Raw genomic sequence first — 144,179 nt, 5'->3', positions numbered from 1 at the left:
GAAGTTCATATCAAAAAATCACTGGCACAGCATGACCCAATGATTACTTTACATTCAGACACTGTCCCTGAACCATGAAACAGATCTGCTCATAAGTAAAATTCCCTTGTAAACCATGACCTACTGATTATTGTTGCAAATATGACGTTTGTAGAAATTGATTTTTGGGAGAATTGGATTGTCCCCATTGCCTCTCCTCGATATTTAAATATATTGAATCCTATAATTATTTCAGCGGGAATAAAGTCTAATGCTGCTGTGAGCAACTGATTGAGTTCACGGGGTTGGGAGTAATATATTAGCATGATAGGAGATGGGATAACGAACAGCAAACAGTGAGCAGGAATAAATGGTTCATTCTATGTTTTGCAACCAGTAACTAGTGGGGTGCCACAGGGATCAGTGCTGGGACCCCAATTATTTACACTCTATATTAAACACTTGGAATAAGGGACTGAGTGTAAAGTTTGCTGACGATACAAAAATGGGAGGAAAAGCAATATGTGAGGAGGACACAAAAAACCTGCAAAGGAACATAGACAGGCTAAGTGAGTGGGCAAAAATTTGTCAGATGGAGTATAATGTTGGAAACTGTGAGGTCATGCACTTCGGCAGCAAATATTGAAGAGCAAGTTATTATTTAAATGGAGACAGATTGTACAGCGGGACCTGGGGGTACTTGTGCATGAAACACAAAAGGTTAGTATGGAGGTACAGAAAATGATCAAGAAGGCCAATGGTATCTTGGCATTTATTGCAAAAGGGATGGAGTATAAAAGCAGGGAAGTCTTGCTACAGCTATACAGGGTATTGGTGCGGGCACACCTGGAACACTGCGTGCAGTTTTGGTTTCCGTATTTACGAAAGGATATACTTACTTTGGAGGCAGTTCAGAGAAGATTCACTAGGTTGATTCCAGGGATGAGGGGGATTACTTATCAGAACATTTTGAGTAGGTTGGGTCTCTTTTCATTGGCATTCAGAAGAAGGAGAGGTGGTTTCATCGAAACCTATTAGATTATAAGGGGGCTCGCCAAGGCGGATGCAGAGAGGATGTTTCCACTGATGGGGGAGACGAGAACCAGAGGGCATGATCTTAGAATAATGGGCCGCCAATTTAAAACAGAGAAGATGAGAAATTTCTTCTCTCAGAGGGTTGTAAATCTGTGGAATTCGCTGCCTCAGAGAGCTGTGGAATCTGGGACATTGAATACATTTCAGTCAGAAATAGACATTTTGTTAAACAATAAGGGGATAAGGTGTAATGGGGAGCGGGCAGCGAAGTGGAGCTCAGTCCATGATCAGATCAGCCATGATATTATTGAATGGCAGAGCAGGATCGAGGGGATGTATTGTCTATTCCTGCTCCATTTTCTTATGTTCTTATGTTCTTGTATTAGCATGGATAGAGGATTGGCTAACAATAGAACAGAGAGAGTTGCGATAAATGGGTAATTTTCAGGTTGGCAAACAGTAACGAGTGGAGTGCCACACGGAGCAGTGCTGGGTATTGAACTTTTTCCAATCTATATTAATGACTGGATGAATGAAGTGTAATGTAGCCAAAATACTGATGATACAAAGATCACTGGGAAAGCAAGGTGTGACGATGGTGCAAAGAATCTGCAAAAGGATATAGATAGGCTAATTCGGTGGGCAAACATTTGGAAGATGGAATACAACGTGCGAGAATGTGAGGTTTTGGTCGGAAATATAAAAAAAATAATTATTATTTATGTGTGGAGCTAGTACAAAATGCTGTAATATAAAATAATCTGCCGGTTCTTGTGCATCAAATTCAAAACGTTAGTATGCAGGTAGAGCAAATAATCAGGAAGGCAAATGGAACGTTGGCCTTAATTGCAAAGGGGATGGAGCATAAACGTAGGGAATACCTGATCCAACTGTCCTGGGCTTTGGTAAGACCACACCTCGAGTACTGCATACAGTTTTTGTCTCCTTAAAGAAGGATATACTTGAATTGGAGGCAGTTCAGAAAAGGTGCACAAGGTTGAATCCTGAGAAGAAGTGTTGTCATAAAAAGAAAGATTGAGCTTGTTGTGCTTATACTCTTTTAAGTTTAGAAGAGTGAGAAGTAATCTTATTGAAACGTCTAAGATACTGAGGGGGCTTGACACGGGTTAGTTGCAGAAAGCATGTTTTCCCTCATGGGGGAATCTAGAACTAGGGTACATAGTTTCAGAATAATTGGTCTTCCATTAAAAACAGAATTGAGGAGGAATTATTCTCCAAGAGTGTCGTGAATCTTTGGAATAATCTACCCCAGAGAGCGGTGAAGGCTGGGTCTTTGAATATGTTTGATGTGGTGATAGACTGATGTTTCAATGATAATGGAGTCAAGGTTTATGGGGAGTAGGTGGAGAAGTGGAGTTGAGGCTCGGATAAGATCAGCCATGAACTTATTGACGGGCGGAGCAGGCTCGACAGGTCAAATGGCTTACCTCTGCTCCTAGCTATTATGCTCTTTTGTCCATAGGGCAATCTTTCATCCCATCAATTACATTAGCATGCATTATACACTTCCAGAAATCTGAGACGGTCTCAATCAGAGATACAGCATTAGTTCAGTTAGTACAGGTTGATCTGATATGCCTGTCCAAGAATTTCACAGAGAATCAGATTGCAATGTCAATGGAGATCATTAGCTCAGACTGAGCTATACATTATATATCTCTCCAAAAATCTCAGAGAGTAACGGTATCATATCAATAAGTAATACAGACTGACCTTCATATTATATGCCATTTCAAGAATCTCAGAGAGAATCTGACTGAGATAGAGTACAAGCAAATAAGTACACAAGAAGTTGGAGCAGCAATAGACCATTCTGACTCTCGAGGCTGCGGCAGTATTCATTGAGATCAAGGCTGATCTTATATCTTAACACCAATTTTCTGTCCTGTTCCCATATCCCTTGATTCGCTTAATATCCAAACATACATTGAACTCTGTCTTTATATACTCCAAGACTGAGCCTCCACAGCCCCCTGCGGTAACGAATTCTAAATAGTAACCACCATGTGAATGAAGAGGTTTGTGCTAATCTCTATCCAAAATGGCCGACCCCTTATTCGAAGACTGCGACCCCTAGGGTTAGATTCCTCTGCCAGAGGAATCATCCTCTCTGCATCGACCCTGTCAACCTCTGTAAAAATGTGGCGTGTTTCAATGAGATCACCTCTCATTCTTCCAAAAGTGGAGAAAACATAGGTCTGCTCTACTCAATCTGTCCTCAAAGGACAATCCCCCATCCCATCAACTCCAGTAGTACAGACTGAACTACGTATGTTATACTATTCCAAGAGTCTCAGAGAGAATCAGAAGGAGATACAATATAAGAATATATGCACATACGAATAGGGAGCAGGAAGAGGCTAATCGGCCCCTCGAGCCTGCTCCGGCAATTAATGAGATCATGGCTGATCATTTACCTCAACTCAACTAACCTGCACGAACCCCATATTCCTTGATTGCCTTGATGTCCAAAATTCCACCAAAAACAGTCTTGAATATTCTCAAAGACTGAGGGGTCGAAAGTGGGCATGGCTCTTTTTGAGGCGGTGTCAACGCCTGAATGCTCATTTTAGTGTTACGTGTTAGATGCCGTCTGAAACTACGAAATTGAGCTTTGACACCCGAAGGTGAGAGAGCAGCACTAAAAGTGATGATACACGCTCATCGTCGGGCACCAACAGGGCGGGAGGTCAGGCGGCCTATTGCATTTTGTGATAGAGGTTTACCGGCATGCGAGCTGCAAAAACGGGAAGAAAAACAGAACAAACACTTCTCCGACCTAGACCCAGACTTCACCATTGGTACAACGAATAAATCAATGCCAAAAGGAAGAATGAAATTAAAACGTAGCTTACTCTCTCCCGGCGTTAACGGGCGGCGTTATCAAGCAAATTTCAAAGATTCTCCACCCTCTGAGCATCTGTTTGATTAGCACAGACATAATAATCTCTGTGTTGATATACCCAAAGACTGAGCCACCACAACCCTCTGGGGTAGCGAATTCCAAAGATTCACCACCATCTGAGTGAAAAGGAAATGACCGACCACTTATTCTGAGACTCTGACCCCAGGATCGAGACTCCTCAGCCAGAAGAAACATCTTCCCTGCATCTACCCTGTCAAGCCGTGTAAGAATTGTGTTAGTATCAATAAGATCACATCTCATTTTTCTAAAATCTAAAGAATAGAGGTCGACTTTGCTCAATTTCCCCTCATAGGACAATCCTCCATCTCATCAATTACATTAGAACAGACTGAACCACACATTAGGTATGAGCAAAATCTCAGACCCAGACGGAGATCCAGTTAATCCAATTAGTACAGGCTGACCTGCACAAGTCGAAAACTTTCAGAGAGAATCAGACTGCGATGTCAATACATTCCAATAGCACAGATTGAGCTGTGCATTATATACCAGTCCAAAAATCGCAGAGATTAAAATTGGTACATAGAATAAATAAAGGTTGAAATATATCAAAAAGCAATACTTACCTTGCACTCTGCTGGCGCTAAAATACGGCGTTACCAAGCGAATTTCATTTCTGAGATTTCCCTCTGCGGTACGGAATCCAAATAGTCACCTCACACTGGCAGTCTATTCGATCAGAACAGGCAGAACTACATTTTAGATCCCAGTCTAAAATTCTCAGACAATGTCTGACTCAGATACCGTATCAATTCCACGAGCACAGATAGAAGTACACATTATATAGCAGTCTAAAATTGCCAGGAAGTGTCAGGTTGGCATTCAGTATAAATCCTGTATAAATACAGTATAAATAGCTGAGAACTCAATTTTGATGTGGAAGCAAGTCTTCCTCGATTTCAAGGGACTGCCTATGTTGATTATGATGATAATAAATATTTCTGCACGGACAGAACTACACATTATATACCAGTCCAAAAACGGCAGGAAATGTCAGACTGACATGCAGTATAAATAGTGTATAAATGCAGTATAAATATCTGAGAACGCACTTTTAGAGTGAACGCAATATTCCTCGATTTCGAGGTACTGCTTACATTGAGAATGATGATAAAAATACTACAGCACAGACAGAACTACAAATTATATACCAGTCTAATTGTGTCAGACTGCGCCAGACTGAGATAGTGTATCAATTCCATAAGCAACAATAGAACAACACATTATTTAACAGTACAGAATCTCAGCAATTACCAGACTGAGATACAGCATCAAGTCCATCGGTTTTTTGTGAATATATTATATACCAGTCCCAACATCGCATATTTCGACGTCCATCTTGACTCTTGCTTCAGCTCATCCGCTGCTGAAGCAATCATCCATGCCTTCATTACCTCTACACTTGACTATTAAAATACTCTCCTGTTTGGCCTCCCATATTTTACCCTTGTCAACCCGAGGTGATGCAAAACTCGGCTACCCATATGCCAACTCGCACAAGCCTCGCTCAACCATCATCCCTTTGCTTGCTGGCCTATAGTGGCTCCCGCTTAAGCAATGCTTCCATTTCAAAATTCTCAGCCTTTTGTTCAAATATCTACATGGCCTCGCCCCTCATTATCTGTATAATCTCCTCCAACCCCATGATGCGCTCCTATGATCCTGCCCTTATTATCCCTGATATTAATCGCTCAACCATTGCTGGCCGTGTCTTCTGTTGCCGAAGCACTCCCAAGATCTGCAACACCCTCGCTAAACATCTCTGCCTCTCTACCACTCTGTCCTACTTAAACACGCTTCTTTAAACCTATCTCATCACCTGCTCTCATTTCTCCATAAGCGGCTCGATGTTAATTTGTTTTAAATTTCACAAAACAGTGAAGCGCCTGAGGACCTTTCACGAAGTACAAAGCGCTACATAATAACATTTGTTGTTGTTGTTTCAAGTTGTACCACTGATTTAAAGATTAACAGTTGTCTGAATCGCCGTCTGTCCGTCATGGATCAGCGCCAAGCGCACTTGTCTCTGACTTAAAAGTTTCAAGCCTGCCAAGCATTTTACACATTTCATAAAGATTAACGCTCATTCTTTTAAAATTGAGAACATCAGCACAATCTAAACAAATCTCTCCTTATTGGAAAGCCTTCATCTCTCAGGAATCAATCAGGCGAACCTTGATTGCATCTCCGTAGAAATAGTGGATGCATTGGTGATCATTTTCCAACAGTCTATCGAATCTGGATCAGTTCCTATGGACTGGAGGGTAGATAATGTAACACCACTTTTTAAGAAATGAGGGAGAGAGAAAACGGGTAAGTATAGACCGATTAGCCTGACATCAGTAGTGGGGAAAATGTTGCAATCAATTATTAAAAATGAATTAGCAGCACATTTGGAAAGCAGTGATAGGATCGGTCCAAGTCAGCATGGATTTATGAAAGGGAAATCAAGCTTGACCAATTAGCTAGAATTTTTTGAGGATGTAATTCGTCGAGTAGACAAGGGAGAACGAGTGGATGTGGAGTATTTGGACATTCAAAAGGCTTTTGACAAGGTCCCACACAAGAGATTGGAGTGCAAAATTAAAGCACATGGTTTTGGGGATAATGTATTGACGTGGATAGAGAACTGGTTGGCAGACAGGAAGCAGAGATTCGAGATAAACGGGTCCTTTTCAGAATGGCAGGCAGTGACTAGCGGTGTGCCGCAGGGCTCAGTGCCTGGACCCCAGCTATTTACAATATACATCAATGATTTAGATGAAGGAATTGAGGGTAATATCTCCAAGTTTGCAGATAATCCTAAGCTGCGTGGTGGTGTGAGCTGCGAGGAGGATGCTAAGAGGCTGCAGGGTGACTTTGGCAGGTAAGGTGAGTGGGAAAATGCATGGCGGATGCAGTATAATGTGGATAAATGTGAGGTTATCCATTTTGGTGGCAAAAGCACAAAGGCAAATATTATCTGAATGGCGGCAGATTAGGAAAAGGGGAGGTGCAACGAAAGCTGGGTGTCATGGTACATCAGGCATTGAAAGTTGGCATGTAGGTACAGCAAGTGGTGAACGAGGAAAGTGGCATATTGGCCTTCATGGCTAGGCGTTTTGAGTAGAGGAGCAGGGAGGCGTTACTGGACTTGTATAGAGAATTGATGAGGCCTCATCGAGAATATTGTGTTCAGTTTTCGTCTCCTAATCTGAGGAAGGACGTTCTTGCTATGGAGCGAGCACAGCGAACGTTCACCAGACTGATTCCCGGGAAGGCAGGCCTGATATATGAGGAAAGAATAGATCGACAAGGTCTGTATTCACTTGAGTTCAGAAGGATTTGAGGGTATCTCATAGAAATATATAACATTCTGACGGGACTGGACAGGTTCGATGCAGGAAGAATGTTCCCGATGTTGGGGAATTCCAGAACCAGTGTGCACAGTCTAAGGATAAGGGGTAGGCCATTTAGGACTCAGTTGATGAGAAACTTCTTCACTCAGTGTTGTTAACGGTCGCAATTCTCTACCGCAGAGAGTTGATGCCAGTTCATTGGAGATATTCAATAGGGAGTTAGATATGGCCCTTGCGGCTAAAGTGATCAAGGGTTATGGAGAGAAAGTAGGAAAAGGTTACTGATGTGAGTGATCAGCCATGATATTATTGAATGGTGGTGCAGGCTCGAAGGGCCGAATGTCCTTCTCCTGCAACTATTTTCTATGTTTCTATATTTCCTCTAAAGTACATTTACGTCCTTATGTAAGGAAACAAAACTGTACACAATACAAATTCTCCGTTCTTTTATCGCACCAAAGATGAAGCGAGAGATAGCCGAAGTTTCCAGGAGCCGAAGTGAATCCGAGCTACATTTGAAATTGTATTAATTTACATCTTTACAAGAAAGTTGCTGGACAGAGTCCCGAATCAGTGAGAGATTCCCTGAAACTGTTGACGATTAGCATTTATCTCAAAAATCCCTTGAACTATTTGCCTATTAATTCAGAGCGGGGCATCGCCTGTAAAATCAGTCTAAACATGCAAAGCACAAAACCGCCAAACAGGGTTTTAAACCCGACGACTCTAAAATTAAGAGAATCATGCGAGACTGAGCCATCCAGACACAAGCCATTATCACAAACTGGACAATTGCAATCACCTGACACGCATGTAAGCTGACCCATCACCTGAACTTGATCAATAGACAATCACTGAACTTAACACATGTCAACTTCGAAACACAGAAACAAAGAAATTAGGTGCAGGAGTAGGCGATGCAGCCCTTCGAGCCTGCAACACCATTCAATATAATCATGCCTGATCATGCAACTTCGGTAACCATTCCTGCTTTCTATCCATACCCCTTGAAACCTTTAGCCATAAGGGCCACATCTAACTCACTTTCGAATTTGTCTAATGGGCTGGCCTCAACAACTTTGTGGTGGAAAATTCCAAAGGTTCACATTTCTCTTAGTGAATAATGTTCTCCTCTTCTCTGTGCTAAATGGCTTACCCCTTATCAATATACTGTGACCCCTGGTTCTGGACTTCGTCAACATCGGGAACATTCTCCCTGCATCTAACCTGTCCAATCCCGTCAGAATTTTATATGTTTCTATGAGGTCCATCTCATTCTTCTAAATTCCAGGAAATATAAGCCTAGTCGATCCAGTCTTTCTTTCTATGTCAGTCCTGCCATCCCGGGAATCAGTCTGGTGAACGTTCACTGCACTCCCTCAATAGCAAGAATGTTCTTCCTCAGATTAGGATACCAAAACTGTACACAATATTCAAGGAATGGCAGCACCAAAGCCCTATGGATCTGCAGCAAGACCTCCCTTCTCATACACTCAAATCCTGTCGTTATGAAGGCTAACATACCATTTGCCTTCTTCACCGCCTGCTGTAATTGCATGTCAACTTCCAATGACTGATGTACCACGACACCCAGGTCTCGTTGCACCTCCCCTTTTCCTAATCTGTCATCATTTCAGTTAACATTCTGTTTCCCTGTTTCTGACTCCAAAGTGGATAATCTGACATTTATCCACATTATACTGCATCTGCCATGAATTTGCTTACTCACCTAGCCTGTCGAAGTCACCCTGCAGCTTCTTAGCATCCTCATCACAGCTCACACTGCAACCCAGCTTAGTGTCATCAGCAAACTTAGAGATGTTACATTCAATTCCATCGTCCAATCATTCATGCATATTATAAATAGCTGGGGTCGCAGCACTGAACGTTGTGTTACACCACGATTCACTGCCTACCATTCTGAAAAGGCCCCGTTTATTACTGCTCTTTGCATCATGTCTGCCAGCAAGTTATCTATTCAAGTCAATACATTACCCCCAATACTATGTGCTTTAATTTTGCACACTAATCTCTTGTGTGGGACCTTGTCAAAAGCTTTGTGAAAGTCCAAATACACTACATCTACTGGTTCTCCCTTGTCCACTCTACTAGTTACATTCTCAAAAAATTCCAGAAGATTTTGCAAGCATGATTTCACCTTCATCAATCCATGCTAACTTGAACCGATCCTGTCACTGCGTTCCAAATGCGCTGCTATTACGCCTTTAATAATTGATTCCAACATTTTCCCCACCACCCATGCCAGGCTAACTGGTCTATAATTCCCTATTTTACCTCTCCCTTCTTTTATAAAAAGTGGGATTACATTAGCTACACTCCAATCCATGGCAACTGATCCACACTCTATATAATGTTGGAAAATTATCACCAATGCATCCACTATTTCTAAGGTCACTTCCTTATGTACTCTGGCATGCAGACTATCATGCCCTGGGGATTTATGGGCATTCAATCCCATCAATTTCCTTAACACAATTTCCCGACGAATAATGATTTGCTTTAGTCCTCTTTTTCGCTCGACCCTCGGTCCTCTAGTATTTCTGGAAGATTATTTATATCTTCCTTAGTGAACACGGAACCAAAGTATTTGTTCAATTGGTCTGCCATTACTTTGTTCCCCATTATAAATTCGCCAGATTCTGAATGCAAGGGACCTATATTTGTCTTCATTAATCGTTTTCTCTTCGCATATCCATCGAAGCTTTTGCAGTCAATATCTATGTTCCCTGCAAGCTTACTCTCACATTATATTCCCGACCCACACCTCCTCCTAATTGAAGCCTTTGTCCTCCTTGCTGCATTCGAAATGCATCCCAGTCCTCAGGCTTGCTGCTTTTTCTGGCCAATTTATAAGCCTCTTCCTTGGATTTGACACTATTCCTAATTTCACTTGTTTGCCACGATTGAGCCACTTTCGACTTTTTATTTTTACGCCAGACAGGGTTGTACAAATGTCTACAATTGCCTATCAACTGTCAAGCCTTTAAGTATCATTCTCCAGTCTATCCTTGCCAATTCACGTCTCATAACATCGAAATTGCATCGAAGTTGCCTTTCTTTAAGTTCAGTACCCTAGTCTCTGAATTAACTGTGTTACTCTCCATCTAAAAGAAGCATTCCACCACATTATGCTCGCTCTTCTCCAAGGGGCATCGCACAACAAAATTATTAATTTATCCTCTCTCGTTACACAAAACCCAGTCTTGGATGGCCTGCTCTCCAATTGGTTCCTCGACATATTGGTCTAGAAAATCATCCTTTATACACTCCAGGAAATCCTCCTCCACCGTGTTGCCACAAGTTTGCTTAGCCCAAACTATATGTAGATTAAAGTCACCCATGATAACCGATGTACCTTTATTGCATGCATCCCTAATTTCCTATTTGATGCCATCCCCAAACTCACTACCGCTGTTTCTTGGCCTGTACACAACTCCCACTAGCGTTTTCTGCCCTTTGGTGTTTCGTAGCTCTACCCACACAGATTCCACATCATCTAAGCTAATATCCTAATTTACTATTGCTTTAAGCTCCACTTGAACAAGCTACGCGACGGCACCTCCTTTTCCTTTCTGCCTATCCTTCCTGAATGTTGAGTAACCCTGGATGTTGAGTTCCCAGCCTTGGTCACCTTGGAGCCATGTCTCCATTATCCCAATTACGTCATTACCGTTAACTATTTCTGCACAGTTAATTCCTCCACCTTTTTACGAATGCTTCTCACTTTGAGACACGAAGACTTCAGGTTTGTTCCTCAACAGTCTTTGTCCTTTTAGAGTTATGTTGTAATGTGTCCCTTCTTGATTTTTGCCTTTGATTTTTCTGACTTCCACCTTTCCTTTTCTCCTTTCTACCTTTTGCGTCTGCCCCCATTTTACTTCAATCTATCTCCCTCCATAGATTCGCATCCCTCTGCCATATTATTTTAATCTCTACCCAACAACATTAGCAAGCAGTCCGCTTAGAACATTGGTTCCGGTGCTGCCCAGGTGCAGACCGAAGGTTTGTATTGGTCTTAACTCCCCCAGAACAGGTTCCAAAATCCCAGGAATTTGAAACCCTCGCGCTTGCACCATTTCTCAAGCCACGTATTCATCTTAACTATCCTTCTATTTGTACTCTGCCTGGTACGTGGCACTGTTAGCAATCCTGAGATTACGAATTTTGAAGTCCTCCTTATTAATTCAAATCCCAGCTCGCTAAATTCAACTTGTAGAACCTCATCCTGTTTTATTACCTATATCGTTGTTACCTATATGCACCACGAAACTGGCTGTTCAACCTGCACCTCCAAAATATCCTGCAGCCGCTCCGAGACATCCTTGGAACTTGCACCAGGGAGGCAACATACGACCCTGGAGTCTCGATTGCCGCCGCAGAAACGCCTATTTTTTCCCCTTACAATAGAATCCCCTGCCAATATAGCTCTCGCACTCTTTTTCCTGCCCTCCTGTGCAGCAGAGCCACCCATGTTGCCATGAACATGGCTGCTAATGCCTTCCCCTGATGACCCATCCCCCTCAACAGTACCCAAAGCGCTGTATCTGTTTTGTGGGGAGATGAACCCATGGTCCTCCGGAACTATCTTCCTTCTACTGCTCCGCCTGATAGTCACCAATTCCATATGTGCCTGAGTAACCTTTAGATGTGGTGTGACCCACTCACTAAACGTGCTATTCACGACATCATCAGCATCGCGGATGATCCAATGTGAGTCCATGTGCAGCTCCAGTGCTGCAATGTGGTCTGTCAAAAGCTGCAGCTGGGCACACTTCCTGCACACATAGTAGTGACCCAGCAGCCACAAACTGAGCAAGACATAGTTATCTAAACCAAAACATGTAAACTGACTGATCACCCATAAATTCCTGCAGTACCAATTAACTGAACCAGAAACAGTAGAGTTACACATAATCATAAAATGATGCCAACGCAGGGTCTAATTCAGTGATCAATAAGTGCTGGCAGTTAACATTAACAGTTACATTGCGGAAATCGGAAATTCAAAGCAGATTAGAGTCTGAATAAAGCGATTACGTGGAATACACAGTTACTGTTAAAGACTAACGGCTCAAACAGGCGTGAGAGAACCGATCATGAGATACCGATTGACACTATTAGGGACTGTCCGGAAACATCACTGACCAGAGGGTTGAAGGCGAAAGGTAGAAACCAACATTAGAGCTAATATCGAAAAGACCTGGCTGAATTTTCTGTGAGAAGTTTTGAATTCTGTTGTTCATGGAGAGGCTGCTGATCACTTGACCGGATGTCTGATTCTCACACAATCGAAAACCTGCACTGAGACATTCAGGTTACGTTATCCTATTAGTGATAGTCAGCTGGGTTCAGAAGTGTGATAGATTATTCCAACTCATGGTTAGAATAGAACAGAATATATTTAATCTGAGGTATTGAAGAGGAACACTCAGAGCATCGGAATAATTGAAACATTGTCCCTTCAATCATCAAATTGCCTGTCTGGAGAACCCAAAGAGATTTGGTAAAGTGACCTGTTCAATTACGAAAGTCAAGCTCAGTAACGAAGATACTAATGCAGCAGATTTTGGTTAGAGATGCTAATTCAACAAAGAAAACATTAAATTGATTGTTCAAGAAGTCGTGCTGCGAATCTTGACCAAATGCCAAAAGTGTGATTCGGGCTGTTTGGAAACGTACAGATAAGGAGGCGGCGAGAGGCTGGGGGGAACCACTGTCAACACTACTTTCTATCTGGTAGTGTCAGTCTGTATAACAAGGGGGAGAGAACATTCAAAGTCACTGGAAAGCTGATTTTAATCAACAGGAATGTTATCACAGCAGACGAAGAGAACACTCTCCAGCAAACAGTCCAGGAGACAGGCAATTTGAAGGAGAGCTTGAAGACGGTCAAGATAAATAACAGGGAGGAAACTAATGAATATTGAGCCTCCCTGTCTCCCGAAGAAGACGATTTGGCAATTCTGAGCTGCGAGTTCCGCACTAATATAAAGTTTGGTTGAGTCGCTATCTGTCTACTTGGCTCAGCTTGGAGCGCACTCACATTTGAGTTTGAAGGTCCAAGCATCGTATGAATTCCATAATTTTAAATCAGATTGCCTCTCATTCTTCTAAACACGAGATTATACAGGTCCATTTAACCCGATGTCTCCTTATCGGACTGCCCTCACATCCAATAATTCAACCTGATGAAACTTGATTGCACGTCCTCTAAAGAAAGTTTTAAGTTTCCTGACGTATGGAGACCAAAACTTTAAACAGTACAATTTTTTCTTCAGTTTCTCCCACCGATTGGTGCTGGATGAAGCCATAGCCAGAAGTCGCAGTGAGCCGAACTGACCCCGAGCTGCGGTTGAAATTGTATTAATTTACATCTTTAGCATCAAGATGCTGGAGAAAGTCCGGAATCAGTGAGATATTCCCTGAAACTTTTGTCGAATGACATTTATATCAAACACCCCTTGAACTATTTGCTATGTATTCAGAGCAGGGATCACCTTTGAAATCAGTCTAAACCTGCAAAGCACAACACCGCCAAACGGGCGTTTAAACCCCACGACTCTGAAAGTAAGAGAATCATGCTCGACCGAGCCAGACAGGCCCAAGCCATGATCACAATCTGACCAATTTCCCGTCACTTAGCCCAACATATGTAAGCTGACCTCTCACCCAGAATCTGGCCAATTGGCCATAACCGAAGCTAACACTTCCAAAATGACCCAGCACACAGAGACTGAACAAGTGACCATTATATAAACCAATATGTAAACTGACCGGTCATCGAGAAATTGGTCCAGGACCAATTAACTTAACCAAAAACCTTAAAGTTATCCATTCACCTAAAATGGACTAATCATTAAGTGTTGGGTGGACAGATTAACCGAGTTGCATTTCTAATGTTGGACATTCAAAGTGTATTCGACTCTGAATAAAGCTTTTAAATGGAATAAACAGTAAAAGTTGGGGAACAACGGGGCTGAATACACATAATATATTGAGCTGCTCTCCACGCAACATCATATCCTCAGCTCCTCCCCACCAAAACATAGTATTGTCCGTGACTCACATCCCAATCTAATATCCTCAGCTCCAACCCACCAATTTTACCTCAATCTTTTTTACTGAATGGGTCAGAAACTCATTTTAGCGCGACATTTTCACAAGTAGGCAAAGTTTCAAACAACAATATTCACAACAGCTTTTACAACAACGACAGCAGCAGCAACCACTGAAAAGCATATGTAGAGATATGATATATTGGCACCCCACTGCCGCAAACCATGAGACAATCATACAAGGTTCGATACAGGTTTAAAATAATGTCCCTGCTTTTGCATTATGATCCTCTGGAACTGAAGTAGAGTGCTTTATTTGCACGTTGATGTCCTAATTAGCCTCTGTTGCTACTTTTAGTGATTTGTGTAATTGTACCCCAAAATGCCTTTGCAAATCTACCCCATTTATTTCTCAGTTTCCAAAGGGTAAGTAGAGTCCTTATCCCTCGTGCCAAAATGCACCACCTCAAACTTATCTATATTGAAAATCGTTTGTTATTTGCATGCCCATTATTCAAGTGTTTTTATGATAGAAGTAATTAACAGCTTTTACTTCGTCATATAAACACTATGTTTTTAAAAAAAATGTCAATGATGAGAGGTATACAAAGGGGCTGCATAATAATGTATTAGTACTTCAGAAACGTGACTCACACAGTTGTGCATCGATAAACAATCCAAAAGACCAAGGTGAGCCGAAAGGGGCTTATCTATTCGTAAATTTGTATTAATTGTTAATTTGTCAAATATTAGCCCATACCCCATGTCACCATAGCAATGGCTGCACAAACATCCCCCTTGCAATAAAGGCCAACATTCCATTTGCCTTCCTGATTATTTACTGTACCTGCATACTAACGTTTTGTGTTTCCTCCATAACGACTCCGAATACGTTTCAATCAGTTTGCCTCTCATTGTCCGTAATTGCACTTAGACGCTCAGGTTACTTTGTCCCATTTGTGCCAGAAGAAACACGAGAATAAACAGGTCCAATTAACTCAATATCTCCTCAAAGGACAGCCCTCATATCCAAGGAATCAATCTGGTTTACCTTGATTGCACCCACTCTAAAGCAAGTTTTAAGTTTCATCAGCTAAGGAAACCAAAATTGTACACAGTACAAATGAGTCGTTGATTTCTCGCACCGATAGGTGGTGAGTGGAACACTGCCCGAGGTCCCAGTGAGCTGAAGTGACCGCGAGCTGCGGGTGTAATTAAATAAAATGCAATCATTAGCAGCAAGGCTCTGGAGTTAATCTCGAATCAGGGAGTAATACCCTGAGACTGTTGCCGAATAACATTTATATCAAACATCCCTTGAACTATTTGGCCATGAATTCAGAGCTCGGGATCGCCTGTGAAATCAGCCCAAAACAGCATAGCACTAAACCGCCAAACGGGGGTTTAAACCCCACAAATAAAACATTACAAGAATCGCGCTCGACTGAGCCAGGCAACCCAAGCCATTGTCAAAAACTGAACAATTGCCTATCACCTAACACAACACATGTAAACTGACCCAGCAACCTCAAACTGACCAATGCATCATTATATAAACGAACACATGTAAAATGACCGTCATCCAGAAATTGCTCCAGTACCGATTAACTAAACGAGAAACCTTAAAGTTAACCATCGCCCTAAAATGATGCCAGCACTTGGTCTAATTCAGAGGTAATTAAGTGTTGGCTGGAAATATTAACCTGGTCACATTACCGATGTTGGAAATTCAAAGAATATTCGTGTCTGAATAAAGCGATTGCATGGAATAAACAGTGAAAGGTAAATAACAATGGGATGAATGCTCAACAGGCGTGAGAGAAGCGATCTTACCGTGATATACATGTTGACACAATGAGGGACAGCCCAGAAGCATTACTGACCTGACAGCTTGATAGCGAAAGGTAGAACCCAACGTTAGTGCGAGTATCGTTCAAATCTGGATGCATTTTCTGTGAGAAGTGGAGAATTCTGTTCTTCTTGAAGATGCTGCTGATAATTTGACTGGATGCCTGATTCTCACACAAAGGGAAACATGCACTTAGACGCTCAGGTTACTTTATCCCATTATTGCCAGTCAGGTGGGCATAGCAGTGTGAGAGTTCATTCTCACTAATGTTACAGTGGAACAGAATATATTTAAATACAACTATTACGGACAAACTCTCACAGCAAACTAATACATAAAACAACGTCCCTTCAATAGACAAACTCCCTGACTGGATAACCCTAGTAGATGCAGATCAGATTACAATAGGTAAACTAAAATGTTTAACTGCGAGAGTCAGGCTCAGTAACGAAGATTCGATTGTCTGTATTGGTGGAAACGTTCTCAGAAACTTTTCATCAATAGTAATGTTTTGGAATCTAAAGGACTGAAGGACAAGCGGTTCGGGTTGAAAAGATGAAGTCAAAGATTTGCCACGGTCTTAGTGAACAGCGGCGCTAGCTCGATTGAATACGTGGCGTGCTCCGGCTCATAATTCTTATGTCATTATGTTGTTAATGTACCAGGGAATAAGATTGTTACCCAAACTCTGTCTTTATTGAGCTGAAAAAATGATGAAGATTTAAACCCATGAGCAAGAGCTGCAGGGAGAGCCATTCTGCTGGAACATTGCCAGTACAGTGTCAGGTACATTCAGAATAGGGTTATCGATTCTCATCTGTGTACCTGTGGCTTAAAGAGGTACCACAAATCGCTGAACTGGAAATTGCATTGCAGCACATGTGAATAAAAGGCAATGTGAAATTGCAATTGTGCTCAACATGTTATATAAGCTTAATATATCGGAGGGTTTGACTATTTTACTGATCGCTGCGATTCTTTTCTATTTGTTGAATTTGCAGCAAATTGAAAATCATGGATGCAGTGCAATTTTCATTGAGGAGATTTAGCACACAGTGCTGGGTGGGAGATTTGAGAATTTAAATTGTTGTACAGTGCCATTGTTAAACTGCGCTGGTTTTTGAATCCTGCTCGCAGCGGACCTGCTCAGTGTTGGACACAATGCCTGCATTAGTCTGTATTCTTTAATCCGTGGAAGGATTTTGGATATTTCTATACCGCTTTTCAAGAGACTAATGCATCGGCTAGAGACTTGGATTACTGATCTACTAATGGAGCAAACTTTGCTTTAAGGTGTTATTTCAACAAAGGAAAAGTTAAACTGACTGTTCAAGTAGGCGTGCTGGAAATGTTGGCCAAACTCCGAAGTCTGATTTAGGCTGTCTGCAAATCTACAGAGAAGGAGGCATCGAGACACGGTGGGGAAACGTTGACAACAATAGTGTCTGTCTGGTAGCGTCAGTCTGTGTAACCATGGGGGAGAGCAAATTGAAAGTCAATGGATAGCCGGTTCTAGGCAGCTCGATTGGTCTCACAGCAGCCGGTTCAAAGTGACGAAGAGAACACACTCCAGCAAACAGTCCAGGAGACAGACACACCGAAGGGGAGGTTGAAGAGAGTCAAGAAAAAACATCAAGGAGGACACCAACGAACAGTGAGCCTTTCCTTCTGCCGAATCAGAAGAATTGGCATTGCTGAGCTGTGAGTTGCAGCACTCACTGAAAGGTTGGCTGAATCGTCATCTGTCTTCCGTGGATTAGCTTTGTGCGCACTCACCTCTGAGTTTGAAGCTCCAAGCCCTCGAGGAAATCCATTCATAAGAACAAAAGAAATAGGAACAGGAGTCGGCCATTTGTCCGGGCAAGCCCTGCTCTGCCATTCAATTAGATCATGGCTGATCTGCTCATGCGCTCACCTCTTTTCCCTGACCGCTCCCCATAACACAATAGACACTTATCGCTCAAAAATAACTCTATCTTCGCCTTAAGTATATTCAATGACCCAGCTTCCACATCTCTCTCGGGCAAGGAATTACACAGATTTACAACCATCTGAGAGAAAGATTTCTCCTCATCTAGATATTAAATAGGTTGATGCTTCTGTTAAGACTATGTCCCCTAATTTAGCATTCGCCCATCAGTTGAAATATCTTCTCGGCATCCACCTTGTCGAACCCCCTAATTACCTCATAAGTTTCAATCATATCATCTATAATTCTTCTGAACTTCAATGTGTATAGGCTAACCCTACTCAGCCATCCACATAAGTCAAACCACTTAACTCCGGAACCAACCTAGTGAACTTTCTCTGAACAGCCTCCAATGCACGTATATCCCTCCATAAACACGGAGATCAAAACTGTACGCAGTACTAGAAATATAGAAACATTGAAATATAGAAAATAGGTGCAGGAGTAGGCCATTCGGCCCTTCTAACCTGCACCGCCATTCAATGAGTTCATGGCTGAACATGCAACTTCAGTACCCCATTCCTGCTTTCTCGCCATACCCCTTGATCCCGCTAGTAGTAAGGACTTCATCGAACTCCTTTTTGAATATATTTATTGAATTGGCTTCAACAACTTTCTGTGGTAGAGAATTCCACAGGTTCTCCACTCTCTGGGTGAAGAAGTTTCTCCTCATCTCGGTCCAAAATGGCTTACCCCTTATCCTTAGATTGTGCCCCTGGTTCTGGACTTCCCCAACATTGGGAACATTCTTCCTGCATCGAACCTGTCAAACCCAGACAGAATTTTAAACATTTCGATAAATTCCCCTCTCATTCTTCTGAACTCCAGTGAATACAAGCCCAGTTGATCCAGTCTTTCTTGATAGGTCAGTCCCGCCATCCCGGGAATCAGTCTGGTGAACATTTGCTGCAATCCCTTAATAGCAAGAATGTCCTTACTCAGGTTAGGAGAACAAAACTGTACATAATACTCGATGTGTGGCCTCATCAATGCCCTGTACAACTGTAGCCACACCTCCTGAGGTCAGTGATGTATGTGGATGGTAGTGACAGTATCAGTGAGGTCAGTGATGTATCTGGATGGGTAGTGAGAGTATGAGTGAGGTCAGTGATGTATCTGGATGCGTAGTGAGAGTATGAGTGAGGTCAGTGATGTATCTGGATGGGTAGTGACAGTTTGAGTGAGGTCAGTGATGTATCTGGATGGGTAGTGACAGTATGAGGGAGGTCAGTGATGTATCTGGATGGGTAGTGACAGTATGAGTGAGATCAGTAATGTATCTGGATGATTAGTGAAATTATGAGTGAGTTCAATGATGTATCTGGATGGGTACTAAGAGTATGAGTGAGGTCAGTGATGCACCTGGATGGGTAGTGACAGTATGAGTGAGGTCCGTGATATATCTGGATGGGTAGTGAAAGTATGAGTGTGTTCAGTGATGTATCTGGATTGGTAGTGATTGCATGAGTGAGGTCAGTGATGTATCTGGATGGGTAGTGACAATATGAGTGAGGTCAGTGATGTACCAGGATGGGGAGTGATAGTATGAGTGAGGTCAGTGATGTACCTGGATGGGTATTGACAGTATGAGTGAGGTCAGTGATGTATCTGCATAAGTAGTGATAGTATGAGTGAGGTCCGTGATGTATCTGGATGGGTAGTGACAGTGTGAGTGAGGTCCGTGATGTATCTGGATGGGTAGTGATAGTATGAGTGAGGTCAGTGCTGTACCAGGATGGGTAGTGACAGTATGAGTGAGGTCAGTGCTGTACCTAGATGGGTAGTGACAATATGAGAGATGTCAGTGATGTACCTGGATGGGGAGTGATAGTATGAGTGAGGTCAGTGGTGTACCTGGATGGGTATTGACAGTATGAGTGAGGTCAGTGATGTATCTGGATGGGTAGTGACAATATGAGTGATGTCAGTAATGTACCTGGATGGGGAGTGATAGTATGAGTGAGGTCAGTTGTGTACCTGGATGGGTATTGACAGTATGAGTGAGGTCAGTGATGTATCTGGATGGGTAGTGAGAGTATGAGTGAGATCAGTGATGTACCAGGATTGGTAGTGACAGTATGAGTGAGGTCAGTGATGTATCTGGATGGGTAGTGATAGTATGAGTGAGATCAGTGATGTATCTGGATGGGTAGTGACAGTATGAGTGAGGTCAGTGATATATCTGGATGGCTAGTGACAGTATGAGTGAGGTCAGTGATGTACCTGGATGGGTAGTGAGAGTATAAGTGAGGTCAGTGCTGTATCTGGATGGATACTGTCAGTATGAGTGAGGTCAGTGTGTACCTGGAAGGGTAGTGATAGTATGAGTGAGTTCAGTGAAGTACCTGGATGGGTAGTGACAGTATGCGTGAGGTCAGTGATGCATCTGGATGGGTAGTGACAGTATGAGTGAGGTCAGTGATGTATCTGGATGGGTACTGAGAGTATGAGTGATGTCAGTGATGTATCTGGATGGGTAGTGAAAGTATGAGTGTGGTCAGTGATGTATCTGGTTGGGTAGTGACAGTATGAGTGAGGTCAGTGCTGTATCTTGATGGGTAGTGACAGTATGAGTGAGGTCAGTGAAGTATCTGGATGGGTAGTGAGAGTATGAGTGAGGTCAGTGATGTATCTGGATAAGTAATGTCAGTATGAGTGAGGTCAGTGCTATATCTGGATGGGTAGTGACAGCATGAGTGAGGTCAGTGATGTATCTGGATGGGTAGTGACAGTATGAGTGAGGTCAGTAATGTATCTGGATGGGTAGTGACAGTATGTGTGAGGTCAGTGATGTATCTGGATGCGTAGTGAAAGTATGAGTGAGTTCAGTGAAGTACCTGGATGGGTAGTGACAGTATGCGTGAGGTCAGTGATGCATCTGGATGGGTAGTGAGAGTATAAGTGAGGTCAGTGATGTATCTGGATGGGTAGTGAGAGTATGAGTGATGTCAGTGATGTTTCTGGATTGGAAGTGACAGTTTGAGTGAGATCAGTGATGTATCTGCATGGGTAGTGTAGTATGAGTGAGGTCAGTAATGTATCTGGATGAGTAGTGAAAGTATGAGTGAGCAGTGATGTATCTGGATGAGTAGTGAATGTATGAGTGAGGTCAGTGATGTACCTGGATGGGTAGTGACAGTATGAGGTAGGTCAGTGATATACCTGGATGGGTAGTGACAGTATGAGGGAGGTCAGTGATGTATCTGGATGGGTAGTGACAGTATGAGTGAGATCAGTAAGGTATCTGGATGATTAGTGAAAGTATGAGTGAGTTCAATGATGTATCTGGATGGGTACTAAGAGTATGAGTGAGGTCAGTGATGCACCTGGATGGGTAGTGACAGTATGAGTGAGGTCAGTGATGTATCTGGATGGGTAGTGACAATATGAGTGATGTCAGTGATGTACCTGGATGGGGAGTGATAGTATGAGTGAGGTCAGTTGTGTACCTGGATGGGTATTGACAGTATGAGTGAGGTCAGTGATGTATCTGGATGGGTAGTGAGAGTATGAGTGAGGTCAGTGATGTACATGATGGGTAGTGACAGTATGAGTGAGGTCAGTGATGTATCTGCATAGGTATTGATAACATGAGTCATGTCCGTGATGTATCTGGATGGGCAGTGACAGTGTGAGTAAGGTCAGTGATGTACCATGATGGGTAGAGATAGAATGAGTGAGCTCAGTGATGTATCTGGATGGGTAGTGAGAGTATGAGTGAGATCTGTGATGTACCAGGATTGGTAGTGACAGTATGAGTGAGGTCAGTGTTGTATCTGGATGGGTAGTGATAGTATGAGTGAGATCAGTGATGTATCTGGATGGGTAGTGAAAGTATGAGTGAGGTCAGTGATATATCTGGATGGCTAGTGACAGTATGAGTGAGGTCAGTGATGTACCTGGATGGGTAGTGAGAGTATGAGTGAGGTCAGTGCTGTATCTGGATGGGTACTGTCAGTATGAGTGAGGTCAGTGTGTACCTGGAAGGGTAGTGAAAGTATGAGTGAGTTCAGTGAAGTACCTGGATGGGTAGTGACAGTATGCGTGAGGTCAGTGATGCATCTGGATGGGTAGTGACAGTATGAGTGAGGTCAGTGATGTATCTGGATGGGTACTGAGAGTATGAGTGATGTCAGTGATGTATCTGGATGGGTAGTGAAAGTATGAGTGAGGTCAGTGATGTATCTGGTTGGGTAGTGACAGTATGAGTGAGGTCAGTGCTGTATCTTGATGGGTAGTGACAGTATGAGTGAGGTCAGTGATGTATCTGGATGGGTAGTGAGAGTATGAGTGAGGTCAGTGATGTATCTGGATAAGTAGTGTCAGTATGAGTGAGGTCAGTGCTATATCTGGATGGGTAGTGACAGTATGAGTGAGGTCAGTGATGTATCTGGATGGGTAGTGACAGTATGAGTGAGGTCAGTAATGTATCTGGATGGGTAGTGACAGTATGTGTGAGGTCAGTGATGTATCTGGATGCGTAGTGAAAGTATGAGTGAGTTCAGTGAAGTACCTGGATGGGTAGTGACAGTATGCGTGAGGTCAGTGATGCATCTGGATGGGTAGTGAGAGTATAAGTGAGGTCAGTGATGTATCTGGATGGGTAGTGAGAGTATGAGTGATGTCAGTGATGTTTCTGCATTGGAAGTGACAGTTTGAGTGAGATCAGTGATGTATCTGCATGGGTAGTGTAATATGAGTGAGGTCAGTAATGTATCTGGATGAGTAGTGAAAGTATGAGTGAGCAGTGATGTATCTGGATGAGTAGTGAATGTATGAGTGAGGTCAGTGATGTACCTGGATGGGTAGTGACAGTATGAGGTAGGTCAGTGATATACCTGGATGGGTAGTGACAGTATGAGGGAGGTCAGTGATGTATCTGGATGGGTAGTGACAGTATGAGTGAGATCAGTAATGTATCTGGATGATTAGTGAAAGTATGAGTGAGTTCAATGATGTATCTGGATGGGTACTGAGAGTATGAGTGATGTCAGTGATGTATCTGGATGGGTAGTGAAAGTATGAGTGTGGTCAGTGATGTATCTGGTTGGGTAGTGACAGTATGAGTGAGGTCAGTGCTGTATCTTGATGGGTAGTGACAGTATGAGTGAGGTCAGTGAAGTATCTGGATGGGTAGTGAGAGTATGAGTGAGGTCAGTGATGTATCTGGATAAGTAATGTCAGTATGAGTGAGGTCAGTGCTATATCTGGATGGGTAGTGACAGCATGAGTGAGGTCAGTGATGTATCTGGATGGGTAGTGACAGTATGAGTGAGGTCAGTAATGTATCTGGATGGGTAGTGACAGTATGTGTGAGGTCAGTGATGTATCTGGATGCGTAGTGAAAGTATGAGTGAGTTCAGTGAAGTACCTGGATGGGTAGTGACAGTATGCGTGAGGTCAGTGATGCATCTGGATGGGTAGTGAGAGTATAAGTGAGGTCAGTGATGTATCTGGATGGGTAGTGAGAGTATGAGTGATGTCAGTGATGTTTCTGGATTGGAAGTGACAGTTTGAGTGAGATCAGTGATGTATCTGCATGGGTAGTGTAGTATGAGTGAGGTCAGTAATGTATCTGGATGAGTAGTGAAAGTATGAGTGAGCAGTGATGTATCTGGATGAGTAGTGAATGTATGAGTGAGGTCAGTGATGTACCTGGATGGGTAGTGACAGTATGAGGTAGGTCAGTGATATACCTGGATGGGTAGTGACAGTATGAGGGAGGTCAGTGATGTATCTGGATGGGTAGTGACAGTATGAGTGAGATCAGTAATGTATCTGGATGATTAGTGAAAGTATGAGTGAGTTCAATGATGTATCTGGATGGGTACTAAGAGTATGAGTGAGGTCAGTGATGCACCTGGATGGGTAGTGACAGTATGAGTGAGGTCAGTGATGTATCTGGATGGGTAGTGACAATATGAGTGATGTCAGTGATGTACCTGGATGGGGAGTGATAGTATGAGTGAGGTCAGTTGTGTACCTGGATGGGTATTGACAGTATGAGTGAGGTCAGTGATGTATCTGGATGGGTAGTGAGAGTATGAGTGAGGTCAGTGATGTACATGATGGGTAGTGACAGTATGAGTGAGGTCAGTGATGTATCTGCATAGGTATTGATAACATGAGTCATGTCCGTGATGTATCTGGATGGGCAGTGACAGTGTGAGTAAGGTCAGTGATGTACCATGATGGGTAGAGATAGAATGAGTGAGCTCAGTGATGTATCTGGATGGGTAGTGAGAGTATGAGTGAGATCTGTGATGTACCAGGATTGGTAGTGACAGTATGAGTGAGGTCAGTGATGTATCTGGATGGGTAGTGATAGTATGAGTGAGATCAGTGATGTATCTGGATGGGTAGTGACAGTATGAGTGAGGTCAGTGATATATCTGGATGGCTAGTGACAGTATGAGTGAGGTCAGTGATGTACCTGGATGGGTAGTGAGAGTATGAGTGAGGTCAGTGCTGTATCTGGATGGGTACTGTCAGTATGAGTGAGGTCAGTGTGTACCTGGAAGGGTAGTGAAAGTATGAGTGAGTTCAGTGAAGTACCTGGATGGGTAGTGACAGTATGCGTGAGGTCAGTGATGCATCTGGATGGGTAGTGACAGTATGAGTGAGGTCAGTGATGTATCTGGATGGGTACTGAGAGTATGAGTGATGTCAGTGATGTATCTGGATGGGTAGTGAAAGTATGAGTGAGGTCAGTGATGTATCTGGTTGGGTAGTGACAGTATGAGTGAGGTCAGTGCTGTATCTTGATGGGTAGTGACAGTATGAGTGAGGTCAGTGATGTATCTGGATGGGTAGTGAGAGTATGAGTGAGGTCAGTGATGTATCTGGATAAGTAGTGTCAGTATGAGTGAGGTCAGTGCTATATCTGGATGGGTAGTGACAGTATGAGTGAGGTCAGTGATGTATCTGGATGGGTAGTGACAGTATGAGTGAGGTCAGTAATGTATCTGGATGGGTAGTGACAGTATGTGTGAGGTCAGTGATGTATCTGGATGCGTAGTGAAAGTATGAGTGAGTTCAGTGAAGTACCTGGATGGGTAGTGACAGTATGCGTGAGGTCAGTGATGCATCTGGATGGGTAGTGAGAGTATAAGTGAGGTCAGTGATGTATCTGGATGGGTAGTGAGAGTATGAGTGATGTCAGTGATGTTTCTGCATTGGAAGTGACAGTTTGAGTGAGATCAGTGATGTATCTGCATGGGTAGTGTAGTATGAGTGAGGTCAGTAATGTATCTGGATGAGTAGTGAAAGTATGAGTGAGCAGTGATGTATCTGGATGAGTAGTGAATGTATGAGTGAGGTCAGTGATGTACCTGGATGGGTAGTGACAGTATGAGGTAGGTCAGTGATATACCTGGATGGGTAGTGACAGTATGAGGGAGGTCAGTGATGTATCTGGATGGGTAGTGACAGTATGAGTGAGATCAGTAATGTATCTGGATGATTAGTGAAAGTATGAGTGAGTTCAATGATGTATCTGGATGGGTACTAAGAGTATGAGTGAGGTCAGTGATGCACCTGGATGGGTAGTGACAGTATGAGTGAGGTCCGTGATGTATCTGGATGGGTAGTGAAAGTATGAGTGTGTTCAGTGATGTATCTGGATGGGTAGTGACTGTATGAGTGAGGTCAGTGATGTATCTGGATGGGTAGTGACAATATGAGTGAGGTCAGTGATGTACCAGGATGGGGAGTGATAGTATGAGTGAGGTCCGTGATGTATCTGGATGGGTAGTGATAGTATGAGTGATGTCAGTGCTGTACCAGGATGGGTAGTGACAGTATGAGTGAGGTCAGTGCTGTACCTAGATGGGTAGTGACAATATGAGAGATGTCAGTGATGTACCTGGAAGGGGAGTGATAGTATGAGTGAGGTCAGTGGTGTACCTGGATGGGTATTGACAGTATGAGTGAGGTCAGTGATGTATCTGGATGGGTAGTGAGAGTATGAGTGAGGTCAGTGATGTACATGATGGGTAGTGACAGTATGAGTGAGGTCAGTGATGTATCTGCATAGGTATTGATAACATGAGTCATGTCCATGATGTATCTGGATGGGCAGTGACAGTGTGAGTAAGGTCAGTGATGTACCATGATGGGTAGAGATAGAATGAGTGAGGTCAGTGATGTATCTGGATGGGTAGTGAGAGTATGAGTGAGATCAGTGATGTACCAGGATTGGTAGTGACAATATGAGTGATGTCAGTGATGTACCTGGATGGGGAGTGATAGTATGAGTGAGGTCAGTTGTGTACCTGGATGGGTATTGACAGTATGAGTGAGGTCAGTGATGTATCTGGATGGGTAGTGAGAGTATGAGTGAGGTCAGTGATGTACATGGATGGGTAGTGACAGTATGAGTTAGGTCAGTGATGTATCTGCATAGGTATTGATAACATGAGTCATGTCCGTGATGTATCTGGATGGGCAGTGACAGTGTGAGTAAGGTCAGTTGATGTACCATGATGGGTAGAGATAGAATGAGTGAGGTCAGTGATGTATCTGGATGGGTAGTGATAGTATGAGTGAGATCAGTGATGTACCAGGATTGGTAGTGACAGTATGAGTGAGGTCAGTGATGTATCTGGATGGGTAGTGATAGTATGAGTGAGGTCAGTGATGTACCTGGATGGGTAGTGAGAGTATGAGTGAGGTCAGTGCTGTATCTGGATGGGTACTGTCAGTATTAGTGAGGTCAGTGTGTACCTGGAAGGGTAGTGACAGTATGAGTGAGGTCAGTGATGTATCTGGTTGGGTAGTGACAGTATGAGTGAGGTCAGTGATGTATCTGGATGGGTAGTGATAGTAAGAGTGAGATCAGTGATATATCTGGATGGCTAGTGACAGTATGAGTGAGGTCAGTGATGTACCTGGATGGGTAGTGAGAGTATGAGTGAGGTCAGTGATGTATCTGGATGGATAGTGCGAGTATGAGTGAGGTCAGTGATGTATCTGGATGGGTAGTGACAGTGTGAGTGAGGTCAGTGATGTATCTGGATGGGTAGTGACAGTATGAGTGAGGTCAGTGATGTATCTGGATGGGTAGTGACAGTGTGAGTGAGGTCAGTGATGTATCTGGATGGGTAGTGACAGTATGAGTGAGGTCAGTGATGTATCTGGATGGGTAGTGACAGTGTGAGTGGGGTCAGTGATGTATCTGGATGGGTAGTGACAGTATGAGTGAGGTCAGTGATGTACCTGGATGGGTAGTGACAGTATGAGTGAGGTCAGTGATGTACCTGGATGGGTAGTGACAGTGTGAGTAAGGTCAGTGATGTAACTGGATGGATAGAGATAGAATGAGTGAGGTCAGTGATGTATCTGGAAGGGTAGTGATAGTATGAATGAGGTCAGTGATGTATTTGGATGAGTAGTGATAGTATGAGTGAGATCAGTGATGTACCTGGATGGGTAGTGACAGTATTAGTGAGGTCAGTGATGTACCTGGATGGGTAGTGGGAGTATTAGTGATGCCAGTGATGTATCTGGATGGGTAGTGACAGTATGAGTGAGGTCAGTGATGTATCTTGATGGGTAGTGACAGTATGAGTGAGGTCAGTGAAGTATCTGGATGAGTAGTGACATTATGAGTGAGGTCAGTGTTGTATCTGGATGTGTAGTGAGAGTATGAGTGATGACAGTGATGTACCTGGAGGGGTAGTGACAGAATGAGTAAGGTCAGTGATGTATCTGGATGGTAGTGACAGTATCAGTGAGGTCAGTGATGTATCTGGATGGGTAGTGACAGTATGAATATGGACAGTGATGTTCCTGGATGTGTTGTGACAGTATGAGTGAGATAAGTGATGTATCTGCATAGTTAGTGAGAGTATTAGTGATGTCAGTGATGTATCTGGATGGGTAGTGACCGTATGAGTGAGGTCAGTGATGTACCTGGATGGGTAGTGAGAGTATGAGTGAGGTCAGTGCTGTATCTGGATGGGTACTGACAGTATGAGTGAGGTCAGTGAAGTACTGGATGAGTAGTGACATTATGAGTGAGGTCAGTGTTGTATCTGGATGTGTCGTGAGAGTATGAGTGATGTCAGTGATGTATCTAGATTGGTAGTGACAGTATGAATGAGGTCAGTGATGTATCTGGATGGGTAGTGAGAGTATGAGTGAGGTCAGTGATGTACATGGATGGGTAGTGACAGTATGAGTTAGGTCAGTGATGTATCTGCATAGGTATTGATAACATGAGTCATGTCCGTGATGTATCTGGATGGGCAGTGACAGTGTGAGTAAGGTCAGTTGATGTACCATGATGGGTAGAGATAGAATGAGTGAGGTCAGTGATGTATCTGGATGGGTAGTGATAGTATGAGTGAGATCAGTGATGTACCAGGATTGGTAGTGACAGTATGAGTGAGGTCAGTGATGTATCTGGATGGGTAGTGATAGTATGAGTGAGGTCAGTGATGTACCTGGATGGGTAGTGAGAGTATGAGTGAGGTCAGTGCTGTATCTGGATGGGTACTGTCAGTATTAGTGAGGTCAGTGTGTACCTGGAAGGGTAGTGACAGTATGAGTGAGGTCAGTGATGTATCTGGTTGGGTAGTGACAGTATGAGTGAGGTCAGTGATGTATCTGGATGGGTAGTGATAGTAAGAGTGAGATCAGTGATATATCTGGATGGCTAGTGACAGTATGAGTGAGGTCAGTGATGTACCTGGATGGGTAGTGAGAGTATGAGTGAGGTCAGTGATGTATCTGGATGGATAGTGCGAGTATGAGTGAGGTCAGTGATGTATCTGGATGGGTAGTGACAGTGTGAGTGAGGTCAGTGATGTATCTGGATGGGTAGTGACAGTATGAGTGAGGTCAGTGATGTATCTGGATGGGTAGTGACAGTATGAGTAGCGTCAGTGATGTATCTGGATGGGTAGTGACAGTATGAGTGAGGTCAGTGATGTATCTGGATCGGTAGTGAGAGTATGAGTGATGTCAGTGATGTATCTGGATGGGTAGTGAGAGTATGAGTGATGTCAGTGATGTATCTGGATGGGTAGTGACAGTATGAGTGAGGTCAGTGATGTATCTGGATGGGTAGTGACAGTGTGAGTGAGGTCAGTGATGTATCTGGATGGGTAGTGACAGTATGAGTGAGGTCAGTGATGTATCTGGATGGGTAGTGACAGTGTGAGTGGGGTCAGTGATGTATCTGGATGGGTAGTGACAGTATGAGTGAGGTCAGTGATGTACCTGGATGGGTAGTGACAGTATGAGTGAGGTCAGTGATGTACCTGGATGGGTAGTGACAGTGTGAGTAAGGTCAGTGATGTAACTGGATGGATAGAGATAGAATGAGTGAGGTCAGTGATGTATCTGGAAGGGTAGTGATAGTATGAATGAGGTCAGTGATGTATTTGGATGAGTAGTGATAGTATGAGTGAGATCAGTGATGTACCTGGATGGGTAGTGACAGTATTAGTGAGGTCAGTGATGTACCTGGATGGGTAGTGGGAGTATTAGTGATGCCAGTGATGTATCTGGATGGGTAGTGACAGTATGAGTGAGGTCAGTGATGTATCTTGATGGGTAGTGACAGTATGAGTGAGGTCAGTGAAGTATCTGGATGAGTAGTGACATTATGAGTGAGGTCAGTGTTGTATCTGGATGTGTAGTGAGAGTATGAGTGATGACAGTGATGTACCTGGAGGGGTAGTGACAGAATGAGTAAGGTCAGTGATGTATCTGGATGGTAGTGACAGTATCAGTGAGGTCAGTGATGTATCTGGATGGGTAGTGACAGTATGAATATGGACAGTGATGTTCCTGGATGTGTAGTGACAGTATGAGTGAGATAAGTGATGTATCTGCATAGTTAGTGAGAGTATTAGTGATGTCAGTGATGTATCTGGATGGGTAGTGACCGTATGAGTGAGGTCAGTGATGTACCTGGATGGGTAGTGAGAGTATGAGTGAGGTCAGTGCTGTATCTGGATGGGTACTGACAGTATGAGTGAGGTCAGTGAAGTACTGGATGAGTAGTGACATTATGAGTGAGGTCAGTGTTGTATCTGGATGTGTCGTGAGAGTATGAGTGATGTCAGTGATGTATCTAGATTGGTAGTGACAGTATGAATGAGGTCAGTGATGTATCTGGATGGTTAGTGATAGTATGAATGAGATCAGTGATGTATCTGGATGGGTAGTGACAGTTTGAGTGAGGTCAGTGATATATCTGGATGGCTAGTGACAGTATGAGTGAGGTCAGTGATGTATCTGGATGGGTAGTGAGAGTATGAGTGAGGTCAGTGCTGTATCTGGTTGGGTAGTGACAGTATGAGTGAGGTCAGTGCTTTATCTTGATGGGTAGTGAAAGTATGAGTGAGGTCAGTGATGTATCTGGATGGGTAGTGACAGTATGAGTAAGGTCAGTGATGTATCTGGATAAGTAGTGTCAGTATGAGGTAGGTCAGTCATATACCTGGATGGGTAGTGACAGTATGAGTGAGGTCAGTGCTGGACCTGGATGGGTAGTGACAGTATGAGTGAGGTCAGTGCTGTACCTGGATTGGTAGTGACAGTATGAGTGTGTTCAGTGATGTATCTGGATGGGTAGTGACAGTATGAGTGAGGTCAGTGATGTATCTGGATGGGTATTGACTGTATGACTGAGGTCAGTGATGTATCTGGATGGATAGTGCGAGTATGAGTGAGGTCAGTGATATATCTGGATGGGTAGTGGCAGTGTGAGTGAGGTCAGTGATGTATCTGGATGGGTAGTGACAGTTTGAGTGAGGTCAGTTATGTATCTGGATGGGTAGTGACAGTATGAGTAGCGTCAGTGATGTATCTGGATGGGTAGTGACAGTATGAGTGAGGTCAGTGATGTATCTGGATGGGTAGTGAGAGTATGAGTGATGTCAGTGATGTATCTGGATGGGTAGTGACAGTATGAGTGAGGTCAGTGATGTATCTGGATGGGTAGTGACAGTTTGAGTGAGGTCAGTGATGTATCTGGATGGGTAGTGACAGTGTGAGTGGGGTCAGTGATGTATCTGGATGGGTAGTGACAGTATGAGTGAGGTCAGTGATGTACCTGGATGGGTAATGACAGTATGAGTGAGGTCAGTGATGTACCTGGATGGGTAGTGACAGTGTGAGTAAGGTCAGTGATGTAACTGGATGGGGAGAGATAGAATGAGTAAGGTCAGTGATGTATCTGGAAGGGTAGTGATAGTATGAGTGAGGTCAGTGATGTATTTGGATGATTAGTGATAGTATGAGTGAGATCAGTGATGTACCTGGATGGGTAGTGACAGTATGAGTGAGGTCAGTGATGTATCTGGATGGGTAGTGACAGTATAAGTGAGGTAACTGATGTATCTGGATGAGTAGTGGCAGTATGAGTGAGGTCAGTGATGTATCTGGATGGGTAATGTCAGTATGAGTGAGGTCAGTGCTCTATCTGGATGGGTAGTGACAGTATGAGTGAGGTCAGTGATGTACCTGGATGGGTAGTGAGAGTATTAGTGATGTCAGTGATGTATCTGGATGGGTAGTGACAGTATGAGTGAGGTCAGTGTTGTGTCTTGATGGGTAGTGACAGTATGAGTGAGGTCATTGATGTATCTGGATGGGTAGTGAGAGTATTAGTGATGTCAGTGATGTATCTGGATGGGTAGTGACAGTATGAGTGAGGTCAGTGATGTATCTGGATGGGTAGTGAGAGTATGAGTGATGTCAGTGATGTATCTGGATGGGTAGTGACTGTATGAGTGAGGTCAGTGATGTATCTGGATGGGTAGTGACAGTTTGAGTGAGGTCAGTGATGTATCTGGATGGGTAGTGACAGTGTGAGTGGGGTCAGTGATGTATCTGGATGGGTAGTGACAGTATGAGTGAGGTCAGTGATGTACCTGGATGGGTAGTGACAGTATGAGTGAGGTCAGTGATGTATCTGGATGGGTAGTGACAGTATGAATGTGGTCAGTGATGTATCTGGATGGGTAGTGACAGTGTGAGTGGGGTCAGTGATGTATCTGGATGGGTAGTGACAGTGTGAGTGAGGTCAGTGATGTATCTGGATGGGTAGTGACAGTTTGAGTGAGGTCAGTTATGTATCTGGATGGGTAGTGACAGTATGAGTAGCGTCAGTGATGTATCTGGATGGGTAGTGACAGTATGAGTGAGGTCAGTGATGTATCTGGATGGGTAGTGAGAGTATGAGTGATGTCAGTGATGTATCTGGATGGGTAGTGACTGTATGAGTGAGGTCAGTGATGTATCTGGATGGGTAGTGACAGTTTGAGTGAGGTCAGTGATGTATCTGGATGGGTAGTGACAGTGTGAGTGGGGTCAGTGATGTATCTGGATTGGTAGTGACAGTGTGAGTGAGGTCAGTGATGTACCTGGATGGGTAGTGACAGTATGAGTGAGGTCAGTGATGTACCTGGATGGGTAGTGACAGTATGAGTGAGGTCAGTGATGTACCTGGATGGGTAGTGACAGTGTGAGTGATGTCAGTGATGTATCTAGATTGGTAGTGACAGTATGAATGAGGTCAGTGATGAATCTGGATGGGTAGTGATAGTATGAGTGAGGTCAGTGATGTACCTGGATGGTTAGTGGCAGTATGAGTGAGGTCAGTGATGTACCTGGATGGTTAGTGACAGTATGAGTATGGTCAGTGATGTATCTGCATAGGTAGTGAGAGTATGAGTGAGGTCAGTGATGTACCTGGATGGATAGTGACAGTGTGAGTGAGGTCAGTGGTGCACCTGGATGGGTAGTGATACTATGCGTGAGGTCAGTGATGTATCTGGATGAGTAATGACAGTTTGAGTGAGGTCAGTGGTGTACCTGGATGGGTAGTGATAGTATGAGTGAGATCAGTGATGTATTTGGATGAGTACTGACAGTATGTGTGAGGACAGTGCTGTACCTGGATGGGTAGTGATTGTATGAGTGAGCTCAGTGATGTATCTGGATGGGTATTACACACTGTTCCACCACAAATGTTGCAGCTGTGTGTTGACCTCGATGCTTGCCCACACCAGATTTGTCTGTCGTGCCATCTGCATGGCACTGGCTTCAACACGCAGGCACACGTTTCAATCATATCCCACAGGTTCGGTGCTCAGACCTGCTGGAGCAAACTACGGTGCGAGCGGGCTGACCTATTTCGGAGCCTCTTACATGGAAACTGCTACAGGCCGGAGCCCTGAGCCACTGAGTATGTGAAGAGCAGACGAACGCAGATACTGTGCTGCAAATTGTGGCTTGAAAGAGGGTGCTCTTGTCAAGCGCATAGGCACTCTGAATGTTTTTGGCCCTAGAACATCAGGTGTAGTGGTGGAGAGATAGTGGGAGAGAGAAACCGTATGTCTGTCTGTGTCTGTCTCTGGAACTCTCAGTCTCTCTCTTACTCACACCAGTATCTCTCTGTCCCTCTCCCCCCCTCTCTCTGTCACAGTATGTCTGTCTGTGTCTCTGTTTCTGTTTCTCTCAGTCCCTCTCACACGCACACCACTATCTCTCTGGTGCAATTCGAGAGTGGGGAGAGGGATAGAGTGGGATCAAATGATATTGAGGAGAGAAAGTGGGAGAGATTGAGAGACAAAGACTTGGGAGAGAGAAATACCGGAGTGAGCATGACTGAGGGAAATCGAGAGAGGGGCTAGAGAGATTGGGGGAAAGAGAGGGGTGACAGAGATAGAGAGGGACAGAGAGGTAGTGGTGTGAGTGAGAGGGAGACTGCGAGTAACAGAGGCAGAGACATAAACAGACATAGAGTGACAGAGAGAGAGAGGGACAGAGCGATAGTGGTGTGAGTGAGAGAGAGATTGAGAGAAACAGTGACAGAGACACAGACAGACATAGAGTGACAGAGAGAGAGAGAGAGGGAGAGGGACAGAGAGACAGTGGTGTGAGTGAGAGAGAGACTGAGAGAAACAGTGACAGAGACACAGACAGACATGGAGTGACAGAGAAAGAGAGGGAGAGGGACAGAGAGATAGTGGTGTGAGTGAGAGAGAGACTGAGAGTAACAGTGACAGAGGCACAGACAGACATAGAGTGACAGAGAGAGAGAGAGGGAGAAGGACAGAGAGTTAATGGTGTGAATGAGAGAGAGACTGAGTGAAACAGTGACAGAGACACAGACAGACATACAGTGGCAGAGAGAGAGAGGGAAAGAGAGATAGTGGTGTGAGTGAGAGAGAGACTGAGAGAAACAGTGACAGAGACACAGACAGACATGGAGTGAAAGAGAAAGAGAGGGAGAGGGACAGAGAGATAGTGGTGTGAGTGAGAGAAAGACTGAGATAAACAGTGATAGAGACACAGACAGAAATAGAGTGAAAGAGAGAGGGAGAGAGACAGAGCGACAGTGGTGTGAGTGAGAGAGAGACTGAGATAAACAGTGACAGAGACACAGACAGACATAGAGTGACAGAGAGAGATAGAGGGAGAGGGACAGAGAGATAGTGCTGTGAGTGAGAGAGAGACTGAGAGAAACAGTGACAGAGACACAGACAGACATAGAGTGACAGAGAGAGAGAGGGGGAGAGGGACAGAGAGATAGTGGTGTGAGTGAGAGAGAGACTGAGAGAAACAGTGACAGAGATACAGACAGACATACAGTGAAAGGGACAGAGAGGGAGAGAGACAGAGAGAGCGAAGGAGACAGCGAGACAATGTCATACGGAAATGGAGAGAGAGAGATAGACAGCAAAAGAGGCGAAAAGAGAGATTGAGAGAGAGTGGTGAGACTGAGGTTTGTCTAGTCCATTCCTGGGGACTGCACAGTGGTCATATGTTGGATGTACAACAACACCTTATATTTATATAGTGCTTTAAAGTGGCGAAACATCGCAAGGTGCTCCATAGGTGTATGATGAAGTTTATAAGGAACATCTTTAACGGGAAAAAAAGGTCGGGAGGTGGAGAGGATAAGGGACAAATTCCTGAGTTGGAGCCCAGGCAACAGGAGTCACGGCCACCAATGGTGGAGCGATTATGGGATGCTCAAGAGGGAAGAATTAGCGGGTGGAAGACATCTCTAGGGTTGTGGGGTGGAGGAGGTTACATAGATAGCTAGGGGTTAAGGGCAATGGAGGGATTTTAAAACAGAATGAGGATTTTGAAATGGAGGCGTTGTTTAACCGGGAGCCAATGTATTTCAGCGAGCACAGGGGAGATGGTTGACAGGAATTTGGTGCGAGTTGTGTCATGGGTAGCACAGTTTAGGATCATCTACAGTATATGTCGGGGAGAATGTGGGAGGCCTACCAGGGGTGTGTTGGAATAATCATGTCTAGAGGTAATGGAGGAATGGTCGAGGGTTTCAGCAGCGGATGAGCTGAGGCAAGGTGGCGGTCTCGGGCGATGTTACGGAGTTGGAAATAGGTGGTCTTAGTTATGCTGCGGATATGAGGTGGAAAGCTAATTTCAGGGTCAAATGTAACAGCAAGGTTGCGAACAGCCTGGTTCAGTCTCAGACAGTAGATGGGGAAAGGGATGGAGTCTGTTGCTAGGGAACGGAGGTTGTGGCGGGGACTGAAAACAATGGGTTTGGTATTCGCAATATTCAATTAGAGAAAATTTCTGCTCATCCGGAACAACACAGGTGGAGGTGCAGCTCATTTTGTGTGGCTGCTGGGAGGAGGCTAAATACAACAATCCTTAGGCTCACCGAGTCCCCAGCTCAGGTCCAGTTACATTTTGCGCGCTTCTGGTCCCCTTTTTGAAAGTGTTTCTCCGTGTTATTCCAATCATGTTACGAGAGACGGGATAGGGTTTGTGGACCAGCTTGTATCTCAGAGTCTGTGAGAGACGGAGGGAACGGCAGCAGACAAAGAGAAAACAACTTCTCCAAAACGGATCCCAACTCCTCACCAATCTCAGGGAAGATAAACTCACCGCCTTCTTAGGAAGTTTCACCATTTTATTCACCTTCTTATTTGAGCTCTGTTTGGAATCCGTTTATTTTATTATTCTATTGAGTGTTTAACGGCAGCCTTGAAGTGGGAGAAGAAACTTGGAGCAGTTTATTCTCACAATGCTACAACCAGACTTGTAACCGTTTTAAGATTTTTAATGAACCTTTCACAAAATGAAGCTTTGAAAACACGTTTCCTCCTAAGTTTCGAAGGTGATTTCGGAAGAAACAGGCAAAAATCAGTTTTTGCCTCCTCTAAACAAGTCCCAAACTGGTCTTGAAATCCAAAAACTTCTAAAGAGGCTCCGAATTGCTCAACACGTTTAAAATTGATGGTCTTCAATATTTGATGTTGAGCGATTGAATAAAGTGTGCAGCTTTACACAAACACGCTCCCCATGTTGCTGAGGAGGGAAGGGCAGGGGACGAGGTGTCGGAGTTACACGTTACTTTTTATTAACATTAAAAAGTATCGTTAAGCCGGTTAGGAAGAGAAGCAAAAAAAGTTAAAAACGCAAACCTTTTTATTTTATACAACATAAAAACAGAAATTGCAGGATATATCCAGCAGGTCAGGCAGTAACTGTGGAGAGAGAAACCGAGTTAATGTACAGGTCTGTCAACTTTCACCAGAACTGTAAAATGATCGAGATGTAACAGATTTAAACCAGGTGCAGAGGCAGAGAAAGTTGGGAGGGAGGAAAGAACAAAAGGAAAGCTCTGTGTTATGGTGGAAGACAGGAGACGTTAAATCCTGCCTCTGCACCTGGTTAAAATTTGTTACATCTCTAACTTCTTCCAGTTCTGACCGAAATCTCACAGACCAAAATGGTTACATTAGTTTCTCTCTCCACAGAAGCTGCCTGACCTTCTGAGTAGTTCCAGCATTTTCTGTTATAGTTTCAGATTCCAGCATCCGCTGTTTGTGAACGATTTTAATTTGTCTGACGTTCTACAGTCCAAACAAGTCTCAGGGAAAATGTAAATATAGATTTACTCCTAAACGTTTTATGGAATGTTAATAGAAACAAGAATTATGTAATGATGTATCAAATAGCAGGAAGCGAGTTTAGAAGAAACCACTATTTGTTTTTTGACAACTACAGAGAAAATACTTTGATAAACTGACAATGGACAACTTAGATTTTGTATATATGTTTGAAATAGGAGAATAAAAATTGAGAGTACAATGAAGTTTGTTTCCCACTATATAATTGGGAAGTACTTAAACTTATTCAACACTTTTAGTAATAAGAGCAGGGATTAATACCTGCCGAATGTTTGAAAGAAAAACATGAAAAGCAACATTTGTATTTTAACATCTTTAATTCACCATATTAGTCAACATTTCCAAGTCAGACTGATTGTTTGACCTATCCAGGAAGAAAGATGAATGTTTATTTCAGTTAAATCTTAGCTCTCCCTGCATTTGGTTTTTAATTCGGTGATGCACAGTGGGTATGTGTTTTTCTGCACTTGTGAATAAGTGTCTCATTTCTGACATGTTACATGGCATGGTGCAAGAAGGCCACGGTTATTAATGGAAGTGGTTGCAGTTGGAAATTGCGGTCCATTTTGTTCAATTCCTTTTTATACCTTGAAGTAAAGAATTACGGCAATTTAATGTGCTGGTTGTCTGTTTGTATTATGATTAAAATTCTAATTACTTATGTGGACATACAGGATATCAGCGCCCTAGGAAACTCACTGTTCCTGCTGCTTCTGCTGCCATTGCTAGGGTCACATGAGAGATGCGGCTAATAGGTTGACAACTTTAAAATTAATACAAATTGCACGAATATATAAGCCTCTTTCAGCTCACCTTGGGCATTTGGATTGTCTGTCGATGCATAACCGTGTAACTGAGTAATGGTTTTCTAGTGTTAATGCATTATTATGCAGTTCTTTTAAAACCCACTCATTTTTGATCATTTATAATTTTTTAATTGATTTTGTACATGAGGAACTAAAAACTTTTAATTAATTCTATCGTAAACAACATGCATAAGAGTCCTGTAAATATCAAACGATTTTCAAGATGGATCAGTGTGGGTTGGAGCATTTTGGTCAGAGATAATGACCCAAGCTACCCTTGGAAACTAAGGGTAGGAATGGTGTAGAAGTGCAAATGGTTCTCTGGGTAGAGATGCAAAAGTTACTAAAGGAAGCAATGGAGGATAATAAGGCCATACAAGTGCAAATGGAGCACTGGAGATCATTTATAGAGGATTATCATTGAACAGCAGAGAAGTTATGTAAACACTGTATCTAACCTTGTCCTATTATCTAATGACTTGAGACGGTTGGCTGCCAATATCGTATAACTCTACATATGATTTCAAATGGTTGCTGCTGCTGTTTTTGTTGTAAAAGCTGTTGGAAATAATGTTGTTGTAAACTTTGCCCAGAGGTGAAATGTTCGCGCCAAAAGGAGTTTCTGGTCCGCTCAGTACAAACAATTAGAGGCACCATTGGGGGGGAGAGTCTGAGGGTATTGGGTGTGGTGGGGAGTGTCTGAGGTCATTGAGTGTGGTGTGGAGGGTCTGAGGGTATTGGGTGGGGTGGGGAGGGTCTGAGGATATTGGGTGGGGTGGGGAGGTTCTGAGGATATTGGGTGGGGAGGAGCTGAGAATATTGGATGGGGTGGTGAGGGTCTGAGGATATTGGGTGGGATGGTGAGCGTCTGAGGATATTGGGTGGGGTGTGGAGGAGCTGAGGATATTGGGTGGGGTGGGGAGGATCTGAGGATATTGGGTGGGGTGGGCTGGGGAGTGTCTGAGGATATTGGGTGGGGAGTAGCTGAGGATATTGGGTGGGGTGGGGAGGGTCTGAGTATATAGGGTGGGGTGGGGAGTGTCTGAGGATATTGGTTGGGGTGGGGAGGGTCTGAGGTGATTGGGTGGGGTGGGGAGTGTATGAGGATATTGGGTGGGGAGGGTCTGAGGATATGGGTGGGGTGGGGAGGGTCTGAGGATATTGGGTGGGGAGGAGCTATGGATACTGGTTGGGGAGGGGAGGGTGTGAGGATATCGGATGGGGTGGGAAGGATCTGAGGATATTGGGTGGGGTGGGGCGGGTCTGAGGATATTGGGTGGGGTGGTGAGGGTCTGAGGATATTGGGTGGGGTGGGGAAGAGCTGAGGATATTGGGTGGGGTGGGGAAGGTCTGAGGATATTGGTTGATGTGCGGAGTGTCCGAGGATATTGGGTGGGTTGGGGAGGGTCTGAGGATATTGGTTGGGCTGGGGAGGGTCTGAGGATATTGGGTGGGGCTGGTAGGCTCTGAGGATATTGGGTGGAGTGGGGAGGGTCTGAGGATATTGGGTGGAGTGGGGAGGGTCTGAGGATATTGGGTGGGGTGGGGAGGGTCTGAGGATATTGGGTGGGGTGGCGAGGGCCTGAGGATATTGGGTGCGGTGGGGAGGGTCTGAGGATTTTGGGTGGGGTTGGGTGTGTCTGAGGATATTGGGTGGGGTGGGGAGGGTCTGAGGATTTTGGGTGGGGTGGGGAGTGTCTGAGGATATTGGGTGGGGAGGGTCTGAGGATATTGGGTATGGTGGGGTTGGCCTGAGGATATTGGGTGGGGTGGGGAGGGTCTGAGGACATTGGGTGGGGTGGGGACTCTCTGTGGATATTGGGTGGGGAGGCTCTGAGGATATTGGGTAGGGTGGGGAGGGTCTGAGGATATTGGGTGGGGTTGGGAGTGTCTGAGGATATTGAGTGGGGAGGAGCTGAGGATATTGGGTGGGGTGGGGAGGGTCTGAGGATATAGGGTGGGGTGGGGAGTATCTGAGGATATTGGTTGGGGTGTGGAGGGTCTGATGATATTGGGTGGGGAGGGTCTGAGGATATTGGGTGGGGTGGGGAGTGTCTGTGGATATTGGGTGGGGAGGGTCTGAGGATATTGGGTGGGTTGGGGAGGATCTGAGGATATTGGGTGGGGTGGGGAGTGTCTGAGGATATTGAGTGGGGAGGAGCTGAGGATATTGGGAGGGGTGGGGAGGGTCTGAGGATATAGGTGGGGTGGGGAGTATCTGAGGATTTTGGTTGGGGTGGACAGAGTCTGAGGATATTGGGTGGGGTGGGGAGGATCTGAGTATATTGGGTGGGGTGGGGAGTGTCTGAGGATATTGAGTGGGGAGGAGCTGAGGATATTGGGTGGGGTGGGGAGGGTCTGAGGATATAGGGTGGGGTGGGGAGTATCTGAGGATATTGGTTGGGGTGGGGAGGGTCTGAGGATATTGGGTGGGGTGGGGAGGATCTGAGGATATTGGTTGGGGTGGGGAGTGTCGGTGGATATTGGATGGGGAGGGTCTGAGGATATTGCGTGGGGTGGGGAGGGTCTGAGGATATTGGGTGGGGTGGGGAGGGTCTGAGGATATTGGGTGGGGTGGGGAGGATCTGAGGATATTGGGTGGAGTGGGGAGGGTCTGAGGATATTGGGTGGGGTGGGGAGGATCTGAGGATATTGGTTGGGGTGGGGAGTGTCTGTGGATATTGGATGGGGAGGGTCTGAGGATATTGCGTGGGGTGGGGTGGGTCTGAGGATATTGGGTGGGGTGGGGAGGGTCTGAGGATATTGGGTGGGGTGGGGACTGTCTGTGGATATTGGGTGGGGAGGGTCTGAGGATATTCGGTAGGGTGGGGAGGATCTGAGGATATTGGGTGGAGTGGGGAGGGTCTGAGTATATTGGGTGGGTTGTGGAGGATCTGAGGATAGTGGGAATGGTGGGTATGCTCTGAGGATATTGGGTGGGGTGGGGAGTGTCTGAGGATATTGACTAGGGAGGAGCTGAGGATATTGGGTGTGGTGGGGAGTTTCAGAGGATATTGGGTGGGGTGGGTCGTATCTGAGGATATTGGTTGGGGTGGGGAGTGTCTGTGGATATTGGGTGGGGCGGGTCTGAGCATATTGGTTGGGGTGGGGAAGATGTGCGGATATTGGGTGGGGTGGGGAGTGTCTGAGGATATTGGGTGGAGAGTGTCTGAGGATATTGGGTGGGGTTGGGAGTGTCTGAAGATATTGGGTGGGGAGGAGCTAAGGATATTGGTTGGGGTGGGGAGGGTGTGCGGAATTTGGGTGGGTTGTTGAGTGTCTGAGGATATTGGGTGGAGAGTGTCTGAGGATATTGGGTGTGGTGGGGAGGGTCTGAGGATATTGGTTGGGGAGGATCTAAGGATACTGGGTGGGGTGGGGAGGGTGTGAGGATATTGGATGGGGTGGGAAGGATCTGATGATATTGGTTGGGGTGGGGAGGTTCTGAGGATATAGGGTGGGGTGGGGAGGCTCTGAGGATATTGGGTGGGGTGGGGAGGGTGTGAAGATTTTGGGTGGTGTGGGGAGGTTCTGAGGATATTGGGTGGGGTGTGGAGGATCTGAGGATATTGGGTGTGGTGTAGAGTGTCTGAGGATATTGGGTGGGATGGGGAGGGTCTGAGGATATTGGGTGGGGTGGGGAGGGTCTGAGGATATTTGGTGGGGTGGGGAGGGTCTGAGGATATTGGGTGGGGTGGGGCGGGTCTGAGGATATTGTGTGGGGTGAGGAGGGTTTGAGGATATTGGGTGGGGTGGGGAGTGTCTGAGGATATAGAGTGGGATGGGGAGGGTCTGAGGATATTGGTTGGGGTGGGGAGGTTCTGAGGATATTTGGTGGGGTGGGGAGGCTCTGAGGATATTGGGTGGTGTGGGGAGGGTGTGAAGATTTTGGGTGGTGTGGGGAGGTTCTGAGGATATTGGGTGGGGTGTGGAGGGTCTGAGGATATTGGGTGTGGTGGAGAGTGTCTGAGGATATTGGGTGGGATGGGGAGGGTCTGAGGATATTAGGTGGGGTGGGGAGGGTCTGAGGATATTTGGTGGGGTGGGGAGGGTCTGAGGATATTGGGTCGGGTAGGGAGTGTATGAGGATATTGGGTGGGGAGGGGAGGGTGTGAAGATTTTGGGTGGTGTGGGGAGGTTCTGAGGATATTGGGTGGGGTGTGGAGGGTCTGAGGATATTGGGGGTGGTGTAGAGTGTCTGAGGATATTGGGTGGGATGGGGAGGGTCTGAGGATATTGGGTGGGGTGGGGAGGGTCTGAGGATATTTGGTGGGGTGGGGAGGGTCTGAGGATATTGGGTGGGGTGGGGGGTGTATGAGGATATTGGGTGGGGAGGGTCTGAGGATATTGGGTGGGGTGGGGAGGATCTGAGGATATTGGGTGGGGAGGAGCTATGGATACTGGTTGGGGTGGGGAGGGTGTGAGGATATTGGATGGGGTGGGAAGGATCTGAGGATATTGGGTGGGGTGGGGCGGGTCTGAGGATATTGTGTGGGGTGAGGAGGGTTTGAGGATATTGGGTTAGGTGGGGAGTGTCTGAGGATATAGAGTGGGATGGGGAGGGTCTGAGGATATTGGTTGGGGTGGGGAGGTTCTGAGGATATTGGGTGGGTTGGGGAGGCTCTGAGGATATTGGGTGGGGTGGGGAGGGTGTGAAGATTTTGGTTGGTGTGGGGAGGTTCTGAGGATATTGGGTGGGGTGTGGAGGGTCTGAGGATATTGGGTGTGGGGAGGGTCTGAGGATATTGGGTCGGGTAGGGAGTGTATGAGGATATTGGGTGGGGAGGGTCTGAGGATATTGGGTGGGGTGGGGAGTGTCTGAGGATATTGGTTGGGGTGGGGAGGGTCTGAGGATATTGGGTGGGGTGGGGAGGGTCTGAGGATATTGGGTGGGGTGGGGAGGGTCTGAGAATATTGGGTGGGGTGGGGAGGGTCTGAGGATATTGGTTGGGGAGGAGCTATGGATACTGGTTGGGGTGGGGAGGGTGTGAGGATATTGGATGGGGTGGGAAGGATCTGAGGATATTGGGTGGTGTGGGGCGGGTCTGAGGATATTGTGTGGGGTGGAGAGTGTCTGATGATATTGGGTGGGGTGTGGTGGAGCTGAGGATACTGGGTTGGGTGGGGAAGGTGTGACGATATTGGGTGTGGTGGGAAGGGTCTGAGGATATTGGGTGGGGAGGGTCTGAGGCTATTGGATGCTGTGGGGAGGGTCTGAGGATATTGGGTGGGGTGGGGACTGTATGTGGATATTGGGTGTGGTGGAGAGTGTCTGAGGATATTGGGTGGGATGGGGAGGGTCTGAGGATATTGGGTGGGGTGGAGAGTGTCTGAGGATATTGGGTGGGATGGGGAGGGTCTGAGGATATTGCGTGGAGTGGGGGGGGGTCTGAGGATATTGGGTGGGGTGGGGAGGGTCTGAGGATATTTGGTGGGGTTGGGGGGTCTGAGGATATTGGGTGGGGTGGGAAGTGTATGAGGATATTGGGTGGGGAGGGTCTGAGGATATTGGGTGGGGAGGAGCTATGGATACTGGTTGGGGTGGGGAGGGTGTGAGGATATTGTGTGGGGTGGAGAGTGTCTGAGGATATTGGGTGGGGTGTGGTGGAGCTGAGGATATTGGGTGGGGTGGGGAGGGTGTGAGGATATTGGGTGTGGTGGGAAGGGATTGAGGATATTGGGTGGGGAGGGTCTGAGGCTATTGGATGGTGTGGCGAGGGTCTGAGGATATTGGGTTGGGTGGGGAGTGTCTGAGGATATTGGGTGGGGTGGGGAGGGTCTGAGGATATTGGGTGGAGTAGGGAGATGTGTGAGGATATTTGGTGGGGTGGAGAGGATCTGAGGATATTGGTTGGGGTGGGGTGTGTCTGTGGATATTGGGTGAGGTGGGGAGCGTCTGAGGATATTGGGTGGGGTGGGGAGCGTCTGAGGATATTGGGTGGGGTGGGTAGGGTCTGAGGATATTGGGGGGGGTGGGAAGTGACTGAAGATATTGGGTGGGGTGGGGAGGGTCTGAGGATATTGGGTGGGGTGGGGAGGAGCCAGGGCATCATCGACATGACAATGGCTCAGAGACAAATAACAAAGAGCATTGATGACTGGTTGTTGTTCAGAATGGAGGGAGCTGTACTGCTCCCTCCAGTCGTATTAGGAGGACTGTCTTTTTGATATGTATTCATGAACCCAAGATCTGGGTATATATGTTATCATTTTATAGTTTGTAGATGATACAAGAGGACGAAGTGCAGTCCACAATGAGGACAATCGTAATAGTTTTCAGGAGGGTATGGACTGACTGAGTGAATATGAGAAGGTTTAAGCTGATCATTGGTAAAAAGGACAATGATTTCACATTTTCAAACTCACTCTGATTCCTGAATATCAAGTTATCTCCTCACTCAGTTTAATGCTATTTCGAAACATAGAAACATAGAAGATCGTGCAGGAGTAGGTCATTCGGCCCTTCTAGACTGTACCGCCATTCAATAAGATCATGGCTGATCATTCCCTAAGTACCCCTTTCCTGCTTTCTCTCCATACCCCTTGATCCCCTTAGCCGTAAGGGCCATAACTAACTCTCTCTTGAATATATCCAATGAACTGGCATCAGCAACTCTCTGCAGCACGGAATTCCACAGGTTAACAACTCTCTGAGTGAGGAAGTATCTCCTCATCTCAGTCCTAAATGGCCTCCCCCTTATCCTAACTCAACGTCCCTTGGTTCTCGACTTCCCCAACATCGGGAACATTCTTCCCGCATCTAACCTGTCCACTCCCGTCAGAATCTTATCTGTTTCGATGAGATCCCCTCTCATTCTTCAGAACTCCAGTGAATAAATGCCCAGTTGAACCATTCTCTCCTCATATGACATTCCAGCCATCCGTGGAATCAGTCTGGTGAACCTTCGCTGCACTCCCTCAATAGCAAGAACGTCCTTCCTCAGATTAGGAGACCAAAACAGAACACAATATTCCAGGTGAGGTCTCCTCCAGGCCTTGTACAACTGCAGTAAGACCTCCCTGCTCCTAGACTCAAATCCTCTCGCTATGAAGGCAAACATACCCTTTGCCTTCTTCACCGCCTGCTGTACCCGCATGCCCACTTTCAGAGACTGATGAACCATAACACACAGGTCTTGTTGCACCTCTGCTTTTCCTAATCTGCCACCATTGAGATAATATTCTGCCTTCGTGTTTTTGCCCCCAAAATGGATAACCTCACATGTATCCACATTATACTGCATCTGCCATGCATTTGCCCACTCATCTAACTTGTCCAAGTCACCCTGAAGCCTATTACCGCCCTCCTCACAGCTCACACCGCCACCCAGTTTAGTGTCATCCGCAAACTTGGAGATATTACACTCAATTCCTTCATCAAAATCGTTAATGTATTTGGAAAGAGCTGGGGTCCCAGCACTGAGCCCTGTGCCACCCAACTAGTCACTGTTTGCCATTTTGAAAATGACCCGTTTATCCCGAATCTCTGCTTCCTGTCTACCCACAGTTCTCTATCCACGTCAGTAAGTTACCCCCAATACCATGCGCTTTGATTGTGCACAACAAACTCTTGTGCGGGACCTTGTCATAAGCCTTTTGAAAGTCCAAATACACCACGTGCACTGGTTCTCCCTTGTCCAGTTTGTTAGTTACATCTACAAACAATTCTAGAAGATTCGTCAAGCATGATTTCCCTTTCATAAATCCATGCTGACTTGTGCCGATCTTGTCACTGCTTTCAAAATGCGCTGCTATTTCATCCTTTATGATTGATTCCAACATTTTCCCCACTACTGTTGTCAGGCTAACCGGTAAATAATTAGCGATTTTCTGTCTCCCTCCTTTTGTAATAAGTGGTGTTACAACAGCTACCCTCCAGTCCATAGGAACTGATCCAGAGTCGATAGACTGTTGGAAAATGATCACCAATGAATCCGCTATTTCTAGTGCCACTTCCTTACGTACTGTTGGATGCAGACTCTCTGGCCCCGAGGAATTATCGGCCTGCAATCCCATCAATTTACCTAAATCAATTTCCCGCTTAATAAGGATATCCTTCAGTTCCTCCTTCTCACTAGACCAACTGTCCCCTAGTACAGTAGTGTCTTCCTTCGTGAAGACACAAACGAAGTATTTGTTCAATTGGTCTGCCATTTCTTTGTTCCCCATTATAAATTCACCTGAATCCGACTGCAAGGGACCTACGTTTGTCATCAACAATCTTATCCTCTTCACATATTTATAGAAGCTTTTGCAGTAAGTTTTTATGTTCCCTGCAAGCTTCCTCTCGTACTCTATTTTTTGAGCCAATGTATTTGCCTCTTCCTTGGCTTTAACAGTATCCTTAATTGTCCTTGTTAGCCACGATTGAGCCTTCTTCTCCGTTTTATTTTTACTATAGACAGGGATGTGCAATTGCTGAAGTTCACTCATGTGATCTTTAAATGTTTGCCATTGCTTATCCACCGTCAACCATTTAAGTATCCTTTGCCAGTCTATTCGACTCAATTCACGCCTCATACCATCAAAGTTCCCTTTGCTTAAGTTTCAGGATTCTAGTTTCCGAATTAACTGTGGCACTCTCCAACTTAATAAAGAATTCTAACATATTATGGTCACCCAAGGGGTCTCGCACAATAAGATTGCTAATTAGTCACTTCTCATCACACATCACCCAGTCTAGGATGGCCAGCTCTCTAGTTGTTTCCTCGACATTTTGTTCTCGAAAACCATCCCTAATCCACGCCAGGAAATCCTCCTCCACCGCATTGCTACCAGTTTGGTTAGCCCAATCAATATGTAGATTAAAGTCGCCCATGATAACTACTGTACCTTTATTGCACACATCCCTTATTTCTTGTTTGATGCTGTCCCCAACCTCACTACTACTGTTTGTTGGTCTGTACACAACTTCCACGAAAGTTTTCTGCCCTTTGGAATTCCGCAGCTCCACCCATACCGATTCCACATCACCCAGGCTCATGTCCCTCCTTAGTATTGCATTAATTTCCTCATTAACCAGCAACGCCACCCCGCCTCCTTTTCCTCTCTGCCTATCCTTCCTAAATGTTGAATACCCCTGGATGTTGAGTTCCCAGCCTTGGTCACCCTGGAGCCTTGTCTCCGAGGTATCAATCACATCATATCCGTTAACTGCTGACTGTGCAGTTAATTCTTCCACCTTTTTCCGAAAACGCCTCACGCTGAGGCACAGACCCTTCAGGGTTGTTGTTTTAACACACTTTGCCCCTTTAGAATTTTTCTGTAATGTGGCCCTCTTTGTCATTTGCCTTGTGTTTCTCTGCCCAACACTTTTACTATTCTCCTTTCCATCTTTTGCTTCTGCCTCCATTTTATTTCCCTCTGTCTTCCTGCATAGGTTCCCATCGCTGTGCCATGTTAGTTTAACTCCTCCCCAACAGCACTAGACAATGCTACCCCTAGGACATTGGTTCCGGTCCTGTCCTGGTGCAGACCGTCCGGTTTGTACTGGTGCCACCTTCCCCAGAACAGGTTCCAGTGTCCAAGGAAATTGAATCCCTCCCTCTTGCAACACTCCTTAAGCCACGTATTCATCTGAGCTATCCTGTGATTCCTACTCTGACTAGCACGTGGCACTGGTAGAAATCCTGAGATTACTACCTTTGAGGTCCTACATTTTAATTTAGATCCTAGCTCCCTATATTCGACTCGGAGGACCTCATCCGTATTTTACGTATATCGTTGGTACCTGTATGCACAATGACAACTTGCTGTTCACCCTCCCTTTTCGAAATGTCCTGCACACGCTCCAAGACATCCTTGACCCTTGCACCAGGGAGGCAACATGCCATCCTGGAGTCTCGGTTGCGGCCGCAGAAACGCCTATCTATTCCCCTTACAATCGAATACCCTAACACTATAGCTCTTCCACTATTTTTCCTGCCCTCCTGTGCAGCAGAGCCACCCACAGTGCCATGAGCTTGGCTGCTGCTGTTTCCCCTGATGAGTCACTCCCCTCAACAGTACCCAAAGTGGTGTATCTGTTTTGCAGCGAAATGACTGAAAGGGACTCCTGCACTACTTTCCTTGCACTGCCCTTCCTGCTGGTCAGCCATTTACTATCTGACTGTGTACCCTTCACCTGCGGTAAGACCAACTCACTAAACGTGTTTTCACGTCATTCTCAGCATCGTGGATACTCCAGAGTTCATCCACCCGCAGCTCCAGTGCCGCAATGCGGTCCATCAGGAGCTGGAGGCGGATGCACTTCCCGCACACTTCGTCGTCAGGGACACCGGAGGCGTCCCAGACTTTCCACGTAGTACAGGAGGAGCACAACACGTGTCCGAGCTCTCCTGCCATGTCTGAACTTGTCAACTACAATGCTAAAAGTTTACTTACTGATCGAGAAAGAAAAATGAAAATCTACTTACCAATTTTGCATTAATCGAATAACTTAGAAGTGGAGCCTTAAACAGGCCTTAAATGCCCAGCAACTGTATTCAGGCTGGGGGGCCTGAGAGCTACAGAGCAGCCCATGACCTGATCATACAATTCCAGGATGGTGTTTCAATTCCCTTACAGCATAACCCTAACTCTGATTCAAATGGGCAGACACATGGCAGCTTAAATTTAACACAGAGAATTGTGAAGTAAGGTATGTTGGTAGGAAGATTGAGGAGCGGCAATATGAACCAAATTGTACAATTTAAAGGGAGAGCAAGGACATAGCGACCAGGGGGTGTATTTACACTCATCTTTGAAGGCTGCCGGATAAGTTGAAAAGGATGTTAAATGTCCTTCTCTGCCATTTGCTTCATTAAGAGAGCAATAGAGCACAAAAGCAAGGATGTTATGTTAAGATATTATAAAACACAGCTTCGGCTTCAGCTGGGGTATGGTGTTCATTTCAGGGCACCTCACGTTGGGAAAGATGTCAAGGCACTGGAGCATGTACAGAAGAGAAAGGCTAGAGTGGTTCCATGGATGATGGTCTTCAGTTACGTGAAGGCACTGGAGAACTGGGGTTCTTCTCCTTAGAACAGAGGATGTTCAGGGCAGATGATCAGAATGGGACCAGGAATGGGAACGTCAGTTATATGGATTGAATGGAGATACTGGTGTTGTTCTGATTTGAGCAGAGATGGTCAAGTGTTTCTGTCGGTATATGAATGAAAAAAGTGGCAAAGTAAATGTTGGTCCCTGAGAGGACGAGACCGGGGAACTAGTAATGGGGAACATGGAGATGGCAGAAACTCTGAACAATTATTTTTTATCAGTCTTTACGGTAGAAGATACAAACAATATTCCGACAGTGGATAGTCATGGGGCTGTAGCGGGGGAGGAACTTAACACAATGAAAATCATTAAGGAGGTGGTTCTCAGTAAGATAATGGGACAAAAGGCAGGTAAACCCCTTGGACCTGATGGCTTGCATCCTAGGGTCTTAAGATAAGTAGTGGCAAGGATTGTGGATGCATTGTTTGAATTTACAAAAATTCCCTGGATGCTGGAGAGGTCCCAGCAGATTGGAAAACTGCAAATGTAACGCCCCTATTTAATAAAGAAGGCAAACAAAAAGCAGGAAACTATAGACCAGTTAACCTAACATCTGTGCTTGGGAAAATGTTGGAGTCCATTATTAAAGAAGCAGTAGCAGGACATTTGTATAAGCAAAATTCGGTCAGCCCGAGTAAGCATGGATTTAAGGAGGGGAATTCATGTTTGACAAATTTGCTGGAGTCATTTGAGGATGTAACGAACAGAGTAGATAAAGGGATGTGGTGTATTTCGAATCCCAGAAGACATTTGACAAGGAGGCATATAAAAGGTTACTGCACACGATAAAAGTTCACGGGGTTGGGGGTAATATATTAGCATGGATAGAGGATTGGCTAACTAAAAGAGAACAGAGATTCAGGATAAATGGTTAATTTTTTGGTTGGCAATCAGTAACTCGTGGGGTGCCACAGGGATCAGTGCTGAGACCCCAACTATTTACAAGCTATACTAATGACTTGGAAGAAGGGACTGAATGTAACGTAGCCAAGTTCACTGACGATACAATGGTGGAAGAAAAAGCAATGTGTGAGGTGGACACATACAATCTGCAAAAGGACATAGACAGGCTGTGTGAGTGGGCAAAAAATTGGCAAATGGAGTATAATGTTGGAAAGTGTGAGGTCATGCACTTTGGCAGAAGAAAATCAAAGAGCAAGTTAATATTTAATGGAGACAGTTTGCAAAGTGCTGCAGTACAGCGGGAACTTGGGGAACTTGTGCATGAAACACAAAATGATAGAATGCAGGTAAAGATATTCATCAGGAAGCCCAATGGTATCTTGGCTTTTATTGCAAAGGGGATGGATTATAAAAGCAGGGAAGTCTTGCGACAGTTGGATAACGTATTGGTGAAGCCACACCTGGAAAACTGCGTGCAGTTTTGGTTTCCGTATTTAAGAAAGGCTATACTTGCTTTGGAGGAAGTTCAGAGAAGGTTTACTAGGTTGATTCCGGAGATGTCGTAGTAGACTTATGAAGAAAGGTTGAGTAGGTTGGCTGTTGTTCTTTGGAGTTCAAAAGAATGCGAGTTGATATTATCGAAACGTATAAGATTATGAGGGGGCTTGACAAGTTGGATGCAGAGAGGATGTTTCCACTGATGCGGGAGACTAGAACTAGCGGGCATGGTCTTAGAATAAGGGGCCGCACATTTGAAACTGAGATGAGGAGGAATTTCGTCTCTCAGAGGGTTGTAAATCAATAGAAATTGCTTTCTCGGAGAGCTGTGGAAGCTGGGATATTGAATACACTTAAGACAGAGATAGACAGTTTCTTGAGCGATAACGAGATAAGAGGTTATGGGGAGTGGGCTTGATTGTGGTGCTGAGTCCAGGATCAGATCATCCATTATATTATTTCATGGTGGAGCAGGCTCGAGGGGCCGAATTGCCTGCTCCTGTTCCTATTCCTTATGTACTCATTTTCTTATGTTAATGAGAGATTGGCCAGAATGGTTCCCTGAATATGGTCCTTCAGTTACGTGGAGAGACGGGAGATGCTGGGGCTGTTCTCCTTTGAGCTGAGATGGTTACGGGAGATTGACCAGAATTGCTCCAGGGATGGGGGATTTCAGTTAGGTGGAGAGATTGTAGAAGCTGGGTATGTTGTGCTGAGAGCAGAGAAGGCTAAGAAGATATTCAATAGACGTCTTCAAAGTCCTAAATAGTTTCAATAAATTAATAAAGGAGCAAGTGTTTCCAATGACAGTGGGCCGGTAACCAGAGGACACAGATTTAATGTGATTGACAAAAGAACCAGAATTGACTGAAGGAAGATTTTGTTTAAACGGCGAGTTGTTGTGATCTGGAGTGAACTGTCTGAAAGGGAGGTGGAAGCAGATTCAATCGTAACTTTCAAAAGGGAATTTGCCAAAATACTTGAAGTAAAAAAGATACAGGGGATAGAGCAGAGGAGTGGGATTAATTGGAAAGCTCTACCAAATAGACAGAGCTGGCACGATTTGCCGAATGGACTCTCTCTGCGCTGTGCAATTCTATGGTTCTACAATCACCTACCCCTTTGGAAATAAGAAACTGAATGGGCCAGGAGAGTAAAGTGAACTTGTGGTTCAGGTGAACAAATCATTAAAAACTGTATCACAGGTCAGCAAAGCGATTCAAATGAAACAGTAAATTAGGGTTTATTTGTAAGCCAATTTAAATCAAAAGCAGCGAAACTGGCAAAGGTGAGAAGTGATGTTCCACAAGCATCGATGCTGGTACCACTCCTGTTCAACATTTACATAATCAATTCGGACTGGGGAATCGGGAGTGACATTTTACAATGGGCGTGTGTCGTTAACACTGAGGAGCTAAGCGGCAAAAACATTCAATACAATAATAAACTTGCAAAATGGGCGTGTAATTGGCAAACGAATATCTGTTGTGTATCTGTAAAGCATGCACTCACATGTTCCACCAGCAGGGAGCGCATCCCCTGAAGTCGCAAGGGATCGCAGCATCCCTTGGGAGCACTGTATACAAGCCGGCCTCTAAGGCCTGTTCCTCACTCTGGAGTGTCTTAATAAAGACTGAGGTAATTGTTACTTTAACCTCCCTATGTGCTGTCTCATCTGTGTTAGGAACACAATACATCAATGTAGAGAAGTGTGAGTTGGTGCGTTTTAATAGGAAGAATATGAAGGTGAGATTCTCCTTGGAACATAATTATCTAAACAGGAATGAGGAACAGAGGGATTGGACAGTACACTTACACCAACCACTAAATGTAGCGATGCAGGTTCATCAATCCATAAAAAACAAAGAACAGGCTTGTTTTCATGTCTAGAGGGATAGACTTGTAAAACATTGAAGTTATGTAAGCTTGTTTGGATCCTTGGTGTAAATATTATAAAATGACAGCGAGGCTCTGGAGAAGGTGCAAAGTGTATTTCCTGCAATGATACCAGAACTGAGTGGGGTATATTATCTGGAAATGTTGAACAGGCCGTCGCTCTTTTCTTTAACAAAGAGAAGACTCAGGGAGGGTCAGAATGTGCCTTTCTGGATAGGAAAGGCTTTGATAGGGTAGAGGGAGAAAAGATGTTTCCACTTGTGAGAGAGACCAAATCTCAGGGACATAGATTGAAGACAGCCATTAATAAATCCAACAGGGAATAGAGGTCACCTTGCCACCGAGGCACAAAAGGAGGTTTTAGCAAATAATCTTCATCAAATATTTGTCTTAAGGGGAATCTTAAAGGAGGAGGAGAGTTAGCGAGGAATAGAGGTTTAGGAAGAGAATCCCAGAGCTTGGGAGCCAGGTAGCTGAAGGAGGAGGAGAGTTAGAGGTGGAGAGGGTTAGGAAGAGAATTCAAGAGCTTGGGACCCAGGCAGCTGAAGGAGGAGGAGAGTTAGAGGTGGAGAAGGTTAGGGAGAGAATCCCAGAACTTGGGACCCAGGAAGCTGAAGGAGGAGGATAGTTAGAGGTAGAGAGGGTTAGGGAGAGAATCCCAGAACTTGGGACCCAGGAAGCTGAAGGAGGAGGAGATTTAGAGGAGGAGAGTGTTAGGGAGAGAATCCCAGAGCTTGGGACCCAGGAAGCTGAAAGCCTGGCTGCCATTGGTGGAGCAGTTTAAATCTGGGATGTGCAATCTGCCAGATTTGGAGCAGAACAGAGATCTCGGGAAATCTAAGTGCTGGTGCAGGTTACAGAGGCCGTGAAGTGACTTGAAATGAAAAATGATCATTTTAAAATTGAGGCTGTTGGACAGGGAGCCAATGTAGGTCAGCGAGCACAAGTGTATTGCGATAACGCGCAAGATAGCACACAGGCAGCAATGTTTTGGATGAGCTCAAGTATATGGATGGTGTGAGATTGGAAGCCCCCAGGAGAGCATTGGAGGAGTCATATCTGGAGCAATTAAAGGCACGGATGAAGGTTTTAGCAGCAAATGAACTGAGTCAGGCGATGTAACAGAGGCACAAAGATGCCATCCTGGTAATGGAGGGGATATGGTGTTGGAAGATCATCTCCTGCTCAAATAAGACACCAAGGTTGCTAACGGCTGGGTCAGCCTTAGACTGGTGACAGGGAGAGGGATGGAGCCGGTGGTTAGGGCAGTGGAGATGGTGACGGGGGCCACTGGTACTTTCACAAAATGTTGGTTTGACGGAACCAGAACTGAAAGATAATAGTTATCAGGAACGATTGAACAGGTTGTGCTTGGTTCCTTTAGAAGACAGAGAACATAGAGGAGTCCTGATAGAAGTCTTGTAAATTAAGATTGTTTTGGAGCAGTTCGATTGGGAGAGAAAAGTTTATACTCGTTGGAGCATCCAAATCTGTGGAGCTATAAATGCCAGATAATCACTAATAACACCAATAGGGAAATGAAGAACAATTTCTTTACTCGGAGAGTGGTTAGAATGTGGAATTCCCTACGAAAGGAAGTGGTTGAGATACATAAGTCAGATGCTGTCAAAGCGAAACAAGACAAGTAAATGAGAGAAAATTAAATAAAAGATATGACGAGAGGCTGAGACGAAGTATTTTCAATGGGATGAGTCTGGTCTGGGGCATACACATCAAGACAGACTCGTACAGCCGAAGTGTATTATTCTATGCTGTAGATTCTATGTAACGTAATCTTCTGAACTACAGCTCCAATTTGCCTACCTACCTCTTTACGTGCCTCTCACGCTGGAAGCTATCATGAATTCCCTCACTAAATAGCTGTAGTGACCCTTTACAGAAGAGCTGGGACAGAATGCAACAAAGTCAATGCAACAAAGTCGTGTTGCTGACCAGAAAGACAAGGTGAGAAATGTCAATCAGATATAGTGCCGTGAGCTAAACACGTCGCTGGGTGTATTATCAGATCAGCAGCCATTCCTGGTATAATTCAGTGGATGGAAGTCTGGGGCTCGATATTATATTCCTGTACTGGAAACACTGGGACCCGCCTCTGGCTGCGCTCAGTTGTTCTGTTTATTAATTAATTGTATAATTGAGGGAACCGGATATTTCACCGCGGTCTTCAACTGCTCTCTGAACTTGGTCTGCGTCACCCCGTAAATAAATGTGTTTGTGCAGCAACTTAAATTCTGTAGAATATATCCGACTTGTCGATAGGTAGATAAAGAAACATTGTAATCATGGGATTTATTCCTGCAATGATATAATATAAGAATTGTGTAACATACACCAGCCACAGCAGTATGAAGCTGCCGGATATGGTGAAGAGTAAAATCACAGACTTCCTCCTGCTCTCCATCTCTGGGTCGCTGCTTTTCTCCCCCTTGCTCTCACCCCTCAGTCCCTTTCGGACTCGACTGGCCACTAAAACGTGTCTGACTGTTAGAGCGTTGAGCAACAAAATTACAGTGAATGGGAGCAGTGGGGTTAAAACCGTATCAAACCAGTCAAATCCCACCCATCCGGGCTCAGTATAATAGGCTGGGATTGCTACACAGTACCATGGAACATTGTCGATTATATACACAGGTTCTAATGTAAAGTAGAAGGGAACGTTTTTTGAAGAGAGCAGAATGCAGCTTGTTGCCAGAACCACAGCCGCAGTTCTCCCGGTGCAATTTTCGTTTTCAGCTTCTGGCAATAAATGGCCACAAATCGATCAAAGGTGAAAGGGATGGTGAACCAGACAAAACAGTCTGTGGCTACACGGGACAGGAGATATATAACAGTACACACAGGGATAATATCCAAGAAAGATCCCGGGAAATAATACCGCCTGATCTGCCGCAGTATGACCTCAGTGATGACCACCAGTAGATCCGCCGCTGCCATGGCCACCAGGTAGCGAGTGGTGCAGGTGGACAGCCCGCACTTTCCCCGGAACAGGACCACAATCGCCACTAAATTCACTGTAATAAACAGAAGGGAAAAGAGACGTCAATTATTGGTCACACATTCTCGTCGACCGAGCCCAGACAGTAAGGCCTGTCTTTTAGCACAAAAACGGCCGAGTGGACGTCGGGTTTTACATGTAAAGCATATCATCGCAACCCAACCTACCTCCAACCCGCTGCTTCCCAGTTTAGCAGAGACGTGGCAGTGGGAGGGAAGCCGAGCCATCTCAGCGGGCGGGGGGGGCAATATTAATAGAAACAGAAACATCGAAAATAGGTGCAGGAGTAGGGCATTCGGCCCTTAGAGCCTGCACCACCATTCAATAAGATCATGGTTGATCATTCCCTCAGTCCCCTATTCCTGCATTCTCTCCATACCCCTTGATTCCTTCAACCGTAAGGCCCATATCTAACTCTCTCTTAAATATATCCAATGAATTGGCAGTAACAACTCTCTGCAGCAGAGAATTCCACAGGTTAACAATTCTCTGAGTGAAGAAGTTTCTCCTCACCTTGGTTCGAAATGGCTTACTCCTCATCCTTAGTCTGTCTTCCCTGGTTATGGACATCCCCAACATCGGGAACATTCTGAAACTATGTCCCCTAGTTAAAGATTCCCCCACGAGGGGCAGCACCCTCTCTGCATCTACCCTGTCGAACCCCCTCAGAATTTTAAACGTTTCAATAAGATCTCCGCTGATTCATCTAAACTCCAACGATTATAGGCGCAACCTGCTCAACATTTTCTCATAAGACAAGACCTTCATCTCAGGAACCAGCCTGGTGAACCTTCTCTGAACAGGGCATGGTCACTGCAGGAAGATAATTAACCAGAGGAGGTCGGGGACCGGGGAACCACCCCACTACTGTAGCCCATCAGCCCGAGTTACTGACTCAACTGGTCACTGTCTCCAAGACTCTGCCTCGTCTCTCCTCTGCTACCCACTCCACACTAGGTTACAGGCCCACAGGATCAGGACCACAGAGGGCGGGTATCCTCAGCTCAGAAAAAGGAAGACATGTTGTAAGCACTGGTGTGGGAGGTGGCTTCATCGGAACAGATGCTGCGCAGGCAGCGACATTTGGAGAATGTAATAGAGTCCTTCCAGCAAGCTGGGTGAGAAGTCATATAATCAAGGTAGCTGGTGGAGTCGGTCGGATTATGGTAGATATTTGTAGAGACCCTATCCTCGGAAATTGACTTAGAGATGTCGAGGAAATGAAGGGTAATGTCAGACGGAGCATGTGAAGGAGAGAGAGCAGCGTGAATTAGAAGCAAGGTTGACTACATAATTATAATTATAATTATTATTATCAATAATATTAATAATAACTAATATTATTGAAAATAAAAACAATAACTTTTATTTATATCATGCCTTTACTGTAGTTAGACATCAAGGTGCTTCAGAACAGTGGTAACAGGACAACACAAATACATAGGATAAAAAAGAAAAAATTAAGGCATATGACCAAAAGCTTCGTTAAAGAGGATGATTTTCAGGATATCTTTAAAATGGAAAGATGTTTACAGAAGCGGGTAGGTTTAGGGAGGGACTTCCAGAGTTTGCGGCACAAACAGCTGACGATAAGGCCACCGATGGTTGAACAGTATAATTAGGGATGTTCTAGAGGGCAGAATTAGAAGAGTGGAGATATCTTGAGGGTTATGTGGCAGTATAAGATTTCATAGGTGTGGAGGAGCAAGGCCGTGGAGAGATTTGTAAACAAGGTTGATAATTTTCAAAAGCGTGGCATTCTTTAATCGGGAGGCAATGAAGGTAAGAAAGCATAGAGCTGAGGTCATGGGTGATCATGACTTTGTGCGAGTTAAGACATTTTCCAGTTCATGGCTAGAAAAGGAAATTGCGCGAACAGAGTCATCAATGTACCTGAACAATATGTGAAGGAGGGGACCGGAGTAGAATTGGAACAACGAAGGTTCCCTGTATCCCAAGAAAAGGCAGCGTAGCTAGGGACTATCCGACCTCCCATACCGACACCATTGGAGTGTGGGGATAGAAAATTGTTCAGACCAGAGGTCCAGTACTTGTACTTTCAGCAGAGGCAGGGCACTCGGGTCAGGATCAGGATTAGCAACCTGCAAGGATTTTCATTCCCTTCCCAAAGCCGGTGAGGGTGAGAGGACTTACAGTGTGAATGGCACGTGAATTAAATTGTAAATGGGGGCCTCAGAATGTATCAGCGGCGATAGGCGCAGGGACACTCGTGATCCGCTGAGATTTATCGGGGAGCTCGGGTTTACTAGGCTTTACATTGTACAATGTGGACCATTTTCCATACCTCGGGAGCCAACTGTCAACAAGGGCAGACTTTGATGGCAAACTCCAACACTGCCTTCAGTTTGTCAGTACAACCTTCGGACGCCTGTGGAAGGAAGTGTCTGAAAACCAGGACCTCAAACCCCGGACCAGGCTCATGGTCTACAGGGTAGGAGTGATACCTGCAATCATATATGCTTCACAGAAATGTAATATTTAGAGCAGGCACCTCAAAGCACTGGAGAAGTACCAAAGCTATCTCCGCAATTACCTGGAAATTAATTGGCCTGTGTGGCGCACCAACATCAGTGTTCTCTGTCAGGCCAACATCCCCAGCATCGAAGCATTGACCACAGTCGATCATTTCTGTTGACCGGCAACATCAGCGACATGCCTCACATCAGAGTCAAAAAGCAAAAGCTCTACTCGGTGATTCGTTTTTGCAAGCGAGCCACAGGTGGGCAGAGGACACGTACCATGACACACTCAAAACCTCCTTGAAGAATTGAAACGTCCCCACCTACACATGGCAATCCCTGGCCAAAGCCAGCCCAAAGTGAAGGAAAAGTATCCGCACGGTGCAGAGCACCTCGAGTCTTAACGCCCAGAGCAAGCTGAAGCCAGGCGTAGATAGCGGAAGGAGCGCGCAACAACCCAGGCACCCAACAGGACCGTTCGTTCAACCGCCGTGCGCCCCATTTGTGACAGAGAATGTTGGTCATGCATTGGGAGCTTCAGCACTCTGGGAACTAATTTTTAGTGTGGAATCGAGTCATCCTCGATTCCGAGGGTACGCATCAGAAGCGGAAGTAGCAGAAATAGTGACGAACACTGAGTACATCCTGCATGACATACACTCCCAGTAATACATGGTCACTGGGGTACAGTGTTCCACACCGGTTAGTGACACACACTCAGTATATCGTAGAGTGACACACACTCGCAGTAATACATGTTAACAGGGATACGGTATTCCACACCGGCTAATGACCCACACTGTGTATATCCGACAGTAACACACACAACCAGTAATACATGGTCACAGGGATACGGTGTTCCACACCGGCTAATGGCCCACACTCAGTATATCCTACAATAACATACACAACCAGTAACACATCGTCACTGTGATACGGTGTTCCAGACAGGTTATTGACCACACTCAGTAAATCCCACAGTGACACACGCTACCAGTAATACATGGTCACTGGGGCACATCGGTTAGTGACCCACACTCAGCATATGGCACAGTGACACACACTACCATTTATATATGGTCAATGTTGTACAGCGTTCCACACCGGTTAGTGACTCACACACAGTACATCCTACACTGAAACACACTCCCAGTAATGCATAGTCACTGGGGTACAGTGTTCCACACTGGTTAGTGGCCCACACTCAGTATATCCTACAGTGACACACACTCCCAGTAATACATAGTCACAGGGTTATTGCGTTCCACACTGGTGAGTGAACATCCTGAAGATATACTACAGTGACACAGACTCCCAGCAATATATGGTCACTAGTGAACGGTGTTCCACACCGGTTGGTGACCCACAATCAGTATATCCGACACTGACAGACACTCCCAGTAATACATGGTCACTGGGGTACGGTGCTCAAGACAGGTTAGTGACCCACATTCAGTACATCCTACAATGACATACGCTCTCAGTAATACAAGGTCACAGCGGTACGGTGTTCCACACCGGGTAGTGACCCACACTCAGTATTTCCAACAGTGACAGACAGTCCTGTAATTCATGGTCACTGGGGTATGGTGTTCCACACCGGTTAGTGACCCACACTGTGTATATCCGACAGTGATTACACTCCTAGCAATACATGTTCACTTTAGAACAGTGTTCCACACTTGTTAGTGACCAACAAACAGCATATCCTACAGTGGCACACACTCCCAGCAATACATGGTCACTGGGGTACAGTTTTCCATAGCGGTGAGTGAACCACACTCAGTATGTCCTACAGTGACAAACACTCCGAGTAATACATGGTCACTGGGGTACGTTGTTCCACACCGGTTGGTGACCCACAATCAGTATATCCTACAGTGACACACACTCCCAGCAATATATGGTCACTGGGGTACGGTGTTCCACACCGGTTAGTGACCCAGGCCCAGTATATCCTACAGTGACACACACTCCCAGTAATATATTGTCACTGGCGTACGGTGTTCCACACCGGTTCGTGACCCTGGCTCAGTATATCCGATAGTGACTCGAACTGCCAATAATACATGGTCACTGGAGTTCAGTGTGGCACACCGAATAGTGACACCTACTCAGCATATACTACAGTTACAGACACAAACAACAAAATATGGTCACTGGGATGCAGTGTCTCCACAATTGTTTGTGACCCACATTCAGTATATCCTACAGTGACAAACACTCCGATTAATACATGGTCACAGGCGCAAGCTGTTCCACACCGGTTCGTCGCCCAGGCTCTGTATATCCAACAGTGACACACACTGCCATTAATACGAGGTCACTGCAGTATGGTGTTCTGCAACGGTTAGTGAACCACACTCAGTATATCCTGCAGTGACAGACACTCCCAGTAAAATATGTTCACTGGGATATGGTGTTCCACATCGGATAGTGATCCACACTGAATATATCCTGCAGTGACACACAGTCCCAGTCATACATGGTCATTGGTGTACATTGTTACACACAGGCTGGTAATCCACACTCAGTATCTCCTAAAGTGACACACACTGCCAGTAATCTCTGGTCACTGGTGCACTGTGTTCCACAACTTCGGTGACCCAGAATGAGTACAACATACAGTGACACACACTCCCAGTAATACATGGTCACTGGGGTACGGTGTTCCAAACCGGTTAGTGACACATACTCAGTATATCCTACACTGACAGACACTCTCAGTAATACATGGTCACTGGGGTATGCTGATGTACACAGGTTAGTGATCCGCACTGCGCATATCCTACAGTGACAGACATTCTTAGTAATAAATCGTCACTGGGGTACTGTGTTCCACAGTGGTTAGTGACCCACACTCAGTATATCCTACAGTGACACACATTCCCAGTAATACATGGTCACTGGCGTAGAGTGTTCCACACAGGTTAGTGATCCACACTCACTATAGCCTACATTAACAGATACACCAAGTTCTACATGGTCACTAGTGTACAGTGTTCCACACAATTTAGTGACCCACACTGAGCAGAACCTACAGTGACAGACATCCCAGCAATACATTGTCACATGGGCAGGTGTTCCACACCGTTTAGTTACCCACACTCAGCTTAACCTCCAGTGACAGTCACTCCCAGTATTGCATGGTCACTGGGATACAGTGATCCACACCGGTTAGTGACCCACATTCAGTATATCGCACAGTGATAGACACTCCCAGTAATACAATGTCACTGGAGAACAGCGTTCCAAACCGGATCATGACCCACACTCAGTGTATTCTACATTGACACATACTCCCAGTAATACATGGCATTTGGGTGATGGTGTTCCACACGGGTTAGTGAATCACAATCAGTATATCCTACAGAAACACACACACCCAGTAATACATGAGCACTGGTGTATGGTGTTCCACACCGGTTAGTCACCCTCACTCAGTACATCCAACAGCGACAGTCACTCCCAGTATTACATGGTCACTGTGGTATGGTTTTCCTCACCAGTTAGTGACCCACACTCAGTATATCCTACAGTTACACACACTCACAGCAATACATGATCACTGGAATACAGTGTTCCACACCGGCTAGTGACCCACGCTGCGTATAATATTGACACATACTCCCAAAAATACATGGTCACTGGTGTACGCTGTTCCACACAGGTTACTGACCCAAAATCAATTTATCCTGCAGTGACAGACACACCCAATAATAGATGGTCACTGGGGTACGGTGATGCACACCGGTTAGTGACCCACACTCACTATATCCGACAATGACAAACATCCATGTAATATATGGTCACTGGGGTACAGTGTTCGTTACCGGTTACTGACCCACATTCAGTATATCCTACATGACAGACACCCCAGTAATATATAGTAACTGGGATAAGGCTTTCCACAAAGGTTAGTAACCCACACTCAGGATATTCTACAGTGACACACACTCCTACTATTGCATGGTCACTGGGGTATGGTGCTCCACACCGGTTAGTGACCCTCACTCAGTATATCCTGCAGTGACATACACTCCCAGTCATGCATGGTCACTGGGGTATGGTGCTCCACACCGGTTAGTGAGTCACACTCAGTATATCCGACACTGACTCAAGCTCCCAGTAATACAAGGTCAACGGAGGACGGTGTACCACACCGGTTAGTGACCCACACTCAGTTTATCCTACAGTGACACACACTCCCATTAATTCATGGTCACTGGGGTGCGGTGTTCCACACGGATTAGTGACCCACACTCAGTATACCCTACAGTGACACATACTTCCAGTAATGCACGGCCACTTGGATACAGTGTTCCACACAGTGTAGTGACACACAGAGCAGAACCTACAGTGACAGACACTCCCAGCAATACATGGTAACTGGGATACACTGATCCACACCGGTTAGTGACACACATTCAGTATATCGTACAGTGATATACAATCCCAGTAATACATGGTCACTGGGGAAGAGCATTGCACACCGGCTCGTGACCCACAATCAGTATATCCTACATTGACACACACTCCCAGCAATACATGGTTATTGGGGTATGGTGTTCCACACCGGTTAGTGAATCACAATCAGTATATCCGACAGTAACACACGCTCCCATTAATTCATGGTCACTCAAGTGCGGTTTTCCACACGGATTAGTGACTCACGCTCAGTATATCCTACAGTGAACACACACTCCCAGTAATACATGGTCACTGGCGTACAGTGTTCCACACAGGTTAGTGACCCACACTCAGTTTATCCTACAGTGTCAGACACTCCCAGTAATGCATGGTCACTGGAATATAGTGTTCCCCACAGTTTAGTGACCACACTGAGAAGATCCTACAGTGACAGGCACTCCCAGCAATACATGGTCACTGGGATACAGTGATCGTCACCGGTTAGTGACCCAAATTCAGTATATCGTACAGTGATGGACACTCCCAGTAATACATGGTCACTGGGGAAGTGCGTTGCACACCAGCTCGTGACCCACACTCAGTATATCCAACATTGACACACACTCCTAGTAATACATGGTTATTGGGGTATGGTGTTCCACACCGGTTAGTGAATCACAATCAGTATATCCTACATTGAAACACACTCCCACGAATGCATGGTCACTGGGGTGTGGTGCTTCACACAGGTTAGTGATCCACACTCAGTATATCGTACAGTGACAGACACTCCCATTAATACATGGTCACTGGGATACAGTGTTCCGTACAGGTTAGTGACCCACACTCAGTATATCCTACAGTGACAGATGCTCCCAGTATTACATGGTCACTGTGGTATGTTGTTTAACACCAGTTAAGAATTCACACTCAGTATATTCTACAATAACACACACTCCCAGTAATACACGGTCACTGTGGTATGGTGTTACAAACCGGTTCGTGACCCACGCTCAGTATATCCTACAGTAACACACACTCCCAGTAATACATGGTCACTGTTGTATAGTGTTCCACAGCGGTTAGTGATCCACACTCAGTATATCCTACAGTGACACACACTCCCAGCAATATATGATCACTGGAATACAGTGTTCCACACCGGCTAGTAACCCAGGCTCCATATAATACTGATACACACTTCCAATAATACATGGTCACTGTTGTACGGTGTTCCTCACCGGTTAGTGACCCACACTCAGTATATCTCACAGTGACAGACACTCCCAGTAGACCATAGTCACAGCGGTACGGTTTTCCACACAACTGAGTGACCCAAACTGAGTACATCCGAGAGTGACACCCACTCCCAGAAATACATGGTTACTGGGATACGGTGTTCCACACGGATTAGTGATCCACACTCAGTATATCCTACAGGGATACACACTCCCAGTAAAACATGATCACTGTGATACGGTGTTCCACACGGATTAGTGACCCACACTCAGTATATCCTACAGTGACATACACTCCCAGGAATGCATGGACACTGGGGTATGATGCTCCACACAGGTTAGTGACCCACTGTCAGTATATCCGACAGTGATAGACACTCCCAGTAATGCATGGTCACTGGGATATAGCGTTCCCCACAGTTGAGTAACCCACACTGAGCAGAATCTACAGTGACAGACTCTCCCAGCAAAAGATGGTCACTGGGATACAGTGAACCACAACCGGTTAGCGACCCATATTCAGTATATCGTACAGTGATAGACACTCCCAGTAATACACAGTCACTGGGGAAGAGCGTTGCACACCGGCTCGTGACACACACTCAGTATATCCTACATTGACACACACTCGCAGTAATACATGGTCATTGGTGTATGGTGTTCCACACCGGGTAATTAATCACGGAAAGTATATCCTACAGTAACACACACTCCCATTAATTCATGGTCACTGAAGTGTGGTGCTCCACACGGATTAGTGACCCACATTCTGTGCATCCTACAGTGAACACACACTCCCAGTCATACAGGGTCACTGGCGTACAGTGTTCCATACAGGTTAGTGACCCACACTCAGTTTATCCTACATTGACAGACACACCCAGTAATATATGGTAACTGAGAACGTGTTCCACACTGGTTTGGGACCCACACTCAGTATATCCCACAATGACACACACTCCCAGTAATGCATGGTCACTGGGGTATGGTGCTCCACACAGGGTAGTGACCCACACTCAGTATATCCTACAGTGACACACACTCCCAGTAATGCATGGTCACTGGGGTATGGTGCTCCACACAGGGTAGTGACCCACACTCAGTATATCCCACAGTGACACACACTCCCAGTAATGCATGGTCACTGGGGTATGGTGCTCCACACAGGGTAGCGACCCACACTCAGTATATCCCACAGTGACACACACTCCCATCAATACATGGTCACTGGGATACAGTGTTCTGTACAGGTTGTGATCCACAGTCACTAAATCCTACAGTGACAGATACTCCCAGTAATACATGTTCATTGGTGTACAGTGTTCCACATCGGTTTGTCACCCACACTCAGTATATCCTAAGTGACAGTCACTCCCAGTATTACATGGTCACTGTGGTATGTTGTTCCACACCAGTTAGGAATCCACACTCAGTAACACACACTCCCAGTATTACACGGTCACTGTGGTATGGTGTTCCAAACCGTTTAGTAACCGAAGCTCAGTATTTCCTACAGTAATCCACACTCCCAGTAACACATGGTCACTGTGGTATGGTGTTCCACAGCGGTTAGTGATCCACACTCAGTATAACCTACAGTGACACACACTCCCAGCAATACATGATCACTGGAATACAGTGTTCCACACTGGCTCGTGACCCACGCTCCGTATGATAGTGACACATACTTCCAATAATACATGGTCACTGGTGTACGGTGTTCCACACCGGTTAGTGACCCACACTCAGTATACCCCACAGTGACAGACACTCCCAATATGGTATAGTCACAGGGGTACGGTTTTCAACACCGCTGAGTGACCCACACTGATTACATCCGAGAGTGACACCATCAACCAGAAATACATGGTCACTGGGATACGGTGTTCCACACGGATTAGTGACCCACACTCAGTATATCCTACAGTGACACATACTCCCAGTAATTCATGATCACTGGGGTACGGTGTTCCACACGGGTTAGTGACCCAGACTCAGCACATCCTACAATGAGACACACTGCCAGTAATACATGGTCACTTGGGTACGGTGTTCCACACCTGTTAGTGACCCACATTCAATATATCCAACAGTATCATACACACCCAATCTTACATGGTCACTTGGGTACGGTGATCCACCTTGGTTAGTGACCCACACTCAGTATATCCAACAGTGACACACACTGCCATAATACATGGTCACTGGGATACAGTTTTCCATACCAGTTGGTGACCCACACTCAGCATATCCTACAGTGAGACACACTACCAGTAATACATTATCACTTGGGTACGATGTTCCACAACTGTTCGTTACCCACACTCAATATATCCTACAATGACAGATATCCCTGTAATACATGTTCACTGGGGTACAGTGTTTCATACCGATTACTGTCCACACTCAGTATATGCTACATGGCAGACACTCCCAGTAATATATGTTCACTGGGGTACAGTGTTCCACACCGGTTTCTGCCCCCACTCAGTATATCATACAGTTACACACACTCCCATAATACATGGTCACTGGGGTATGGTGTTCCACACTGTTTCGTGACCTACACTCAGTATTTCCTACAGTTACAGACACTCCCAATAATACATGGTCATTGGTGTACAGTGTTCCACACCGGTTACTGACCCACACTCAGTATATCCTACAGTGACACACACACCCAGTAATACATATTCGCTGGGGTACAGTGTTCCACACCGGTTAGTGACCCACACTCAGTATACCCCACAGTGACAGACACTCCCAGTATGGTGTAGTCACAGGGGTACGGTTTTCAACACCGCTGAGTGACCCACACTGATTACATCCGAGAGTGACACCTACCACCAGAAATACATGGTCACTGGGATACGGTGTTCCACACCGATTAGTGACCCACACTCAGTATATCCTACAGTGACACATACTCCCAGTAATTCATGATCACTGGGGTAGAGTGTTCCACACAGGTTAGTGACACACACTCAGTATATTCTACAGTGACAGACACACCCAGTATTACATGGTCACTGGGGTACGGTGTTCCACACGGGTTAGTGACCCAGACTCAGCACATCCTACAATGAGACACACTGCCACTAATACATGGTCACTTGGGTACGGTGTTCCACACCTGTTAGTGACCCACATTCAATGTATCCTACATTATCATACACACCCACTCTTACATGGTCACTTGGGTACGGTGATCCACCTTGGTTAGTGACCCACACTCAGTATATCCAACAGTGACACACACTGCCATAATACATGGTTACTGGGATACAGTTTTCCATACCAGTTGGTGACCCACACTCAGCATATCCTACAGTGAGACACACTACCAGTAATACATGATCACTTGGGTACAATGTTCCACGACTGTTCGCTACCCACACTCAATATATCCTACAATGACAGATATCCCTGTAATACATGTTCACTGGGGTACAGTGTTTCATACCGATTACTGTCCACACTCAGTATATGCTACATGACAGACACTCCCAGTAATATATGATCACTGGGGTACAGTGTTCCACACAGGTTTCTGCCCCCACTCAGTATATCATACAGTTACACACACTCCCATAATACATGGTCACTGGGGTATGGTGTTCCACACTGGTTCGTGACCTGCACTCAGTATTTCCTACAGTTACAGACACTCCCAGTAATACATGGACATTGGTGTACAGTGTTCCACACCGGTTACTGACCCACACTCAGTATATCCTACAGTGACACACACACCCAATAATACATATTCGCTGGGGTACAGTGTTCCACACCGGTTAGTGACCCACACTCATTATTTCCTATAATGACACAAACTCCCAATAATACATGGTCACTGGGCAAAGGTGTTCCACACCGGTTAGTGAACCACACTCAGTATATCCTACAGTGATCAACAGTCCAATTAATACATGGTCAATAGGTACGGTGGTCCATAACGTTTAGTGACACATACTCAGTATATACAACAGTGACGGGCACTCCCAGTCATGTATGGTCACTAGGGTACGGTGTTCCACACCGGCTGGTGAACCACACTCAGTCTATCCTACAGTGAGAGACACTTTCACTAATACATGGTCACTGGGGTACAGTGTTCCACACCAGTCAGTGACCGATACTCAGTATATCCTACAGAGACAGACACTCCCAGTAATACATTGTATCTGCGGTACAGTGTTGCTCAACGTTTCGTGACCCACACGCAGTATATCCTACAGTGACATACACTATCAGTAATAAAAGGTCACTGGGGTACGGTGGTCTACACCGGTTACTGACCCACACTTTGTATATACTACAGTGACTCACACTCCCATTATAGAAGGCACTGAGATATGGTGTTCCACATGATTGGTGACTCACATTAAGCATATCCATCTGTGAAAGAAACACAGAGTAATACATGGTCACTGGGGTGCGGTGGTCAACACCGGTTCTGATCCACACTGAGTATATCCAACAGTGACACACTCTCTCAGTTACATGGTCACTCGGGTGCGGTTCCACTCACTGGTTACTGACCCACACTCAGCATATCCTGCATGACACACACTCCAAGTAATACATGGTCACTGGGTAACAGTGTTCCACATTGGTTAGTGACCCACACTGAGTATATCCTACAGTGACAGACACTCCCAGTAATACATGGTCAATGGGGTACGGTGCTCCACAACTGTTCGTGACCCACACTCAGTATATCCTGAAGTGACAGACACACGCAGTGACACATGGTCACTGCAGTAGGGTGTTCCACACCGGTTCGTGAAACAAACACACTATATAATACTGTGACAGACACTCCCAGTAATACATGGTAACTTGGGTAAGGTATTCCACACTGGTGAGTGACCCATTCTCAGTATATCCTACAGTGACACACACTCCCAGTCATACATGGTCACTGGGGTACAGTGTTCCACACCGGTTATTTATCCACACTCAGTATATCCTACAGTGATAGACACTCCCAGTAATACATGTTTACTGGGACACGGTGTTCCACACTGGTTAGTGACCACACTCAGTATATCCTACAGTTAAACATACTCCCAGTAATACATGGTCACTGGGATACGGTGTTCCACACCGATTAGTGAACCACACTGAGTATATCTGACAGTGACAGACACTTGCAATAACACATGGTGACTGGGTTACGGTGTTCCACACCGGTAAGTGACCCACACTCAGTATCTCCTACATTGAAACACACTCCTAGTAATACATGGTTATTGTGATAGGGTGTTCCACACCGGTTATTGAACCACAATCAGTGTTTCCGACAGAGCCACACACTGCCAGTAATACATGGTCACTGGTGTATGGTGTTCCACACCGGTTAGTTACACACACTTCGTATATCCTAAAGTGACTGACACTCCCAGGAAAACATGGTCACTGGGGTACTTTGTTCCACACTGATTCGTTAACCACACTCAATACATCATACAGCGACACACACTCGCAGTAATACTTGGTCAATGAGGTACGCTGATCCACACTGCTCAGTACCTACACTCAGGATATCCTACAATGACAGACACTCCCAATAATACATGACCACTGGGGTACGGTTTTCGACACCGGTTAGTGAACCACACTTAGTATATCCTTCAGTGTCACACACTCCCATAATATATGGTACTGAGGTATGGTGTTCCACACCATTTGGTGACTCACATTCAGTAGAACCTACAGTGTCAGACACTTTCAATAATACATGGCCACTGGGGTACGGTGTTCCACACCGGTTAGTGTCCCACATACTGGATATCCTATAGGGAAAGACACTCTCAATAATACATGGTCACTGGTGTACGGTGTTCAACACTGTTTAGTGGCCCACACTCCGTATATCCGACAGTGACACACACTACCAGTAATACATGGTCACTGGGGTACAGTGTTCCACACTGATTTGTGACCCACACTCAATATAACCTACAAAGACAGACACACCCAGTAATACATGTTCACAGGGGTATGGTGTTCCACACCGCTTAGTGAAACGCACTGTGTATATCCTAGAGGGACAGACATCCCCAGTATACATGGTCACAGGGGCACGGTCTTCCTCACCGGTTAGTGACCCACACTCAGTGTATCCCACAGTGACATAAATTGCCTGTAATAAATGGTCACTGGAGTACAGTATTCCGCACCAGTTAGTGACCCACACTGAATATATCCAAGAGTGACACACACTCCCAGTAATACATGGTCACTGGGGTACGGTGTTCCACAGCGGTTAGTGACCCGCACTTAGTTTATCCCACAGTGACACACACTCCCATAATACATGGTCATTGGGGTACTGTGTTACACACCATTTCGTGACTCACATTCAGTAGATGCTACAGTGACAGACACTCTCAATACTACATGGTCACTGGCGTACAGTGTTTCAGACAGGTTAGTGATCCACACTCAGTATATCCAAGATTGAAACACACTCCCAGTAATACATGGTCACTGGGGTACGGTGTTCCACACTGGTTAGTGACCCACACTCAGTGTATCCTACAGTGACAGACACTCCCAGTAACACATGGCACTGTGATATGGTGTTCCACACCGATAGTAAAACACATTCAGTATATCCTACAGTGATACACACTCACAGTTATACATATTCACTGGTGTTATGTGTTCGACAACGGTTACTGACCCACTTTGAGTATATCCTACAACGACACAACTCCCATTATTACATGGTCACTGGAGTAAAGTGTTCCACACCCGTTAGTGATCCACACTCAGTAGATCCTACAGTGACACACACTCCCAGTAATGCATATTCACAACGGTACAGTGTTCCACACTGGTTAGTGATCCACACTGAGTATATCCAAGAGTGACACACACTCCCGGTAATATATGGACACGGGGCTACAATATTCCACACCGGTTAGTGACGCACACTCAGCATATCCTACAGTGATAGAACCTCCCTGTAATACATGGTCACTGCAATACAGTTTTCCGCAATGGTTAGTGATCCACACTGATTATATCCAACAGTGACACACACTCCCAGTAATACATGGTCACTGGGGTACAGTGTTCCACACTGGTTAGTGACCCACACTCAGTATATCCTACAGTGACACACACTCCCAGTAATATATGATCACTGGCATACAGTGTTCCCCACCGCTTATTGACCCACACTTAGCATATCCCACAATGACACACACTCCCATAATACATGGTCACTGGGGTACGGTGTTCCACATCGGTTAGCGACCCACATTCTGTATATCCTGCAGTGACAGACACTCTCAATAATATATGGTCACTGGGATATGGTGTTTCACACTGGTTAGTGACGCACTCAGCATTTCCTAGTTTGACACACACTCCCAGTAATACATGGATACTGGGGTACAGAGTTCCACACTGATTAGTGACCCACACTCAGTATAGCCTACAATGACAGACACTCCCAGTAACACTTGGTCACTGGCGTATGGTGTTCCACACCGGTTCCTGACACACACTGTGTATATCCTAGATGCGCAGACACTCCCAGTAATACATGGTCAAAGGGGACGGTGTTCCACACTGGTTTGTGACCCACACTCAGTACATCCTACAGTGACACACACTCCCAGCAATACATCGTTACTGGGACATGGTATTCCACACGGGTTAGTGACCCTCACTCAGTATATCCTACACTGACACACACTCCCAGTAATACATGGTCACCGTGGTGCAATGGTCCACACGCGTTAGGGACCCATACTAAGTAGGTCGGACAGTGACCCACTCTCCCGTTAATACATGGTCACTGCGGTATGGTGTTACACACCGGTTAGTGACCCACACTCAGTATATCCTACAGTGGCACACACTTCCTGTAATATATGGTCACTGGGGTACGGTGTTCCACATCGGTTCGTGACCCACATTCAGTATATCCTGCAGTGAAAGACACTCTCAATAATACATGGTCACTGGGGTATGGAAGATTCACACCGGTTAGTGACCCACAATCAGCATATCCTAAATTAACACGCACTCCCAGTAATACATAGTCACTGGGGTACAGTATTCCACACTGATTAATGACCCATACTCAGTATCTCCGACAATGTCAGACACTCCCAGTAACACATTGTCACAGGGTTTCTGTGTTCCACACCGATTAGTGACCACACTCAGGATATCCTACATTGGCACACAACTCTTTTAATACGAGACAAAATTAACCAATTAAGGCAGGTGGCCCCAATCTGGGGGACACTACAAACATTTTTCAACTGCCCTTTGTTTGTTTTTTCGGGGGGTTATTTGACTTTTTTTTGTTGTTTTTTTTAGCGCAATAAAATCATAAATATTTACAAGTGGACACTATAAAAGGGGAGGGGCACACTAAAAACCACGGCAATTAAAGCAAATTAAACTTTAAAACGTAAAATTAAATTAAAATGTGATTGCCGGGCGTGATGATGTACTACAGTGCCTCCGGCGCCCAACTCTCGCGGAATGCCGCGAGCGCACCAGTGGCCACCACGTGCTCCATCTCCAAGGACATCCTGGCCTGGATGTAGGCACGGAAGAGAGGCAGGCAGTCATCCTGAACGACTCCCTCGGCCGCCCGCTGCCTGGACCAGCAGATGGCACCCTTGGCCGTGCCAAGGAGCAGTCCTACGGAGACAGTGGCACACATTCCCACTAATACATGATCACTGGCGACCAGCGTTCCACTCTGATTTGTGACCAACACTCAGTATATCCGACAATGACAGACACAACCAGTCATACATGATCATTGGGGGACGATGTTCCGTACCGGTTAATGACCCACACTCAGTATATCCTACAATGACAGGTACTCCCTCAAAGACATTGTCATCTATCAAACTAATACAGTCCCTCAAACTAACACAGTCACTCAAACTAATACAGTCCATCAAACTAATACAGCACCTCAAACTAATACAGTCCCCCAGACTAATACAGTCCATCAAACTAATACAGTCCATCAAACTAATACAGATCCACAAACTAATACAGTCCAGCAAACTACTACAGTCCACCAAACTAACACAGTTCCTCAAATTAATACAGTCCTTCAAACTAATACACTCCAGCAAACTAACACAGTTCCTCAAATTAATACAGTCCTTCAAACTAATACACTCCATCAAACTAATACAGTCCCTCAAACTAATATAATCCATCAAACTAACACAGTCTCTAAAATTAATACAGTCCCTCAAACTAATACAGTCCATGAAACTAATACAGTTCTTCAAACTAATAAATTTCATCAAACGAATACAGTCCATCAAACGAATACAGTCCATCAAACTAATACAGTCCATCAAACTAATACAGTCTCTCAAACTAATACAGTCACTCAAACTAATACAGTCCATCACACTAATACAGTCCATCAAACTAATACAGTCCATCAAACTAATACAGCCCCTCAAACTGATACAATCCCCCAGACTAATACAGTCCATCAAACTAATACAGTCCATCAAACTAATACAGTCCCACAAACTAATGCAGTCCATCAAACTACTACAGTCCACCAAACTAACACAGTCCCTCAAATTAATACAGTCCCTCAAACTAATACACTCCATCAAACTAATACAGTCCCTCAAACTAATACAGTCCATCAAACTAACACAGTCCCTCAAATTAATACAGTCCCTCAAACTAATACAGTCCATCAAACTAATACAGTCCTTCAAACTAATAAATTTCATCAAACGAATACAGTCCATCAAACTAATACAGTCCATCAAACTAATACAGTCCCTCAAACTAATACAGCCCCTCAAACTGATACAGACCCTCAAAATAATACAGGCCTTCACACTATTAAATGTGCCACTAACTTTGAGAATCACAGAATAAGGGAATGGTTACAGTACGGAAGCACCACATTCGGACCGTAGAGATCATGCCAACTCTCAAATACTCCCACCCGCCCTGTCATTTACCCGCAGCTGTGCAATTTTATACTTCCGGATACTTATCCAACTCCGTTTTGAAAAATAAGATTGAGTGTGCCTCCACCGCCCTTTTAAGCTGCGTATTCCAGATTCTAACCTCTTGCTGAGGAATTGCCACTCCTGTTCCTTTCTATAAAGACAGAGAAAGATGGGATCAATTCCTGCCACACTCAAAACCTTGCTAACAACAGCACCATCATTCTATTCTCATAACGCAAGCTCCTGATGTGACGGCAAGCTGTTGAGCGTAAAGCTCTGGTTATGTTTCCAACAGCGCTGCAACCACAACGTTTCCGTAGTGTAGTGAGTATCCCGTTCGCCGAAAATCGGGCAGAAAAATGTTGCAAACGTGTTCTATTAATGATTGAACAAATTGAATAATACATATTCGTCATTCAATATTAAGAGAATGCAGTGTCTCATGACGCTGCTGCATTTGCTGATTTCTCTGCACAGTTATGTACACACTCAAACGCTACACAGTGTTTCTCACTCCCTCCAGTTTGCAGCCCTGCCGGTGGAAAAACCCCATCTCAAAGCTGCACATTCCGTGCATTCAGTTCAGCTGTGAGAGATTAATAAAGGATAATGTTATAGCAGCAGTCTGCCCCTTCATTTAGTTATTGAGAAGGTGTTCCAGACCTAGTTATAGCAGCTGTCTGCTCCTCCATCCAGTTATTCAAAAGCTGTTCCAGACCTGTTAAAGCTGCATTCTGCTCGTATATCCTGTTATTGAGAAGCTGTTCCATACCTGTTATAGCAGCAGTCCACACCTCCATCCAGTTATTGAGAAGCTGTTCCAGGTCCAGTTATAGCAGGAGTCTGCTCCTCCCTTCAGTTATTCAGACACTGTTCCAGACCCAGTTACAGCAGCATTCTGCTCCTCCATCCAGTTATTGAGAAGTAGTTCCAGACCCAGTTATAGCAGCATTCTGATCCTCCATCCAGTTATTGAGAAGATGTTCCAGACCATGTTATAGCAGGCGTCTGCTCCTCCCTTCAGTTATTGAGACACTGTTCCAGACCTGTTATAGCAGCAGTCTGCTCCTCCAGCCAGTTATTGAGCAGCTGTTCCAGACTCAGTTGTAGCAGCAGTTTGCTCCTCCATCCAGTTGAGGAGAAGATGTTCCAGACACTGTTATAGCAGCAGTCTGATCCTCCATCCAGTTATTGAGAAGCTGTTCCAGACCTGTTAGAGCAGCAGAGTTATCATCCTTCCAGTTATTGAGAAGCTGTTGCAGACCCAGTTCCAGCAGCAGTAAGCTCCTCCATCTAGTTATTAAGAAGCAGTTCCACATCTGTTAACGAGGCGATCTGCTCCTCCATCCAGTTATTGAGAAGCTGTTCCAGACCCTGTTATAGCAGCAGTCTATTCCTCCATCCAGTTAATGAGCAGGTGTTCCAGACCCTGTTATAGCAGCAGTCTATTCTTCCATCCAGTTATTGGGAAGCTGTTCCAGACCCTGTTATAGCAGCAGTCTATTCCTCCATCCAGTTATTGAGAAGCTGTTCCAGACCTGTTACAGCAGCAGAGTGTTCATCATTCCAGTTATTGAAAACCTCGTGCAGATCCAATTATAACAGCAGTCTGCTCCTCCATCCAGTTATTGAGCAGCTGTTCCATATCCAGTTTTCGCAGCAGTCTGTTCCTCCATCCAGTAATTGTGAGGCTTTTCCAGACACTGTTATAGCAGCAGTCTGCTCCTCCATCCAGTAATTGTGAGGCTGTTCCAGACACTGTTATAGCAGCAGTCTGCTCCTCCATCCAGTAATTGTGAGGCTGTTCCAGACACTGTTATAGCAGCAGTCTGCTCCTCCATCCAGTAATTGTGAGGCTGTTCCATACCCAGTTTTCGCAGCAGTCTGCTCCTCCATCCAGTTATTGAGAAGCTGTTCCAGACCCAGTTATCGGAGCAGTCGGCTCCTCCATCCAGTTATTGAGAAGCTGTTCCACACCCAGTTGATTCAACAGTCTGCTCCTCCATCCAGCTATTGAGAAGCTGTTCCAGATCCGGTGTTTGCAGCAATGTGCTGCAACATCCAGTTATTGAGAAGCTGTTCCAGTCATGTTATAGCAGCAGTCTGCTCCTCCATCAAGTTATTAAAAAAATTGTTCCAGACCCTGTTTAGCAGCAGTCTGCTCCTCCATCTGGTTATTGAGAAGCTGTTCAAGACAATTTTATAGCAGCAGTCTGCTCCTCCATCCAGTTATTGAGAAGCTGTTCCATACCTGTTATAGCAGAAGTTAGCTCCTCCATCCTGTAATTGAGAAGCTGTTCCAGACCCTTATTATAGAAAAAAGTATGTTCCTCCATTCTGTTATTGAGAAGCTGTTCCAGACCCAGTTGCAGAAGCAGTCTGCTCCCCCATCCAGATACTGTGAAGCTGTTCCAGACCCTGTTATAGCAGCAGTCTGCTTCTCCATCCAGTTATTGAGCAGCTGTTCCAGAACTGTTACAGCAGCAGTCTATTCCTCCATCCAGTTATTGAGAAGCTGTTCCAGACCTGTTATAGCAGCAGAGTGTTCATCATTCCAGTTATTGAGAAGCTCGTGCAGACCCAGTTATAACAGCAGTCTGCTCCTCCATCCAGTTATTGAGCAGCTGTTCCATACCCAGTTTTCGCAGCATTTTGTTCCTCCATCCAGTAATTGTGAGGCTGTTCCAGACACTGTTATAGCAGCAGACTGCTCCTCCATCCAGTAATTGTGAGGCTGTTCCAGACACTGTTATAGCAGCAGATTTCTCCTCCATCCAGTAATTGTGAGGCTGTTCCAGACCTGTTACAGCTGCAGTCTGCTCCTTCATCCCGGTATTGAGAAGCTGTTCCAGGCCCAGTTATAGCAGCAGTCTGCGCCCCCATCCAGTTATTGAGAAGGTGTTCCAGACCCTCTTACAGCAGCAGTCTGCACCTCCATCCAGTTATTGAGAAGCTGTTCCAGACCCAGTTATCGGAGCAGTCTGCTCCTCCATCCAGTAATTGAGAAGCTGTTCCATATCCGGTGTTTGCAGCAATGTGCTGCAACATCCAGTTATTGAGAAGCTGTTCCAGTCATGTTATAGCAGCAGTCTGCTCCTCCATCCAGTTATTAAAAAAAATGTTCCAGACCCTGTTTGGCAGCAGTCTGCACCTCTATCCAGTTATTGAGAAGCTGTTCCAGATCCGGTGTTTGCAGCAATGTGCTGCAACATCCAGTTATTGAGAAGCTGTTCCAGTCATGTTATAGCAGCAGTCTGCTCCTCCATCCAGTTATTAAACAAAGTGTTCCAGACCCTGTTTAGCAGCAGTCTGCTCCTCCATCCGGTTATTGAGAAGATGTTCAAGACAATTTTATAGCAGCAGTCTGCTCCTCCATCCAGTTATTGAGAAGCTGTTCCAGACCTGTCAAAGCAGAAGTCTGCTCCTGCATCCAGTAATTGAGAAGCTGTTCCAGACCCTTATTATAGCAAAAAGTCTGTTCCTCCATTCCGTTATTGAGAAGTTGTTCCAGACTCAGTTGCAGAAGCAGCCTGCTCCCCTATCCAGTTATTGAGAAGCTGTTCCAGATGCTGTTATAGTAGCAGTCTGTTACTGTATCCAATTATTGAGAAGGTGTTCCAGACCTGTTACAGCAGGAGTCTGCTCCTCCATCCAGTTATTGAAAAGCTATTCCAGACCCTGTTACAGCAGCTGTCTGTTCCTCCATCCAGTTATTGAAAAGCTGTTCCAGAATCAGTAATTGCAGCAATCTGCCTCTCCATCCAGTTATTGAGCAGTTGTTCCATACCCAGTTATACCAGCAGTTTGCTCCTCCATTCAGTTATTGAGAAGGTTTCCAGACCTGTATAGCAGCAGTGGGATCATCGATCCAGTTATTGAGAAGCTGTTCCAGACACTGTTATATCAGCAGTCTGCTCCTCCATCCAGTTAATGAGAAGCTGTTCCAGACACTGTTATATCAGCAGTCTGCTCCTCCATCCAGTTATTGAGAAGCTGTTCCAGACACTGTTATATCAGCAGTCTGCTCCTCCATCCAGTTATTGAGAAGCTGTTGCAGACCCAGTTGTAGCAGCAGTCTGCTCCTCCATCCAGTTATTGAGAAGATGTTCCAGACCTGTTCGAGCAGCAGTCTGCTCCTCCATCCAGTTATTGAGAAGCTGTTTCAGTCACAGTTGCAGCAGCAGTCTGTTCTTTCATCCAGATATTGAGAAGCTGTTCCAGAACCAGTTGCAACAGTAGTCTGCTCCCCCATTCAGTTATTGAGTAGCTGTTCCAGACCCAGTTATAGCCGCATTCTGCTCCTCCATCCAGGTAGTGAGAAGCTGTTCCAGACACTGTTCTCGCAGCGGTCTGCTCCCCCAGCCAGTTATTGAGAAGCTGTTCCAGAACCATTTAACGGAGCATTTCGCTCGTCCATCCAGTTATTGAGAAGCTGTTCTGGACCCTGTTTTCCAGCAGTCTGCTGCCGCATCCAGTTACTGAAAATATGTTCCAGATCCTGTTATAGCAGCAGTCTGTTCCTCCATCCAGTTATTGAGAAGATGGTCCAGACCTGTTACAGTAGCAGTTTGCTCCTCCATTCAATTAATTGAGAAGGCGTTCCAGACCCTGTTATAGCAGCAGTCTGCTCCTCCATCCAGTTATTGTGAAGCTGTTCCAGACCCTGTTATAGCAGCAGTCTATTCCTCATTCCAGTTATTGAGAAGGTGTTCCAGAACCTGTTATAGCAGCAGTCTATTCCTCCATCCAGTTATTGAGAAGCTGTTCCAGACCGTGTAATAGCAGCAGTCTATTCCTCCATCCAGTTATTGAGGAGCTGTTCCAGACCTGTTACAGCAGCAGAGTGTTCATCATTCCAGTTATTGAGAAGCTCGTGCAGACCCAGTTATAACAGCAGTCTGCTCCTCCATCCAGTTATTGAGCAGCTGTTCCATACCCAGTTTTCGTAGCCGTCTGTTCCTCCATCCAGTAATTGTGAGGCTGTTCCAGACACTGTTATAGCAGCAGTCTGCTCCTCCATCCAGTAATTGTGAGGCTGTTCCAGACACTGTTATAGCAGCAGTCTGCTCCACCATCCAGTAATTGTGAGGCTGTTCCAGACCTGTTACAGCTGCAGTCTGCTCCTCCATCCCGGTAATGAGAAGCTGTTCTAGGCCCAGTTATAGCAGCAGTCTACGCCCCCATCCAGTTATTGAGAAGGTGTTCCAGACCCTTTTACAGCAGCAGTCTGCACCTCCATCCAGTTATTGAGAAGCTGTTCCACACCCAGTTATCGGAGCAGTCTGCTCCTCCATCCATTTATTGAGAAGCTGTTCCAGACCCAGTTATCAGAGCAGTCGGCTCCTCCATCCAGTTATTGAGTAGCTGTTCCACACCCAGTTGATTCAGCAGTCTGCTCCTCCATCCAGTTATTGAGAAGCTGTTCCAGATCCGGTGTTTGCAGCAATGTTCTACAACATCCCGTTATTGAGAAGCTGTTCCAGTCATGTTATAGCAGCAGTCTGCTCCTCCAACCAGTTATTGAAAAGCTATTCCAGTCCCTGTTACAACAGCAGTCTGCTCCTCCAGCCAGTTATTCAGAAGCTGTTCCAGACCCAGTTGCAGGAGCAGTCTGCTCCTCCATCCTTTTATTGAGAAGCTGTTCCAGACCCAGTTATCGGAGCAGTCGGCTCCTCCATCCAGTTATTGAGCAGCTGTTCCACACCCAGTTGATTCAGCAGTCTGCTCATCCATCCAGTTATTGAGAAGCTGTTCCAGATCCGGTGTTTGCAGCAATGTGCTGCAACATCCAGTTATTGAGAAGCTGTTCCAGTCATGTTATAACAGAAGTCTGCTCCTCCACCCAGTTATTGAAAAGCTATTCCAGACCCTGTTACAACAGCAGTCTGCTCCTCCATCCAGTTAATGAGAAGCTGTTCCAGCCACTGTTATATCAGCAGTCTGCTCCTCCATCCATTTATTGAGAAGATGTTCCACACACTGTTATATCAGCAACCTGTTCCTCAATCCAGTTAATGAGAAGCTGTTCCAGACACTTTTATAGCAGCAGTCTGCTTCTCCATCCAGTTATTAAGAAGCTGTTCCAGATGCTGTTATAGTCGCAGTCTGTTCCTGTCTCCAGTTATTGAGAAGGTGTTCCAGACCTATTACAGCAGCAGTCTGCTCCTCCACCCAGTTATTGAAAAGCTATTCCAGACCCTGTTACAACAGCAGTCTGCTCCTCCAGCCAGTTATTCAGAAACTGTTCCATACCCAGTTGCAGGAGCAGTCTGCTCCTCCATCCAGTTATTGAGAAGCTGTTCCAGATCCTGTTATAGTAGCAGTCTGTTCCTCCATCCAGTTATTGGGAAGATGTTCCAGACCTGTAACAGCATCAGTCTGCTCGTCCATCGAGTTATTGAGAAGGTGTTCTAGACCCTGTTACAGCAGCTGTCTGTTCCTCCATCCAGTTATTGAGAAGCTGTTCCATTCCATGTTATAGAAGCAGTCTGTTCCTCCTTCCAGTTATTGAGAAAATGTTCCAGATTCTTTAAAAGCAGCAGACTGTTCCCCATCCAGTTATGGAGAAGCTGTTCCACAATCTGTTACAGTAGCAGTTTGCTCCTCCATTCAATTAATTGAGAAGGCGTTCCAGACCCTGTTATAGCAGCAGTCTGCTCCTCCATCCAGTTATTGAGAAGCAGTTCCATTCCATGTTATAGAAGCAGTCTGTTCCTCCTTCCAGTTATTGAGAAAATGTTCCAGATTTTTTAAAAGCAGCAGACTGTTCCCCATCCAGTTATGGAGAAGCTGTTCCACAACCTGTTACAGGAGCAGACTGCTCCTCCATCCATTTATTGAGAAAGTGTTCCAGCCTATTTTATAGCTACAGCCTGCTCCTCCATCCAGTTATTCAGAAGCTGTTCCAGACCCTGTTACAGCAGCAGTCTGCTCCTGCATCCAGTTATTGAGAAGCTGTTCCAGACCCAGTTACAGCAGCAGTCAGCTTCTCCATCCTGTTATTGAGAAGCTGTTTCAGAACCTGTTACAGTAGCAAACTTCTCCATCCAGTTGTTGAGAAGCTGTTCCAGACCCAGTTATAGCAGCAGTCTGCCCCTCCATCCAGTAATTGAGAAGCTGTTCCAGACCCTGTTACAGCAGCAATCTTCTCCATCCAATTATTAAGAAGCTTTCCCAGACCCAGTTACAATAGCAGTCTGCTCCTCCATCCCGTGATTGAGAAGCTGTTCCACACCCTGTTACAGAAGCAGACTGCTTCTCCATCCAGTTATTGAGCAGCTGTACCTGCCCTGGTATAGCAGCAGTCTGTTCCGCCATCCAGTTATTGAGCAGATGTTCCAGACCTGTTACAGCAGCATTCTGCTCCTCCATCCAGTTATTGAGAAGGTGTTCCAGCATCCAGTTATTGAGAAGGTGTTCCAGACCATGTTATTGCTGCAGTCTGCTCCTTCATCCAGTTGTTCAGAAGCTGTTCCAGACCCAATTACAGCAGCAGTCAGCTTCTCTATCCAGTTATTGAGAAGCTGTTCGAGACACAGTTACAGCAGCAGTTTGCTCCTCCATCCAGTTATTGAGAAGCTGTTCCAGACCCTGTTACAGAAGCAATCTTCTCCATCCAGTTATTGAGAAGCTGTTCCAGACCCTGTTACAGAAGCAATCTTCTCCATCCAGTTATTGAGAAGCTGTTCCAGACCCAATTACAGCAGCAGTCTGCTCCTCCACCCAGTTATTGAGAAGCTGTTCCATACTGGTGGGGCGATGGTTCATCTGGGAATGCAGTGATAGCTAATTCCACAGTACCACTGCTGTCACAGCTGCACAGGGGGGCGGTGGTTGTAGGAGAAGAGTGTAAGGGCAATAATAGTAAAATGTTCATTTGTCAGTGGAGCAGACAGGCCACATATATCATTCCATTATGAAATGTTGCCAACATGGTGCAGAGTCAAGGTTTTAACTGAGCGGCTGCAGGGGATGATGGGGGGAGTGAGTGAACAGTCAAAGACTGTGGTCCATTATTGTACCAATGATATCGGAAGAAAGATGGATCAGGCACTGCAGGTAGATTGTAGAGAGCTAGGAGAGAGATTAAAAAGCAGGACCCCAAAAGTAGTAATTTCCGGATTACTCCCAACGCTACGTGTCAGTGATGAGTATGATGTTATACCTATTATGGAGGCATGGCTGAAATAAGAGCAGGTATGGTAGGTCAACATTTCTGCTGATATGATTTTTAGGCGGGAGAAAGAGGGGGATAAAAACGAGGGGAGGGGATACGTCCAATTGTTGATTAAAGAAACCATTGCAGCTGAGGAGAGATAATATGCTTGATGGATCATCAATTCTAGACAGATGGAATCAATTGAACAACATAACCGCGGCGATCACACTGCTGGGAGGGTATTTCATCCGCTGCCAGTCAGAATGAGAGAGAAGACCAAAATTGTTGGCAAAGTTATAGGGGAGGAATAGGAGTCGATTTCAACTACACTAATCTTAACTGGGATAGAATTAGTGCGAATTACATATAGGGGCAGAATTACTAAAATGCATTCAGGAGATCTTTATTTGCCGTTTTGTTGCCAGCCAAAGAAGGGAGGGGCCGATTCTGACTTAGTTTTAGTTAATGAAGCTGAGCAAATGGAAGGGGTATCAGTAGCAGAGTATTTTGGTACTAGTGATCATAATTCAGTTAGATTTAGTGTAGTTATGGAAAAATACAAGTTTAGACAAGAAATAAATACGCTCAATTGGGGAAAAGCCAATTCTGTTCAGCAGAGATAGGATTTATCCAACGTTGACTGGAAACAGATATTTGAAGCCAAACCTGTGCCAGAGTATTGGGAGGCATTCAAGGAGCAGATCCTCAGGTTTCCGAGCAAGTACGTTCCCTTAAAGAAAGAGGGTTGGACTTGCAAATTCAGAGCCCCCTTGAAACCAAGGGGCTTACAGGGTAGGATAAAGGAAAATATGGGGCTTATGCCATAGCGATGCATCAATGCGTCAGAAACACTAGAAGATTATAGGAAGTGCAAACGTAAAATTAAAAAGGAAATTGGAAAGCAAAGTGAGTGCATGAAAATATTTTGGCAAGTAAAATCAACGAAAACCCAAAGTTTTATAAATATATTAAGAGCAAGACGATATCTAAAGATTGGATAGGGCTCATTAGAGACCGTAAAGTAATGTATGTGCAGAGGTGGAATATTTGTTTATGGTTCTCAATGAATACTTTGCATTTTTTTACATAAAAGAGAGCGGCGATGCAGATCTTTCAATCGGGGGGGAGTTGGGGGGAGGAACGTAAAATATTAAATGAAATAAGCAGAGTAAGAGAGGAAATCTTATGCGGTTTAACAGCATTGAAAGTGGAAAAACCCACAGGGCCACGTGGAATGCACCAAGGCTGTTAAGAGAAGCAAAAGAGGAAATAGCAGAGGGTCTGACCATAATAATACTCTCTGGCTACAGGTGTGGTGCCAGAGGACTGGAGGACTGCTATTGTCGTATCTTTGTTCAAAAAGGGAGAAAGGGATCGATGATCGATTACAGACCAATCAGCCTAACATCGGTTGTGGAAAGATTATTAGAAAAATTTCTGAGGAAAAGGATAAATATTCTTTTAGAAAGACTCGGTTTGGTCAAGGAAAGTCAGCATAGATGTTTTCAGGTAATGTCCTGCATGACTAAATGGATTACATTTTCTGACATGGATTGTCCATAAGCGTAGCGCATTTGAGGTAGTGTAAATGGATCGTAGCAAGGCTTTCGACAAGGTTACATATGGCAGATTGCTCATCAAAGTAAAATCCAATAAAATCCAATGCAAAGTGGCAAGTTTGATCCAAAATGTTCCTGGGGGCAGCAAGCAAAGTGTAATAGGTATTTTCGCAACTGACAGGCTGTTCGAGTGGGGCTCCTCATGGCTCCTTGTTTTTTGAGGTATACATCAATGATTTGATGTGAATGAAGGAAGTATGATTAAAACGTTTTCAAATGACACAACCATTAGCTGTGTGGATGATAATGAAGAAGAACGTTCTTAAATGCAGCTAGTTATCAATGAAGTGGTCACGTGGGCAGAATCGTGGTGAATGGAATTCAATACGGAGAAGTATTAGGTAATGGATTTGGGGATGGCTAACACTGCAAGTGAATACACATTAAATGGTAGAGCACTGAGAAGTGTACTCTTACAAACGGAGTGTTTAATGTATGTCCACATACCCACGAATGTAGCAGCACAGGCAGAAAAGTGCGTTAAGAATGCATCCGGAATAGTTTCCTGAATTGACGAGGCATAGAATATAAGAGCAGGGAGGTTACGCTTGAACTGTATCAAACAGTTAGGCTACAGCTGGAGTACTACGTAAAGTTCTGGTCACCATATTACAGGAAACACGTGATTGCACGAGACAGGGTACGTAGCAGACTTACCAGGCTGTGGCTTGGAATGGGGAATTTTAGCTGTGGGGAAAGATTAGACATGCTGGTTTTATTTTCTCTGGAACATAGGAGTCTGAGGGGAGAAGTTGTTCATGTGTTTAATTAGGAGGTGCCGAGATAAGGTGGATCGGAAGGATCTTTTTCCCTTAGCAGAGGAGGTCAACAACGAAGAGGCAAATCTTTAAAGTAATTGGTAGGTGATTTAGTGGGGAGTGAGAGGAAATTTCTTCACCTAGATTATGGTGGTGCTGATTGGGGGAGGGGTCGTGAGAGGGGAATTGTCCTTGATCGCACTGCCTGAAAGGGTGGTAGGTGCAAAAACGGTCACCACATTTCGAAAGTATTCGGACGTGTACCTGAAGTGCCGTAACCTACAGGTCTGTGGATCGAGACGTAGAAAGTTGGATAATGTTTAATAGCTCTTTATTGGACGGTGTAAACGCGACGGACAGAAATGGCCTCCTTCTGTGCTGTAAATTTCCGTGATTCCATGATACGATGAATAGAAAAAGTGGACGTGAAAGAGCTCATTGAAGGTAACTCAGATTCGGAGCAGTGGGAGACATTCAAGAAGGAGATACCAGTTCAGTGTCACCATATTCCTGGAAAGAAAAACGGCAACAGTGACTCATCTGGAGCCGCCTGGATAACAACGTGCATAGAGTGAAAGATAAGGCAAAGAGAGGAAGCGTTTTTCAGCTATCGGGCGCCCAGTACTGCAGAAAGCCTCGAGGTGAAATTAAAAATGAATTTTGGAATGAAAAGAGAAAGCATGAAAAATACTGGCACTTTGAATCAAAGAAAACCCAGAGATATTTCACAATTGCATAAATAACAAGTGGATAACGACGGGCATAATATGGCATTTAGCGACCAAAATGGTCATCTATGTGTGGATGTGGAGTATGTGGGAATGGACTTAACGAAAGTATTGCAGCGGTTTAATAAAGGAGGGCGACGATGCCAGCGTTAAAGGTAAGGAAGAAGAGAATGTAATATTGGATTGGATAAACATAGTAAGCGAGCAATGATTAAGGGGTTTGGCATCTACAAATGTAAATAAATCTCCAGGACGCAATGAAAGATAAGCAAATGGCGAAATTGCAGAGGCTCTGACGATCATTTGAGCAACCTCCCTTGGTGCAGGAGAGGGAAAAAAAACATTGGATCACTGTTAACGTTGTACCATTATTTAAAAAGGGAGAAAGTGAAACAGCGAATAATTAAAGACAGTTAGCTTAATCCTGGTGATGGGAACATTATTGCAATCAACGCTAAGGGACAGTATAAACCTTCATTTTGAAAGCATCGAATTGTTAAGGGAAGATCGTGCCTGACTTATTTAATTTAATTTTTTGAGGAGGTAACAAAGAGTTCCGATACGGGCAGTGCATTTGAAGTAATCCACATAGATTTTAACAAACCTTTTGACAAAGTCTCACATGGCAGCCTGATCAAAAAACTAAAAGCCCATTGTATTTAAGGGAGTGTGGCAAATCGAATCGACAATTGGCTCAGTGGGAGGAAGAAAATGGTTCATGTATGCTTTTGCGAATGGAAGGCTACTTCCAATAGGGTTCGTAGGGTTCAGTTCTCGGTACCTTGTTTTCTGTAGTTCACATTAATGATTTAGACATAAATGTAGGGAGCATGGTAAAGAAGTTCACAATAGATACAAAAATTGTCTGCGTGTTTGACAGTGAGGAAGGAAGTTTAGACTGCAGGAAAATATCGATTGACCAGTCAGTTGGGTAGAAAAGAGAAACATGGCAATCATTGCAGGGAAGTGTGAGCTCATACAATTTGTGAGGTGCAACAAGGCAAAGGAATACACTCAAAATAGCAGGATACTGAGAGGTATGGAAGAACAAAGGGACCATCGAGTGTATGCCCTCAGATCCTTAAAGTTAGAGGACAGGTCGATTATGTAGCTCAAAAGACCGATGGAATCCTTTACTTTATTAGCCAAAGGATAGAATGTAAGAGCAGGGTAGTTACGGAACAACTGCAAAACAATAGTTAAGGCATAGCGAGGGTACTGCTGCAGTTCTATTCACTACATTACAGGAAACATTTGATTGCACTCGAGAGGGCACAATGGACATTACGAGGATGTTGAATAGACTGGAAAATTGAAGCTATGAGGAAAGATTGGATGAACGATGTTTTATTTTAATTGGAATTGAGGAGGCTGATGAAAGATTCAATTGAAGTGCATGAACTATGAGGGCCCTAGATAGAATGGGTAGCAAGGACATTAGAAAGAGTATTTGCCTTAGGTGAGTGATCAAAAACCAGGCGCATCGATGCAATTAGTTTGTATCTTGATTAGAAAGGAGATAAGGGGAATAAATTTATCCAGATGATGATGGGTGTCTGGAACTCACTAGCTGAAAGGATGGTAAACGCACAACCCCTCACCATTATTAATAACGTTCTTGGAACCGCACTTAAAGTACCGTATCCTACAGGGCTACGGGCCTCGTGTTGAAGGTCGGTTTAGGGCTGTTAGCTATTTGTCGGCGGGCAGAGACACAATGAGAGAAATGGCTTCACTTAGTGTCGTATTATTTCTATTATTCTATCAGGAGAAAGAGATAGAAAGGTTCAGAGATTTAGAAAGGGAATTCCAGAGCCAACAGCCCAGGCAGCTGAAGATACGGCCATGAATGGTTGAGTGATTATAATCAGGGATGCTCAACGAGACAGAATTAGAGGAGTGAAGATTTGTCAAGGATTTATGGAGCTGGAGGAGAAGACAGTGATAGGGCGGAGCGAAGAAATCGAGCGGTTTGAAAGCAAGGAGATTTTATTATCGATGAGGTGCTTAACCGGGAGTGAATGTAGATCAGTTAGCACAGGGGCGATGGGTGAAAGGGCTTAGTGCCACTTAGGATACAGGCAGTCTATTTTCTTGATGACCACAAGTTTTCATAGTGTAGAACGTGGGTGGCCACCCAGTAGTGCATTGGAATAGTCCATTCCAGGGGCAACAAATGCATGGATAAGGATTTTAATAGCAGACTCGCTGAAGCTCGTGTTGAGACAGCTGATGTTACGCACGTGGGATACTCCATAACTCAGAGGTAAAAGGTTGGCAACCAGCGAGGAATGATTTGGTTGCATGCAGTCTTAGGTTTAGTTTAATGGACTGTAATTTATGTTATGGGATTGAGGAGCATTTGGATGGAAGTCAAGAAGCAAAGAAACTTCCTGACGGCAGCAGAAAAGTTTTCGAGGAGGAAGTGCACGGAATGGAGATTAACTTTGGAATTCTCGTTTCTCAATCATTGAACAGTTCACAGCCGTTAATTTGTTTGGAGTGCAAGGAATGTGTACAGTTGTGGTCTCATAACCTCAGGAAGGATAGAGAGGGAGGAAGGAAGTTTCACCAGACTGATTCCTGGGATCTTGCGATTGTTCGATGACAAGAGATTGAGTAGACCATGAATATATTCGATCGAGTTTAGAATAATGAGAGGTGAACTCATTGAAATATGCAACATTCTTACAGTGCTTGAAAGCATAAATGCAGAGAGGACATTTTACTCTGTCTTGCGAGTCGAGAACCAGGGGGCACTGTCTCAGAATAAAAGATCTGCTATTTAGGAGTGAAATCAGGAGAAACGTTTACACTCAGAGGATGGTGAATTTTTTTAATTATATACACCATAGGGCTGTGGAGGCTCAGTCTTTGAATATATACATGACAGCGATCGATAGATTATGGGATATTAAGGATAGTAAGGAATATGGGACAGTGCAGGAATAGATTTGAGGTAGAAAATCAGCCATGATCTCATTGAATAGCGCAGCAAACTCGAGGGGCCGAATGGCTGAATCCTGCTTCTAATTCTTATATCGTTTTGAAAGAAATGGAAATAAAAACTATCATGTTGTTTAATCATTAATTGTTCCCATTAGTCTCACACTTCGTCCAAACTCACCCTGGACTATGGCCCATGAGCGAACATCAGTCCATCGTTCCCAAGAAGGTCACTGATCACATCTCCTCTGGGGATCTTCCCACATGGCCGCTAACCTCATAGTTCCCCAAACCCGCGCAGCCAATTACAAACATCGCTTCAGCCTGTTCGCGCCCTATAGAACTGATGTCTCCCTGTTTCAACTCTATTTTGCTCCCCTTGCCTTACCTGTTCCCACCGAGTTGGACATTTGGAATAGTCTGATGCAATAAAGCAGAGACGGCATGGTTTTCTGAAAGGGAAATCATGCTTGACAAATTTGCTGGAGTTCTTTGAGGATGTAACGAGCAGATGGATAAGGAGGAACCAGTGCACGTGGTATAATTATATTTCTAGAAGGCATACGATAAGCTGCCACATAATAGGTTGCTGCACAAGATAGAAGCTCATGGATTTGGCGGTAATGTATTAGCATTGGCTAAATAACAAAAAACAGAGATTCGGAATAAATGGGGCATTTTACGGTTGGCAAAGCTGACTAGTGGGGTGCCGCAGTGTCAGGTTACTGAGTCTTGAACGATTTACAGTCTGTATTAATGATTAGATGAAGGGACCGAGTGTAATTTAGCCAAGTTTGCTGATGATATCAAGATGGTTGGGAATGCAAATTGTGAGGAGGACATAAAACATCTGCAAAGGGAGATAGACAGCCAATGAGTGGCAAACCTTTGGCAGGTGGCGAATCATGTGGGATATTGTGAGATTATCCAGTTTTGCAGAAATAACAGGAAAGCAAATTATAATTTATGTTCAGAAAAATGGCAACGTGCTGCAGTACAGAGAGACGTGGGGAGCCTTGTGCATGAAACACAAAAAGTTAGTAATCAGGTACAGCAATTAATCAAGAGTGCAAATGGAATGTTCACGTTTATTGCAAGGAGGATAGAGTATAAAAGCAGAGAAGTCCCGCTACAAATTTACAGGTTATTAGTGAGGCTACATCAGGAGTACTGCACACAGTTTTGGTATCCTTAGTTACAAAGATATACTTGCATTGGAGGCTGGACAGAGAAGGTTCACCAGAATGATTTCGGAGATGAGAACGTTGACTTATGAAGATAGGCTGTGCAGGTTGGACCTATACTGATTGCAGTTCCGAAGAATGACAGGTGATGATATTGAAATTGGTAAGACAATGAGAGGGCTCGAAAAGGTGATGCAGAGAGGATATTTCCACTCATAGGGGAAACTAAAACGAGAGGACATAATCTCAGAATATCGAGCCGCCCATTTAAAACTGAGATTATAACTTTTATTCTCAGAAGGTTGTAAATCTGTGGAATTTTCTGCCCGAGTGAACTGCGAAGGTTTCGTCATCATACATATTTAAGGCGGGGATGGACATATGTTTGAGCGATAAGAAAGCAAAGGGTTATGGTGTGCGTGCTGGGAAGTATAGCTTAGTCCATGAGCAGATGAGCCATGATCAAATACGTTGACAGAGTGGGCTCCAGGGGACAAATGGCCTACTTCTTCTCCTATTTTTTATGTTCTTATGGTATAAAACGATAATTTGATACCGAGCCACATCAGGAGAAATAAGAATAGATGAGCAAAAGCTTTGTCTCAAAGCTAGGTTTCAAAGCGCCCTAAAGTAGTGGAGAGAGGTGGAGAGGTTTAGCTCGGAATTCGAGAGATTAGGGCTCAGGCAGCTGAAGGGATGACCAGCGATTGTTGAACGATTGTAATCAGGGATACTCAAGATGGCAGAATTAGAAGAGTGCCTATATCTCCAGTGGTAATAGGGACGGAGGAGATTAATAGCATTGGGAGGGGCGAGGACATGACGGGATGTGAAAACAACAATGAAAATTTTGAAATCCAAGCATTGCTTCAGCGCGAGCCAATATCGGTGAGCGAGCATCAGGCTGCTGGGTGAATGGGATTGATGCGAATTTGGATACAGCCAGAGAGTTTTGGGATAACCTCAAGTTTACGTAGGGTAGATCGTGGGAGGCCAGTAAGGAGTGCGTTGGAGATATCCTGATCTATTCTTATTTGTCCTGGACTGACTCGGTATGAAATTAACGTTTTATACCATAAGAACATAAAAAATACGAGAAGAAGTAGGCCATTTGGCCCCTCGAGCCCACTTTGCCAATCTATTTGATCACGGCTCATCTGATCATGAACGAAGCTATACTTCCCATCAAGTGCACCAGAACCCTTTGCTCTCTTATCGCTCAAAGATTTGTCCATATGAACAAGTAAGAAAAAACGAAGGCATGGTCAGGATTTCAGGAGCTGATGGGTGAAGGTAGCGGCGGTGAAGCGTGATGTTACGGATGGGGGACACTCCTCAAGGAGACATTTCGGGGGCAAACGTTTGGCACCGACGGGGGAGGGAGTTGGTGCAATGCAGTCAGCGACATAGATTAAGAGCCTTAGCTGTGGTTTAATTTAATTAAATTCGGAGATTTTATGTGGAGGTCAAGATGCAAAGAGATTTTCCGAGGGCAGCAGAAAAGCTGGAAAGGAGGAGGTGAGGAAACGGTTTGATTGTGGTTGGACTTCCCGACTTCTTGTATTTCAATCAGTGAATGGTTCACATCCGTTGTTGGAGAGTAAATAATGGAATTGAAATAAATATAATCAGGGGCTGAATCTATCACTATCGTCATTACATTAATGTTAATTGCAGTACTATGTGACTTAAGTAATAAGGACTGTGATTCTTATGTCAATCAGAAAGTTACCTGAAGTTTGGAGATTCGAGTCTTGTCCTGGATGCATTATACGCTAGTATATTTTAACTTTATAAAACGAAACCACGAGTCCAATCATTAGGTTGATGAATGGTTGACGAACAGCGGTGTACATAAAATGAGATATTTCACATCTCTCAAGAAAAATATATTCCACTGAGGAGGAAACGGAGAAAGAGTAAAAATAGCCTTCCATGTCTAACAAATGAAATAAAGAACGGTATCCAATTCAAAATATGACATACAATATGACCAAAACTAGTGGGAGGTAGAAGATTGGAAAGCGTTTACAAGCCAACAAAGAATGACAAAAAATGATTAAGAATGGGAAGATAGACTAAGAAAGTAAACTAACACGAAATATAAAAACACATAGCAAGAGTTTCTATAGGTATATAAAAATGAAAATTGTGGCTAGGCTAAATGTTGGTTTCTAAGAGGACGAGATCGGGGAATTAGTAATGGGAAACATGGAGATGGCAGAAACTCTGAACAAATATAGTGTATTATTCTTTACGGTAGAGGACACTAATAATATGCCAACAATGGATAGTCAAGGGGCTATAGAGGGGAAGGAACTTAACACAATCACATTCAGTAAAGATGTGGCACTAAGTAAGCTAATGGTACTAAAGGCAGATAAGTCCCCTGCACCTTATGGCTTGCATCCTACGGTCTGAAGAGAAGTAGCGGCAGAAATAGTGGATGCATTGGTTGTAATTTACCAACATTCCCTGGATTCTGGGATGGTCTCAGCAGATTGGAAAACAGCAAAAGTAACACACCTATTTAAAAAAAGGCGGCCTATCAAAACGCAAATAATTATAGACCAGTTAGCCTAACTTCTGTGGATGGGAAGATGTTGAAGTCCATTATTAAAGAAGCAGCAGCAGGAAATTTGGAGATGCAAAATTGTGTCAGGCAGAGTCAGCATGAATTCATGCAGGGGAATTCATTTTTGGCACATTGGCTAGATTTCTTTGAGGACGTAAGGAACAGGGTGAATGAAAGGGAACCAGTGGATGTGGTGTATATGGACTTCTAGAAAGCCTTTGATAATGTGCGACGTAAAATATTACTGCGCAAGATAAAAGTCCACGTGCTAGGCGGTAATATAGTAGCATTGATAGAGGATTGCTGTATGAACAGAAAACACACAGTAGGAATAAATGGTTCATTCTCAGGATGGCAATCTGTAACCAGGGGGGTGCTGCACGGGTCAGTGCTGGGCTCAAACTATTTAAAATCTATATTAACGACTTTGAGGAAAGTAGCGAGTGTAACGTAGCTAAGTTTGCCGATGATACAACGAAGAGAGGAAAAGCAATGTGTGAAGAGCACACAAAAAATATGCAAAAGGAAATAGGCAGGCTAAGTGAGTGGGCAGATGGAGTAAAATGTTGTAAAGTATGAAGGCAGCATAAATTAAGAGCTATTTATTATTTAAATGTAGAATGATTGCAAAGTGCAGCCGGAACTGGGGGTACTTGTGCATGAATCAGAAAAAGAGAAGTGTGCAGGTACAGCAAGTGATCAGGAAGGCCAATGTAATCTTGGCCTTTCTTGCAAAGGCGATTGGAGTATAAAAGCTGGGATGTCTTGCTACAGTAGTACAGGGTATTTGTGAGGCCACACATGGAATAATGCGTGCAGTTTTGTTTTCCATATTTACGCAAGGATATATTCGTTTTTGAGGCAGTTCAGATAAGTTTCAAAAGGTTGATTCCAGAGATGAGGAGGTTGATAAATGTGGAAAATTTGATTCGTGTGGGATTCAGAATAATGAGAGGTGAGCTTTTCGTAACGTTTGAGATTACGTGGGGGCTTGGCAAGGTGGAGGCAGAGAGGATGTTTCCACTGATCGGGCAGACTAGATCGAGATGGCATAATCTTAGAATCAGAGGCCGCACATTGAAAGCAGATGTGAGGAGAAATGTCTTATTTCAGTGGGTAGTGGATCTGAGGAATTCGCTGCCTTAGAGAGCAGTGGAGGCTGGGTCATTGAATATATTTAATGCGGAGATAGACATATTTTTGAATGTTAAAGGTTTAAAGGATTATGGAGAGCGGGCAGGGAAGTGGAGCTGAGTCCATAAGCAGAGCAGCCATGATCGTATTGAATGTCGGAGCTGGCTGGTGTCGCCAAATGGACGACTCCTGCCCTAATTTCTTATGTTCCTACGTTCTCATTTTGTTCATGTTCGAAAGAAACTTTGGAATTCCTACAGCATCAAACCACAGATTGCAACTGAGATAAACGCAGCGAGAGTTAGCTGCAGAATCGAGTCAGATGGTGGAATAGACAAGATGATGGTTGGATCCAAAACAGCCTCCGAATCCAAAAGTCAGTGACAGGTAGCTGACTGAAATTAGTCAGTGCAGGCAAGCCGGTAAAGTTGTGGTTTGGCTCCGTGACTTAAGTGGTCAAAACACTTGTCTAATTAACACGACAGTCTTGGGTTCGACAATCAATGTGGCCTCATTTTTTTTCACTACGCACAATGGGCGAAATTCTTCCCGCGTGAAAGGGTTTTTAAATATAACTATCGCAGCACCAGTTTCCATTCTGGATTGACACTCTAATCGCTACAGGGTGTCGGTGGAATTCCACCGGTGCCATAATTTCTGGTGGGGCTAATTTTTGCTTGATCAATATAATCCAGCAGTGCTGTTTATGACTTTGTTTTTTCAAAACAAACTTGCAGTAACTGATGTAGAGTGCCGTGATCGTATACTGGTTAGTACTCTCCGTTGTAGCAGCAGCAACCTCGGTTAAAATCCGAGTTATGGTACAGTTTACTTTTTATCTTTTGTCCTCTCCGGCAACTGCTGATGGAACATAGCAGAACATCAATCATTACTTTCTTGAACAAGTATTGTTTTGTTGCCAGTAGAAACCTGTATACTCTTTCAAACGGGCCTGTTTTCTCAGCTTTTTCTGCCTTCCAGAAACAATAGCCCTTTCCTTAAAATGCTTCCTTCAATAACTGTAATGGCGGCAGCAGTGACTGCGTGGGTTAATGGAAAAGGCGCCTGACTTCAATACCAAAGAAGTTCTGTCGTGGGCATTTAATTCCCCCGGACAATCGTTTATTTTTCTCTGCATGGAAACTGTTTCACTACATAACATTTCTGGCGCTGCCTCACCTGAAGCAAGAAAAGGCTTTTACTGACAGACGCTAGTTGTACTCTTTCAACATTGTTGCAACTTGGTGCATGGGCAGGACAAGCGTTGACTTCCGTTTTTCGCTAGGGATTGTGTTTGGATGCAAAAATCAGAAAGCTGAGAGACTGATTACACTCTTACAGCCAAACGTGGTGGCCGACACGATCAGGCAAAAGTCTGCTAATGCATTGTGCGCTACATGCGCGGATGCGAATATAATCCTCATTGTTATTGCCTTCAACATTTAATGATTCAGTTTGTTTTGTTAATCGCTTAAGCTTAATGTCCACATTCACCTGTTGCTCCAAATATGCTATTATCAGCTCATGTCATTTCACAAATTACTAATATTTATATTAAAAGGAAAATAAATTGTAGGATTATGGGGAGTGGGACTAATTTGATAGCTCTCTCATGGACACAGCACAGGCAGGATGGGCTTTGAATTTAAAACTTTACCGACAGAATATGAGATTTGAATACGTAATGAGTTGCGTTGTTTCTTATTATCGGAGGCTTGTTGGTCTCCCGATTTGATTCTCGCTTTGGGATTTTCAGCTTTGAAATGCGACAGATCCTGTGTGCAATTCCATGACTATTGTCTCAAGGGTTTAGTCAAAGATCACATTTTCACAGCCGAAAGGCACTGCAGAAAAGATTAATAATTTAAATTAAAATGTATGAATTTGCACGTATTTAGTACATCGTTCGAAATCACACAGCTTCACAGGAGCAACGTTAAAACCAACCAATTGAGTAAAGTTATTGGATTCCGGGTGTCTGCGGCTCTGTGTCTCATTGAATGTGTTACACACGTGGCAGGTGTGAAGAGGCAGAGCATGATGAGCAGAAGTTCAAAGAGCGGGAGCAGAGAGGATCGGCTAGTTACAGAGCGGGAGCAGAGATGAGCGACTGTTACAAAGCAGGAGCAGAGTTGATTGGCAGTGCCTTGTTCTGGACCTGTGAGGTTTTCGAGCAGTTGCTGAAGAAATTGTTTTTTAGCATCTGAAGTACTTTGCTGTGCATAATTGTGCTTCATTTTGTATTAAAACAAATGCAATGATTAATTGCGCTAGCTTGTTGATTAAATACAAAAGCTGCTATGTATGTAACTGTGTTATACTTGCCATCAGAGGACGCGACTGCTGGATTCCTAGTGGTTATCTGCAGACAAGGGCAGGGCCAGTGTACAACATTGGCTGCCATGCTGTTTAGGCACTCTGGAGATTCAATAAAGAATTGTTATGAAGAAAGCAAAGGAAAACAGTCTCTCTCTCGTCCACCTGGATTTAATTTTTCACTTGCAAACCCGGCGACACCGGCAGAACATGTACCACGAACACGTGGCTGTTTCACGTGACATTGATGTTAACGTCCCTCGATTTTTCCTGAATTACGGTCATGGTTCCAAGTGGATTGCTGGCACTGTTTTTGCCAAGGAAGGGAATAGTGTGTTTATAGTCAAACTGTTAAATGCCGAAACGTGCAGAAAGCATTTAGATCAGACCAAGTTGCGATTTACTGACAGCCAGGTACGACTTGAAGAGGACATCACCATCGACGATCCACCAAAACACACACAACCAGCAATTGAACTCGTTGGCAATCATGAGGATGAATCCACCGTTCCTGACAGTCCGGGCAGAGCAGCCGCGTTGCAGCGCAGAAATCGTCCGTCCAACTCACACGGGCCAGGGTTTGACCTTAGACGATTAACCAGGTGGTGAAATGCTCTGGACCGCCTCAACATGTAAATAACTTGTACCGAAGGTGGGAGTGATGGTATGCATATAACGATGTAATACTTGCCACCAGAGGGCGCGAATTTTGGAGTCCTAATGGTCCCCTGCAAACACGTGCAGGGCCAGTATAAAATGTTATCTGGCATGTTGCTCAGGCACTCTGGAGTTGTAATAAAGAAGTCTAAGGACACACTAAGTTTAGCTCCCTGTACTAAGACTCGTGGAGTTCTTCTGTATACGACAAAAACAAGGTAAGCTTTGGTGATTCAGGGGAGGAATACTCGCCTGACACGCGGGAGATATGGTTATTGTGCAAACAATAAACGTAACACATGCCTTATTAATTGTTGAAATATAAACTATAAATGTAAAATAAACTGTGCGAAATTGATAGTAACAGATCACTTGATTCTGAGAATATTTATTTCACCAACAATGGATGGCTCTTTTTTCAAAGTGATGCTGGCCCAATGAAAACGTGCGATGTAGACGTGATTGGAAGCCACTGTCTGATCTGGAATCAGAATCACTACCATAGCAGCACAAGGTCCAACGCCGTCAAGTGCAACCGCATCTATAGGAGGTGTATAAACAGGACATGCTGGCAATTCACAGACGGTCAGGCAATATCCGTGGGGAGCAAAACACAGTTAATGTTTCAGGTCCATGATGCTCCCTCAGAACATGTCTACAGGAGGGTGCAGTGAGGAGCAGCTGTTTAAATATGGAGCAGAGAAGACGCGGGTCCGATTCCAGGTCAATCACGATCCCTGGTTTTACTCATGAATTTCAATAAACAAATTACATTTAAAAAGTTACAAGAAGCACTGCGCAAAGAAAACTCTCATTTATGGGTTTCAGCCCGTCATATCACGGTCTGTGACGCTGCTCCATTTGCGATGTAATCCCGGTGATGCATATAGCGGCCAGACTGAGACGATGTTCATTCTGAAACAGTTCAGCTGTCGATCTTATGAAAGCTGACTGTTATAATTGCTCAATGCAGCAAAAGCATATATATAAAAATCCGCTTTTGACCAATCGGCATAATTTGATTCTGAAGTAGCGCATTCTGTGTTTCAATTCTTTCACCGGTTTGGTGGGTTATTGTTCCAACAAAACGACTATGTCATCGTCTGGGCGATGGATCGCATCGACGTCCACATCACCCACGCCATGAAAAGAGCTGGTGACTGCTGCATGGGCCACAGCTAATCCACTCTGTTACTTAATTAATGTAGACTCAAAACAGCAGCGTGAACAGAAACGCTGGCGTAGGAAAACCAAAGCTTGATCACTCAAATACTCTACTAAGGAAGCCCTATTCAGACAACGCCCCACAACCAACTTCAGGAATTCCAGTCAACCGGAGGCACAAAGTGTCCGTAGTGCCTGGTCTGCATTCAAGGCCTCTCTACTTAACACCTGTGTCGAGACGCTTGGTAAATCCACCAGGAAACATCAAGACTGGTTCGACAAAAATAAGCAGGTAATCCAGGAGCTAATAAGCCACACCACAAATGCAAGGCATTCTTGAACTGGAAGCAGATGCAAAACTCGAGAGCAAGAACGCAGTTATTTAGACATCTGGAGGCCGAGGTCCAAGATAAAACTAGCGATGTAATGAACAGATGAAGAAGAGAAATAACACAGGAGATCCAGCAACTTGCTGATAAACGTGGTATGAATGGATTCATTGACGCAGTCAAGACCAACTACGGTCCAAGCAGTGAAGTTTGCACCTCAATGAGGGCCAGGATCGGAACCGTACTTATCAAGGACAGAGAAGCAGTAAGTGCCCGCTGGAAGGCGTATTTCAAGATCTCTTAACAGAGACTCTCTCTTCGAAATAAGTTTCCTCGATTCCATCCGATAGAATGCTACCCACCTAGAACTCAGCATAACCACAGCCCTGCATGAGGTTCCAATGGCCATCCGATAATTAACGAACAACAAGGTATCGTGAGCACATGGATTCCCAGCTGCCGCACTAAAGAATGGCGGGGAATATCTGTTGGCGCGAATGCATGAAATAATTTCTCTCATTTGCAATGCGGAGAGCCTGTCAGGGGATCTCGGAGAAGTTGTAATCATGGCCATCCTCAAGAGAGGTGATAAGTCCTATTGCTGTATTTACAGAGGAGTTTACCTGCTGTCTGCCCAAGGGAAAGTCATCCGAAGAATCCTCCTCAATCACATTCTCCAAGTGACTGAAGATTCGTGGTGCTGATTCAGCCCACGAAGGGGCACAGTGGTCATGATCATCACTGCGTGCCAACTTAAAGAAAAAGGCTGGGAGCAGCATCGAACACTGGACAGGACCGACTTTGACCACAAAAAGGCCTTCGACACCGTCACAGGTGAGGGATTATGGAGTGTCCTCTTCAACTTCAGCTGCTCTCAAATTGTTTTCATTATTCACTACCTGCTTCACGATGACATGCAAGCCATGATGCTGAACAACGGATCCACCACACACGTGCGAACCGGGGTCAAGCAAGGTTGAGTCATCATAACAACGCTCTTCTAGATTTTCCTTTCTGCAATGATCCATCTGACTCTCAATATGCTCTCCCCTACTTTTGAGCTAATCTACAGAATAAGTGTTAAATTGTTCAAACTCCATCACCTGCAGTCTAGATCCAAGGTCGTCCCACCATCTGCGATTCAATTATAGTATGCACAGGATGCTTGCGTCTTTGCACAGTGGAAGGTCGAACTCCATACCTTTGTCAATACCAGCAGCGAAGCGTACGATGGCATGGGCCTTACATTAACCATCCATAAGACATAGGTTTTCGACCAACCTGCACCGCCATACAATACAGCCATCTTATTATCAAGAAGCATGCCGAGGACTTGGTCAACGTGGACTATTTTGCATACCTCGGAACGCTAATGTCAACAAGGGAAGACGTCGAAGACAAAGTCCAACACCGCCTTCAGTGTGCCAGTGCAACGTTCTGTCACCTGAGGAAGAGAGCGTTCAATGAGCAGGATCTGAAGTCCGGAACCAAGCTCAATGCCTGCAGGGCTGTAGTGATGTTCCCCCTCCTGCATGCTTCACAAGCATAGCATTTATAGAGCAGGCACTTCAAATCACTGGAGAATTAGCAACAATACTTCCTCGGAAAGTTCCTGCAAATACATTGGCAGCATAGGAACAGCAACGGCAGAATACTCGCTCAGGCAAACATCTCCAGCATGGAAGCATTGACCACACTCCATCAGCTCTGATGGACAGGTGACTTCGTCCTCATGTTGATGTTAATCTGCCAAAATAAGGTGCTCTACTCAGAGCACCAACAGGGCAAGCGTGTCCATGGTGGCAGAAGAAACTCTTCAAGGACATTCTCAAAACATCCTTGAAAAATTATTACATTCCCACCGACATCTGGGAATCTTTGGACTAAGACGGCTCAAAGTGAGGCACAAACATTTGGGAAGACGCGAAACACCTCATGTCTCTTCGCTGGAATCACACGGAATCCAAGCACAAACAGGGGAAGAAGCCCACGACAACCCAAGCATCACACCCTTCCGTCCATTCTATCACCGCCTGGTGACAAAGACTGTGGTTCTCGCATTTCCTCATCACTCACCTGAGAAAAAATATTGTGAGGAAGCAAGTCATCCTCGACTCCGAGCGAGTGCGTAAGAGGAGACAAACAGGGGAAGACCGAAATAAATAGATGCATTCAAGGAAGTGTATATACGCATACGAGTGCTGACATTGAAGGGGTTAGATGCAGATGGGAGGAAGCAGGCCCTTGCGGAGCATAAGCATAGACACTGACCTGATTGGCCGAATGGTAGTTTATGTGCTCAAAATACTTTGTATTAAATTTTGTACATCAGTAACCTTTATATTTCCATTATAGCTAACCCATACTCAATTCTGATACTTTACTGATGTATGAGAGATTTTTCCTCTCCACGTGTTCTCTCTAACACACAGTGCCCACTGAGCTTCCAATATACACAGCCATTTCCCAACATGGGATGGTTTCATTCCATGAATATAATTGCTGAACACTCAGTAAACATCCACGTTCCAATATGCACAGCCCATGACCGGATAATGATTCATTTTTCAGATGGGTGAGATTTCTCTTATGACTATACTGGTATTATTCCGTACCTGTTATATTTCCAACATATTGAGCCGATGCCCAATATTGACTTTACTGTTATGGGAGAGATTTATCTTCTCAATATTCCGGCATTTAATGCACACTAACGTGGATGGTAATAGGGCAGTAAAGAAACAAAAGATGCTCCAGAGAAGCTGTTAGTGGGAACAGCAGAATATTTCCTGCATCTGCTGCCCGAGAGCGGGAGCACAGTTTAAGCTCCGATTTATTGAACTTACTGTTGAGACCGGAAGGTTGTAAAGTGCCGAATGGAAAGATATGGTCCGCAACCCATTTACTCAGTACAGGAAGCCTGGTTCAGCCGGTTTGATTCCTGGCCAATAAAAACCCTGTATGGTTTGTATTCGGAATCATGGGACCAATACAAAAGCCAACTTCTCACATCTTTTCAGCGCTGGAAAAAACAAGCCTGACTGATATTCTCGGCAGTCGATGTTTCATGAGGATGGAGGTTTGAAGCGAAATGTTAGTTTCTCCCAAATCAGCGAGCTCATGAATACAGAAAGCCAAATGTTAAGGCGCTGCATTGGCCGTAATCGAAAATGGGTAGAAGACATTCAATGAGACACAGAGACGAATACAGCTGGAAACATTTAACCTTACTGAGTAAGTTGAATTTCATGTCGCTCCTGTGCAGATCTGGGATTTCAGTAGACGTGGGAAAATCGCACGCGATCAAGTAAATTTAATTTAAAATATTTATGTTTTCTGGAATGTCGATCGGAGTTGAAAAAATAATTTTTGACTAATATTGAGCCTCGTTCGTCCGCGGTTTGAATCTGGACTGCTTGAAACTCAGCTTTAAAATCCCGAAAGGCAGAATCATGCCCATAAAGCAAAGCAACCACGTATTGAAATTTCAGATTCTGAAGAAGCTGCAATATGTTATTCGGCCCATCGTGCCTGTGCTGGTCTCTGAGAGTCCCACACCCCTTGGTCCAACAAAGGTTACACCTTTAAAGTAAATATTAATAATTTGAGTCGTGATATGAGTGGAATGTAGCATGCTTTCGATATAAAGTTGAATTTCGACATGAGGTTTAAGGTTAATGACAAAATAAGACAAATATCGAATTTTTAATGCAATAATGACGAAAATGGGATTTGAAGCCACCCGTGCAGAGCACAATGATTTATAGATCATCACCTTGACCTCTCAACGTTTAAAAATGTCAACGTGTGGGAGGAATTGGAGAGTGATTCAAGAGAACCACAAGAAGGTCATACAGCAGCTTCGAGGATTTCACTCTGACCATGGATTTGTTGCGGATTACACGGATTTTTTGCTGTTAAATATTAATAAAATGCAATGTTTATTTGCAGCTGTTATATTTCTATCATATTACAGTTATCGGCAAACAGAAACAGGAGGGGGCCAATCAACCCTTACGCCTGTTCTGCCATTTAAGTATATCACGGCTGATATATGTCATTTGCCCGTGCTAATTCCATAAATGTTAATATTCTCTCCGAACAAAATTCTACAAATCTGCATTTTGAAATTGTCATTTGATTCTCAGCCTCAAAAGCTTAGTAGGGAAGCGAGTTCAAGATTTCCGCTACCTTCTGTGTGAAAAACTGATTCCTCACATATCACTGAATGTGATATTTCTAATTTTACAGTTTTCCGGTATTGAGCTGGACATTCGCACCAGAGTGAATAATTTATCTCTACCTGACAGCAATTTATTTCCAGCACGTCCTGAAGTCCATTCCCCAGAACATTAACTGTTCCTCTGATCCGGTCTCTCGCTTTCAGATTTTGAGCTCTTGCCTCTCTACCTGATGATTCTTTGCGCCCATTATTAGCAGATGAGTATTTGACCTGGGTATAAATTTAATGTAGTTGGTAGAAGGATTAGATGGCTGATAAGGAAGCAGTTCTTCACCAAGACAGATCTGGGAGTCTGGAACTCACAGTCTGAATGGATGGCAGATGCGGAAACCATCATCACATTTTTAAAAAGTACTTGGATGTGCTCTGAAAGAGCAGTCATCTGCCTATCCCTATCCCTACCGCTGTAACCCAACCAATGCACCGCCTAGTCCTATTGCTATCTTTGTAAACCTTCCACGGTAGCCTAACCCCTATGCCTTCCGCTGCAACCGCTCCACGGAACTCTTATTCCTATCCCTATCGCTATAATCCATCCATGGACAGCCGATCTCTATCACTACGGCTTCGACCCATCCATTGACCGCCTACCCCTATCGCCATCACTGTTACCCATCCATGGAACGCCGATCCCTATCCCTATCACTGTAACTCATCCATAGACCCCCTACCCCTATCCCCATCATTGTCACCCATCAATGGAGCGCCTATTCCTATCCCTATCTCTGTACATTGTCGCTGGACAGCTTGACCCTATGCCTAACGTTGTAACCCATCCATGGGCCGCCTATTGCTATCCCTATCTATGTAAACAATGTATAGACTGCCAACCCCTATCCCTATCGCAGCAAGCCTTCTATAGACCGCTTATTCCATTCCCTATCTGTAACCCATCCATCGATCACCTGCACCTAACCCCATCACTGTAACCCATCCACTCATCCATGGATTGTCTATTCATATACCTTACTCTGCAATCCTTCCATGGACCAGCTATCCCCATCGCTTTCGCTGAGGCCCATTCATTGACTGCATATCCCAATCTGTATCTCTGCAACCAATTCATGGAGTGCCTGTCCCTGTCCCTATCGCTTAACCGCATCCAGGGACTGTCTAATCCTATCCCTTGGGCTGTAACCCAACATGGCCTGCCTGTTCCTATTCCGATCTCTGTAACCCATCCATGGACTGTCTATTCCTATCCTTAACGCTGTGAGCCCTCCATGGACCGCCTCGTCCTATACCAATCTCTGCAATCTATGCATGGACTGCCTATCCCTATGCCTATCTCTTTAATCCATCCATGGATTGCGCATCCTTAACGCTATCACTGTAACCCACCCATGGACTCGCTATTCCTTATTTAATGCTGTGATCCGTCCATTGTCGACCTATAACTCTCCCTATCGCTGTAACGCATCCACGCACAGTGTATCTGCATCCCAACTGCTGTCACATATACATGGATTGACTACTGCTATCCCTATCTCTGTAAGTCATCCATGGACCTCCTAATCCTATCCATATCCCTTACAGCCATCCACGGACTGATGATCCCTATCCCTGTACATCATCCATGAGCTACCTGCTCCGATCACTATTTCTGTAGCCCATCAATGGACCGCCTATTCCTATACCTATTGCTGTGACTGATGCAATGACTGCCTATCCCTATCGCTGTAACCCATCCATTGGTCACCTGACATAGAAACATAGAAACATAGAAAATATGTGCAGGAGTAGGCCATTCGACCCTTCTAGCCTGCACCGACATTCAATGAGTTCATGCCTGAACATTCAACTTCAGTACCCCATTCCTGCTTTCTCGCCATACCCCTTGATCCCCCTAGTAGTAAGGACCTCATCTAACTCCTTTTTGAATATATTTAGTGAATTGGCCTCAACAACTTTCTGTGGTAGAGAATTCCACAGGTTCACCACTCTCTGGGTGAAGAAGTTCCTCCGCATCTCGGTCCGAAATGGCTTACCCCTTATCCTTAGACTGTGACCTCTGGTTGTGGACTTCCCCAACATTGGAAACATTCTTCCTGCATCTAACCTGTCTAACCCCGTCAGAATTTTAAATGTTTCTATGAGGTCCCCTCTCATTCTTCTGAACTCCAGTGAATACAAGCCCAGTTGATCCAGTCTTTCTTGATAGGTCAGTCCCACCATCCCGGGAATCAGTCTGGTGAACCTTCGCTGCACTCCCTCAATAGCAAGAATGTCCTTCCTCAGGTTAGGAGACCAAAACTGTACACAATACTCCAGGTGTGTCCTCACCAATGCCCTGTACAACTGTAGCAACACCTCCCTGCCCCTGTACTCAAATCCCCGTGCTATGAAGGCCAACATGCCATTTGCTTTCTTAACCGCCTGCTGCACCTGCATGTCAACCTTCAATGACTGATGTACCATGACACCCAGGTATCTTTGCACCTCCCCTTTTCCTAATCTGTCACCATTCAGATAATAGTCTGTCTCTCTGTTTTTACCACCAAAGTGGATAACCTCACATTTATCCACATTATACTTCATCTGCCATGCATTTGCCCACTCACCTAACCTATCCAAGTAGCTCTGCAGCCTCACAGCATCCTCCTCGCAGCTCACACAGCGACCCAACTTAGTGTCATCCGCAAATTTGGAGATACTACATTTAATCCCCTCATCTAAATCATTAATGTACAGTGTAAACAGCTGGGGCCCCAGCACAGAAACTTGCGGTACCCCACTAGTCACTGCCTGCCATTCTCAAAAGTACCCATTTACTCCTACTCTTTGCTTCCTGTCTGACAACCAGTTCTCAATCCATGTCAGTACACTACCCCCAATCCCATGTGCTCTAACTTTGCACATCAATCTCTTGTGTGGGAACTTGTCGAACGCCTTCTGAAAGTCCAAATATACCACATCAACTGGTTCTCCCTTATCCACTCTACTGGAAACATCTTCAAAAAATTCCAGAAGATTTGTCAAGCATGAATTCCCTTTCACAAATCCATGCTGACTTGGACCTATCATGTCACCTCTTTCCAAATGCACTGCTATGAAATCCTTAATAATTGATTCCATCATTTTACCCACTACCGATGTCAGGCTGACCGGTCTATAATTCACTCATTTCTCTCTCCCTCCTTTTTTATCACTACCTCTGTAACTAATCCAAGGACTGCGTATTCTCATCGCTATCTCTGAAACCCAACGATGGACCGCCTAACACTATCCATATTGGTCTAACCCATCCATGGGCCACCAGCTCTATCCGTATCTCTGAAACCCATTCATGCACCGCCTATGCCTATCTCTATCGCCGCTGTAACCCATAGATGCACCGCCAATACCTATCCCTGTCTCTGCAACCCATCAGTGAACTTTGCATTCCAATCCCTGGTTTTATGTCACCATGGACTGCCTAACCCTATCCCTTTCTCTGTAACCCATTCATTGACTGTTTATTCCAATCCATGCCTGTATCAAAACCATGGAACTACTGTCCCTATTTACATAACCCATGCATGGACTGCCGATCCCTATCCTTTTCTCTGCAACCCATCCATCGACTGCCTATCCATAACTAACCCATCCAAGCACTGCCTATCCCTATCTCCATCTCTGTAATCCTTCCTTGGACTGCCTATCGCTATCACTATAACCCATCCTAATCGACCACCTATCCCTGTCGCTTTAATCTTCTATACCAGTTCTTCAAATAGGCCATCCTTTTGTCATAACAGAATATTCCCCTCCACCTCAGTTGTCTTTGCCCTCGAACATGTCCGTACTATTTCCCGCAAATCTGCCCTCACGCATTCTCGCCCTCTCACACAAAAAATAAGGGTTTAACCTTGCACTCAACTTCCACCCTACCAGCCTCAACAATCAATGTAATATACTCCGCCATGTCTGCTTCCTCTAGCGTGATTTAACTACCAAATTCTTCTTCCCCTCTCTTACCATTCCCATTCTGAAAAAACTGCTTCTTCCGCGACATCCTGGTCCATTCCGCAGCCATTCTAAGCAGCGCCTTCCCTTCTCAGGACATCTTCCCAGGCAAGAGCAGGGCATGCAACAACTGCATTGTTACCTCCTGACTACTCACTGTCCAGGCTCCCAAACACACCTTCCAGGTAAAACATTGTTTTAGTTGTATTTCGTTCAATGTGTTATACTGTATTCGCTGCTCACCATGTGGTCTCCTCTGCACTGGGAAGACCAGACACAGATTGGGTGATTGCTTTGTGGGGCACCTTGGTTCAGGCGGCAAACTTGACACTGAGCAGCCAGTCACAAGTTATTTTAATTCTCCGGCGCACTCCCCTACTGAGATCGATGTTTTTGGTGAAATTAAACTTAATGTAAGCTCGAGGAACGGCTCCTCATCTTAAACACTGCTCCAATTTTTTGGACACTACCTGCTGTTAATGATTCTGCAGTTCCCATTTAAAGATTCACTAGACCCATCTTGTGTTTCTTTATTTGACCAATTTTATCCCTTTTGCATTGCACAATCAATCCCTTGATTCATTTCATCTCGTGCCTTCCATCCTGTCTCAGATCTTCGCATTTGTTCCGTCCCCAGGGCCCATCCATTTCACTGCCTCGGAACCAGTTTAAAACCTGCTCCAACTCGAACTATTTCCAGTTGTGATGATTCGTCATCAATCTGACAGGTTAAATTTACTTAGCTCCCCAGAAATGTTTTCTGGCCTGCTGATTATGTCTAGCAATCGCTGTTTGAATTTCGGATTTTCAGCAGAGCCAGTACTTTCCCTTGGAAATATTCAGATCAGCTCCTTCGTTGTGAGGCACAGTGATGAAGCAGCAAGGTCTCGTTTTATATACTGAAAAGCACAGACGCGTCCCCTCTCTATGCATGCATAAAATCTTGCTTTTCAAACTCCTGTTGCTCCTAAAGATCTCGAATTGCAGCTAAATCTGCCAATCCATGTCTCTGAAGATCCAGTGAATCGCCTGGATATGTCGGTGATCGACGCTGCTCCATGCATTGTTCTTGAATTTGGCGCGTGGTGAATATCATGTCCATTGTGCACCTCAGTGGGCAGAATCAGTACTACGAATCTGTGACTCGACAGTCTCTTCGAGAAGCGGATGCAGGAGGCTTCTTCCCATGACTTCCCCTGGCGCAGACAGCAGGGATGCTCCTCTGTAATTGCCGCAAACGGATTTGTCGCCTTTGCTGGAGCTCGTCACTATTACAACGTCTCCGAAATCCTCTAGTCCTGCTCTCCTCATTCCAAATAAAATAAATCAGTTCATGGATTCGCGCTAACAGTAATTCCGCACCATGCTTTAGTGCTTCGGCGGGAATTCCATGTTCTCCTGAGTCCTTGTTGGTCTTCAATTATCGGGAGGCCTTTTGAACATTGTGCCGGGCTGCGATTTTTCTGAGTTGGTGACGGTTAGCATGCTGTCAAATGGAATCGAGGTCACTCATGTCGAAGACAGAGTCTCTCATAAGCAGATTTCGAAGTACGCATTCCAGCGGGCATTTACTGCTTCTCTCTCCTTGATAATTACACTTCCGTTTCTGGCCCTCGATTGGGTACAAACTTCACTGCTTGAACGTAATTGGTCTTGAATGCGCTAATAAATGTATGTACGTCGTGTTTGTCAGCTCATTGCTGGATCTCCTGTGCTAATTCTACCCCCCCCCCCCCCCCCCCCCCGCCATCTGTTCTTTAGGTCGCGAGTTCTATCTTTGATCGCGGCCTTCAGATGGCTAAAGAACTGCTTTCTTGCTCTGAAATTGTGCATCTGTTTCCAATTCTAGAATGATTCGCATTTCTGGCTTATTAGCTCCTGGATCTCCTGGTAATTTTTGGCGAACCATTCTTGATGTTTCCTGAAGGATTTATCAAGCGTCTCTGCACAGCTGATAACTATAGAGGCCTTCAGGGCAGACCAGACAATGTGGACACTATGCCTGACTGGAATTCCTGAAGTTGGTTTCGGGGCGCTGTCGGAATACCGCTTTCTGAACAGTTTCTTTGAATGCTCCAGCTTTGGTTTTCCTGCGCCACCGTTTCTGTTCCCGATGCTGTTTGGATTCTACGTTTATTTAATAACAGGATAGATCATCCGGCTGTCATCAGCTACTGTCATGGCGTGGGTGTTGCGGACCTCGTTGAGATCCCTAACCCAGACAATGACATAGTCATCTTGTTGGTTCAGTAAACCAGCCATCTTGTGAATGAATTGAAACATACACCGCTCAGCTTCGGAATCAAGCCATGCCGATTGGTCGATTGCTGATTTTTATATATATCCTTTTGCTGCATTTTGCAATTAGGGCAGTTAGGTTTCTTGTCACCAAAAAACCAACAACTGTTTTTAGGATGAACATAGTCCCAGGGGGCCGATATCTGCAGCACTGAGATTGCAAGGCCTATGGAGCAACGTCACAGACCGAGATATGACGGTCTGAAATCCGCAAATGGGAGTTTTCTTTGTGCAGCGCTTCATGTAAATTTAAATTTAATTTGTTTACGAAAATTCATTAGTAAAACGGGGCATTGCAATTGGTCGCGAATCGAAACCCTGCCTTATCTGCTCCCTCATTTAAGCAGCTTTTCCTCATTGCACCCACCTCCAGATATGTTTTGAGGAACCACCATCGAACTGAAACATTAACTCTGTTTCGCTCTCCACGGATACTGCCTGACCTTCTGTTTATTTCCAACATTTTCTTTTTATCATCATCGTAGGTAGGCTCTTGAAGCGAGGATGACGAGCTTCCACGCCAAAAATAAATGATTACACAGGTGTATTAATGAATGCCCTAATATTCCAGATCCTGAATTATATCGTGAAGGGTGGAACTTGCCTGTGCTTGGAATTCTTAACGTGTGGTGGCCGTGGCATACCAGCAACCACACAGGTTTGACAGAGGTAGGTCTTGATCCAATGGCAAGGTATACGCAAGTCAAGCTGGAGAACAGCTCAGCTGTACAGGCCGAGCGCGCACACATATCTTTGTAGCGGTTGGCCCATGCTGCCCTTGGGCTCTCGTGTCTTCTGAGCTCCAGATTCACGCCTCTATTGGGCCTCGGCCACTTCCATCTATGGACTCTTGCTGCTCCTATATCCCTCCTGCTGTGCCTGCCCGCACTGCAATCAGTGACTGGCTTTGTAGCCATCGCCCTCCTGCAGCAGCACGCGCTGCTCCCTGCAATGGCATGCGGCTGCAAGCTTCTATCTGCAAAGGCCCCGGCCTGCAGGCCGGGACCGCGCTGATTTCTGGGCCGGGCCGCCGCAAGCTGCTCCCTCCAAGTGCACAGGCCTGCTGATGATCTTGCAAGATGGGACTGCGCCGATTTCCAGGCCAGGCGTCTTCATTGTGCTCGATCCTTGCTATCGATGCGGCTGCATTTGTCGGCTTTAGACCTTGTGCTGCAATGATAGCGCTTCTGATTTCAGTTAAGTGGAAACGGGTTACAATCAAGTCTAGATCGCACGTTTTTATTGGGCTAGACTCACTTTGAAGGAATAGCTGATCATTGTTGGTGCAATAAGTATGCTCAGAATCAAGTATTCTTTAATTTAGATTTTCCACATAGTTTTTATTTAATTTATATTGTATAACCCAACAATGATTAAGGGGTGTCTTATGTTTATTATTTGCACATTATTCATGTCTCCCGCGTGGCAGGCGAGAATTCTACCCCTGACCCACCAAAGCTTACATTGTTTTGAAATTTATTCTTCATGCCAGCGCAATTAATTATTTCATTTGTTAATACAAAGTGAAGAGCAATAAAACACTGCAAAGTTCTTCAGATGCTGAAATATAATTTATTCAGCAACTGCTCGTGACATGCCACAGGTCCAGCGCCAGATACTGCCACTCAGCTGTGCTCCCGCTCTGTAAACAGCCGCCCCTCTGTGCTCTCGCTGTGTCAACAGCCGCTCCTCTCTAAACCCGCTCTGCAAACAACCGCCCCTCCCTGCTCCCATTGTGTAAACAGCTTCTTTCCTCTTTTCCCGCTCTGTGAACAGTCACTTCTCTATGCTCCCGCTCTGTAATTGCCGCTCCTCTGTGCTCCCGCTCTATAAGCAACCGCTCCTCTCTGCCCCCGCTATGTAAAGAGACGCTCATCTCTGCTCCCGCTCTGAAAATAGCAGCCCCTCCCTGCTCTCGCTTTGCAGACAGCTTCTCCCCTCTTTTCCTGCTCTGTAAATAGTCACTTCTCTCAATTCCGCTCTGTAAATCGCCGCTCCTCTCTGCTCGCGCACTGTAAACAGCGGCTCCTCTCTGCACCCGCTCTGTAAATAACCGCTCCTCTCTGCTGTCGCTCTGTAAAAAGTCGCTCCTATCTGCTCCCTCTCTGTAAATAGCCGCTGCTCTCTGCTCCCGCTCTGCAAATAGCCGCTCCTCTCCGCTCCCGCTCAGTAAACAGCCGCTCCTCTCTGCTCCTGTTCTGTAAACAGTCGCTACTCTCTGCTCCCGCTCTGGAAACAGTCGCTCCTCTCTGCTCCCGCTCTGTAAACAGCCGCTCCTCATGCTCTGCCTCTTTAAACAGCCGCTCCTCCCACCTCCCACGTGTTTAAGATGTGCAATGAGACACAGAGCCGCTCAAACCCGGAAAACTATAACTTTACTCAGTTGTTTCGTTTTAATGTTGCTCCTGTGAAGTTCTGTGATTTCGTACGATGTACAAAATATGGCGCAAATTCACAAGTTTTTAATTTAAATTATTGATCTTGTTTACTGTGCATTTCAGCTGTGAGAAGGTGGTTTATGACTAAACACTGCGATCGACAGTCCTGGATTTGCACCATGGATCTATCGCATTGCAACACTGATAATCCCAAAGTCAGAATCGAATCACTAGAGCAATGAGCCTCCTATAAAATACAACGCAACACGATGCATATTGAAATCTCATCGAATGTCGGAGAAGAAGAAAGTGTGAACACCCTCCTGCCTGTATTGGTCGTTGAGTGAACTATCAAATTAGTCCACCTCCCCATAATCCTACACGTGTTTTCGCATTATTATACATGTTAATAGTTTGAGACATGACATGAGCTGAGTGTAGCATACTTGGAGTAAAAGGTGAATTTGGACATGAAGCTTAAGGTGATTAACAAAACAAACAGAGACATCAAATGGTCAGCACAATAACAATAAGGATTATATTCGAATCCGCACGTGTAGCGCACAATGGATTTGCAGTCCTTCGCCTCAACCATTCGGCTACCTCGGATTACTGGTATGTACACTAAATCTGCTTTCTGCTTTTTTAACCAAAACTGAAATCCTCAGCTACAAACGGTACTCACCGCTAGTGCTGCCCGTGCACCCAGTTGCAACAATATTCAAAGTGTACAATTAGTGTCTGTCAGTAAAAGGCCTTCCGTTGCTTCAGGTGAGGGAGCGCCAGAAATGTTCGATTGTGAAACAAATTCAGAACAGAGAAAAGAAAATACGTTTGACACGGTGAATTAAACGACCACGCCAGGACATTGTTAGCATCGACGTCCGGCGCCTTTTCCTTCAGCTCATGCAGTCACTGCTGCCGCGACAATTGTGGTGAGGAGAATTGTAAGCAAAGGGCTATGTTTTTCTGGAAAGCAGGAAAAGCTGAGACAAGAGGCGCGTTTGAATTAGTAAAACTATATCTACCGCAAACAGTATAGTATTTGTTTCATATAGTGCAGATTGATGTTTTGCTGTGTTCGATCAGCAGGTGCCGCGGATGACAAAAGATAAAAAGCAAACTGTGCCGTAACTCTGATTAGAACCGAGTTTGCTGCGGCTACAACACAGAGTACTAACCACTATAGGATCACGTCGCCGCACAGCAGCTGTCGCAAGGCTGCTCTCACCACAGCATCACACGCAGCACTTCTTAGAAATGATGGATTCTTTATATGAGGCCAAAATCAGCCCCGCCAGAAATAATAGCAGCAATGGAATTCGACCCACATCCTAAAGCGACTGGAGCGTTAATCCAGAATGCTGCAGCCATCGGCAAATTTAAAAGGATTGTAGCCCTTTCACCTGGGATGAAATTAGCCTCTTGAGCGTTGTGAAAAAAAGCCAAGGGAGTGGAGGCTGGGTCATTGAATATATTTAAGGAGGCGACATAGAGAATTTTGAGCGATAAGGGATTAAAGACTTATGGGGAGTCGAATGGAGGATCTATTCTTGACTCGACAGGCGCTTTGATCAGCTGAGCCAAGCAGCGAAACCACGCTTTTACCAGCTTACCTTCACTGAGTCCACTGTCATTGCCTTTTGGAGTTTGAGGCAGTTTTGGATCTAACCATCTCTCTTGTCTATTCCACCATCTGTCCCGATGCTGCTGCTATCACTCACTGCGTTTATCTCAGTTTCAATCTCTGGTTGAACTGAAGGAAGTCCAGTATTTGTTTCGAACATAAACTAAATGAGAACATAACAACATAAGAAATTGGAGCAGGATTAAGCCATTTGGCCACTCGAGCCAGCTTCGACATTCAATTAGAACATGGCTGATCTACCACTGTACATGGAATTGCGAAGGCCACACCTAGAGTATTGCATACAGTTCTGGACTCCATATATTAGGAAGGATATACTTGCATTGGTGGCTCTTCAGAATAGCTTCACTACGTGGTGAAGAAAGGTTGAATAGGTTGGGCCTATACACATTGGAATTCAGAAGAATGAAAGGTATTCTGATCGAAACATATACGTCAATGAAGGTGCTCGAAAAGATGAATTCAGAGAGGATATTTGCAAATGTAGGGAAAGTGAAACTAGCGGACTTCGTCTCAGAATAGCGGCAGCACATTTAAAATAGGGAAGAGGGGGAATGTAGTCTGCCTAACAATATAAGGAAATAAGAACATAAGAAATAGGAGCAGGAGTAGGCCATTTGGTCCATAAAGCCTGTTCCACCGTTCAATAAAGTCGTGGCTGATCTGATCATGGATTCAGCTGCATTTCCTTGCCCGCTCCCCATAATTCTTTACCCCGCTTATCGCACAATATTCCTAATATCCGCCTGAAATGTATTCAAACAGCCTCCACAGCTCTCTGGGGCAGAGATTTGCAAAGATTTTCAACCTTGTGAGAGAAGCAATTCCTCCTCATCTCAGTTTTAAATAAGTGGCGACTTGTTCTGAGACTATATCCCCTAGGTTTCTTTTTCCAATATGAGCGGAAACGTCCTCTCTGCATCCACCTTGTCGAGCCGCCTCATTATATTATATATTTCACCAAGTTGACCTCTCATCCTCCTGAACTCCAATGTGTACAGGCGCAACCTACTGACCCAAAATGTACGCAGTACTCTAGGTGTCGCCTCATCAATACCATGTATACTTATAGCAGGAACTCTCGGCTTTTATACTCAATACCGTTTCAATAAATGCATTCCTGATTACCTGCTCTATCTGCATACTAAATTTTTGTGTTTCGTGCACACGGACCCGGAGGACCATCTGTACTGCAGCATTTTGAAATTTTCCTCCATTTAAAACTAATTTTCTTTTATACATTTCTTCCAAAGTATATAACCTCACATTTTCCAAAATTATATTGCTCCTGCCAAATGTTTGCTCAGTCTCTTAGCCTGGCAAAACTCTTTGCAAATTATTTGTGTTCAACTCACAACTTGCTTTATCACCCATCTTTTTTTCATCAGATAAATCGTCGACTTTGAACTCGGTTCCTTCAGCCAAATCAATAATATAGATTATAAGTTGTGGAGGTCGCAGCACCTATCGCTGCGGCACCCCACGAGTTACTGTTTGCCAAATGGACAATGAACAATTTTTCCCGACGCTCTATTTTCTTTTAATTAACCAATCTTCTATCAATCCTAATATATTACCCCGAACCCAAGACCACGTATTTAACTGGTGCAGCAAACGTTTATGTTGCATGTTATAGAATGCTTTCTGGAAAGCTAAATTCACCACATGCAATGGTTACCTCTTATTCACCCTGCTCGTTACATCCACAAAGAACTCCAGCAAATTTGTCAAACATGGATTCTCTTTGATAAAACCATGATTGTTTAAATTATGCTTTTCGAAATGATCTGCTACTGCTTCCTTAATAATGGACTCCAGCATTTTCCCAACGACAGATGTTAGGAAAACTGATCTATAGTTTCCTGCTTTTTGTCTGCCTCCGTTTTTACACAGGGGCGTTACATTTCCGGGTTTCCAATACGCTGGGAGCTTCCCAGACTCTAGAAAATTTGTCACATTACAACCAATGCATCCACTATCAATTTAGCCATTTCTTTTAAGATCCTAGGATGCAAGCCGTCAGGTCCAGGGAGTTGTCCGCCTTTATGCCCATTATTTAACCGAGTACTATTTCTTTCGTGATAGTGATCCATCCCTCCCGAATACCCATTGAGTAACCACAATTTGGATATTTTAGTGTCTTCTACCGTGATGCCCGTTACGAAATATTTGTTCAACGTCTCTGCAATTTCCGGGCTCCCCATTATTAATTCCCTAGTCTTGCCCTCTAGGGGACCAATATTTACTTTAGCCATAGTTTTCCTTCTTTTGTACCGCAAGAAACTCTTGTTATCTGCCAATTTACTTTCAGGTGGACAGGAGCATGGCAAAGGGAATTTATTCCAAAGAAGTTTGGGGAAATGAGTTTGGGGAGGGCTAACAGGGCAAGGGAATGCACATTAAATGTTGGAACATTTGGAAGTGTAGAGGAATAAAGGGAGCTTTGAGCGCAGGTAAACACATGCCTGCAAGTAGCAGACCACATCAGCCATGATCTTAGAGAATCAAGGGGCCAAATGGCCTACTCATGCTCATATTTCATATTTTCTCATGTTCTGATAATTTGTTTTACTGGCATATGGGACACATGGGCCAAAACTAGAAAACTGCGTGTAGTTCTGCTCATTTAATTACAGGGCCGAGGTGATTGCCGGAGAGCTGGTTGAGAGCAGATTTACGAGGATGTTGACTGGATTGGAGGATATTAGCTATCAGGAAAGATTACATGGGATGGATTCATTTTTTTCAGAGTAGCAGATGCTGAGAAGTGAACTCATTGAGGTGTATACAATTATGAGGTTTTAGATAAAATGGACAGTAACGACCTATTACCCTTAGGATATGGGTCAACAACAAGAGGGAAAAAATTAACATAATCAGTTGGGACTCAGAGTGGATTTTTTGCACCCACAGAAAGGTGGAGGTGTGAAACCCACAGCCTGAAAAGGTGGTATAGGCAGAAGACTGTACGCTATCTAAAAATGACCTGGATGTGCAATAGAACTGCCCTAACGTACAGGGCTACGGTCCCAGTTTTTGAAAGAAGGATTCGGCTGGAACCAAATAGGGGGGAGGCCATCTTAGACTGGGTGTTGTATAATGGATGAGGATAATTTAGCAATCTTGTTGTGCGAGGCCCCTTGGGGAAGAGTGACCATAAAATGGTGGAATTCTACATTAGGATGGAGAATGATACATTTTATTCAGAGACCATGGTTGAACGTAAAGAAGGGTAACTTTGAAGGTATGAGGCGTGAATTGGATAGGATGGATTGACGAATGATACTTAAGGGGTTGTTAGTGGATGGGCAATGGCAGACATTTAGAGACTGCATGGATGAACTACAACAATTGTACATTCCTGTCTGGCATAAAAATAAAAAACGGAAGGTGGCGCAACCGTGGCTATTAAGGGAAATCAAGAATAGTATTAAAGCCAAGGAAGTGACATACAAATTGGCCAGAAATATCAGCAAACCCGGGGACTGGGAGAAATTTAGAACTCAGCAGAGGAGGACAAAGGTTTAGATAAGGGAGGGTAAATAGATACGAGTGGAAGCTAACAGGGAACATTAAAACGGACTGCACATGCTTCTCTATATATGTGAAGAGAAAAAGCTTCGTAAAGACAAACGTAGGTCCCGTGAAGTCAGAATCAGGGGATGTCTTAACGGGGAACAAAGAAATGGCAGACCAATTGAACAAGTACTTTGGTTCGGTATTCACGAAGGAGGATGAAAACAACCTTCCGGTATAAAAGGGGTCAGAGGGTCTAGTAAGAAGGTGGAACTGAGGGAGATCCTTATTAGTCGAGAAATTGTGTTGGTGAAATTGATGGGATTGAAGATCGATAAATCCGCAGGGTCTGATGGTCTGCATCCCAGAGTATTTAAGGAGGTGGCCTTGGAAATAGCGAATGCATTGACAGTCATATTCCAACATTCCTTAGAATCTGGATCAGTTCCTCTGGAGTGGAGGGAATCCAATGTAACCCAACTTTTTAAATAAGGAGGGAGGTGGAAAATAGGGAATTATACACCGCACAGCATGACATCGAGAGAGGGTAAAATGATGGAATCAATGATTAAGAATGTCATCGAAGCGCATTTAGAATAGGTGACATAATAGGTCCAAGTCAGCATCGATTTGTGAAAGGAAAATCATGCTTGACAAATCTTCTGGAATCTTTTGAGGATGTTTCCAGTGGAGTGGACAAGGAAGTTGATGTGGTGTATTTGGACATTCAGAAGGCTTTCGCCAAGGTCCCACACGAGAGATTAATGTGTAAAGTTAATGCATATGGGATTGGGGGTACTGTGCTGACGTGGATTGCGAACTGGTTGGCAGACAGGAAGCAAAGAGTAGGTGTAAATGGGTACTTTTCAGAATGGCAGGCAGTGAGGTTTGTGGCACTGCAAGGTTCTGTGCTGAGGCCCCAGCTGTTTACATTGTACAATACTGATTTAGACAAGGGGATTAAATGAAGTATCTCCAAATTTGCGGATGACACTAAGTTGGGTGGCAGAGTGAGCTGGGAGGTGGATGCCATGAGGCTTCAGATTGACTTGGAGAGGTTAGGTGAGTGGACAATTGCATGGCAGATGAAGCAATATGTGGATATATGTCAGGTTATGCACTTTGATGGTAAAAACAGAGAGAGACTATTATCTGAATGGTGACATATTATGAAAAGGGGAGGTGCAACTAGACCTGTGTGTCATGGTACATTAGTCATTGAGTGTTGGCATGCAGGTACAGCAGGCGGTTAAGAAAGAAAATGGATAATTGGCCTTCATAGCGAGGGGATTTGAGTACAGGGGCAGGGCGGTGTTACTACAGTTGTACAGGTGCTTGATGAGTCCACACCTGGAGTATCGTGCACAATTCCGTCTCCTAACTTGAGGAAGGACATTATTGCTATTGAGAGAGTGTAGCGAAGTTTCACCAGACTGATTCCAGGGATGGCGGGACTGACATATCAAGAAAGAATGGATCAACTGTGTTTTTATTCACTGGACTTCAGAGGAATGAGAGTGGATCTCATAGAAAAGTTTTTAAATTCTGACGGGTTTAGACAGGTTCGATGCTGGAAGAATGTTCGCAATGTTGGAGAAGTCCAGAACCAGGGGTCACAGTCTAAGGAGAAGGGGGAAACCATTTAGTACCGAATGAGGAGAAACTTCTTTACCCAGAGAGTGGTAAACCAGTGGAATTCTCTACCATAGAAAGTTGTTGAGGCCAATTCACTAAATATATTCACAAAGGAGTTAGATGTAGTCCTTACTAATCGGTGGATCCAGAGGAAGGGCGAGAAAGCAAGAATGGAGTACTGAAGTTGCATGTTCAGCCATGAACTCATTGAATAGCGGTGCAGGCTCGCAGGCCTGAATGACCTATTTTGCACCTATTATCTATGTTTGTACTCCTCCAGCCACGTATTCTTCTGATTTATCCTGCGATTCCTACTCTGTCAAACACGTGGCACTGTTAGCAATTCTGAGATTAGTATTTTGAGGTACTACATTTTAATTTAGCTCCTAGCTTCCTAATTGCGTCTCGTAGGAATTCATCACGTTTTTTTTACCTATATCGTTGGTTAGTATATGCACCCGGACAAGTGGCTTTTCACCCTCCCTTTCCAGAATGTCCTTCACCCGCTCCGAGAAATCCTCGACCCTTGCACCAGGAAGCCAACATACCATCCTGGAGTCTCAGTTGCGGTCTCCTTCCTATTGAATCACTTATCGCTATCGCACTTCCACGCTTTTTCCTGCCCTCCTGTACAGCAGTGCCAGACATGGTGCCAGGAACTTGGCTGCTGCTCCCTTCCCCTGAAGAGTCATCCGCCTCAACATTACCCAAAGCGGTGTATCTGTTTTGCAGGGGGATGACCGCAAATGAGAACTGCAATTACTTCCTTGCACTGATCTTCCTGTTGGTCACCCGTTCCCTATCTGGCTTTTCCTGCGATGTGACCAACTCGCTAAACGTGCTATTCACGTCATTCTCTGCATCGTGGATGCTCTAGACTGAAACCAGCCGCAAATCTCGTGCTGCAATGCGGTCTGTTATGAACTGCAGACGGATGCACTTCCCGCACAAACAGTCGTCAGGGACACCAGAGGCGTTCCTTAGTTCACATATAGTACAGGAGGAGCATAAAACGTATCCGAGCTCTCCTGCCATGACTTAACTTTTGGATTAATTAATGGGGCAACAACAATGTTAAAAGGTCACTTACTGATAAAGAAAGAAAAATAAAAACTACTGACCAATCACCAGTCAATCACTTACCCCTTTGGCTGTGACATCATCTTTCAATTTCTTTCTACATCTTCTTTGCCTTCTCAGTATAGCTGCACCAGCTGGCCTCAGCGATGCGTTGGGCCTTTTTATAAGTTTCTTTGATGCACATCGCGAGCCGCTCCGACTCGCTACGAACTCCCGAGCCTCAGCGATGCGTTGAGCCTTTTTTAAACCTCTCCAACGCACCTCGCGACCATCCCCGACTCACCACGACATCCCCAGCCTTAGCTACGTGTTGGTTTTTTTAATGGGCCTCTCCAGCGCACCTCCCGCGCCTCTACGACTCACCAAGAACTCCAGAGCCTCAGCGACACGTTGGGCCTTTTTATAAGCCTCTGCGACGCACCTCTGGAGCCTCTCCGACTCACCAAGCATTCCAAGCTTCAGCGACGCGTTAGGACTTTTTATCGGCCTCTCCGACGCAAGTCCCGAGCCTCCTCATCTCACTACGAACTCCGGAGTATCAATGTCGTGCAGGACCTTTTTATAGGCTTCCCCGACCACCTCCCCAACCTCACCGACTCACCACGAAATCCCGAATCTCATCGGCGCGTTGTGCCTTTTTATAGGACCCTCTGATGCATCTCCCGAGCCTCTCTGACCCACTACGATCTCCCGAGCCTCAGCGACGCGTTGGGTTTTTTGTAAGCCCCTCCAACGCAACTACCGAGGCTCTCCAAAACAACACGAACTCCCGAGCCTCAGCTACGCGCTGCGCCATTCTATCGGTCTCTCCGACTCAACTTCCGAGCCTCAGCGATGCGTTGGTCCTGTTACGAGGCCTCTCCAATTCACCGTGAGCTCCCGCGACTCGGCGACGCGTTGGTTCTTTTTATAGGGCTCTCCGACGCACCTCCCCAGCCTCTCCGATTCACCACAAACAACATACTTACCTGTTTCATAATGGAAACGGCTCACTCCTTCAAATATAAACAATTAATACCAAAGTGCTGTCAAAGAACTGTCACCTGCCCCTGAATCATTGTGGCTCTTTGGAATCTAAATGCTCACATGGAACCATTAATAAAATGTATACAAAATGTGAGGGAAACACCAATTATCATTTCAACGTCGAATCATTGCCTGATCTTAGCGAGGATTAAACAACCTTTGCGTTGCATCTGTCTGCACTATCATATAAGTACTTCACGCTTGCCCGTTGTGCCACTAGAGCCATACGATGGTAATGTGAGGCATCATTACTCCCAAGTTACAGCTGCATTTTCCACCGATCTTATATACAAGTGTGCATAGAGTCATTCCGCTCAAAAATACGCCATTAATTCCATCGTCTCTGTGCCACACTCAGAAAAATGTTTCAAATTATTCCCACGTCAGAGATTTTGCGCCAAAGCCCTGCTTTATATTTCTGTGTATCTGTTTATTATTTACAATGCAGGAAGGATATATTCACCTTGGAGTGAGTGCAGCGTAGGACTTTCGAAATGAGACCTAGAATCCAAGGTCAGATTACAAAATTAAAGTTGTATTCTATTGAATGTAGAAGGATAAGGTGTGATTTGACCAATCAATTCAAGATATTAGGGGAAAATGTTAGTATAAGCAGAGATACATTTTTCTCGCTGTCTGTGGATTCTCGGATTAGGGGACATAGTCTACAAATTAGAGCCAAAAGTGAACTTAGCCAACACGTCTGCTCAAAAACGATGATAAAGTTTGGAACTCTCTTCTGCAAACTGAAATTGATGATCGATGAACTGTTAATTTTAAATCTGACGTTGACATATTTGTGTCAACGAATGGTATGATATGGGCCAAAGGTAGCCAGATAAAGATCAGCCATTTTCTCATTGAGTGGCAGAACTACTCGATGTGCTCAATGGTCTACTCCTGTTCCTATATACACATCCTCTCGTCTGTGCATTTGTACACATTTAGGGAGTAGGCAGATGTGAATAATTTACAGGGAAAAATTTAGATCATATCTTCAAGTCTTGCACTCACACATAACGATGCACAGACTCACGGATTCATTCATTCAGAATCAACCGAGATATAGAGATTCCGAGATAAACACAGTCAGGCGGACTTGCAATATTCTCAATGATCAAAATGCTGTTATCAGAGATTGCAGGTACATGTCCTGCGGCTGCCTTTTTATACATTGGTCAATAGCTTTCGCTATATGCACCGGATCCACTTTACATCCGACATTACTAAATCAGTGTACTTAGTCCATCCGGAATCTATGGTATGCACTGGCGTGAGCTGCTGTTCCAGTGAAGTTTACTGACATAAGATGATCCGACATTTTCACCATTGTCGAGTGCCCATTTCCTCAAAGAACGAAGCCGAACAGAATGAGGTTTATACATTGAATTAACAATCAGGAATCTATGGCTCACTGGCGAAAGCTTCGTTTGAACCCGACAACCACAGCCTTTAAAGGTAGAGAGTTTATCTAAGAGAAATCATGTTTCCATAAATGTGTTAGTGTTTTTGAATTTGCAACTGGTAGAATAGGTAAGGGGAATTAGTGGATTTGTGTAATAGGGTTTTCAGAAGGCATTCAATAAGCTGCCACTTAAGAGAGTATTAATGAATATAGTTCTCAATGGATTGGGGTTATTAGACTAACGTACATTGAGGATTGGTTAACGGTGAGTACAAATGAACTTTGGTTTGCTGTAAATTGTGGGGTTCCGCAATGTTCGGTGCTTGGGCCTTAGCAATTCTTACAATATATCAATGATTTGATTCACGGGACAAAGTGTAGTGTATTGATGTTTGCCAACAATATAAAGTTAGGTGGGAATTAAAGTTGTGAGCAGGATGCAAAGAAGGTTCAAGGGAATATAGACAGGCTAAGTTAATGGGCAAGAACGTGGCAAATGGAATATCGTGAGGAGAAATGTCATGTTTTCCACTTTTGCAGAAACAATAGAAAAGCAGAGATTTATTAAAAGGTGAGAGAGTGGAAACTACTAGTCTCCAGAGGGACCTGCGTGTCTTTGTACACGAATCACGGAAAGATAAAATGCATGTAGAGCAAACAATGACGAAAGGAAAATATATGTTCGCCTTTATTACAAGAGGACTTGAATGTCAGAGTGAAGAAGACTTACTATAATTATACAGGACACTGGTGAGTGCACAGCTGGAGAATTGTGTACAGTTTTGGACTCCTTGTCTAAGTCATGGCGTGAGTGTTCCTACAAGGAACGATTAAGTAGACTGGGGTTATATTCTCTATAGTTTAGAATAATTAGATGTGATCTCATTTACTAATACACAATTCTTACTGGGCCAGAGAGTGTTTTTGTATGTGGGATGTTACTGCTGACTAGAGCGAGGGATTTCCTGAATTTAGGATCATCTATTTAGGACAGTGATGAGGAGAAATATCTAAACTTAGAAAGTTGTGAATATTTAGAAATCTCTATCGGCGAGTGATGATGAGTCTCTGTCATTGAGTACATTCAAGACGGAAATCAATAGATTTTTGAAATTACGGGAATCAAGGGATAAGGCAATAGTGCGCACAATTCAAGTTGTGGTAGTGGTTCAGCCATAATTTTGATCAATGCCGGAGCATGCCAGAGGATCCAAATGGCGTACTCGTGTTCCTATGTCTCATATTCTTATGTTCTTATGTTCCAGAATCTGGAATCCAGATGAACATTCCTATTCTATGAAAACGTGCTCAACGATTTTGCTCCTGGAATTCATCGTTCTAACGTTAAGGAGAAGTGTCCTTTCTTCTTCATTCACCCAACATAGAAACATAGAAACAGAGAAACATAGAAAATAGTTGCAGGAGTAGGCCATTCGATCTTCGAGCCTGCATCACCATTCAATAAGATCAAAACTGATCTTTCCCTCAGTACCCCTTTCCTGCTTTATCTCCATACCCCTTGGTCAACTTAGCTGTAAGAGCCATTTATAACACGCGCCTGCATATACCTAATGAACTGGCATCAACATCTCACTGTGGCAGAGCATTCTACAGGTTAACAACTCTCTGAGTGAAGAAGTTTCTCCTCATCTCAGTCCTATTTCCTACATCTTATCCTTAGACTCTGTCCCCTGGTTCTGGACTGCCCTAACATCGGGAACATTCTTCCTGCATCTAACCTGTCCAATCCCGTCAGAGTTTTATATGTTTCTATGTGATCCACTCTCATCCTTCTTAACTCCAGCAAATACAGGCCCAGTCGATCCAGTTCCTCCTCAGATGTCAGTCCTGCCATGCCTGGAATCATTCTGGTGAACCTTCTCTGCAATCCCTCAATAACAAGAACGTCCTTCCTCAGCTTAGGAGACCAGAATGAACACAATGTCCCATGTGAGGCCTCACTAAGGTCCTGTACAACTGCATAAGATATCCCTGCTCCTATAATCAATTCTCCAAGCGAAGAAGGCCATTTGTCTTCTTCACCGCCTGCTGTACCTTAATGCCGAATTTCAGTGACTGACGTACCATGACACCCAGGACTCGTTGCACCTTCCCTTTTCCTAATCTGCCACACGCAGATAATAATCTGCCTTGGTGCTTTTGCCGCCAAAGTGGATAACCTCACATTTATCCAAATTATATTGCATCTGCCATGCGTTTGCCCACTCACCTAATCTGTCCAAATCAACCTGCAGCCTTTTAGCGTACTCCTCACAGCTCACTCCATCACCAAGCTTAGTGTCATCTGCAAACTTGGAGATATTTCACTCAGTTCCTTCATCGAAATCATTAATGTATATTGTAAATAGCTGGGGTCCCAGCACTAAGCCCTGCTTCTCTGAAAAGGAAACTTGTATCGCGACTTTTGCATCCTGTCTGCCAAACAGTTCTCTATCCGCGTCAGTACATTAGTCCCACTATCTTGTGCTATAATTTTGTACAACAATTCCTGCTGTGGGACCGTGTCAAAGCCTTTTGAAATTTCAAATAAACCATATACACTGGTCCTCACTTGTCAACTCTATCAGTTAAATCCTCAAATAATTCTAGAAGATTTGTCAAAAATCAATTCCCTTTCATAAATTCATGCTGACTTGGAATTATCCTGTCACTGCTTTCGAAATGCGCTGCTATTTCTTCTTTAATAATTGATTCCTACATTTCCCCATCACTGACGACAGGCTAACCGGTCTTTAATGACCCTTTTTGTCTCTCCCTCCTTTCTTAAAACGTGGTGTTACATTAGCTACACTCCAGTCCATAGCAACTGATCTAGATTCGATAGTTTGCTGGAAAATGATCACCAATGCATCAACTATCTTTAAAGCCACAGCCTTAAGTACTCTGAGATGCAGACTTTCAGGCACCGGGGAATTATCGACCTGCAATCCTACCAATTTCCCCAACACAATTTCCCCCCTATTAAAGATTTCCTTCAGTTCCTTCTTCTCACTTGACACTCGGTCCCTAATATTTCCGGAAGGCTATTTGTTTCTTCCTTCGTGAAGACAGAACCAAAGTATTTGTTTAACTGGGCCGCCATTTCTTTGTTCCCATTATAAATTCACCAGAATCTGACTGTAAGTGACCTACGTCTGTCTTCACTAATCCTTTTTCTCCTCACATATCTATCGAAGCTTTTGCGGTCTTTTTTTATGTTCCCAGCAATCTTCCTCTCATACTCTGTTCTCCCCCTCCTAATTAAACACATTGTACTCCTTTGTTTGAATTATAAAATCTCCCAATCCTCAGATTTGCTGCTTTTTCTGGCCAATTATTATAGCTATTCCTTGGATTTTATATTATACTAAATTTCCGTTGTTAGCCATGATTAATCAATCTTCCCCATTTTATTTTTACTGCAGACAGGGATGTACAATTGTTGACATGTGATCTTTAAATATTTGGCATTGTCTATTCACCGTCAACCCTTTAAGCATGACTCGCCAGTCTATTGTGGCCAGTTCATGCCTCATACCAACTGGAAAGTTACCTATTCTTAAGTTCAGGTCCCTAGTCTCTGAATAATCTGCATCACTCTCCATCTTAATAATGAATTCTTCCCTATTATGGTCACTCTTCCCGAAGGGACCTCGCAAAGCAAGATTGCAAATGTGTCCTTTCCTTTAGCCATGCAGTCTAGGATGGCCAGCCCTCTAGATTGTTCCTTGAAATATTGGTCTCGAAAATCATCCCAAATACACTCCAGAAGATCCTCTTCTACCGCATTGCTACCAGTTTGGTTAGCCCAATCAATATGTAAATTAAAGTCGCACATGATAACTGCTGTACCTTTATTGCCCGCATTCCTAATTCCTTGTTTGATGCTGTCCGCAACCTCACTGCTATTGTTTGTTGGTCTGTACACAAGTCTTACTAGCGTTTTCTCTCCTTTGGTATTCGGTAGCTACATCCATACCGATTCCACATCATCAAAGTGAATGTTCCTCCTTGCTATTACTTTAATTTCCTCTATAACAAACAACGCCGCCGCCTCCACCTCCTTTTCCTTTCTGTCTATCCTGGCTGAATGTTGAATATGCCTGGATGTTCAGTTCCCAGCCGTGATCAGCCTGGAGCCATGTCTCCATGATGCCAATTACATCATATCCGTTAACAGCAATCTGCGCAGTTAATTCGTCCACCTTATAACAAATACTCATCCATTGAGGCACAGAGCCTTCAGGCTTTTCTTGTTAATACAGTTTGCCTCTTTAGAAACTTGCTGTAATATGGCCTTTTTGATTTTTGCCTTGGGTTTCTCTTCCTACTACTTTTCTTTACTTTCTTTTTATCCTTTGCTCCTGCCCCATTCTACTTTCCTCTATCTCCCTGAATAGGTTTCCATCCCCCTGCCATATTAGTTCCAACGCACCGCATCAGCACTAGCAAACACTCCCCCAAGGATATGGGTTCCAGTCGTTTCCAGGTGCAAACCGTCCAGTTTGTACTCGTCCCACCTCCCCCAGAACCAGTTCCAATTCCCCAGGAAGCTCAATCCCACCATTCTGCACCACTCCTCAAGCCACGTATTCATCTGAGCTATCCTGCGATTCCTACTGTGACTAGCACGTGGCACTGGTCGCAATCTTGAGATTACTAATTTTGATGTCCTAATTTTTAATTTAGCTCTAGCTCCCCAAATTAGTCTTGTCCGCCTTCATTCCGTTTTTTACCGATATCGTTGGTACCTATATGCACCGGATAACCTTCCCGCACATGAAGCGTTCCTGCCTTCCCACATATCACAGGAGCAGCATGACACGGGTCTGGGCGCCCTTGCCATGACTTACACTTAGATTAACGTAAATTTGCAAAAGCAATGCTAAAACTAACCGACTGATAAATAAAAAGAAAGACTACTCGCCAATCACCAACCAGTCGCTTACCTGCTTGGCTGTGACGTCAGCCTTCTATTTCTTTCTACTTCTTCTTTGCTTTCACTTCCTGGAGCTGCACCAACTGGCCTATCGAACGCTGCCGCCTCCACGAAATCCCCGACGCCGCCCGGCTGGACGTTAGGCATTTTGTAGGCCTCTGCGACGCTGCCCCACCTCCTCAAACTCTCCACTGCTTCGCGACTCGTCTCTGGGACTTTTGTAGTCCTCTCTGACGATGCTCCACCTTCTCGAACTCCCCGCTGCCTCCCGACTCGTCGCTGAGCCTTTTTCACGCCTGTCCGACGCTGCTACAGCTTCTCGAACACCCCGCTGCCTCCCAACTCGTCGATGGGCCTTTTCTGGCCTCGACGCTTCTCCGTCTCATCGAACGCCACGCTGCCTCCCGACTCGATTCTGGGCACTTTGTAGGGCTCTCCGAAGCTGCTCCACCTCTTCGAAACTCCGCTGCCTCCCGATCCGTCGCTGGTCCTTTTTATGGGTTCTGCGATGCTGCTCTACCTCCTCGAACTCCCCACTGCCTGCCGACACGACGCTGGGCCTTTTCAAGCATCTCGGGCGCTTATCCTCTTCCTCGAACTCCCAGCTGCCACCCAACTCGATGCTGGGCCTCCGGTAGTTCTCTCTGACGTTGCTCCACTTCTTCGACCTCCCCGTTGCCTTCCGACTCGAAGCCTGGACTTTTGTAGGCCTCTCCTACTCTGCTCCTCCTCCTCGAACTCCCCTGAGTTGTTGGTAGAGCTCATAATTTTCCGATTTCTGAAACTCCAAATTGCGCTGTTGATGAAGCAGCAATTTCCTATTTAAGTGTCGACTCGTTCAATATATATCACTTAAATGTCCAGTTTAAGGTGCGATCTCCTAAATCCTCTGCTGCAGGGAAAACTAGTTCACCTCTTTGTAGAGCTAACTCTGATCTTTCTAAAAGCAATTCCCCTGTTTATGGAGCAAATTGTGCTATTTCTGGAGCTAATCCCAATGTTCGTGTGGCTGCTAATTTCCCAGTCTGTGAAGCTCCGAATTCAACTGTTTCTCCAGCAACTTCCCCTGTTCCTGGAGTTAATCACATTTTATCTGTAGCTGAAAAGCCTTCTGTTTTTAGAGCACCTGACTCTTCCTCTATCTGTAACTAATCAACATATTTCTAGACGTAATTACTCTCTTTCTGGAGCACCAAATTCCGGTGATTCTGGAGCATTTAATTCCCCAGTAGGGGGAGTTAACTCCAGTATTTCTGGAGCTAATTCCCCGATTTATGGAATTATTTCCACTAATGAATAATAACCGATTCTCCTTGTTTCTGGAGATATTTCCCTTATTCCGGTGTTAGATTCAATGTTTTTGGAGCTGCTAAATCCCACCTTACGGCAGCTCCGATTGACGCTGTTGCTGGAGCTCGTACTACCCCAGGTTATGCAGGTCCTAGTTCCACTGTTTCTGGAGCTATTTCAGTTGTTTGTGGAGATCATAATTCCCCTGTTTCCGGAGCGGCAAACTGTGCTGTTTATGAAATATCAAATTGCGCTTATTTATATGTCTGCCATTTCCCGATATATTTATCTCCGAATTATTCTGCTTATTGTGCGCTCTCCTAATTACCCTGCTACAGGAATAAATTGTTTACCCGTTTCTTGATCCTAAACTTATCTTTTTAAATGTAATTTATTTTGTTTCTGAAGCTACTGTCTCTGTACTTAACAATTTCCTGTGTTTCTTGAGCTCCTAATTCCTCTGTTTCTCCAGTGCACAATTCTCTAGATTCTGCATCTCATAATTCTCATCGTTCTAGACCCAAGTTCCCTATTTCTAGAGCTAATACCCATGTTTCTGAACTAATTCCGGTATTCCTGGAACTCCGAATTCCCCTCTCTGCAGCTCCTAATTACGTGGGTCCTGGCCCTTATTTCCTTGTGTCTGGAGCTAATTACCCTGTTTCTGGAGTTCATCATTTTTCTGTGGTTCTTAATATCCCAGATTGTGAATCTGCTAATGCTTCTATTTCTGGAGGTAACTCCCCTGATTCTATTGCTAATTGAACTGTTTCTGGAACTAATACATTATTTTCTGGGGAAAATTAATGGAGATAATAATTTCCCTTTTTGTGGAGCTCCATATTGTGTGGTTTGTGAAGCAAAAAAATTGTCCTTTTTACATGTGCAGTAGTTTGCCGATATCTATGGCTCCGAATTGTCCTGTTTATGGTGCGCTCTCATAATTAGCCTCAAACATGAACAGAAAATTCATCTTTTCTGCAGGTAACTCTCCTCTTTCTAAACATAATTCTCCTGTTTCTGGAGAGAATTGCGCTGTACTGTGATTATTCCTGTGATCCTGGAGATTGCCTCCCGTGATTCTGCAGCTCCCCATTGCCCTGTTTCTGGAGCGAATTCAACTTTTTCTGGAACTGCTAATTTACCAGTTTCTGTAATTTCTACGTTTCAACTTTCAAGACCTAATTCCTCAGTTTGTAGACCTAATTCCCCTATTTCTGGCGCTTATTCCCGTGATTCTACGCTAATTCCAGTGTTCCTGGCGCTCCTACTTACTTTCTTTCTGCGACTACTAACTTTCCTGTCCCTGTAGGGAATTCCCCTATTTTCAAACTAATTCAGATGTTTCTGGAGCTAATATTACCTTTTTTCCAGAGCAAATTTCATAGTTGCTGAAAGTCCTAGTTGCTCTCTTTCTGGAGAATCTGAGTTGTTTGTGGAGCTTCCAGTTGTCCTTTTTCTGTAGCTCCAAATTAAGCTGTTTATGAAGCAACTAATTATCCTACTTAAGTGTCCACTAGATATATATATATATATATATTCTAAAAAATGTCCTTTTTATGCTGCACTCTCCTACATTCGCTGCTGCAGTGCCAGCTAAATTTGGGGATTCTAAGTTGTTTGTGGAGTTCCTAATTGTCTTTTTTCTGGAGCTCCAAATTGCACTGTTGATGAAGCACCCAATTGTCCTATTTAAGTGTCTCCTAGTTACATATATATAGCTCCGAAATTTGCTGTTCATGACGCGCTATCCTAAATCCCCTGCTGCAGTGACACCTCTTTCGAGAGGTATCCCTGTTCTTTCTAAATATAATTGTCTTGTTTCTGGAGCTAATTGCGCTGTTTCTGGCGCTAATCCCACTGTGCCTCGAGCTGCTAATATCCCAATCTGCCAGCTCCTAATTCCGCTGCTTTTCCTGCAATTTCACCTCTTAATCGAGATAATCACCTTGTATCTGCAGCTGAAAAGTCCTCTTTTCTGGAGCACTTGATTCTCCCACTATCTGGAGCTCATCACAATTGTTCTGGACATAATTTGCATGTTTCTGGAGCTCATAATTCTGGTGTTTCTGGAGCACATAATTCCTCATTTTACGGCGTTAACTACAATATTTCTGGAGCTAATTCACCGCTTTATGGCATGAATTCGTGTAATTCAAGATATCCCAGTCCCCCTCTTTCTGCAGCTATTACCCTTGCTCCAGGGTTAGTTTCAATATTCTTGGAGCTGCTAAATCCCATCTTGTGGGACCCCCGAATGCCGTTATTGCTGCAGCTCCAGCTACCCCAGGTTATGTAGTTAATATCCCTCTCTGCAGCTTCCAACTCCCTGTTGCTTGAGCTAATTCCCCAGTTTCTGCAGCTCAGTTTTTTCTGGAGTCCCTAATATCTCTGATTGTGGATCTCCTAATGCATGTATTTCTGGAGGAAACTCCCTTGTTTCTTTTGGTAATTGAACGGTTTATGGAGCCATGCTTTTTCGTTTGAAAAATTACTGTGGTGCTCCTAATTCCCCTTTTTTGTGGAGCTCGAAATTGTGAAGTTAATGGAGCACATAATAGTCTTTTTTTTAACGTATCTAGTAGTTTGCCAATACACATGTTTCTGAACTAATTCCAGTATTCCTGAAACTCCGAAATCACCTCTCTGCAGCTCCTAATTACGCGGGTCCTGGAGCTAATTCCCCTGTTTCTGTAGCTCCGAATTGTCCTGTTTATGATGCGCTCTCCTACTTACCCTTCTACATGAATAGAAAATTCACATGTTCTGGATGAAACTTTCCTCTTCAAAACTTAAATCCCCTCTTTTTGAGCTAATTGCGCTGTACTATGATTATTCCTGTGCTCCTGGAGCTTGCTTCACCTGTTTCTGCAGCTCCCCATTGACCTGTTTCTGGAGCGAATTCCACTCTTTCTGGAGCTGTTAATATACTAGTTTCTGTAACTCCTATTTTTCATCTTTCGAAACATAATTCCACAGTTTCCAGAACTAATAATCCTCTTTCTAGCGCTAATTCCCTAGTTTCTGCGCTAATTCCCATGTTCCTGGAGCGCCTACTTCCCCTCTCTGCGACTCATAACGTCCCTGTTCCTGGAGGGAATAATCCTGTTCCTGTAGCTAATTCAGCTGATTCAGTAGCAAATACTTTTATTTCTGGAGAAAATGCCACCGTTTCTGAGGTCATAGTTCCCTTCTTTCTCGACATACTTCAGTTGTTTGTGGAGCTCATAATTCCACTGTTTATGGAGCTCCCGACTCTACTGTATATGAAGCAACTAATTGTCCTTGTTATGTGTCTACTAGTTTGCCCATATATATTGCTCCGAATTATGCTGTTTATCCTCCGTGTTCCTAATTCCATTGCTACAGGAAGAGTAAATTCAATTCTTCCCGGATGTAAATCTCCTATTTCTAAACACAACTCCCTTTTCTGGAGCTAATGGCACTGTACTGTGATTATTCCCATGCTCCTGGACATCTCCCCTTTGTCCTGTTTCTGTTGCTAATTCAATTTTTCCTGGAGTTGTTAATCCACTAGTTTCTGTAACTCTTACTTTTCATCTTTCTCGAGCTAATTCTACTGTTTCGGGAGTTAATGGCTATATTTCTGGAGCCAATCCCCTTGTTTGTGACCTAATTCCCGTGTCACTGGAGCTTCAACTTCCCCTCTTTATGCGGCTCAAAATTTCCCGGTTCCTGGAATTAATTCTGCTGTTTCTGGAGGCAACTCCCGTATTTACATAGATAATTCAACAGTTTTTGTAGCAAATGCCTATGTTTCTGGAGTTAATTCCGCACTATTCGAAGGTCCCAGTTCTCTTGCCCCTGTAAATCCTAATTCCTTTGTTTATGAGCTAATACCTATGTTTCTGCAGCTAATTCCTAAATACCTGAAGGTCCCAGATCTCCTGTCCCTGAAGCTCCTAATTCCTCTGTTTATGGATCTAATACCTATGTTTCTGGAGCTAATGACAATATCTGATTGTTCCAGTTCTCCTGTTCCTGCATCTTCTAATTCCTCTGTTTCAGGGGCTGTGTTTCTGGAGCTAATGCCATAATATTTGAACGTCCCAGTTCTACTCTTCCTGCAGATACTAATGTATCTGTTTCTGGAGTTAATACCTATGTTTCTGTAGCTAATTCCACATTATCTGAAGGTCCGTCTTCTCGTTTCCTGGCAGCTCCGAATTCCTCTGTTTCTGGAGCAAATGCCTATTATTTCTGGAGCTAATTCCCAAATATCTGAAGGTGCCAGTTCTCATGAACTGCAGCTACAGATTCCTCTGTTTCCGGAACTAATATCTGTTATTTCTGGAGCTAATTCCCCAATATCTGAAGACCCCAGTTCTCATGTCTCTGCGGCTCCTACTTCCTCTATTTCTGGGGCTAATACCTATGTTTCTGCAATTAATTCTCCAATATCTGAAGGAACTGTGGAATTAGCAGCTCGAGGAACAATGGAATTAGCTTCAGAAATAATGAAATTAGCAGCTATAGGAAAAATGGAATTAGCAGCTACAGAAACAGAGGAATTAGCTGCAGAAACAGTGGAATTAGCAGCTACAGAAACAGGGGTATTTGCCACAGAAACAGTGTAATTAACAACGGAAACAGTGGAATTAGCTCCAGAAGCAGTGGAATTAGCTCCAGAAATAGGGAGGAATTAGCAGCTGCAGAAAAACTACAGCTAGCTCCTTAAATAATGGAATTAGATCCAGAAACAGTGAAATTAGCAGCTCCAGGAACAGAGGATTTAGCTATAGAAATCAGGAATTAGCCCCAGAAACTGAGGAAATAGCTCCAGAAACAGTGGAAATAGCTCCAGAAACTGGAATTAGCAGCTTCAGAAACAGTGGAATTAGCTCCAGAAACAGAGGAATTAGCTCCAGAAACAGTGGATTTGGAAGGACCAGAAATACAGTAATTAGCCCCAGAAACAGGGGAATTAGCACCAGAAACAGTGGAAATAGAAGGACTAGAAATAGAGGAAATAGCCCCAGAAATAGAGAAATTAGCCCCAGAACCAGGGGAATTGGCTCCAGAATCAGTGGAAATGGAAGGACTAGAAATAGAGGATTAACCGCAGAAACAGTGGAATTAGCTCCAGAAACAGTGGCTTTCGCAGCTCCAGAAACTGTGGAATTAGCTCCAAAAACAGTGGACTTAGCTCCAGAAACAGAGGAATTTGTTCAGAAAGAGATGAATTAGCCTCAGAAACATTGGAATTGGACGCAGAAACAGTGGAATTAGCTCCAGAAACTGTGGAATTAGCTTCAGAAAGAGTGGAATTAGCTCCGGCAACAGTGGATTTTGCTCAAGAATGTGGGGAGTTAGCCCCAGAAAGAGTGGAATTAGCCGCATAAACAGTGGAATTAGCTCTAGAAACAGTGAAATTACCTCCAGAAATAGAGGAATGTGTTCAGAAAGAGGGGAATTAGCCCCAGAAACATTGGAATTAGCCGCAGAAATAGTGGAATTAGCGCCAGAAACAGAGGAATTAGCTCCAGAAATATTGAAATTGGCTGCCACAGGAACACTGGAATGAGCAGCTCCAATAACAATAGTATTAGCTTCAGAAATATTGGAATTAACAACTCCAGAAACAGCAGAATTAGAGCCAGAAGCAGTGGAATTAACAGCTCCAGAAACAGTGGAATGAACTCCAGAACAGTGGAATTAGCAGCTGTAGAAACAGGGGACTTAGACACAGAAACGGTTGAATTAGCTCCAGAAACAGTGGAATTAACGCCATAAAGAGTGGAATTAAATCCAGAAACAGTGGAATTAGCTCCAGAAGCAGTGGCATTAGCTCCAGCAACAGTGGAATTAGCTCCAGAAAGTGTGGAATTAGCCACAGAAACAGTGGTATTAGCTCTCGAAACAGTGAAATTAGCTCCAGAAATAGAGGAATGTGTTCAGAAAGAGGGGAATTAGCCCCAGAAACATTGGAATTAGCCGCAGAAACAGTGGAACTAGCTCCAGAAACAGTGGAATTAACTCCAGAAACAGTGGAATAAGCTCCAGAAATATGGAATTAGCAGCTTCAGCAACAGTGGAATTTGCTTCGGAAACAGTGGAATTATTTCCAGAAGCAGTGGAATTAGCTGCAGAGAAAGTGGAATTAGCTCCAGAAAAAGTGGAATTGCCGCAGAAACAGTGAAATTAGCTCAAGAAATAGAGGAATTTGTTCAGAAAGAGGGGAATTAGCCCAAGAAACCTTGGAATTAGCCGCAGAAACATTGGAATTAGCGCCAGAAACAGGAATTATCCAGAAATATTGGAATTAGCAGACACAGGAACTGTGGAATTAGCAGCTACAGTAACAATAGTAGCAGCTTCAGAAATATTGGAATTAGCAGCTCCAGGAACAGCAGAATAAGCGCCAGAAGCAGTGGAATTAGCAGCTGCAGAAACAGGAGAATTGGCCCCAGAAACAGTGGGATTAGCTCCAGAAACTGTGGAATTAGCTCCAGTTAAAGGGAGGAATAGGCCACTCCAGAAAAAGTGTAATTAGCTCTATCAACAATGGAATTAACCCCAGAAACAGGAATATAAGCAGTTCCAGGAACATCAGATTTAGCAGCTGCAGAAACGATGGAATTAGCATTTCCAGCAACATTGGAATTAACAGCTCCTGAAAGAGGGAGGAATTAGCAGCTCCAGGAATTAGAAGCTCCAGAAACAGTGGAACTAGCTTCAGAAACAGTGAAATTATCAGCGCCAGGAACAGTGGAATTAGCAGCTTCAGGAACAGTGGAATTAGCTCCAGAAACAGTGGAATTAGCTCCAGAAACAGAGGAATTTATTCAGAAAGAGGTGAATTAGCCCCAGAAACATTGGAATTTGCCGCTGAAACAGTGGAATTAGCTCCAGAAACTGTGGAATTAGCTTCAAAAACAGTGGGATTAGCTCCAGCAACAGTGGAATTAGCTCCAGAAAGAGGGGAGTTAGCCCCAGAAAGTGTGGAATTAGCCGCAGAAACAGTGGGATTAGCTCTAGAAACAGTGAAATTTGCTCCAGAAATAGAGGAATGTGTTCAGAAAGAGGGGAATTAGCCCCAGAAACATTGGAAGTAGCCGCAGAAACAGTGCAATTAGCTCCAGAAACAGTGAAATTAACTCCAGAAACAGTGGAATAAGCTCCAGTAATTTGGAATTAGCAGCGTCAGAAACAGTGGAATTTGCTCCAACAACAGTGGAATTTGCTTCGGAAACAGTGGAATTATTTCCAGAAGCAGTGGAATTAGCTCCAGAGACAATGGAATTAGCTCCATAAAAAGTGGAATTAGCCGCAGAAACAGTGAAATTAGCTCAAGAAATAGAGGAATTTGTTCAGAAAGAATGTAATTAGCCCAATAAACATTGGAATTAGCCGCAAAACATTGGAATTAGCGCCAGAAACGGGAATTATCCAGAAATATTGGATTTAGCAGTCACAGGAACTGTGGAATTAGCAGCTACAGTAACAATAGTAGTAGCTTGAGAAATATTGGAATTAGCAGCTCCAGGAACAGCAGAATAAGCGCCAGAAGCAGTGGAATTAGCAGCGGCAGAGACAGGAGAATTGGCCCCAGAAACAGTGGGATTAGCTCCAGAAACAGTGGAATTAGCTCCAGTTAAAGGGAGGAATAGGCCACTCCAGAAACAGTGTAATTAGCTCTACCAACAATGGAATTAATCCCAGAAACAGGAATATAAGCAGTTCCAGGAACATAATTAGCAACTGCAGAAACGATGGAATTAGCATTTCCAGCAACATTGGAATTAACAGCTCCTGAAAGAGGGAGGAATTAGCAGCTCCAGGAACAGTGGAATTAGAAGCTCCAGAAACAGTGGAACTAGCTTCAGAAACAGGGAAATTAGCAGCGCCAGGAACAGTAGAATTAGCAACTTCAGGAACAGTGGAATTAGCTCCAGAAACACTGGAATTAGCTCTAGAAACAGAGGAATTTGTTCAGAAAGAGGTGAATTAGCCCCAGAAACATTGGAATTAGCCGCAGAAACAGTGGAATTAGCTCCAGAAACTGTGGAATTAGCTTCAGAAACAGTGGAATTAGCTCCAGCAACAGTGGAATTAGCTCCAGAAAGAGGGGAGTTAGCCCCACAAAGTGTGGAATTAGCCGCAGAAACAGTGGGATTAGCTCTAGAAACAGTGCAATTAGCTCCAGAAATAGAGGAATTAGCTCCAGAAATATTGAAATTAGCAGCCACAGGAACATTGGTATTAGCTTCAGACATATTGGAATTAGGAGGTCCAGGAACAGCAGAATTAGCGCCAGGAACAGTGGAATTAGCTCCAGAACAGTGGAATTAGCAGCTGTAGAAACAGGGAACTTATCCCAAGAAACAGTGGAATTAGCTCCAGAAACAGTGGAATTAGCTCCAGAAACAGGGGCATTAGCTCCAGAAACAGTGGAATTAGCTCCAGAAACAGTGGAATTAAAACGAGAAACATTGGAATTAGCTACAGAAACAGTGGAATGAGCTCCAGAAATCGTGGAATTATCTTCAGAAACATTGGAATTAGCTCCAGAAACACTGTAAGTAGCTCCAGAAACAGTGGAATTAAAACCAGAATGAGTGGAATTAGCTCCAGAAACAGTGGAATTAACTCCGGAAAGAGTGGAATTATCTTCAGAAACAGTGTAATTAGCTCCAGAGACAGTGGAATTATCTCCAGAAAAATTGGAAATAGCCGCAGAAACAGTGGAATTAGCTCTAGAAATAGTGTAATTAGCTCCGGAAATAGAGGAATTTGTTCAGAATGAGGGGAATTAGCCCCAGAAACATTGGAATTAGCCGCAGAAACAGTGGACTTATCGCCGGAAACAGTGGAATTAACTTCAGAAACAATGGAATTAGCTCCGGGAAAAGTGGAATTAAAACCAGAAACAGTGGAATTAGCTCCAGAAACAGTGGAATTAACTCCAGAAACAGTGGAATTAGCTCCAGAAATATGGAATTAGCAGCTTCAGAAGCAGTGGAATTTGCTCCAACTACAGTGGAATTTGCTTCAGAAACAGTGGAATTAGCTCCAGAAGCAATGGAATTAGCTCCAGAAATATGGAATTAGCAGCTTCAGAAACAGTGGAATTTGCTCCAACTACAGTGGACTTTGCTTCAGAAACAGGGGAATTATTTCCAGAAGCAGTGGAATTAGCTCCAGAGACAGTGGAATTAGCTCCAGAAAAAGTGGAATTAGCCGCAGAAACAGTGGAATTAGCTCAAGAATTAGAGGAATGTGTTCATAAAGAGGGCATTTAGCCCCAGAAACATTGGAATTAGCGCAAGAAACAGGAATTATCCATTATATTGGAATTAGCAGCCACAGGAACTGTGGAATTAGCAGCTACAGTAACAATAGTAGTAGCTTCAGAAATATTGGAATTAGCAGCTCCAGGAACAGCAGAATTAGCGCCAGAAGCAGTGGAATTAGCAGCTGCAGAAACAGGAGTATTGGCCCCAGAAACAATGGGATTAGCTCCAGAAAAAGTGGAATTATCTCCAGTAAAATGGAGGAATAGGCCACTCCAGAAACAGAGTAATTAGCTCTATCAACAATGGAATTAGCCCCAGAAGCAGGAATATTAGCAGTTCCAGGAACATCAGAATTAGCAGCTGCAGAAACGATGGAATTAGCATTTCCAGCAACTTTGGAATTAACAGCTCCAGAAAGAGGGAGCAATTAGCAGCTACAGGAACAGTGGAATTAGAAGCTCCAGAAACAGTGGAACTAGCTTCAGAAACAGTGGAATTAGCAGCTTCAGGAACAGTGGAATTAGCTCCAGAAACAGTGGAATGATCTCCAGAAACAGTAGATTTAATTCGAGAAACAGTGGAATTAGCTCCAGAAACAGTGGAATTAACTCCAGAAACAGTGGAATTAGCTCCTGAAACAGTGGAATTAACTCCAGAAACAGTGGAATTAGCTCCAGAAACAGTGGAAATAACTCCAGAAACAGTGGAATTAGCTCCAGAAATAGTGGAATTAGCAGCTTCAGAAACAGTCGAATCAGCTCCAACAACAATGGAATTAACTTCAGCAACAGTGGAATCCGTTCCAGAAGCTGTTTAATTAGCAGTTCCAGAGACAGTGGAATTAGCTCCAGAAAAAAGGTGAATTCGCTCCAGAAAAAGTGGAATTAGCCGCAGAAACAGTGGAAATAGCGTAAGAAACAGTGGAATTAGCTCCAGAAATATTGGAATTTGTAGCCACAAGAATTTTGGAATTAGCAGCTCCAGGAACAATGGAATTAGCTTCAGAACTATTGGAATTAGCAGCAACAAGAAGAGTGGCATTAGCTGCTCCAGAAAAAATGGAATTAGCTCCAGAAACAGTGGAATTTTCAGTTCAATGAACAGCCGCATTAGCGCCAGAAACTGGAATTAGCAGCTCCAGCAACAATGCAATTACTCCAGAAACAGTGGAATAACAGCCCTAGAAACAGGGGAATTAGCCCAGAAACAGTGGAATTATCTGCAGGAGCATCAGAATTAGCAGCTGCAGAAACAGGGAGAAATTCGCAGTTCCAGGAACAGGGGAATTAGCTTTAGAAACATAAGTATTAGCTCCAGAAACAGGGAAATTTGCTACAGAAACTGAGAACTCAGCAGCTCCAGAAACAGTGGAATTAGCAGCTTCAGAAATAGGAGAATTATATTCAGAAATCGTGGAATTAATTTCAGAAGCAGGGGAATTAGCTTCAGAAATCGTGGAATTTGCAGCACCAAGAACAGATGGAATTAGCAGCTCCAAAAACAGTGGAACATGATGCATGAATATTGGAATTACCAGCTCCAGATACAGTGGAATTAGACCCAGAAATAGGGGAATTAGCTCCAGAAACAGTGTAATTAGCAGCTCCAGAAACGGTGAAATTATCAGCTTCAGAGAAGAAATCGCTCCAGGAACAGTGGAATCAGCTCCAGAAATAGTGGAATTAGCTGCAGAACAGAATAATTATCAGCTCCGGAAACATTGGAATTAGCTTCAGGAACAATGGAATTAGCAGCCCCAGAAACAGTGGAATTAGCAGCTCCAGGAACTTTGGAAATAGCAACTCTAGAAAGAAGGAGAAATTAGCAGCTCCAGGAACAGTGGAATTAGCGCCAGAAACAGTGGAATTAGCTCCAGAAACGGTGGAACCAGGTCTAGAAAAAGGTTAATTAGAAATTAAAGGAACTGGTGATTAGCAGCTCCAGACACAGTGGGATTATCTCCAGAAACTGAAGAATTGTGCGCTGCAGAAACAGGGGAATTAGGAGTTCAGGAACAGAGGACTTCACTCAGTACAGCGGAACTATCTAGAGAAACATGGTAATTGGATTACACAGAGAAGAGTTTGCTCAATAAATAGGAACATTAGCTGTTCCTGTAGCAGGAGAATTAGGTCAGCGCGCCACAATCTGAACAATTCAGAGCTATATATATCCGGAGAATATTAGCAAAACGAATACAGAATTAGACGCTGCATAAACAGTGCATTTGTAGCTCCAGAATCATAGGAATTAGAATCTCCACAACAAGTGAAATAACTACAGAAACAGGGAACTAGGCCCTACATAAGATGTGGTATTAGATGGTACAGCAACATTGTAATTAGCAGCTCCCAGAACAGAGAAGTTAGCACCAGAATGAGCGAATTAGCTCCAGAAACAGGGGATAAAGTATCTCCTTAAATATATGAATTAATTCCAGAAACAGGAAAATTAGTTGCATAAATACTGGAATTTATTCCACAAACAAGTGAATTATGTTCTTCAGAAACGACCGAATTAGGAGCAACAGAAAGACGAATTATGGCCTAAAATGCTGTAATTATCTCCAGACATTGGGAGAATCGATTGGTCCAGAAACAGGGGAATCATGAGATCCAGAAACAAGAAAAGTGTGCATCCATAAAAAACGTAATTCGGAGCAAAATAAACAGAATATTAATGAGATCCCAGATCGAGCGGAATTAGGGGAGCACCACATCTACATGGAATGTAGCTCCAGGTACTGGGAAATTGGGGCACAGCTCCATAAAAAGGAGTGTTAGATTTTCCATTAGCAGAGGAATTAGGAGAGTGCACCTGAAAGAAGACAATCCGGTGCTATATATATATATATCGGGGAAATAGTAGTCACGTTAATTAGGTGTTCCATAAACAGTGCTATTTGCAGCTCCAGAAATTGTGCAATCATGGGCTCCACAAACAAGGAAAAGTTGGAACTCTCGAAATTCGGGTAGTAAGAACTCCAGAAACATTGACGATAGCAGTTCCAGGAATAGAAGGATTAGCCCCAGAACAAGATAATTAGTTACAGAAACACTGGAATTAACTCTACAAATCGTGGAATTAGGAGGTCCATAAACACATGTATTAGCAGCTCCCGAAACAGGGGAATTGTCCTTAGCAATATGGGAATTAGCTCGATCAAGGGGCAGAATCAAGTGGTCCGGAAACAGTTGACGTTGCAGCAAAGAAACAGGGTGTTTAGCTTCAGCAGCATGAGATTACGATATCCAGTAACAAGGCAATTATCGTTCCATAAAGAATATAATTTGAAGCAAAAGATACAGGAGATTTAGGAGATCAAGATGCAGGGAATTTGGGAGAGGGCTCCAACAACATGGAACATAGGAGAGGGCACAAGAAAGTGGGAAATGTGGAGACAGCTCCGGAAAAAGGCAAATTAGCTGTTCCTATAGCAGGGGTAATTGGAGAGCGCACCATTAACAGGACAATTCGGATTTATAGGGGAACATGTAGCTAAAAGAAAACGATAATGATGTGCTCCATGAACTGCGAAATATGGAGCTCCAGTGTCAGCGACATTAGAAACTCCACAAACAAATAAATTATTTCCAGAACCAGAGGGACTAGGATCTCCAGAAACTGGGGAATCAGCACCAGAAACAGAGTATTACCTACAGAAACAATTAAATCAGCTACAGAAACATGGGCGTTACCTCCAGAAACAGAGGAATTAGGATTTCCTCAAACTGCGATATCAGGAGCTCCAGAAACATATGAATTACCTCCACAACCAAGGGTTAGATTCAGAATCAGGGGAATTGGCAGCTGCAGATCGAGGAGCTCCAGAAACACGGGAATTAGATCGGAAATAAGGGCATTAGCTTCAGAAACAGAGGAATAAATTCCAGAAAAATTCCTGAAACTGAGGACATATAAGTTCCAGAAACAAGGGAAGTGTGGTTCCATCAACAAAGTCAGTTTAAGAAAAAGATTCAGGAGTTTTTGGAGATACAGATACAGGGAAATTAGCAGAGGGCTCCATCAACGTGGAACGTAGGAGCAGGCTCCAGAAAGTGGGACATTTGGAGCCAGCTCTAGAAACAGATGTATTCGTTGTTCCTGCGTCAGGGAGTTTGGAGAGTGCACTATAAATAGGAAAATTTGGGGCTATATCTACAGGGGAACTAGTAACAACGTCCGAACACAATTACGTCTCCAAAAACAGCGCAATTTGGGGTTCCAGATACGTTTTTTCGGGAGCTTCACAAGCAACTGAAACATCTGCTGTAATAATGGAACAAGTGCCTGCAGAATCTAGGGATTTAGCTCACGAGGCAGAATTATTTCTGTAGCTATTTCACCTGTTTCAGGGGCTTTCCATGCAGAAACTGAGAAATTCGGAGCTTCACAAACTGGGATATTAGGATCTGCAGAATAAAGAAGAATTTGCTCCGGAAACATGGAAATTAGCACAAGAAACACCAGACTTAGCTCATAAACAAGGGAATCAACTCCATAAACAGGTGCTCAACTCCAGAAACAGTGCTATCATTTCAGAATCAGGGAAATTAACTCCAAAAACAGGGGAATTATACGATCCAGAAAGAAGGTAAGTATGGTTCCATAAACAAATTCGTTTGGAGCAAAAGAAACAGGAGATTTAGGAGATGCACATACAGGGTAATTAGGAGAGGGCAGTATCACCGTGGAACGTTGGTGCAGGCTCTAGAAACTGGGAAATTTGGAACCAGTTTCTGAAATAAGTGAATTAGCTGATCCTGTCGATTGGGAATTAGGAGAGCGCACCAAAAACAATACAATTTGGAGCTGTATATATCGGAGAACTAGTGGCCTCATGAAAAGGGCAATTAGGTGTAATATAAACAGGGCAATTTCGAACCCTAAGAAACAGAAAAATTAGGATCTGCAGGAAGAGGAGAACTAGGAACGACAAAGAATGGAAATAGCTCCAGAAACATAGGATCTGGCGAAACATTAGCTCCAGAATCATTTGCTCCACAAACAGCTGAATTAGCTACCGAAACAGGGGTATTAAATCTAGGAACAGGGTAATTTGGAGCCGCAGAAAGAGGGGAAGTTGTAGCTCCTGGAACACGGATATTCGCGCAGAAAGAAGGGAATTAGCTCCAGAAATAGAGCCATTGACTCCAGAAACAATGGAATTAGCTCGAGAAGGAAGAAAATAAGAGTTACAGGAAGTGGTGAATTATCAGCTCCGGGAACAGTGGAATTCGCTCCAGAAACAGGGCATTGCGGAGCTGCAGACACAGGGGAAGCAGGGGCTCCAGGAGCACGGGAATAATCACATTACAGCGCTGATAGATCCGGAGATAGGGAGTTGTGTTTAGAAAAAGGATAGTTACATTCAAAAACAGAGAATTAGCTCTTCCTCTAGGAGGGAAATTAGGGGAGCGCACCATAACAGGTCAATTCGGAGCCATATATACCGGCAAACTACAGATATATAAAGGACAATTACGTGCTTCATAAATTGCACAATTTGGAGCTCCACAAAAAGTGAAACGATGATCTCCACAGGAATTTCCCCCAGAAAAAAACGTATTCTCTTCAGAAACAGTTGAGTTAGCAACAGAAACAGGGGAGTTACCTCCAGAAACAGATGCATTCGTAGATCCACAATCTGGATATCTGGAACTCCAGAAAAAGATGAGCTCCAGAAACAGGGGAATTAGTTCCAGGAACAGTGGAATTAGGAACTGCAGAGAGGGGAATTACTAGTTCCAGGAATACTGGCATTAGTTCAGAAACAAGGGTATTAGCTCCAGAAACAGAGGAATTAGGTCCAGAAAGATGTGAATTAGGAGTTACAGAAACTACCGAATTGGGCACTGCAGAAATGGGAAATTAGGTGCTCCAGAAACATGGGATTTTAATCAGTACAGTTAAAGTTGCTCCAGAAATAACCGAACTACATTTAGAAAGAGAAGCGTTGTCTCTTGAAACAGATGAACTAGTTTTTCCTGCAGCAGGGAATTTGGAGAGCGCACCATAAGCAGAATACTTAGGAGCTAAATATAGCGGGAAATGGTAGCCACATAATAAACACACTTAGGTGCTTCATAAACAGCGCAATTTGAAGCTCCAGAAACAGGGGAATTAATTTCTCCACAAACAACTGAAATAGCTTCAGAAACAGGTGAACTAGAACCTGCATATCTTGGGGTAGTCGGAGATACAGCAACAGCGGCTTTGTGAGCTCTCGTAAGATTGATTTAGCAGCTCCAAGAACATTGAAATTAACCCTTAACAAGAGAAATAGCTCCAGGAACAGTGGAAAAGGGATATTCTTATTTACCGGAATTAATTCCAGAAACCGGGGATTTAGCTGCAGAAATATTGGCGTTAACTCCACAAGCTGTTGAATTGAGTGCTCCAGAAACACGAGAATTAGGAGCTGCAGAGAGAGGGGAATTATGCCCAGAAGTTTCGCGATTATATACAGAAAGAGAGAATTAGGTGCTCCAGGAACAGAGGACACTTCACCTACAGATACAAGATGATTTGCGCCAGGAACAGGGGAATTTGCTCCAGTCGCAGAGGAATTCGGAGCTCCAGAGACTGCGAAATTAGTAGCCCCGGGAATATTGGAATTAGTTCCAGAAACAACGCAATTCTCTCCAGAAACAGGGGAATTGGTGTTAAAACGAACAGAGTAACGTCTCGAAAGAGGTGACTTAGCTGTCCCTGCAGCAGGGGATTTAGTGGAGCGCACCATAAACAGGACATTTCGGAGAGATATATAGATAACAATAGACAGTTAAATACGAAAATTAGGTGCTTCATAAACAGCGCAATTTGGAGCTCCAGAAAAAGGACAATTAGGAGCTCCACTAACAACTCAGAATCTCCAGAAAGAGGGTAACTAGGACTTCCAGAAATTACGGGTTTTTCTCCGAAAAAAAAGGTGTTGGGTCCTGACACAGCTGCATTAGCAACAGAAACATGGTAATTCCCTCAGGAAACAGAGAAATTAGGAGTCGCAGAAAGACGACAAGTTGGAGCTCCAAGAACACGGGAATTAGCGCAGAAATAAGCGAATTAGCGCCGGAAACACGGAAATTAGTGCCGGAAACAGTGGACCTAAACGTAGAAACTGTGGAATTCGGTCTTGAAAGCTGAATACAAGGAGTCACAGAAACTGGTAAATTAGCAGCCCCAGAAACAGAGGAATTAGCTTCAGAAACAGGCAATGTGGAGCTGCAGAAACAGGGCAAGCGAGCTGCAGGAACATCGGAATAATCACAGGACAAAGAAATTACATCCCAAGCTCTCCTACACCAGCAAGCACTCATACCCACAAACCTATGCTACGCTGCCCAAACTCTCCTGCTCCCCACTAAGCTTTCCTAACCCCACAAGCTCTCCAACCCCGCCCAAGCTCTCCTACCCCCAAAGATCTCTTAACCCCCAACTCTACTAGCCAACCAAGCTCTCCTACCCGCCAATCGCTCCTGCACCCCCAAGCTCTCCTAACACCACATGCTGCCCTACCCCTCCAAGCTCTCCTACCCCCCCAAGCTCTCCTGCCCCCATTACTCCTACTCCCCAAACGCTGCTACCCCCCCAAGCTTACCTGCCCCTCAAGCTCTCCTACGCCCTCCAAGCACTCCTAACCCCGCCCCTAAGCTCTCCGAACCCCCAAGCTCTCCTACCCACAAGCTCTCGTAAAATCCCAAGCTCTCCGACCCACAAGCTCTCCTACACGACAAAGCTATCCTCACCTGCCCCCATGCTCTCCTACCCCCACCAAGATCTCGTACCTCCGCAATCTCTCCTAAGCCCCAAAGCTCTCCGACATGCCAAGCTCTCCTACCCCGCCAAGCTCTAACACCCACCAAGCTCTCCAACCCTCCAAAGCTCTCAGAACCCCCAAGCTCTCCTGACCCCCCCCCCAACTCTCATCGGCACCCAAGATTTCCTACCGCGCAAGCTCTCCGATACCGCCAAGCTCTCCTGCGGCCACAAATTCTCCAACACCCCGCAAGTTCTCCCACCTCGCCAAGCTTTCCTACCCAACCCCGAGCTCTCCTACAACTCAATCTCTCCATCCCCCCAATTTCTCGTACCACCCCAATCTCTCCTACCCGCCAATCTCTCCTACCACACCAATCTCTCCGACACACCCAAGCTCACCGAACCCCAAAGCTCTCCTGTTCACCCCAAGCTCTTCAACCCCCCAAACTCTCCTCGTCCACAGCTCTCCGACCACCCCAGCTCTCCTACCACCTCCACCAGCTCTCCTACACATCCAGAACCCTACTCCAGGAGCTCAACCCAACCCCCCAAGCTTTCCTACCCGCAAAATCTCTCCTACCCCAAAAGCTCTCCTACCACACCTCCCAAGCTCTACTACCCCCCACACTCTCCTACCTCCCAAGCACTCCCATCCCCCAAGATCTCCGACCACCTCCCAAGCTCTCCTACCCACCTAACCTGTCCTACCCCGCTCCCCAAGATTTCATACCGCCCAAGCTCTCCAATCCCGCCAAACTCTGTTACACCCCAAGCTGTTCTTCCCCGCAAAGCTTTCCTTCCCCCTCAAAATAT

This window comes from Pristiophorus japonicus, unplaced genomic scaffold, assembly GCF_044704955.1.
Source record: "Pristiophorus japonicus isolate sPriJap1 unplaced genomic scaffold, sPriJap1.hap1 HAP1_SCAFFOLD_37, whole genome shotgun sequence".
Lineage (NCBI taxonomy): Eukaryota > Metazoa > Chordata > Chondrichthyes > Pristiophoridae > Pristiophorus > Pristiophorus japonicus.
This window is presented reverse-complemented; position numbering follows the sequence as displayed.